The sequence below is a fragment of the Manacus candei genome, unplaced genomic scaffold (genome assembly GCF_025592945.1).
Source record: "Manacus candei isolate 608988 ecotype Guabito, Panama unplaced genomic scaffold, ASM2559294v1 h1tg000021l, whole genome shotgun sequence".
NCBI classification, from domain to species: Eukaryota; Metazoa; Chordata; class Aves; order Passeriformes; family Pipridae; genus Manacus; species Manacus candei.
The window spans coordinates 2451103-2595281 of NW_026138069.1; the positions used below are offsets into that span (position 1 = coordinate 2451103).

Below are 144179 nucleotides of genomic sequence, written 5' to 3' on the forward strand. Positions count from 1 at the left end.
CCTTTTAAGTAGTTTTAGGGAGGGAAAAGGTCTCCCCTGAGCCTCCTTTTCTCCAGGCTAAACAACCCCAGCCTCCTCGGCCGCTCCTCATGGGACATGTGCTCCAGGTAGGACATGTGCTCTTTCTTAACATCTCGAGCAGGGAACGACGCGCAATGCTGTATACGTCACTGATGGATGAGAGGCATGCTGCTTGGTCAGAAATTTAAGAAAATATTTCGATTAGCGCCCGCAGAACAGCTGCCTGGTACCGAAGAGCTCTGACACAGGTCACACCAAGGGAGACAGGGAAAAAGCAAACAACCCAACATGCAGCAGAGCGCCTTCGACGATATCGTTTCGAGCTCTGTGCCCCGCGGCCGGACCCCGGCGCCGGCCGGCGGTGTCGGTGGGTTCCCTCGGCCCGGCCGGGAGCGAAGCCCGGCCCCGGCAGGGGCGGCCCCGCAAGGCGGGCGGGGCGCGGCGGCGGCGGCGCACGTAGCCGTCCCAAGATGGCGGCCGCTCCGGACCGGGCTGCGAGGGTGGCGGCGGTGCCGGGGGCGGCGGCGGGCGGGTGCTGAGCGGGGCGGCGGCGGGGGCTGGCGGCGCTCGCCTCGCCTCGCCTCCCCGCGGGGTGCGGGGTAGCTTTCCGCGCGGCCGCCAGGCTTCACCATGCTGCGGGGCTAGAGCCGCCGAGGCGCCGCCGCAGCGCAGCGGGATAATAATGTTAACAGAGGTAAGAGCACTGCCGGCAGGGTGCGGGAGCGCGGGGAGCGGCGCTGCGCCCACCCGGGCGGGCAGCGTTCAGTGCCGCGGCTCTGCCGCCCGCCGGGGCCTCCGAGCTGCCTGGGCGGCGGGCAGCCTCCCCCTTGGCCGCGGAGGGCAGAGGCGCTGGCCGGCTCCCCCAGGGCAGCGCCGGGACCCTCTTATCAGCCTGCCTCCTCTCCAGGCAGGGCGAGATGGGAGTGGGGCTCTCCAGCGCCGCGGCGCACCGTGCCCGCTCTGTGCGGCAGCTGGGCCGGGCCCGGCCCGTCCTCCCCGCGATCCCCCGCGGCGGGGCCGTGGCTGGAGGAGCGGAGCGCACCTGGGGGGAACCCGCCTGGGCTCCGGGCCGCGCCGGGAGGTGCCCCCGCCCGGGCCCCGTGCGCCCGCTCCGGCTTCAGCCCCTCTGGCCTCCTCCGGGGAGGCTTCGTGAAGGCTCCGTGTTTGCTTTCTCCTTGGAGGGCTTAAGCCGGGCGGCTCGGCTGTGCTCGCAGGAATCCGTGGCAGTAGGTAATCATTAGAAGTTGGCTCGCCGCTCCCCGGTGGGGGGGTTTCCGTCCCGAAGCAGCCGGGCAGCTCAGCTGTGAGGCAAGCAGGTATTTGAGGATCGGCGTGGGCCAGAAATGTCTGCTGTGTCCAAAGGCACTCTTAAAGGGGGAACCTGGCAGTACTATCTGCCAATGCTTTCTAGTTGCTGGGAATGAGACTTTACCCCGTTTTCTGTTTTCCTCTACAAAGACCAGTCGATTTTCTATTTTTATTGTGTCAGCAAGGTGTCTGGAGTGCAAATACTTCTCTGACATGATGATTGCATTACCCGTGTTTTATAATTTGCCATTTTATCCTCCAGTGAAGGTTATTCATCCAAAAATGATTTGTCTTAAGTCTTTCAGGGTGAAGGCTTGCTTTCTGACACCTGAAAAATTTAGCTTTGCTTTCCTGAACGACAGTAAAAAGTATCCTCTACCTTTCAATTTGCATCAGTTAAAAGTTTTAGGGCATTAAGAAAGTGGTTCTGTAGAGCCACGAGCTCTCAGATTTCCCCAGGAGGGTAAAATTTGTGGAGTGAGTTAAACCTGTAAAAATACATGACCTATTTTTGCATTGAGGGTATTTGGTGGGTGGTCAAGATTAATAATGTCCATTAAAAAGAGTTGGTGAGTGTGACGCGTAAGCATTAGCCATAGTAATTTAGATTATTTTAAGGGTGGCATAGAACGTTCTGGGTCAGTGCCTCACACTGGACTGTTTGTTCCTTTTGATGATGGCTCTGTGTGCCTATCCAAGACACTTTATTGTCTGGGAACTGAATTTTTTTTTCTAATAATGCTGATATAGTGTGGATAGCAGCGTGGATGACACTTGATCCATTGGCTTTTTGAGGTAAAACCTAGTAATTACATGTGTGATGACAAGTTATAATACTTAGCCTTGGTGTCAGGAGGATTCTGATGTCTTTCTAGTTCCTGTATATAAATTATTTGTAGACAAAATGCTTCAGGGTAAAGTATTCCAGGCTTGTCTCTGCCAAGGACATGATTTTAAATTTTAAGCAAAATTGCAGGCTTTGCCTGTCAGGAGTACCTGCCTGATGTGAACTGGAGGAGTTCTTTTCCAGCACACTTTTTTGGGTGTTCCCAACAAAGTGGCAACTTGGTAGCTAAAACATGAACCGTGACCAGACTTTGGACAAAGATGCAGATTGTTTCAAGTCTAGTGATACATGTATTTCTCCTCTTTTCCTTTTTTTTTTTTTTTTTAATATGTGAAAATTGAAATGGAATGTGTGGTGGACTGCAAACAGTGCACTTGTTTTTGGTGCTGGATTTTTGTGGCCTTGTCTAGTTTACTACTGTCTAGAATGACCAAGATCACTCTACTTTTTTTTTTTTTTTAGCCATTAAAAATTTATATCCATAAGTTTTATAACTTAAGAATGTAGACAGTATTTTTTCTGGAATACATTTAAGCATGAAGGAAAGGCACAATCAGTTTCTACATGTATTGTTATCATGAAGTTAAAATATAACTTAGAGTTTGTCATGGTCAGTTTCCTACATCCTTTGACTGTATCCATGTGTGCAGACCCTAGCAGATTCAGTTCAGTTTTGTGTGGATGCAGTTAGAGTTAGGACTTTGTAATCAGTAATTTCAGGGGAAGATCGCACTTCCTGGCAGGAAAAAAAATACTGTGTTTTTTATTTGGCCCTTACTGCCCATCTTATTTCAGTTGCGTTCAGAAATCATGTCATTGGATGCCAAGCTCATACACTTATTTGCCTACTTAGCAAATGCCATTTCTCAATTTTTCATTATTTTGGCCACCAAAACTTATTTCTGCAATCATGTTGAATACATTCTATCTGCGTGCATTCCAAGTCCTGCTGCAAGTGAGCATTTCCCTAGTCTGCTGCATTGGCCTTTCTGTGTCTTTTCACTTGTTCCCCTTTTCTTGTTCATCAGATGTCTCCTCTGCTTTTCAAGACCCAGTGTGGCCTGTTTCCATGTGATTTACTGTCTCAGCACTTTCTTGTCTGACGAGGCCATGATGGACACAAGTTGCAATGATCTGTCTCTTGTGTTTTCGGACAATCATCTTTGTCCTGCTCGCCTCTTGTACTGCCCTGACTACAGTGATGCAGCTGGTGTTTTACAACTTTGGCTCTTGGTGGTCAATAGTGTCTTAAATTTTGATGGGAACAAACACTCAAAAGGATTTTGACTTAATTTACAGGAAGTTTTAGAATGTCTCTCAAAGCGATGGCCAATGCTGTCTGCATTTGCAGCCCATGCTACCTCTGAAGAAGGCACTTTATGTAAAGTGAGGAGTAGATTTCTTCTTCCTTTTTTTTCCCCTGCATTTACTCATTAAACTACTTTGAGATGCTTAGTGAGGACTTTCTTCAGAATTTATCAGCAGCTAAATTTTTGACAACTTAATTCTCAGCTTAGCAAGGGTACCTTGTTGCAGTACCAGTGATGGTTGGAAAGAGTTTTGAAATTTGATGAGGTAGGAAAACTTTTTTGTATCCACAACTAAAAGTGAGCCATGCAAAATGAGCTCTGACGTGTTAGTATTTTTTGTTATTGCCATCTGTCAAGATAATTCACTAACTACATGCAGTATTTCCTTTCCATTAAACAATCTACATTTTAAGAGATCTTTAACAAACCTTTTTTTGTTAGACTGTGATACTAGCCATTGAGAACTGCTTTTGAGCAAAACTGAGTAAATTAGCCTGATTTTTAAGAATAAAGGTTGACTGAGCAGCTTGTTTTAACTTGCTTTAGAATAATAGTGAATTAGCCTTCCTGCAACAGTAGCACATTGTAATGTATGTTAGTCCAGCTCTGAAAGACACAGAACACAGTTAACTGCATGATGTACTGTAGCATTTTTGTCTTTTTCTTTTCCTTGATACATGGCAGTGGCAAATTGCTTGGATGCTTCATGTATCTGAACTATATTCTGCTGGTAGACAACTTCAAATGTGTAGAGATTTATCGGTGCATTGAAAGAAATTAGTTTTCTGTCCTTTTGTGAAACTTGTATGCTGGGGCTTTCTTTAGTGACAGTATTTTGCTAGATGAGATCTAGCGGGAGCATTAGTTGCAAGCCTTTGGGAGTAAAAATCCTCTTTCTCCTTCAGTATATTTTGTAATCGAGGTCTGCATTGTCCCTAATTGTTGCTATGGCAGCTCTTTTAATACCTCCATATTTTGTAAAGTGTCAGTTAAAATTATGTGAGGAATGGTAAAATTAAGAAAACTAATCTTCTGAAAAGAATGGTTGTTGTATGTTCCAAGTACTTACTTTTAAATATTTTGCTGGCTACTAGTAAAAGATAGTGTCTAAACACTCAGGACTATTCTTAGAGTGTACAGTTGGGCCTAAACTGCTGAGACTGAATGCAGAGTTCTGCAACAACTCTAAAATATCAGTCTGGACCATTCCCCAAAGCTGTGTAGAAGAAGAATAGTGTGAAGTTTCTTACTTCAATAAAAATACTAATAGCTTGTCTGGTTAGATAGCTGAAGGAGCTCCATGATGATTTCCTCGGTCTGGTTGCACTCTAGGGAATTATCTCTGTTTTAAATATGTTTGTCCTTTTCTCCCCACCCTTGCAAAGATGACAAAGCATGTTTTCCTTTGAACTAGCATTGAGAGAATTGCTATTATTAGAAACAAGAAACCATTGGGGTTATATCTAAGTTATTTGCACCACTTAGAGAATTAATATTTAGAAGTCCCATTAGCACTTTCCCCCGTTGCTTGGCTGCGAATACCAAAGCTGAAATGATAGAAAAATCAATTGCAATTGTTACTTGCAGTTACATGAGAAAGAAGCTTCAAGAAACAAAAGTCACTGTGATCTTGGGCCCAACTGCTTGTTCTTCTCCCCCTGCCAAAGTAATGTCTGATTTCTGAATTAAAAACCTGAGGCATTATTTCATGAAGTAAACATATTGACAAGCTTTAGCAAGAGCACTCTAACCTTGTTTACATAATTTCTATAGTATCATACCTTAAAATGATAAATGCATAATTGTGATTTACAGGTATGAGGTGAAATGGGTGTTTATTTTTAATGTGAGTAAGCATAGTTGATAGGTATGTTCAGCTAGGGGGACTCCTTTTTTAACTGCCATTTGTTTTGCATGAGAGATCAATTCCTACCCTGTCAGAGTTTGGGAATACCTGTTAAAGATCACAATTATTCTAAAGCAGGAGTTGTGTAAAATCGTCAGAGCGCTGAGATGGTTTTCTGAAGAAGTTATGTTGGTTTCTTTGTCGAAGGGGACATGATCTCAGTTATGCAGTTAAAATAGTGTGAGTCAAATTTATTGCTGTATTTTAATTGGCATTTTACAAACATTTAAGAAGTCCTACGGATTTGTAACTAGCCTTGTTCAAATGGGATTCTATGAAAAATCAGAGATTTCCAAGGTCAGAATACAGAGTTGGACCATAGCAGTTAGTACACTTTTTTTTGAAACTATTTTACCAGTGACACTGATATTTGTTCAGTCCTGCTGTTTTGCATATTTCTCAGAGAGTGAGCACAAGGCTAATTTGTTTTGAGCCTAAACAGTTTGTCAGTCCACTAGTTGCCAGCAGGAGGAGATAAACTCGTCTCTTCTGGCTTGCTTCCCATTAAATCCCTTCATGCTTCAAATGGCTGCATGGTGTCCTTTCTGCAACTTCACTTGGAAGAACTTTTGAGAATCAGAAATATTAAATTTCAAGAACTGTGATTTGGGTTTTTTTTTAATTATTTTTTATTTCACAGTTAAAAACAGCACTGTGTTTATTCCAGTGAGGGCCAACGTGGCCTAGTTAAAAGTTCTCAGGTACCACTGATGTCTAAAATGTTTAATTCAGTATCCTGTTGTAGTTGGAGTTTTGGGTAGGAGGATGAGCCTTGCACATTTTCTCTCCAAGAATGTTCATGAGTTTGGGAATGTACTTTGAAGAGTATTAACTGCCTAAATGCAGTTGTGCATTTGTTACAGTGTTATTTTTATTTTTTATGCTGTTCCTCTGCCTTTCTTCCCTTAATCCCATGCTTCTTCAAGGAACGGAGTGATCCCAGTTCTATTTTAATCAAATCTGTTTGTGTCAGAATGCTATTATTTCATAAATGTCACTATTTTAAGATCACGTATTCTTGTTCTTCTGTATATTTTTGCAATTCTAAGAAATGACTGTACTCAACGCTTCTGCTGGTGCCTCTAAAGCAGTGCAGGTTAGGCTGTCTCTTGTGATGTAAGGGAATGAACTTGAGCAGGAAGTTTGAATTGCTACATGTCCTGTAGGATGCTCTGCATTTCCACTCTTCCAGTCAGTGCTGTTAGACAAGGCCAAGTAGAAAATACTCTAGAATCTTGAAATTCTCACCTCAGCAGTTCCACTGATTATGAAACAGTGCCTCAGACCTGGGATAATTTATCTCATATCTCTTAATTGGTACTGAAGGCAATGAGGAACAAACGTGTGATGTTCCCAGTCACCCTCTGTTCAGCATTTGGCATTTCAGGCTGCAGGGTGAGTTGAAAATCTGGTGGTGTACATGCTTTGGGAAACAAGTATGCAACCAGTGTAACTGTAGAAAGAGTGGTTACTTTAAAGCCTTGTCAAGATGATCTTGTTTGATTTGGAGAGATGAGGGAGCCTTGATTGTTGCTGAGCTGCTGCTGCAGTCTCTGAGTCTTCAGTCCTTCCTCCTATGTGAGGCCAACTTAAACCTTTGCACTCCATGTCCTCTATAACAACTCGAAACTTTGTTTATTTTCAGTTTCCCCAACTGTTGTAGTGTTTGATAACATTGTATCAGCTTACTTTTTTTGTAACATGTTTTTATTTCTGTATAAAAATATTTTTTATTTTTGTGATACTTTGAAAATAATAGCATCAGTAATAATGATATCTGTTCCTTATCCACTGAAGGAACTATTTGTGCTTGAAAATCACATCTGTATTTTGATGTGTGACTTATTTTTCTTTTTTTCTTTTTTTCTAAAAAGCTATGTGAGTGGTTCCCTTCCCCCAGTATATCTTGGCATATTTCTTATTGATAGACATCTTAATTTTTATTGAAGAGTATATTTGATTGTGGTATCTAACCTCTTCTAACATATGTGGAAGAAACATACTTTTTTATATTTTATATACTCAAATTAGTATTTCTGATCACAATACTAACAAACTGAAATGTCATCAACTTTTTAAAGTAAAATCATATAGTATGGAAATTTTAAGTCTTGTGATTTAATGTCTGAATTACAGATTTAATCTGATGGTACATATAATGAAATAGTAATTAATATGGTTTGTTTATTCTATAAAAATTTAAAAATTCTTATGGAAAACAAATTGTTTTTTATGAATATAATTTTCTTTTTTTGGTAAGAAGGTATTTCTTTACAACACTAGGCTAGTGCTTCATGCTTGCATTAATTTGATTTGCATATGTACCTAAAACTTTGAAATAAGCTTTATATTTATTTCTTCATGTTGGTTTTAAGGTCTGGACTTTAAATGGTATTGGTCTTCTGTCTTTCAGTTGACAGTTGTACTACTACAACTGCTTAAAAAATTCTTGAGAATATTATGAATTAGCAAGAGTGAGACCAACAGCAAACAATATATCTAGAAATGTTTCTAAGTTCTTCCATTACTTTATTGGTTATTTTCCTTTATTGAATTTTCCAAGTAATGATGGTCTATCATTGCCCATTACTGTTACTTTTAATTGTGCTTTATTTTACTCATACCTTTTTGTTTTCTATTTTAAATAATTGTTCTATTTTAATAATCTTAATATAACATGATACTTGCACTCTTCTTAATTTTTCTCCTTAGATTTCTAGAGAATTGTCCATAACTCCTATTTCTCTTATTCTCTAATTTTTGATGCATTATGCGAAACATTGTTTTGTTTTCCAGTGATCAAAATAATTGCATTGTTGCTTTTTGGAATAGTATACCTGGGTTAGTCTATGAATACTTCCACCTTGCTGTCTGTATGGTTCTTTGGTTTATTACTTGTTGTTCTTGTGCCTGTCCTTCTTCTTTATTTTTTTCCTTATATATTTGTCTTTGTTTTCCTGCTGCGGTCACTGGGATAGTCATTCTTTAGATATCCTCCATGCATAAAGGATTTTGAGATGCTAGGAGTGCCACTTCATGTTTGACATGACTGGATCTGGTTTGGGCTGCTGCTAAAGAGGGTTTCTCCCTCCCACCAGACACAGGCTGGTCTGACTCTTCTTGTATCAGGTCTAGCAGCTAAACAGCAACTGCATTCTTTTGCCTTGGTGAGCCAGCCTTCTGGAGAGATACGAGGGTGGGAACAAGGGAGAAGGTGCCAAATCAACAGCTGCACGGTCCAGTGCTAGAGGAGTGTGTAGTGCTAGTCTGCATTTCCTTCTGTGTAGATCTAAAGGGAATCAATATCCAAAATAATTCCCGTCCTTTTGAAAACAGGGAATGTCATCATTCCTTCTGTGACTTCTGAATGTATCTCTGACTCCAGAAAAAGTTATGAGTAAGGTTTGGTAGCTCCACTTTGGTGAGGTTTCTTTTTTTGTTCTTGACCAAGTGGCATTGATTCAAGTTTTTAGATATCTTCTGTAAACTTGCCCTGAGAGCTGGATACTCAAATGACTCAATTAGTTTTATCTATAATTAGTTTCAGTCTATTATCTTGAAGTGGCAAATGTTGATGCACCATTTCTGTGGTTTCCTTTCCCCCTCCCACTTCAAATTCATTGAAATATCTTGGAATATTCCATGCCCTGATGTTTGAGAATGAAGTGTTCCAGCAAGTTCATAGAAGTGTCCCTCTACATAAACATTATTTGTAGATATTCACGCTTTCTTTCTTTCTTCAGTGTCTTAGTGGGAGAGGTAGTATGTGCACCTGAGAGATATCCAGCTGATATGGTGATTCTGGGCCTAGATTTTTTGTGAGAGAGGAGAAGACTACTTGAGACTAAAAGATTCATTTAGGATACTCAACAGACTTTTTGTTTCCATAGAGAGGTCAGATGGACAGAGGTTATGGAACAGATTATTGGAAGAAATTGTAGGAGGCTCCACCCTACTTACAGTTACCTGTTTGCTTCTGAGCTACACATTGTGGTGCCTGTGAGCAGCGTTCTGTAGCAAATCACTTGATAAAAGTTGTGAAGTTTCTCAGGGTTGCACAGGCAGCAGACAATGGTTTTCTCAGTAACAGTATTCAGGAAAAAGCAGAAGTGCATGGGGGACCATGAAAGCCGTGCACAAAGCAAGTATGCCTTCCCAAAAGGGATGGTGAGGCAAATATCTCTTGGAAGTGAGTGGGTAAAGCACACAAGCAATAGGAACTGGAAGAGGGATTAGGAAAGGAGGATATTAAATACATGAGAGGGGAAGATTTGGTTTCTTTTTATTATATTCCCATTACACTTATCCCATTGGAAAAAGACAATAATATTTAAACACTCCCTCCCCTCTTAAGTAAGGACATTTTTTGCCATACCCTCAAAGTGCTGATTTTTTGTGTTGGCACTGTCCATTCTGCCAAGAGTTAGACATTAACTGCTTATTAAAGTTGCAGTCTTCCTTGAATATTGTGAACTGCTGAATAACTTGGTGACACTGAACTAATCTCTATCTATTGCTTTTTTTTTATGCAACTGGATGATATTCTGTCCAGAAAAACAGCTGCCAGGAACTGGAAGTTTTGAGGCTTACTCTAGTTTTAAAGAGGTTTATGTCATTTTGTATAGCAACTGTTTCCATGGTTATTTTTGTCTTCACCCAGTAAGTATGTTTCATAGGAAATTTGGCCTTATTGGAGTTTGGATGTACTCTCAGAGACCACTGGGAATTTATAGTGAAATAGTGGTTGTATCAGAGTTTCTCTATTTTGTAACTGGAGAACATGTATGACAGTCAAAGAACTTTATTGAATTTAAACTTGAGAAGGAAACAGTGGAGTAACACCACAGTTTTTGGAGGAAGGTGCTAATATTCTGTCAATGGATTTAAGTTTCTTAAAAATGTACTATGTTTGCAGCTTGGGATCTGTTTGTTATTTGTGTACTGAAAACTGCTTCTTTATGGTGCATACTCTGCTTTGAAGTTCTTCTATTTTTATATACATTTTGTTTTATATTTTGCTAATTACAATGCTAATTAAAAAGTACTACATACTTGTAAAAAATGTTGGGGAACTATCAGTAAATTTTTGACAAGAGAAATTAGAGGTGATCATTGCAAGCATGAAACTAGTTCATGATGCTGGCACTGGTTGAAGTCTTGGAATTAAAAGAACAAAACGACCCCCCCTAAGTATTAAAATCAGTGAATACCATGTTGGTAGCTCTTTCTTCAGATTCCAGTGCTTAGGCAGTAGATGCCTTTTATTATGTTGGTGGTAGGTGTGTAGAGACTACTGCTCTTGCTTGTATATTTTTAAAGATAAAGATGAGCATTGAGGAGTGGAGGAAGGGGATAATACTTTTAAAAATTGTTTTACTTCTCAGTCACATAAAAGAGGGTCAGAATATTAATTGGGAGCACCAACAACCTTTCTAAATCTACCCTTCTCTTGGTGGCCTGTATAGCCAGTATGTGGCTTCATTATATGGATGTATTTAGTTTTGGCACAACATCCCTTGTGGTGGAATTGGATATTCTACATTCGTTTCCAGATGGATTTGTTTTGTAGTAGGGAGACCAATACTGGACACAGGACTCTAGGAGTGTCCAAATAGAGAGGAAGGGTCACTTTGCTGGACCTGCTGGTGACATTTCTGTTGATACTGGGTAGAATACTGTTGTCCACCTTTGCTATGAGGGCACACTGCTGACACATGTTCACCTTATGGCCCAGTTCTGGGTCCCTTTCTGTAGAACTGCTTCCCAGAGAGTTGGCCCCAGGCTGTATTGTGGCCCAGGGTATTCTGTCCACCCCAGATACAAACCTGTGCTTGTTTTTCGTTGAACTTCCTGAGGTTCGTGTCAACTCATTTCTCTAGCCTGTTGACACCACCCTGAATCCTCCAGTGTACTGAGCACTTACCCCACTTTGATATTCTGTGCAGACTTCCTGGCAGTTCCCTGTGTCCCATCACCCTCATTTTTAAGACCTAAAACATCATCAGTCTCATACTGGTCCTTGAAGCTTCCCACCTACTTACTGACTGCGCACTGAACTTGCACCACTGATGGTGTCTCTGCATCCAGCAATCCAGTCAATTTTCCACTTACTTTATGATCTACTCATCCAGCCCATACCTCACCAATTTTGTGATAAGGAGGCTGTGGGATATTGTGCTAAAACTCCTCTGGTGCCAGTATAGCCCGGGAGATCTTTATATTGGCTTTCTGTTGAGCTTTGGCTTTCTGGATTCCATGATAGTGGTTGCAGTACTACCTGTAGTCAAGGTGCCACTTGACATTACAGCTGAGAAATTCAGTGTGTTTTCTCCTTCTGAACACTACATTGTTGCTTATAGGTTTTCTCCTCCTTTATAGTAATTTAAAAGAAAAACACTTTCTTACAGGAGTCGTGAGGGATGGGGATTTTAAACCATGTTATTTCATTTACCAAAATAATTCTACAAAGATATATGACATAACTGACTAGTTGAGACAATAGCCTGATCACTAAGGATAAGGTAGAAATTAATTTTTAGTCTTGTTGAGTGTTAACTTCTTGAACGTTGGGTAGGAGGGTGAGTATTACTGAAGGACTCCTGGCAATTGTGATAGATAATATAAATTATTTTTTTCCATTTGTGCTCTTTGACATTTGTATCCTGACCTAATAAGGCAAGTATCACAGAATCATGTCAATCTTTATATTTGGTCTAGTATTAGATAAAAATATTCTAAGGTTATGTTTCTAGTGTAGTATTTTTAAAGTAACTTTTTCATCTAGATGAGGAATGTTGCTTATTTGGGAACTGTTAGATTGTGGTATGTAGTATTAAAAGCATAAAAAAACACAGTAAACCACTATACTGCATCCCTAGCAGTTTCATCTTAAAGTTAGTGGGATACTGCTGAAAACTGTGCTGCAAGTGTCAAATAGCACATATAATATCACCAGCGGATTAAAGAACTAAACAAAACTCTTGGATGACTAATTTTATAGCCTGAGGAAGCCAAAGTCCTAACACGTTTAGAAGTTAATGACTAGATCTTTCTACAGTAAACTTAAGTACTGGATTTTGTGTGTGTGTATAATATTTATGTATATGCAAAATATGTGTAAACACATATAAGTTAAATTCTCAGTAAAAAAAAAAATTCACACATCCTGCAGATATGAATTGAAACATATGGTTTATCAGTCTGTTTAGAAGAAACTACTGAGTCTGAGGAGTTTGCTTGAAAATAATTATTTGCTTATTGATGCTTTCAAGCAAGTCATCAAGTGGTAAAAAGAAAAATCTTAGTATTTTTTTAAGTATAAAATTTGAAGGTATTGTCTGCTGTTTACATTAAATGAGTTGTTAGGGAAAAGCAAAAAAAAGCTCAATAGCTGCTGCTGCAGTGTGCAGTTCCAAAATGTTCATAATTTTATGTAGTTTGTCTTATTTTATATCTTTGTCTTTGACGGTTTTGTATTTGCAAAAAGTAGACACTTTTACTTTGTTTCACTTTTTGTTTTTGTGGGGTGGTGGTTGTTTGAAGTTACTGAGATTTTCTAAAACAGATACTGGATTACTGTGCATATTTTTTTTAAGCTGGTTCTATCAATTAAATATTGCACAAACTATTTGGCACACAGCTGCTGCTGTGAAATTGTGTGGTATCTCCATAGAAATTATAATGGGTTTATTTTAAGAAAAGTAATCATTGTTTATCAGATGTCTTATAACCCACCTTTTTCCACTTTCTCCTCCCTGTAAAGATCATAGGCAGGAATGGGTTGCCTTTAAATTGAAGACTGTGTCCCAAACAATTTATATATAACTTTGATATAAATTTTTTTAGTAAGTATGAGCTGATACAGGTAATGGCATAAATTGGGCAGTATGATGGAGATTTAAGTTCAAGGAACAGGCAGACATTTATTGCTTGGCAGAAAGTGTGTTGAGCTGAAGTTACCACTATCATGGAAGAAGAGCTTAGAACTAAAGAAATTTCTACTTTCCAAAAGCTCAGCTGTTAAGATACAAAGAACCTTTTTAAAAATGTGTCCAATGCAACTGTTTCTGTAGTATCCCTGAGCTTTGCCCTCCAGTTTTTATTAAAAAAGACATAGAGACTGCCTATGAAATCTGATTCTTAGGGAGAAAGACTGATTTAATGTATTTGCTTCCAGATAAATATGGGGAACCTTAAGTGGTAGAAATTGTTCTAGAAGTAAAACTGATGATTAAGTTCATTCAGTGGAATCAGGTTTCTTTAGCAGTGAAAGAAGAAAATATTGGTGAAAAGAACTTTTAAATAACTCTTTGGTGCAGTTGAAGGCAAGAAAGTAAAAAGCTTAAAATGCTGCTTGAGCAGTAGTCACAAATGAAATCACAAGAACAGTTTCTGGACTAAAGAGCATGTGACTTCATTATTTTTAGCTCTTTAGGAGTACAGAAGTACTTTATTTTATTTTCACTTGATAAAAACTTCTGAGGGCTTCCCCCTCTCTTCCCTTTGCAATTGCTTTGCACTAGAAAGACTTGAAATACATGTAATCTGTTTATCCAGAGGCTGAATGTAGAACAGTCTAGATTATCTCATTGGCTTAAATTCAAGATAGAGGGATTACTTTATTTTCTCACTTTAGATCACCCTAGGTGATCCTGTCAAGCAATAAACCTGACCCTGTTTCAATCACCTGAGGTGATCCAAAATGCTTTCATCTTTTTGTTTTGTTTTCTGTCCAAATAACTAAATTAGCTTGGATACAAGTCAATATGGATTGTTACAAAGGAAAAGGATCACTTTCTTGGAAAAAGTATTAAATATGAGTTTGAGTATGTCACTTTTATATTTAAGAAAGTATCTGAAAGTTGGATTGCATCACTTATTTCTCATGGCTATCTGAGATGCTCAAGTGCTTCTTTTAAATTTGACCAAAACTCCATATCCTTTTCAACTAGAACAGGACTCAGAGTGTGTTTTAATGCATATGCATGTTATCAAAAAGAATGTGTGTGTCTGTGAAGGTTGCCTCTTGCTTTTGTAATAAGAGAAATACTTGGGCCATCCTCAAGAAACAGTGACGTGAAATGAGGCCTTCTGTCCCTTGCTGATAGTTCTGCGGTATAATAAAGTAGCTGTTAGTGCTGAAAATAAAAGTTAGTAAAATGAAGGTCAGTTTAAATGAAAATTTTCACTTCCTAATTTCATGTAGTGATCAGCAGTGCTGGCAGAGCAGGTGTGAGAGAGGAATTAAAAATAATCTTTACTAATCTTGATTCTTGACTCCAGGCTGAATTTTACTCTGCTTTTTTCACTTGAAAAGAAAGTTTGATGTTGAAAATGTTTACCATTTCTGGTAGAACTGGAAGTGTTAACTGAAAGGTTGGTCTTTTTCTTGCAAAGAACCAATTGTATAAAAATACGGAACGTAATTTTTCTATTTTTATTGTAATTATATTACTAATTCAATACTAATATTCTGACTTTAGCAAACAGGCAGGTTTTACTAATGGAATTTGTTGGATAAATACTGAAATTGAAGTAATATGCACAATAACTTTTAAACTTTCTCGTTAAACACTGTAATGTTATGTATTTTAAGAAAATGGTCACATGTATTTTCATTTAAAGGTTTGCGCTTCTAAAAAAGAGTTTCATGAATAGTCAACAGTGCAGTAATAGTGGTCTTAGAGTATAGATGAAAAATTATTGCCTCTTCCTAAAAACCTAATTTGTTAGACTGCCTTGTATAGCTGTAGGGGAGGGGAAAATGATCCCAAAAGCTTTACTGTTTCGTGCAGTGTAAGGAACAGCAGGAAAATCTGAACTCAATACAATTAGACCTGATTGCGTTTGAATTAATCCAACTGTTAACCAGTTAAGCCATTTGACATGCAAGGTGTGCATTGAGCAGAAGAGGTGAGGTAGAGAGTGGACAGGTGGACTCTTGTGTAACAGGGAAGGAGAGTTTCCAGCCTCTTAACCCAGAAGGATCAGCAGGAATACAGCACTTATCCAGAAAAAACTTCATTGGCCAAACTTCTTAACTCTTAACATTAATTGTGTAATTTTATTTACTTAAAGGATGATCAGTGTATATTTATATGCTTCAGTATTTTAAGCTTGCTTTGGGAAAAATAATCAATCTAAACTTAGAGCAGTAAAAGCAAAATAGACTACGTAAAGTTCCTTTTAAAAAAATTTAAGAAAATCTCAAGAGTTTTCTTGTGAGTACTGCAGTAAATTGTTGTGTAGATTCACTACAATTATTTTTACATAGTCTGAAGTGGCAGTGGAGCTCAGGGTTTTGTTTTGCTTTGCCCTTTTGGGCTAAGGAAGGAAAAAGGAGAAAGGATAAGAAGAAAGAAGTTAAAAAGAGACCTTTAGTGATGTTAGGAAATCATAATATGCAGAACTCTTCAAAACCCTCTTTGACATGTCCTTCAGTTGATTGCTGTAACTTTTCCAGATGGGAGAAGGTAGCTACAGAGTTGTTGATGGTTTATTTTACAACTGTTAAATATTTCTCTGAGTACTGTAACATAACAATTTCTCTGGAGTGAAATTGGCACTCCAGTTGGTACAGCTTTCTAATTTTACTTGTCATGCTAGTGAAGAGACAGTAATTTGAAACCTAAAATAATGTTTTTAATCACTTGACAAAAATGACACTCACCTTAATTGTAGAAAGGTTTATATGTGAACATGCTCCATTTACACTCAAAATGGAAGTCAAATTAAAAGGCAGATGTGTAGAATTAACAAAATTAAACTTGACATCTACTTTATATGTAATCTCTGACAATTTTTTTTAATGTGAGCCCAGAGGAGGCATTAAATACATTTGGTATAGCATATTAGAAAAACTCTAATAGTTTCAACTACCCAAATGGAAAGCAGTGGTTTGATTATCAATGTCTTGTTTGGGACAGGTCAGCTACAGTAATTTTTAACGTACGAATGGACAAATGTAATTTGATGAACACAGTAAAGGAATTGTAAGCAAAGAAACATGTTTTTATTTTTAAATGACACTGTTCTTTCAAAGTTCAAATTATTTTGTTGCAACCATTACATTTGAAACCAGTCATAATCAGCAATCTTCCCAAGTGGTACAGGTCTGTCGGATGCTGCTGTAAGACTTAAGTAGTATTCTGCTGAAGCTTTAAGATTGACAAGTAGGTGATTCCACAGCCTGACTTTTCTGTATGGGTGTTCTTTATTTCCTCTTGTACTGCATCTCCAACCTTGGAACCACAGTTACTCTGAACATGTGGGGAAATTGTGAAGAGAGACAAGTGCTGGGAACAGCTTTTTGCTGGAGTGAGAGTACAGTGGCACCTGGAGCCTCGAGAGAAAACACGTGTGTCCGCTGTTTGGCGGCACCGAGGAGGACAGGAAGAACCTGTCATCTGGACTTCTGGAGTAGCACTTGTTTTGCACTAAACTAGAGACACTTGTATATCTTACTGCCAGTTGCAGGCTAAAATTGACAGCACTAGTTTAAATCCAAACAACAAACCTATGTTACCCTGGTGAATCATTTTAAGAGAAAGGTGTGTCAAGGCTGAGGATTTTGCTTAAAGATGGGAGAGAGGCAAAGGTCTGAAAGCTTTGTCAGCTGGATTAGGCAAACAAGAAACCTCCTGGAGCTACCTGTAAGATATAATTATGCTTTTTATGGGAATAAATAATTGGTGTTGTGGATTTATATAAGGTCCTGTGTGAATGGTCATGTTAAGTCACATAGTCAGTCTTAGCTTAGCACTGCTAGCCATAAGGGTATGCAGCTAAGACCATCAAAATGTTGCAGTGATTTGCTGGATTTCAAAATTTGGATATGAGAAAAAGAAAACTGCTAGGTTTAAACAAAAACCTTGGGCTGACAGAGACTGGGAAAAAACCTCCATCAAGATTTGTTAACCTGGGTTTTCCCTTGATGTCATCCCTGTGAAAACCCTTGTTTAGAATAAACCCAGACTCCTTATGAATATGCCGCCATGAGTACCTCAGACCTAGAAAAATACCAGTTTTGTATGAATAAAAGCATTCCAGCTTCTTGCCTCCCTGAGATCATCTTAGTTTTATTGACCTCCACAGTGGTTAGGAAGCAGGAACCAAAGAAAGAGAAAGCAGATGTATATAAGAAATCAAATCTTAATATACTACTTTTAGTAGTTGGCTGTATACTGTGGGAAAAGAGTTCAGTGGGAAAAACCTGGTAAAAAACCCAACTGGTGGTGTCATTTAGGTGATAGTCTTGTTGTCTCTAAAAGCTGAATCAAACACGTGTTAGTATTCACCTGTGTGTGTCTGTTCTCACCTGATAAGGCTCTGCAGTGCACTGTTTGAGCTTACAGACAACCCTTTACTTCAACTGCAATTTAATTTGCTAAACCAGTTCCGTACTGTACAAAGTTACCGTGTGTGACCATGATGCTCCATTAGCCCACTGTATATATAACCTTAGTAATACACTGCAGAACTCTGTGAAATCTTAGACTTGAAAGCTAAGAAGTGGTGATGGTGGGGCAAACATACGGTATCTGTAGTGGTGGTAAGCAAAAATGGCTACAACTGGTGAGGTGGAACAGTTGTTGTCCTGCAATAAAGATCCTTTATCCATGTGTGCATGTGTGTATGGACACGGTATGTACCTAAACATGCCTACCACGGGACTAAGGCTTGTGTACTTCTTTAGCCTTTAGGTAACTGTCCCTCCTTCCTTTAAAGTCAGTGAACAGCACTATGCCAGTTCAGCTTGAAAGTTTGCCCTTCCAACCTAGGGCATGTCAGCTTCTTTTAAAGGGTCTGCATGGCTGTGACTTAAATGCCAGCATTTATACCATTTATTCAGAAGACTGACTTGTTCTTTCTGTCAAGAGTAATAAGCAGTTAACTTTAGTAAGGCTAGACAGAGCTTTAGTAAATCTGTGAATCTTCTAAAAAAATAATATCATAAAACTGATTTGGAAATAAGTTGCAAGCGGAGTTTGAATTTAAATACCTGAACCTATTTTTATACTGATCAGCTGTGTAGTCATATTTGTGTAATGTTTAGATATTCTTTTATTAGTTGATTTTGATGTGTTTAAGGAACTTTACGCTAAGTTTTCATTTTTTTTCCTAGGAGTTATACTGCTGACGTGCCTTTTAGAAGTGTAAAGTTAGCAGAAGTTTTTTTTACAGTCAGCCAAAAGGGTACCATCCTGATGATTAAATCCCTTTGAATGTCTCAAAATCTGTAAGACTATAAACTACACATTTAGAGTATACAAGAATTGGGCCAGTATCTGTTGTACTTGCTGCAGTGTACCAAGTTGTATAATTTTAAGAAATCCTATTAAAATACCAAATGAGATTTGAATCTCTGTAGCCATATGCTAAATTGCAAAACTAGAGCAGAGGACAAAAGGTTACTGTTTTATTTGTTAGAGTTATAGAACTTTCTTTGTTAATTATGCATTCATCCAACTCTGAATATGCATCCTGCCATCTAGTTTAATTAAGTCATTTAGAGTGCTTACCCCATATTTAGAACTCAAACTTTTTAAAATGACACCATTAAGCATACTGGTTTTTTGACCAAAAAAAAGATCCTGATTAAATGTTATTTTCTGTGTGCATATCTTCCTTATCTTCCTGATGCTTGTAGTGTTCTGTAGAAGTTTCAAAATGTATTTCTGAGGGCATAATTAGGCAGAGCCTTCTTTTTATATTGAAATTTAGATGTACAGTGAGATCTTGTTTTCACTTTAATTGTTGCGTTACCCAGGTTGTTTTGGTTTTTTTGTTTGTTTGTTTTTGTAGATTGGCGTGTCTCTCTTCTCTACCCTCCGAAGAGTTTATCATCAAATCATAGGATGGTTTAGGTTGGAAGGGACCTTGAAAATCATCTAGTTCTAAGCCCCTTGCAATGGGTAGGAACACATTCTACTAGACCAGATTGCTCAGAGCTGGTCCCTTAAATTAAGTGGATGGGGCGTTCACAACTTCTCTGGGCAACCTGTTCCAGTGCCTCACCACCCTCATAGTAAAGAATTTTTCCCTAATATCCAATCTAAACCTACTCACTTTCAGTTTGAACCCATTCCCCCTTGTCCTGTCATGGACACACTACATGCCCTTGTAAATAGTCTCTCTCCATCTTTCCTGTAGCCTCTCTTCAGGTACTGGAAGGACACAATTATCTACTGCATTTACTTATCCTGAGTCAACAAAACAACAAAATCTACTCAATCATGATCAAGATTTTTCTTTTTTTACTGTAGCACCAATTCAGCGTTTTAGCTGTGTGGATTGTATGGTTTATATCATCTAATAAAGCACTTTTTCAGCTTGAATAGAATTGAATAACTTGCAATACAGTATTTTAATTGCAGCACTTTAATTACACTCATCTATGTACTTGTATGTTTAATTTTTCCCAGCCTCAAAACTAAGAAAAAAGCCAGTATAGATTATATCATTTGCTAAGAAACTTAACTAGGAAGAAAATAGAATTTCATCTCTATGTTCCATTAAACTTATAACTAGGAAGAATTAAATAATTCTGATTATTACAGTTTAGATTTGTGAAACAGTCTCTCCTCAGACCGATTTTGCTTTTTGGTGTTGCTCTCAGAAATAATCAAAGCTGCTTTGTGTAAGAGTCTTTGTTGTTCGTAGGATTTTTAAAACTTTGTTTTGAAAAAGTTGATTTTTTTTTTTTTAATCCTGTGAAATCTAAGTAGTCCTTGAGAGCAATGGGTTGTAGCGAAGCTTCCCCTGACTTCCATATTAAAAACTAAAAAACAGCTCTCTGCAAATATGGTGTTCAATCTCTGCTTGTTCTCTAAATGTCAAACTGCAAGACAAGTTTATTTAAATACTTCCTTAGTGTTACTTGTTGACATAGCAGTTGTCTGAGTTCCCATCAGGGTATCATTTGATCACTGTTAGGAAAGGTGTAAATTAGACAACAAAAAGAAAAAGAAGTTGAGAACCTTAGAACTGGAACGGTTTTGGTGGCCTATAAATACTTGTCATCATTGGTTTCACACTCTTGGGACTTGGCTGAAACATGCTTTCCAGATTGAGCTAGAGACTGGGTTGAATTAAATTTATGTAAGCTTTGTTGACTGCATTGCAACACTGTGAAGGTCTAAAAACTATTGTAGCTAAGATTGGTCAGGTTTTCCCTACCGTGGTTTTTTAGATTACCCTGCCTATACGTATATGTATGTGCTTACACACATCTGTCTATGTAGATAGATCATGTGTGTATATATGTGCGTATATAAATGCACTTATACTGTAACCTGTATTGGCACAATAACCTGAATCTTGCTGCTTTTTTTTGTATTTCTGATAGCTCCACCAGTGCAGGTGAAGCACTGCTGCATTTATGCAAAATCCCACCAATCTCACAGATGTTCTTGTGGCTGGCTTTAAGTGCCCCATGGATTTTTCAAACAACCCTTGTCTCCCCACCCCTGCCAAAGTATTTAGTCCTGCCTGCTAAACCAGATCTCTTCTAGGAATGTGGTAATGCCTGTGTGGAAAAAGTGTTAATCTGGGATCTCTTTTGCCTTTTTTTTTTTTGTTGTTGTTGTTTTTATATATATATAAAATGTCCTGGTTTTAAAAGAAAATCATACTTGGATGTTTCAAAGAATTGTTTGAATGCCCTTAATTTCTGTGGTAGTAATAGTTAGAGGTAGTAATCACTTTCCTCCCTTTTGTTTATGGGGGAGAGTAAGAATATACTTGCACGAAATATTTGGAGCCCCTGTTGACACATCTATGACTTTACTGGAGAAAGGGACACCATTTTAGTCTTGCAACTGCTTTGATCTAGGGAAGGAATAGCATTGCTTGGTTGTAGAAAATAACATGTTTAGGTGTGTAAAACAATGTTGTATTCTGTCTCTTCCCGTTCTGTCACAAAACTTGCTTTTTTCTTGGAAATGTCAGTGAACTTTTCATGCGGAAGGAGAAGGGGGGGGATATCAAGGAACAAAAGTGCACAAAATGAGGGTACAGAAGAAAAAGAAATGACACCCTAAAGGGTGATAGTTGCATCCGAAATTAGAGATGAGTAACAGTATTTGAAAGAAAAATTCTCTTATTTTGGCTTAGCTGGACTACTAGCCCACAATATAACAGGGGCATATTTGATAGCAATATAGTCTTTAAAACAACGGTAATTTTTATTTCATCAAGCAAAACTTATTTCCTATCTAATTTCAATGTATCAAGCTTTGTAGAAACTGCAAATATTGCTCTGGAGATTTAAAATTGTATGAATTTCATATTAACTGTTCCTTTTCTATGTGTTCTTCCTTACAGACCAGTCTTTCCATATGGGGATGGGGAAGTCTTGGCCTTGTGCTTTTTCTAGTAACTTTTGGACCCTTCGCTATATTTTACTTTGCATTTTATATCCTCTGCTTTGTGGGTGGGTAAGTATACTACTTAGTGTTTTGTGTAATTATCTATGAAAGTAAAATTTGAATGTGAATTTTAGTAAATAGCTTGCTCTGAAGATCTGTAGTGGCTTTATGTAATTAATATTTCCACATTTGAGCAGCTTTTTATGAAAAATTTTTTTTTCCTTGAAATCTCAGTTTGGCTATTTATAATGAGTGTTAGAGGACAAATGCTGATGTAAAACCAATGTTTATTTCAGTTCCTACTTTCTATTACTGTGTCAGTTCTTTTCCTGGGCACTTACTAAGTAATTATGCCTCCTTTTCTATCACAATCTCATTTCCTAAGACACTTGATTCATGAGGGAAGCTAGTGGGTGCTTTCTTGGGTATTTGGAAATGATACTACACTTTGAACAAGTAGATCAGGTCAGCAGCTGTAGACATTTTGTACTTTATGTAGACAGAAAAGAAGCAAACAGGTGAAGTTTTTATAGTCTTTAGCACCATTATTACATTGTATATTATAGTGTCTGCCTTGTAACCATTAAAACTTTCATTTTCGATGCCAGGTCAAAATGTCTTAATGGGCTGTTCCTCCTTCTTCTCTCTCATAAGACTAATCTGCAGAATAACAACATTTCTAGGCTGTCCAAGACCTGCCTGAATTCTAATGGGGTGTGTGGGCTACCTTTAAGTATTTTTTCCCTTTGTTTGGAACACTCTTTTAACCTTCTTATTCAGTACAGTATGGAATGTATGTATATTCCTGTATGTCTCATCAAAAATGTAATAAGAGTTTTGTAGCTAGGATTAGAGATGCTATGCATGGGTTTCAACTGGATTAAGTTCGACTTTCCATCTCTGAGAAATCAGAATAGTCGGTCTTCTAGAATGAGGATTTAGTTAACGTAAAACTAACTCCAAGTAAATGCTTTTGTCTTGTTAAGTCTTGATGCATGTATGTTTATCATATTTTACTGGCTGTTTGTCCAGAGGAAAAGGCAAGGAGTCTGTCCAAAGGGCAAGATTTCCTCTGTTTACTGTTTTGTACTACCACTTCCTTAGTATTTGCAGTACGAAAAATAAGAGGTTCTTCTTCATTCTTGCTCAATTTCAGTAGCTTGGCTTTTCAAAGCTAACAGTCAAAGCAGTGTCTCATAGAGTGTGTCTGAAGCCAGCTACAATTTGCCACCATGAGAATGCCTGTGGTGCTTGTGCTCACTCATTCTCAAGTAAGCTCTGTGGTTCTTCTGCTGCTTTGGTTAATTTTTGTAGCTAGTCAGTAAACCTTGATCTTATTAAGGATAAATTCATCTAGTGGTAGTGTATCTGTTAAAGCAGAATTTGTATCCATCTCCCTATGATGTGTTTACTTGACATAGATGTCAAGTCTCAGCCCTTCCAGTAGAATGTCATCACTTCATTACTTTAACATACGCATTTTGGCTCAGGCTGTGATCTGGCCATTTTTTACACTTAATCTTTTTCAGAGTGACACACGTTAACATTCAGCACACAGAAGTGTGAGTGCCAACTAGGTCAAACAGATTTATATCTAAATTATTCTTACCTGCTTTTTCCTTTTTTTGAATTAATTCCCTAGAAGTTTAGCCGAATGGTTCATCATATTTCTCTTATAAACAAATTAATGTTACAAAGTAACTTTTCCACTTACAATTTGCAATTTTATGTCGTAACATCATGTACGTAAATTTGGAAAATAAAAATGTAGTTTTGTTCCTGATTATTATAGTGTCCATAATATTTATCATATCCTTTTCTGGAGCAAAATAACAATTTTGGACAGGGATTTTTTATGCTAGAATTTTATGGTTGAATTTTACGTTACTTCTAGGTTTTTATACTTTGCTCAAAAAACCCAAAAGTGGCCCATATCAAAGGTTTCTGACTTTCGCTAGCTGGAAGTCCAGCTGTTGTCCCATTTTGCAGTTTAAGCAAAAGAAAATGCTGAATCATAGCTGGTTGCATTCTTAGTATTGACCTAAGCATTTAAATTGTACACCAGTGGGCTATGCAGGAAAACAATGGTGATGCCATATCTGTATCGATATAATCAGTCTGTTTATACTGTTTAACTTCTATTATGTGCTAGTTATTTCTTTTAGATTTAATCTCAACTCTGTGTTTGCACAGATCACTTTTAGTAAACGTAGTATCGGTTTTTTGTGTACGTGGAAGAATACCGAAACCATTTGTATATATGAATAGAAGTTCTAAATCAAAATTTCTCCTTGTTTCATTTTGTTTCAAGGCTGATTTATGATAACCTTTTTCGATTCAGGATCTGGTAGCTCATCACATAGGGAACTGAGCTCTTTCCACCAAAAACAGGAGGCAAAATATAGTTATTGTTTCCTTAACCTGTGTGGAATATTACAGGGTGTTATTCTTCATGAAACACTTTTTGCTTCTTTTTCAAGTGTTGGTGCTGATCATTCAACCTGAATGCTGGGCCTGTTGGTTTCCATCTGCCTTCTCTTTCTACTAAGCATTAATTACCTTATTTTCTTTCTTTTTCTCTTTCAGTCCTAAGGAAGTAAAATAAAAATTATGTGAATTGTGGCTCTTCCACCAGGCTTGGGCTTCTGATGTTGCAAAAATTGAAATTTCTTGGATCATCAATTGCTTTGTCATTTGAGGGAATTTGCTCTGTCATCAAAACCCATAATAATCGATACTCAATCACATCCATATATATGTGATTGGCTGCCTATGTTGATGATTCTAACTGCTGACCAAATCAGGAATGGTTCTGAAGCTGCTTTTTTGACTTTCAAAAAGCATTCAGCTGAGACTGTTACTTTTCAGACTTGAGGGGAAAATGATAAATCTGTCATCTTCACTTTTCTGTCTTTTACCTTTGTTCTGTTGTTACTCTGTCCTTGAGAAAAGCTGGCCTTCCAGTAATCTTTGGAAGAAATTTTAAAAAATTAAGTAAAATACAATCTTTTCCTTTTCCTGATCAATTCCTTTAGAGAAAAATAAAATCATATCTCATTCACCATATTGAGAATCCTCTTGATGAATTAGATAAGCATTTTCACTACAAGATTCTGGTTAGCTAATGGATGCCCTGAATCATGAGATTATGTATCCTTCTCTAAGGCACACAAGGTTTTAAATTAGAGAATTTCTGCATAGAAGCAGAAGCTCCTAGTATTTCTAGCTTAAAAGTGAAAATACTTAAAGGCATCTAAGAAGATGAGATATTTTTAAACTATATTGGTGGTATTAGTGTTTTTGAATGAGTCATTAACTTTAAGAGTATCAAAACATCTGAGAAAAAACAGAGATATAATCTATAGTAGTTATTTCCAAGGCTTCAGTCCTTCTGAATGAAAGAAGAGAAACAACTTGATGATAAATGTTTGAAGTTAAAACTGATTTTAGGCCAAATTTGAGTATACTGCTTTCTTTAAAAGACAACTGAGGTTTCTAATAGAAAAGTCATAGATAATCAAAAGAAAATCCAAACTTTTTAATAATTAAAAACAAAACAACCAAATATTAGTGAAACTAGTATTGAAATTTTTCTAAGCAAGTTCTTGTCCTTGAACTGAATTATGATGCTACTAGCACCATTGATGTTATGATTTAAAAGTTATCTGGAGCAGAAGAACAATTAGACCTGCTTTTATTTTTTGCTGTCACTTGGCGGGTAAAGACGGCTATAAGGAAATTAGGGTATCAAGTGAACTTCTCTTATGCATTGCCTAGTTACTGGTAATAATTTTCAGTAGCTTTTTTTTTTTTTTTTCTCCTTTCTGGAGTTGTTGAGGTATAAATGACCACCTCCCTACTTCTGAATTACTGAGCCTCTGGGGGACTTAACAAGAACGGTTCCCATTTTGGAAATTAAAAACTTCAAATGTCATATTTTAGCTTGGATAGGAATTTTTCTCTAGTCTTGTGAGTATCATATATCAACAGCAATCTATATTAAAAGAATGTATTATTTCACCACATTTCAAGCCTAAATAGCTTTGTGAGGTCCTGTGGTCACAAATACTGGTCAACTTACCTCTAAATTGAATGCTTTGAAATTTCTCTAAAAGGCTGTGCATGTTTAGCCATCCCCAGGCTAGTCTGAGCAGTAGTGACTTTTTTTTTTTCAATACACTTGATATTTCAAAAGCTAAGTACTTTGCTTATGCTATAATTGGCACAAAGGTTAGGTTTTCATCCCTTTCTTAGTAAAACTAGCTTTATGTTTATGTACTCTTGTGCCCTAGTGCTGTAAGCTGTAAATAAATTATTGCTGTTGTAGCAAGTTTGAGTGCAATCTTTAAACATACGCAATCAGTGGTTAGTTATGCTTACTACATCAGTTTATTTTTGGACTGTGCTTTTGTGGCTTATGCTACAGTGGAGTGGCCTAAACATATCACTAAAAAGTTTATTTCTTCATAGTGTCGAAGTAAAAGAATCTTTGTATAAATACAAAGAGAGCAACTTCTGTATGTACCCCTCTCTCCATGTCCCCCTCTTTCATATTTGTGAGCATAGACAGTGTGTTATCACATGTTCTTCTCATGCAGCAGTCTCTGTAGTGTAAACTGTGCTTTACAGAGCTGCTATGTGATAAGAATATATGAAGACATGTAATACAAGACTGGGAAACTTCATACTCAGTATTGTGTCAGTTATTTTAAGCAGCACACTACACTGTGAAAGAGTAGGAGAGTAAGCAAACTGTCATATATTGTCATTCTGTAACTTTCTGTGAAATACTTTCTAGAGGTGGGGAAAGATGGCTGTTGTTGTAGCTGGTCTTTCTTTTTCCATTTTAGGGGTTTTGTGGTTACTCTTTTATTTGGAAAAAGCAACTCAGAAAAATACCTTGAACAGTGCGAACATTCATTTCTCCCTTGTACATCAGTTGGGATCCCTAAGGTAAGGAAGGTTTTCTGGTCTAACTTCTAGATCAGATTTTATAACTTGGGAAATTAGAATGACACTAATAATCAGTTTTAATCTAAAAATTGTACCTTTTTCCACTTTTCAGCTTTCCTTTTCTGAATTCTTAACAGATCATTTTGGTTAATGGACCTAAATTCACAGTTCCTCATTGGATAAATCTGCATCTGTTTAGTACAGAAAAAATTGTTAGTAGCCAAGAGGTAGAATTTCTAGGAATTCCTGGTTTATGAACCAATACATCTTGGTAGCTCAGAAGTTTAGATATATCTTGGCCTAATCCATTTACATGCATCAGAATAGAGAAAACAGTTTAACCCCAAGATTGCTCGTTATGTTAGATTTAATCTTATAGCTGTTTTTACTCTAACATCCTGCTCTTTCTTAGCCGTCAGGTAACTACACTTCATGTTGTGTATGAAAGGGCATGAATGTTCAATGTTATCAGTAGTAACACAGAAGTTTATCTTGTGATTGAGCATTATGTTTTCTAATCACTGAACTTTTTTGTGACTGGTTGGTAAGTGGCCTTTTCACTTAAATTGTTGAAATAAATCTACAACTTAAGTATGTTCTAAACTGTAAAATAAGGTCAATGGTCCAAATGAAAAACAGTTAAGACTGAAAAAGGAAAAGTCAGCAATCAACTAATGATTCTGTTCCACTAATGAAACCTCATCTTACAGGACTAGTGTTCTTGGTGTGGTATAGAATTTAGTGCTTATATGGATTGTGGAGTGTTACTTATGTCATTGTGTTTTCAGAGAAGATTTAAAGAAGTTTTTCTGTCTTTTAAATTTTTAGTATATAGATGAAAACTTTTTTAATATTAATGTTACTTTTTTTATCTCAGTACATATGTGCGCTCTGGTTGCTTTATGAAAGAATAAAATCTTTTGGAGGTTTTTGTGTAATCTTTGCAATTGCAGTAGTTTCACTTCTGATTTGAGTATGGATTATTGACACATCACTTTTCTCAACTGACCTGCCTTGACTAATCTCTGGATTTAAGTTTTGTAGTATCAAAGGTATTTATTTTTAGCTGACTTACAAAATGCTTTTTGGAGCTGTTCACCAACTAGAATCTGTCTTCTACAATAGTGTTTTGCATTTCTTTTTTGCCATTGTATTAAAATCGCATTAGATAGTGTAGCTGAGTTTTTCAGTAACAGTGCAAGAAGAGATAAGTCCTAACCGAAACCAAATTTGTAGTTTGCTTGTGATTCTTATTTGCTATTTCTGCATTAAATTTCTGCTGACTTATCTATATGGAAAGTAATATTTTTAACTTGAAATTGTTTTCATGTTTAAAACCATGGTGACCCTAAGTGGTCTTGAACTAGGAATATTTTTTCTAGTGGCTAGTCTATATAGGTTGTACTTCTTCCATGAACCAAATAGAAACTGAATTCACCTTAATATAAAATTTTTTTGTGTTACTCTGAGAAGTAATCTGAAATAAATAAGCAGCTCTTTTCAAGAAAGACAATCAGAACTTTATTGATTGTTTTGTTTGGTTTTTTTTTGTTATTTAGAGATTTTTTTAGATTAAGATAAATGTTCAAGTGCTTGATTTTACAGAAGTTATTTATAATACAGAGCACCAAAATTGTGGATGGAAATAATGTGTAGAATGTACTGTAAGTTACGACACAGGATTTGGTGCTAGTAGGTTTCCCTGATTGCTGCTTATTATACTTATTAGTGAATATATAACGAAAGCTTCACATTAAGGAGAAATACTTAATGTACACTTGATGGAAGACCATATATCTTTCTGCTATTTTTTTTTGTTTGCACACACAGGGAGGCTTAAAAATTAGGATTGGACTTGCTTTTCTTTTTGCAAGCCTTACATAACTTTTGTGTCAGCAACATACTCAGTGATACTTCCCCTCAGTTCAGGAAGGATATTGAGGTGCTGGAGCAGGTCCAGAGAAGAGCAACAAGGCTGGTGAAGGGACTGGAGCACAAGTCCCGTGAGGAGAGGCTGAGGGAGCTGGGGTTGTTCAGCCTGGAGAAAAGGAGGCTCAGGGGAGACCTCATCACTCTCTACAACTCCCTGAAAGGAGGTTGTAGCCAGGTGTGGGTTGGTCTCTTCTCCCAGGCAACTATCAGTAAGACAAGAGGGCATGGTCTTAAGCTGTGCCAGGGGAGGTTTAGGTTGGATATTAGGAAGAAATTTTTTACAGAAAGGGTAATCAGGCATTGGAATGGGCTGCCCAGGGAAGTGGTGGATTCTCCATCCCTGGGGGTTTTTAAGACAAGACTGGATGTGGCCCTTAGTGCCATGGTCTAGTAACTGCCGTGGGAGTGGATCAAGGGTTGGACTTGATGATCTCAGAGGTCCCTTCCAACCTGGCTGATTCTATTATTCTATGATGCAATGATGTACTGGCTCTGCAAGATAAGTCTGAAGGCTTATATTAAAACCATGTTGAACAAAGGGCAAGTTCAGAGCCTTCTGAACTGTTAACTTGAATGCTCTTTTCAGTTAGAATTATAGATTCACTCCAAGTTTAACAGAAGTGCAGGATGTTTGGTTATTATCATAATTGATGTCTCTCTGCTTTGCCCAAAAGACAAGGAGTTTCTGTAGACTGAGTATAAGATTGCCAAATTACTGTTAGATAACAGTGAAAACAACTTCAAAGTGCGAGTTGCATATTTGATCCCTGACTAGTTTCTGAATCTCTTTAAATCAGTGGGTCATATGCTATGTTATAGATTTGATGCAGATGAGTAAATGAGTGCCTTGTCTGCTCATGAAATCCTGTGACCGTGATTTGGGAAATAGTGGCACAGTACAAATTAAGCATATTTTGTATTTAACGATTACCTAACATAGTTTCAAAAAGGACTTAAAAAATATCTTTTAGTGTAGCAAAGCAAGTCTGAAGCTACTCATTCAGTGCAGTTATGTGCTTGTGGAGCCTAGGTTTCTTTACTCTGTACTACATGGAGTATATGTCTCACATTCCTTGTGAGCGCTTCCTACCTGCTTAAAATGAAATAAGGAGGTGTCAAATTTAATAACAAGTGATGCTTGTTTTTCCTAAGTCATGATTTAATACTGGTAGAGTGCATCAGACTTACTGTGTTTGAAGTGACAGTTAAATAGAACAGTTGTTGTCATGTGTGTGTGTGGTCCTTCCTTTAAGTTTGTCTTCTATGTCCGTGTCTGGGAGGCAGACTTAAAACCAGCAATGACCAAGTGAGACTATGGTCAACTGTTGTACCTGTAATGGAATAAAAGCACATATTTGAAATTTTGGATGTCTTCAGACATACCAAAAGCAAATTAAATTATACCGTGGGTACATAAATGTTTCACTGGAGAAAAAGAATATGAAAAAATGGTCTAACCTTGTACTTAGCTCTGCTTTGAGCAGGAGGTTGGATAAGATGAATTCCTGAAGCTCCAGCCAAAACTTGGATCCTGTGAGCATATGAACATTTAGATTTTTACCTAATAATTTTGCACATTCTCTGTGTGTTCCTCTCTCTCTTTCTTGTGGCTGCTCCTTTTTTTGCTACTGTTTTTCCTCTGTTTTCCAAATGTGGTTTTATGGATGCAGTCCATCAAAACTCTCTTTTAACATCTTTGTTTCACAACTTGAACTATGTTGTGCTTAGTAAAAGTATTTCGGTATTATTCAGTTCTGTATCATTTTGGTGCTTTTGAAACCATCAAGACAAAAATATTTCACAAACTCATGAGTATATAGCTGGGGTATTGTTTGAATGTGAGTCAGCTTTATTCATATTAAAGTAGCAGTGAATGGTTCTCTTGTCTTGAAAGTTAAAAAATATAGAGAATTTTGCAACAAAATACTTTGGTGTTGTGATACATAGTTGGTTAAGTAGCAGGCTGATTTTTTTTCTGGTCTCAGGTATTTCACTGCTGTTCACTGTTAAGTGGTTTGGATGAGCGATACTTAGGGAGAGTCACACAGAACAGAAACACTGGATGTATGGTTTATAATGTCTTCATTTATGGTTTTGGCAGTTCTTCTATGTTTCCAATAGAGTAAGAAATTCCTCTCTAGAACAAAAAAAATGATTGCTTATTTTGAACAGCAGTGTAAGTTGTTGCATTGTTATTTCTGTGAAAATAGAGGTGTTTATTGCATATTTAATCAGAACTGTGTAGAAAGACACTGTATTTGTTCAACTTAGAGAAGCACTGATAAAGGGTGTTCTTTTTCAATATGTCAACCTAAACTCAGCTGTGTTGAGGTCATTCTTAGAGTTAACTGCTCTGAGTTTCAAGTCCTTCTATAGAGTAATTTCTTTCCCCCCTCATCAACTACTTTCCAAAGATTCATCTGTCAAGTAGCAATGGTACAAAACAGTAATTTTTCTTCTGGCATATAGAATAAATTGAGATAGATAAAGAAACGAGAAAAACCCAACTGTACAATTACCTCCCTGAGATTTCACAATCAAGTAGGGAACTGGAGTCTTGCACAAAAACTATCTTGTGCTGCTGTTGTGTATCCCTCTTCCCTCCTTTTCTGAGTATTTGAGCTTTATTTCCTTCTGATTTAGTATTTTAACAAACATTTGCTCTTTTTCAGTGAGCAAGAAGTAGGTTTTTAGGTTAGTTCCTCACCATTATTTACTATATAGTGAAAAATACAGATATTATTGTTGCTCAGGGAGGTGATGGATGCCCTATCCCTGGAAACATTCAAGGTCAAAGTGAGCAGGGGAATTGATTGGACTAGATGACCTTCTAACCCAAATCATTCTATGATTCTTTATTTTCTATAAATTATAGTAACAGGGAAAACGTTATCTAAAGTCATTACTGAAGGTATATGTATCATAAACAGTAGAACTATTTTTTAATTAGAGCTAAAATGTGCAAAGTTACATTTCCCAATCTCTTTCAAGTGCATAGAAGAAATGAGACGTGAAGCCAGACCTATTAAGATTGACAGAAGACTGACAGGTGCAAATATAATTGATGAACCTTTGCAACAGGTAAGTTCTAACCAGGACTATTTAACCTTTTGTTTGTTTGTTTGTTTGTTTTCAAATATTGACTATGTAATATATAAGTAGTTGAGCAACAAATAGAATTTTAAAAGTTTTATCCTATTTGAGAGCTGTAAGTGAGAAAACAGTGAGGATGGGTGAGGATATTGGGCAATATTTGAGTATGTTTTCTGCATATTATAGTCTGTCAATGTAGTGGTGATGATACATAGAAATGAGTATTAATAAGAGGTTTCAGTATGTGAATATATTGTTTCACTTACAATTTTATAATGGTAAGGGAGTATGGTTCACTGTGTTAACCATTTAAGATACGTGCTCTTAAATTATCAGGCGCAAAAACCTATTGTTTATTTTTTTAGTCCTTTTTCATTAGTTCATATTTATTTTTCTCCTTTCAATTTCAGGTAATCCAGTTTTCCCTGAGAGACTATGTGCAGTATTGGTATTATACACTAAGTGATGATGAATCATTTCTTCTGGAAATTAGGCAGGCTCTTCAGTATGCACTTGTTCAGTTTTCTGCCAGGTAAGATTATTTGTGTTTACATCAATACACTGTGGGTTTTATAGTAGTAGATAAGTGATTTAAGTTTATCTATTGCCATAGTTCAGTACATTTTACAGAAAGAATGTGTAAAATTTAAAGACTGTAATCTCAGAACGACAGTCTTTTGCTGATCCCTTAAGGAAATAATGGAGATGATGATGTTTGTAGTCATGGTCTTTTGCAAAATGACCATTTCCAAATTCAGATTAATGTCTAAAATTACCGAATAGCCTTTTTTTTTGCAACTTAAGCACTGAGTTTGTGAATCATCACCTCTTTGTACTCAGGTCTGTTTCATTTAAGAGTAGGGCCACTCCCAAGGTAAGTCAACCTGAAAGTCTTGGATTCAACTTGTGTATCAGCTCAGATAACTTTTAAAAGTGGTATTGCTTTTCAATATGTAAGAACAATGGGTATTTTTAAATGAATGGTAGTCTGGGGAATTATGTAAATTATTTTTTATAATAGGGTTGATTCAGAACAAATGGATAGTTTATTAATTTCTCCATGTTTTTTCTGCTGTTTCCTGACTTCCCGCTACTTGATTAAGCAATTTGTCTGGGAAATTATTTACCTTCTTTAGTATGGCTGATTTCTCAGCCCAGGTATCACATGCCTTTAAATCCACCTACTTCTTTGTTAAGTTTTTATTTCAAGTATTCATCCGATTGGGCTGATTGTTTTCTCTTCAGAAGAGGCTGTGGGTCACCTAAATATAATTAACTTTTTAGCAATTTTAAGGTGTGCTACCCCTCTCTCTGTTGACTTGAAAATGTAGGTCAGTGTACTTTTCTGGCAAGAAGGGTCGAAGATGTAGATCTAGGTTTAATATGAAGAAAACTTCATTATAATATAATCTTACTGATTGTAGAATAATGGAAATCCTAGGAAACAACGTTGAAAGTAGTGAAAACTATGCTAAATAAACCATATGTTACAGCAACCAAACCTAGGGTTACATGAAATGGACCTGGCTACCCAGCTTCAATGCTTTTGTGTGTTGGGCGAAGTTACTTCATGGCACAGTATCAGTCACTGAGTTTGTGTCAAAGCAGGTCAAGTTATAACAGATTTATTTTTCTTTCCTACAGCACTATAGCTCTTCAAAACCAGGCACTGCTCCTGTAGGGTTTTGTTCCGCTGTACAAAGCAAATCGATTTCACAGGGCTGCAGCAGTTCTTCTGCACAGAAGATGATGTAGTGTATTTATAACGCCTGTAGCTGGATAGAGCTGAAACAATTTAGATTAGCACCATCGCCACTAATTTCATATAGCCCTGTGAGCTTCTGGAGAGAATGAATAACTGGGGGAATTTTCTTTTTTTCCATGAGAGCCGCACACTCGGGAGCCTGGTATAAGGCCGCCACCTAGTGGTTCTGTGCGGTTCGGTCACCGTGCGGTTTGTGGAGCAGGATTATCGACTGCCCTTTGGGACAGCTCTGCTTCTTATCCCCATCTAGATTTTGCAGTAGGCTTCCCTTTCTTCCAGAGTTCCTTATTCCTTTCGAGAGGGAAGAAAGAGAGGGCGAGGGAGCAAACACAAAAAACGAAGTCTTGTTAGAAGGATTCTGCTATAACAAAGTAGGTGTCTGAGAGAGTTCAGGTAGTAGAATACTTAGTTCAGGGAAGGACCATCACTAACATCAAGCTTCATTAAACCTATAATGCACAAGTGCATTTTGTGTTTGGCTAGTAAGGCACAGACATCATGAAAATATCTCTTATCTTTTTCATACTAATAAGGAAATAGTTTTATGCAAATGTAACAGTGACTGTATTCTGTTGTAAACCTATGGGCATTGTTGGAGGGCATGTTAATTACCTCATATAAGCTGTGGAATCAATTGTTGATAATATTAGATTACTTTTAGTTTCAAGTGAAATGTGTGTTTTCTCACTTGTGCATATACTGCAAATTCAGAAGAAAATTATTTTGTTTAGGTACCTTCCAAAATGGTAGAAAGTATGGCTGAAAAAGACCTGGAGAGTATTTTAATTCTAGGTTGTAAACTATTTATATCAGAATTTTTCACAGATATTTGGCAATGTCATGAATCAGAACACTATCCCAAATACTAATGCATAAATATTAATGTGGTGCAGAAGTGGTAGTTTAAAATACTTGGTTTGTTTCCGGTGAATAGGCAATTAGAAGACTGATTTATTTCTTTGCTTTACCGTGTTTACTATCAGTGTTGTTCTTGGCAGGGAGGAAAAAAAAGTAGAAATTTATTATTCTTTCTGTTCAGGATAAATTAATTCATTTTCTTGGATGTCCTTGTCTAATAGGTCAAAAGAAACAGATTGGCAGCCTTATTTCACGACACGACTTGTCGATGACTTTGGCACTCATCTTCGAGTTTTCAGAAAAGCTCAGCAGAGAATAGCAGAGAAAGGCGATCAGATGAAAGGTAACGTAAAATATTTTTTGATTTGAGTCTGAATAGGCCAGTATCTTACATGTGTGAAATATTTTATAACTGAAGTTTGCTTTCAAGTTTCTAATCTTTACAAAAGCATGTTTCTTTTTATTTTCGTTTCTATAGATCAAGCTGAGGAACTTGTAGATACATTCTTTGAGGTTGAAGTTGAAATGGAAAAAGAAGTCTGTCGTGATCTAGTCTGCACTTCTCCCAAAGATGAAGAAGGTCTCTTAATATTATCTTCTGAGTTAATATTTTAATATGGGAGACTAAATTAAAATACTAACAGTTGCGTATGCCATATGAAATATATTAAAATCTTAGCATGTGACTTTCACAGTGAGATTATCTACTACACACATATATTTACTCTAATTTGTACATATTATTGCTATAATTACGATGAAGTCTGTACATATGTAAGTCTTCCTCCTTTCACTGGAATAATTTTAAGATAGAAACATGTTTTCTGGGAGGCAGGGTATGGTTTTGTAGATTCTTACTGCTTTTTGTTAGATATGCCTTCCTTATCATTACTCTGTAGTCTTCATTAAAAAAAAATCAGTTAATCCTTTTAGGCAAAGTGTTGAAGGAGGGGGAAAAAAACCCTGTAAATATAAAGTAAGGAAAATATATTAGGGTTTGTTTTTTGTTTGGTTGGTTTTTTTTTTTTAATCTTGGAATTTGGCTTTTGTTGTCTTGGTTTTTAGGTAGATCTCTCTCAATTAGGTTAACATCAGTGCTGCTTATATTCCATCTGAAAGGTGCTACTGTGATGCTTGGACTGTAAGATATATATGATTGTATCTTTGAAATTAAAATTAAGGATTTATCTATAGGATTTTATAACATCAGGTAAGATGTCAAATAATATAAAATTATTGTTCTTCTTCTCTAGGATTCCTAAGGGATCTGTGTGAGGTTTTACTGTATATATTGCTACCTCCTGGAGACTTCCAGAACAAGATCATGCGATACTTTGTCAGGGTAAATACAGATTCTATAACCCATCCCAATTCTTTGGTTTAATCTCAAAAAATTTTAGATCTAATCTGCTACTCTTATTTTCTAAAATTGATCTAATTTAATATTAGGGTATTTTAACTGCAGTAGATTCTTGATAAGTATTTAGTAGCAGAGAGCAGTTTATGTGAAATGTCTTTGAAGGTTGTTTTAGCTCTAGCAACATTAGAAAAGCATAATAAAATGGATGTTGCTTTTCTTGAGGTATTAACATTCTGTAATGCTAACTAGAAGAGAATGTGCTAGTACCATTAAATGTTTTCTGTAATTACAGTTTTTTATTTAGTTTCTACACAGTGATTTTTAAATTGTTGCAGATATATTAGCATTATGAATAAATGTATGAAATGATTTATTGTCCTTTGTTTTTCAGGAAATCCTCTCCCGAGGAATTCTTCTTCCATTAATAAACCAGCTCAGTGATCCTGATTATATTAATCAGTATGTCATATGGATGGTAAGATTTAAAATGTTTAAAATTAATGCTATTTCCAGAATATTTTCATATGAAGTTTTACCTGTATTCCCTTCAATCATGGCAGATAGATGTCTGGTATAAAAGTTACCAATGGATATATTGGCAGATAGTGAACTTAGGGCTGCTATATTAAATTTTATACACCCACACATACACTCACACTCTATCTATGTTATCTGCACTCTTCATTGTGATTGCTTGTCAAAAGTTGCCTGACTTAATACAAATGTATGACAAAGTGTAAAGTTGACTCCACTGACTGTTTTACTTGGCTCTTTAGGAAATACGGCAGTAACTGTGGAAGTTTTCCCTTGATTGTGTTTTCAATTTGTCCTTTAAAGCTTAAGAGGCCTCAAGAATGAAAAGTAGTAAGATTTATTTTTTGTTTTCTGCTAAGGAAATTTCAGGGCAATTGTTTTAGCACTATTTGTGGTAACCCTTAATAATATAACTGAATGGGAAGAAATAAAGCCTTTAACTCCCTAGTGCACTTGCAAAAAAGCCCACAAACTTTTAAAAATAGTATTATATAGTAAAGTTAACATAAAGAGAATATTCATGCTTTAATTAACATTACTGATTTTTTGCAAAGCAAGTTAAAAGTTGCTCTTATAGTTTATTATCCTTTAGAGTTCATGAATCAAATTTAATTTTTCTTTCCCCAAGTTATCTTTATTTTTATTCATGTATTTTAGTCTTATAGTGTACATTCAAATACTATGCTGAAAACACTCTTGCATTTCTAAGTTCTTATGTGTACAGAATTATGGAATGAAATCAAGTGTATGTGTACAATGTTCCTATGTTCCTTCACTCCAGCCTCCTCCGTTTAATGTAAAAATTTACACACTGCTATTCTACAGGAACATAGCTTTAGTAAGAAAAAAAATTGCTCATGTGGATCAGACTTTTCAATTTTTGATTCCCCTTTCCTCCTTTACATGTTCTTTATTTGTAACTTGTCCTTGTTCTTTATTTACTGAGCACTGCCTCTGGCTGCATCCAGAGATAGAATTCTGAGTTTTTTGTAAAGCTTTCTATTACCTGGGCCATGTCCCAAATATTAATTTTCAAACTTGCTTTTTGAGATGAGGAAGTAAATGTACTGGGGGAAAGATAAGGAAAAATAAATGCTTTCAAAAATTTAATACAAGTCTTATGAAATGAAGATTGTTGCAGAAATTAAGGTCAGAAGTAGAGATGACTGAAATAAATCCTGGTTCCTTTTGGAACCTTTGACGTAAAATCAGATTTGAATAAAAAAATCAGTTTTTGAAAAAGAGAAGCTTAATTCCAGGTTTCTAGGCATACCAAGGTATGATATTAATTCTCTTGCAATAAAATACAAAGCTTCAATATAAAATTAGAAGTTAATTCCAACTTTTCTCTTCACTGTGAAATTCACATTTTTACAATATGTTTGAAGTTCAAGTACTGCTTGTACTATTACTTCTAAAACCAGATTTCTATGGAGATTTTTCCATTAACTTTGATCAATGGTATCCGGTCTTCATTCTCTCTGCTTCGTGCAACTTATGTCAATGCACTTCTGTGGTACAGACCAAGTATTACATTTCCATATCAAAGTGAGCATTTATAAGAGATGTGGGTGAAGGGACTTTTTTGGGCTTCAGATAATAAAGACAACATTAGAACTTGACCCTCTGCACCTGCATGCACATACTGTAAAGCTGCCAATCTTCTCCTGGTCTCCATGCTGCATTCACAACACAGTTTCCAGTGATCTTGGCAGCACAGCAGGCTTCCTTCATTCACACAAATTCCTTTGAGTCCCTAGAGCAGGTTCACTCTATGCCAATAGTGGTAAAATAGTATGTATTGAAATAACTTAATAGTATTTGCAAGGCTATCGGAATTAGGGATCCAGAGAAGATATTAATTCAGTTATTTTCTTTTTTTTCCCTATGCCTCCGTAGGTTATGATTATATTATAGAATGTTTTAATTCTCTTTGTAATTCTGTATCTTAAGAAGCTGTAATGTTAGGAGCCTGTACAGTTGCAGGAGACCTTGGTAAAGCTGAACCTTTGCAGTGGTCTCACCACTTTCTGCCTACTTAGCTAAGGAGATAGGTAATAGCAGAATAAGGTTGATTGGGTTTTGGAGAAGATCTTCATTAAGTAGGTTGATGGACTTTCCATGTGTCTGTGTTTTACTTCTTGAAAAGAGAAAATGATGGTGTGAAATAGGTTTTGACTATGCATGCTTTTTCCTTCTTAGTCAATGTAAAATTTCAGTATCAAAAGGAATGTTTAGAAGCATCAAAGAGCTTTCAAAATGCCACTTTGCAGTGCTGTATCAAAGTAATTCACTTAATGAAAAATCACATTATGTGCTTTTAGATGTTTTGCATAACTCATAGTGTAACACTTTGTGTTTCAGATTCGTGATTCCAACTGTAACTATGAGGCCTTTATGAATATTATTAAATTAAGTGATAATATAGGAGAGTTGGAAGCAGTGAAAGATAAAGCAAGTGAAGAACTGCAATATCTTCGATCTCTAGATACAGCGGGAGATGGTTAGTGCTGAATTGTTTTGTGAAATATGAAATGCATTTACCAGCATGAGCTGTGAAAAATATTCTAAAAATTTGGAAAATAAAAGCTCTGATGCAGTGTAGTATAAAATATTTTATTTAAAAAATAAATGAATTACCGGTGAAGTGTTAAAACTTAAATTTTCATAAGTGTTTCATTGATTGGTGTGTTTGATTGTTTGTTTTAAATATAGGCTATTTGGTTAGGTAAGTGCCTTTCTATTACATCGAAACTGCTTGACTAGTGGTTCTGAATTTCAGTAATGCTTTAGGTATCAATGGGTAGTCAGTTACCTATTAATCTGAAAAAGGGAAAAGTATTTTTTGTTCACTTCCATCAGTAAGGTATTTAAACGGAAAAAAACCTTCTCTTCGGAGGTGATGTGTTTTGTATGTGAATTGTCACTTTTTGAATGATATTTTTAGAGTATTTCAGAACAAGTGTTTATTTACTCACCTGCATTGCTTAATCCTCTTTGTTTTTGCTTTCAGATATCAACACTATAAAAAATCAAATAAACAGTTTATTATATGTTATAAAAGTATGTGATTCAAGAATTCAGAGATTGCAGTCAGGAAAAGTAAGTGTTCTAAAATTTTTTTTAGTTCCGAAAGAGTGAAGTTGCAAATGACCGACTAGTTGTTCTGTTTGCTTGTTCTGTAATTTAAGGCTGACAGAGTTGGTATGTTTGACTTCACTTAGTTTCTTGACTCTCTTAATTGGACCTAGATGTGGCTCCAAGATAATGTAATATTGGACATATTGACTGCTAAAATGATAAAGGATTCTACAGCTGGACCCAGAAGCATTACTGTAGTATCAAGAAAGAAGAAAGTTGGACAGAGATGACTTTAAGTTGTGGTAATCTGGAGCCCATCAAATGCTGAAATTAAGTCTTCTTGTAAATTAATTTTCTACTGGTGTCACTGTTGGTTAAATTGACCTGTATGGTATTACAAGAACAGTAGTGTTAACAGACAACTTCTCATGTAGCAGAATAACTGTAGCCTATGTTGAAGACAAATAGTTATGAGAACGTGACTTTATAATCTAGATCTTCACTTATTAGTGATTGTGAAAATAGCTAATCATTGAAAGGCTACTTTATTTTCTGTAAATTTTTTTTTAATCATGTTTGCTTTGTGGTAAGTAGTTTTAAAAGCTAATTAAAAAAATAAAACCTCTGAACATAATGAACTGTGTCTTGCAGGAAATAGATACTGTGAAACTGGCAGCAAACTTTGGAAAACTTTGCACAGTCCCTCTGGACCATATTCTGGTAGACAATGTTGCACTACAATTTTTTATGGGTAAGTGTTAATTTATTTGTTCTGTTTTATTTATGAAGAGTATGCTAACTCACAGGACTGTATGGAATTGCTAAATGTCATTAATAAGAATATCCATGTTTGTGGTGATAATCCTTTTAATGCAGTAGATGGAAATACATTACAACAGTCCAGGAAGTTCGAGAAGTGTGTGGAAGATAACTCCTTGACACAGTTGGTGAGGCAACCAACCTAGAAAGGTGCCAATCGGAACCTGTTGTTTGCGAAGAGGACTTGTGGGTGATGTTATAGTTGGAGACTGTCTTGGGCAAAATGATCATGAAATGAACACCCTCAGTCAGTTTGAAGATGACACTGAGTTAGCTGGGAGTGTTGATCTGCTGGAGGGTAGGAAGTCTCTGCAGAGGGATCAGGACAGGCTGGATCGATGGGCCAAGGCCAATTGTATGAGGTTCAACAAGACTAAGTGCTAAGTCCTGCACTTGGGTCACAGCAACTCCACATAGTGCTACGGGCTGGGGGAAAATGGCTGGAAAGCTGCCCAGTGGAAAAGGACCTGGGGATGCTGGTCAACAGCTGCTGAACATGAGCCAGCAGTGTGCTCAGGTGGCCAAGAAGGCAAATGGCATCCTGGCCTGTATCAGCAATAGCGTGGCCAACAGGACCAGGGCAGTAACCTGTGCTTGGCACTGGTGAGGCTGCACCTCAAATCCTGTGTTCAGTTTTGGAGCTGTCACTACAACAAAGACATTGAGGTGCTGTAGTGTATTCAGAGAAGGGCAATGGAGCTGGTGAGGGATCTAGAGCACGAGTCTTATGAGGAGCAGCTGAGGGAGCTGGAATTGTTTAGCTTCAAAAAAAAAGGAGACTCGGGGGAGACCTTATCACTCCATTCAACTTCCTGAAAGGAGAGTGTAGTGAGGTAGGGGTTGGTCTCTTCTTCCAAGGAACAAGTGACAGGACAAGAGGAAATGGCCTCCATTTGTGCCTGGGGAGGTTTAGATTGGATATTAGAAAACATTTCTTCACCAGAAGGGTTGTCAAGCACTGGAACAGGCTGCCCATGGAAGTGGTGGAGTCACCATCTCTGGAGGTATTTAAAAAACATGTAGATCTTCACTTATTAGTGATTGTGAAAACAATCACTTTTGCAATCTTAGTGGCATGGCTTAGGGTCACAGTTTAGGGGTGGACTTGGCAGTGGTAGATTGATGGTCTTGAACATCTTTTCCAGCCTATTCTATGAACCTGATTTGTTAGAATTCCAGTTTGAACTTCCTCTTTGTATCATGCTGCACAAGCCTGTTAAACACACAGTAATGATGGATTCACTTTTTACATGTGTATTTGAGGATTCAGTGCTTAGTTCCTAGACTTTGCTCTCAGTTTTGTTTACTGATTATCACCAATCTGTATATAGTACTTTTTTTATTGACTCCGTATGACAACGATTCCAGATATATAACCAGATCCTGGAGTTCCATCCATGTGTAGTTAATGTCATAGAGAATTGTTATTCTAAGATACACAACAGTAACTACAGTTGTGTGGTGTCTCTTTTCTGTAGATTACATGCAGCAGACTGGTGGCCAAGCACATCTGTTTTTCTGGATGACAGTGGAAGGATACAGGGTTACGGCACAGCAACAGCTGGAGGTACTTCAAAGCCGGCAGAAAGATGGAAAACATCAGACTAATCAGACCAAGGGTCTATTAAGGGCAGCTGCATTTGGAGTTTATGAGCAATATTTATCAGAAAAGGTAGGAATAACTTATTTTTGCATTGTTTGGCATTTATTCTTTGTACAGATACTTCTTTGATAGTTACAGCTAAGTTAATATGAAATGGTTGTGATGTAGTTGTTTATGAATTACATGTGAGCTGTTGTGTATCTTCTCTCTCTCCTTATGTCAAGCAGTAAGAAAATGCTGTCCTCTTTTTTCTTTTCTCCTTCTCCATTTAAAAGGCTCGTACTGCCACTGACTATCCTGTCAAATGCTCTGAATGTGTTCCTCAGAAGCTGACTTTCTAGAATAGACAAACTAGAGACAATGTGAAGAGAGAGTAAAAAATACTGTCTCTTTTCATATGCTGCCCTTTCCCTTCCTTTAACTTTGCCCTCCAACCTTGCCTGTCCCCTTGGAGCCCAGTATTTGTCTAAACTTGGATTAAGACTAGGTTTTCAAATTAAATAACTGTGCCTCTCCACAATTGTCTGTGTAAATTGCTCAAATATCACCATTGGATATCTTCCAGTAGGCAGTAATGTATTCTTCTGTGAAAGGAACCGCTAGTGTTAACAAAGCGTCTTTGTTCTAAATGTGTGTGTGCATAAAAATCACTTCTCGCTCAAAAGCTTCCTCAAGAAATTATCTCTCAAATATCTAGTAGCATTCTCTTTCCACGTAATTTCTTTTACTTTATTTTTTCACTTCAGTAGTCTATCATCATGGTGGTCTGTGCAGAACTTGCTCTTGAGTTGTCTGCTCAAAAGTTTGAAGTCAGAAGCCACCTAACACTAGACCTGTTCCAAGCTGATAAACTCAACCTCTCAGCTATGCTATCAAGTAAGCTGTGCTGAGTCTGGTTCAGTGCTGGCTCTCTATCTGTTACAGAAAATGGGGAAAGTGTGTGAATTTGGGCCCATCTAAAAGAATTCTTGATGGGCAGTGGTTTGAAATCTCATACCAAGGAATGTCTGGGAATCTCACGGATGATACTTGCTACTAGCCTGCTCGTAGCTGTGATAGAGTCTGCATAAAAAGTTACTATGTTTACAGTAACCTCTCTGGAAATTGGCAGAGGTGAAAAACTGTTAGCCTTTCCTCAGACTTTTCAGGGCTTCATCCATTTACTTTCTTACTGGCTTGTTCTTGATTTCTGAATCTAGATCTTTCTATTCATAAATAAATAAAATCTGTTTTTAAGTCTTAGTAAATCTGGTTTAGATACTGCTTCAAAATAGTATGCATAAATTGTTTTTGAGGCAATTCTTAGTGTTTAATCTTGAGACTTCTAAGTTTAGATACACACTCTGAAGTTAATTTGGGGGGGGAGAATGGGATCTGACTCCTGTTGTATGTTCTACAGAGTTAATAGAGATATTCATCAAGGAGAAATTTCATTACCTTTAAATAATTGCAGCATTGGATTGGGGTTTTTTTTGGTGAAAATAGAACTTTCTTATTTTTATGCTGCAAAAGTTGATTTAGATCTCTATGACAGGCATCTCCGAGAGTTAATATTGATGACAACTTAGTAGCAAAACTTGCAGAAACACTGAACCATGAGGATCCAACACCTGAAATCTTTGATGACATTCAGAGAAAGGTATACTCTATTCATCCTGTATTTTGTAAGAACTGTTAATAGTATAGAGTATTAGACATCTTTGCAGATACTGAAAAAGAAGGAACTCAAATATCTAAAACATGTGCTACCATTTTTCTATTCTGTAAAAACTGTGCTCTAAACTGTCAACTTGTACTTAGCCCATGGTTTTCAAAGCAATAGACAGAAAGAGTAGGTATCCTGTATGAAATTAATTATGAAGCACAATTTAGAATTATGGTATTTTTATTTGTGTTTATGCACCAATTTAAGAAACATGCAACATGTAGAATAAATAAGAGGTACAGTTTTAGTTCAGTTTAGCTCTTGTTTTCAGAGGTTGATGTGGTGGTCCCGTGTTAAATTCTGTCTCTCTTTCCAGAAGTTAATTTGATTGGTCTGTTTCTGCAAACCTGCCCAGTGTAGGAGTCAGAAGCAGCAAGTGCTGAAGAAAAAACAGTATTTTTACAATTTGCATACATAGACTTTATCACTCAAGTCTAATAGATGTATTTAAAAAGGAAAAGTGAGTGCTTAATATTCTCACAGTAACTTCCATACCCAGTCTGAGAGGTTTTTACTTTAGGTCATTGATTTAGTGTTCTCATTCTTACTAAAAATTAGTGATTTGAGCTGTAGAACTTAGAATCACACTGTCGTACTTGAGGCCCACATGTAAGACTAATGGAAGCACCTTGTGAAATCTGTATCGTTCAAAGTAGGCTACAAGGACAAGTTATGCTGAAGAGCATAAATTTCTTGTGTTACCAAAGAAATGAACTTCCTCAGACCTGCATGAATTGTTTGTTGGTTTTTTTTTTTTCGTTCTTGCCAGGTGATAGCACTTAAACAGTGTTCCATGAAAAAAAAAAATCATAATTAAAATATTCTAGACTTGACATGAGTATCCAAACATTATGAAATAATTTCTGCTATGTATAGGTACATGTGTATGTGTATATGCATATATACTACATAGGCTATGTAGTTACATATTTCGAAGTGGTGTTATTAAATCTTTTTGAGCAGGGTAGTACCGTATTGACTAAAACTGGCAGTTGTCAGGAAGGAAGCATATGGTGTTTTCCTGCCCATCCGTTCCCTCTTCTCCCCTCTTGCCCTGAGTGTTTACAGGTCTATCTTTATAGTTTATCAACAAAGAAGGACTCAGAGATAACCTGTTATGAAATGGATAAAGACCAAATATGTTTATGGTGCAATTAGAAGAGTTAAGAGGAGAGGATGGAAGCATTTACAGCTATTGTGCTACTTCCCTTCCTATGTGTGCATGTCTCACTAGTGAGATATTTTCTGAGACTCTTATACTTCTGGCACAATTAGCTCTCATAACTTTTCCATTAAGAGTAATTCAGAGACACATATGCACAGATACCTGTTGTTCAAGTAGAATTTATGAAAAGTAGTCCAATTAATTAAAAAATGTTAAAAGTGTTTCTGAAGGTGGCATTTTTGTTTCAATAAGGTGTACGAGTTGATGTTGCGAGATGAAAGGTTCTACCCCTCGTTCAAACAGAATGTGTTGTATGTGCGTATGTTAGCTGAGCTGGATATGCTGAAGGATCCTAGTTTCAGAGGATCAGATGATGGTGAAGGAGGTGAGCTCTATATCTGTCAGGGCTATTTCCTGGGACTGTTCTTTTCTCTGCTTTAAAATGAAAACAAGAAAATTATCCACACTGTTTTTAAGAAATTAAGTTGTTCCTGTGGTGTCTCTGATATTTAAATTAGTTTCCTCCTTGTGCTTTTTTGCGTAAATTGTTTTGGGACTCAAATAGAGTTTTCTCTGTAGTAAGTTTATTAATCTCATGTAAAGTTTTGTCAGGTCTTGGTAACAGGTGTGTTGCTAAACTAAATATGCAACTCTTCCATTCTATTTTTTTATTACAAAATATTTCAGACTTTTCAATATGTTGGGTTGTTTTAATATATAACTATACTCTTCCTCTGGAAATAGAAATTGAAAGTATGTAGGAGATGTGGCTTTTAAAAGAAAATAAAATCATTGTTCTTGTAACTGAAGTACAAACACAATGGAAATTGTTTTAACTATGAAACTCACTCCTTAATGAAGCAATGTCATTGGGAGATACAAACTTAAAAAAATGTTACCTGGAGTATTTATTTAGTATCTATACCTCTATAATCTTGCATTTCTGTAGGTATCTTTATTGGAAACTTGAAACACTTGTATGTTGGGTGCAACATTTTACCCAGTACCGCAGTTTTCCTTTATTTTCTATAATGTTTTGTCCATGCATTTTTATTTGTGTGTGGCCCTACAACAGGGAAAAAGCTTCTAACCTGTTTTTTCCTTTCCTCTTCTTCATTGCTCCCAGAATCTTTTAATGGGTCTCCTACTAGCAGCATAAATCTGGTAAGTGCTTGGATTTTTTGAACTTTTTTTTCTCGTCAACAGCACAGAAAATGTTATAAAATAGTTTAACTTATGTACATTAGAGGTTTTACTTCACTGCAGTTTAATTTCTGAAAAAGTTCTTGAATCAAATTGAAAGACACAAGTTCTTAATTCCTCTGTAAGATAAAACTGTCCCTTTTTTTACTTTATGATGTTTAATGAAATTTTGCAGTGTTTCTCACAGAAACAGTTAATCTATGCAAAGCATACTTTCTTATCCCTGTTTGGTTTTCTTAAATAGAGATAAATTTGAAGTTAGGTGAAAACAAATCCTTTGAAAAAGAAATCTCAAAGGATTAAATTCAAATAGACTGTCAAATGAACCATTTAATTAGATTTTTGTAGGGTGGTGTTTGTTGGTTTTGGTTTTTTTTTTGCATTAGAACTTGATTTGGAAACATGAAAGTATCCAGAGTTTATTCTGAAAATGTATCTTTGTTTTCTAATCTGACCAATTTCAAGTTCAACTTTTGGTATTTTTTTTTAAGTGATTCTTGACTGTGTCAGCTGGCCAGAACTTTTTCTTTGAATGTACCAAAACCAAAAATCTTATAAAGATTTTAAGAAATTAAGTTGTTTATTTAAAAAGAAAAATCATAAAAAATTTTATGTATATCCTATCCTTCCTCTCAGTTGTTTCTTCGGACTATGTGTAGCTGAGCCATAAGGTATGCAAGGTTCAATTAACCATATGAGAGTATGTTTCCAGACCCTTTAGTTTTATAAAAATTTACATAAAGATTTACAATCTGCATGCAATTTCCTGGCTTATGTGATTCATAGGCTCTTATAGTTCATTCTTGGAAAATGCTGTAGCTCCTTTGGAGTTCCACTGCATTGATTAGATCATGCTTACATGCAGAGGAATAAGAGTGTATTTTTTAAAGGAGTGCACTTAACATTAATGTAAATGTGTTTCCGTGTGGAGTTTATTTCTTTGTGGGGTTTAGTTTTTTGTGTTCGTTGGGGTCTTTGTTGTTTTGATTTGTTTGTTTGTTTGTTTTAATTTAAACTGGTATCTTTTTTCCTACTATTTTCCTCTTGTTTATGTTTTGAAATGCAAAAAAAAAAAGGGGAGTTCATTAGCTGGTACAATAATAGCTGATACAATTTATGCAAACTCCTGGTAGATGCAGAAGAAAACTTAATTTGGCCATATTTTTTATAAATTTGCATACAATTCTGGTAACATTTCACAAGAGAGTCTTTTAATTGACTGATCTCTTAAAAAGATATTTGAAATATCTCTTAGGTACTTCTTCTAGTAATGTTCTGATCTATCAGAGTTATATTTTATTGATGGGGATTTGTCACTGTGGTGGCTTATCTAGCTAGTAGTTATCTGCTGCTTAGTTTCATGTGGCTTTCTCAGCTAAGCTAGAAAGTCTTAAAGCCTTTATCAAGCACTCTTGCAATACAAATAGGTATTTACATGGGACACTTCCAAGTCTTGAATTTTGTTTCTGTTGTGAAAAGGGTATTTATAGAATACTACATCTATTATTTTTATTAAGAGTGAATAACATTCTAGCAGCAATGCATAATAAATTTCTATTTATGCAGAACTACTTTTCTGTAGTTTATATCATTCAGGGTCTTCAGTGCTTTTACAGGTGCTTGAGTAGTGGTAGATTAGTTTTTCCTGGCTGAATTCCATGTCAAGAGTAAATTTCTGTACACATAGATTAGCTCCCTTGTGTTAGTCTGTTACATGAAGAAAAATAGACCTTGGAGAGGTTACTTCAAAGGTCAGGGAATTTCTGTACTTGTAGCTAATGACAATGTATTAAATAAGATTGAGTTGTGATGTGATATTTTTGGGTTTTTAATTAACTTGTGTTCCTGTGAATATACCTAATGGCAAAGATATTAGATCATATTAAATGTCTGTGTGTTGTGTTATCTGTTCAGGTTTCAACCTTTTCATTTGCTTGTATTAATTGTTGCTGTATAGGGCCTTGCCACAGCAGTCAAGTGTTTCCTAAAGTTTGTATTATAAAATACCTCACCTGCAGTTTATACTTTCACTGGAAGAATTTGGAAGAGAGGCTTAAAACAATTTTGAGGAACAGTTATTTTACAAAGATATCTTAATTTCTGCCTCTTAATTTGGCACATTAGTCTACTGTATTAAACCAGTAGGGCACATTTTGAGGGTATGTAACCATTGTAATATTTATAGACTCTTGCAGATTTCCTCTAAATGGATCCATAATGGGAGCTTTACAGATTGTTTTTGCATTGAGTAAACAGAAGGAGTTACACGGGTGTTACCTCTCAAAGACCTTGAAGAGCAGAAATGGCTGGGTTGAACTTCTGGCACTCATTACCATATGTCAGTTTGAACCCTGTTCAGTTATCACAAAGAAAACTGAACTTGAGTGACAATGAGGAGAAGCAGGAAAACAAGAAGTAATGATGCTTTTTAAAAAAATATAACACTACCTTAATGTTGGTATTTTGTAGCAAAGAAAATATTTGAGCAGTTGACTGTTATTGACTTCTTTTATAGCATCCTTTCCATCTTACTGTTTATCAAATCCTAGAGCTTTCAGAATGTCAAACACTTATCCAAGCTTCCACAAATGCCTGCTGTTTGCCAGTCTCAGGTGATGCTCTGCTCCTAAATTTGGACCCTGCAGTATAGAGCACCTCACCTTACAGCATCATTGCTGTCCAAGGGTGACTTGCTTGAGAATGGACTAGGTTGGAGAAGGTCTAGTCCTATGTCCAACAATGGCCAAAAGCAAGGGTAAAGATTAAAGGAACAGCCCACTTATGGTGATACTTTACCAGAATATTCTCCAGTATCCAATAACTTATAGATTTGGGAATTCTTGAGGTAAGATGATGTCCGCTATCAGAGTAGTTTTGAATGAATTCATCTCTTCTACTATTCAACAGACATAAACTTTTAGCACAGTAGCATGCAGTGGCAAAACAGATTTCCCAAATAAGCTTTCTTTTCTTCTACCTTTTCTCAGTCTGGGACTTCAGTGGTGTAAGTCTACAAGGTGAATGATACCCAGGAGACTCTTTACTGCAATATATATTAAAGCATAGTTTCTGTGTTCAGACTCTTAATTTTAATTAAATTCAGTATCTAGACTTTATAACAGAAATGTTACATACCTTGCCTTCCATAGTGAGGGCTTAGGCAGAGGCTGATTGAGATGGTTGAGGCAGAGAAGAGCCATTCCCTGCAGAGACCTAGAGGAGGAAGGAGTGGAGTATTGTGTTGGGGTATTGTGGAGTTGATAAAGATTCAGATGTAGGAGGGGCAAGAATAGAGTCTTTACATAATTTATGTTTTCAAGTCAAACCTATCTTTTAATTGTAATTACATAGATTGTTTTATGTTTAAGGAAACAGGAGTTTTGGAAACTGGATTGATGTAGGTTGAGGTTTTAGTTTGACATAGGCATGGCACTGCTACTCTGTAATTCCCATTGTAGGTAACTTTTTGTGCCAAGTCACTGTTAAACTGGCTTGGTTAAATGATAAAAGATAGCTATATTCTTTCTGAATGTGTTTCTTTGGAGAATTTTAGAATTTGAGGGTAAAATATATAAAGGAGCTGGGATCTCAGTGTCTGTGTATTCTACTTAAACAGCTCCAACTGGTAATTTAAGATTAGGATCACATGTGTAGTGGCCCATTCAACAAACTTGAAGAGCTTTATTATGTTAAATCTTAGTAGCCAGATATAATAATTTTATATAATAGCAAAGCTTCTCTAAAAGACCCATTGGGCTTTTTTTGATCCCAGCAATTACTGAATATGGAAACGGGGCATTAGCCAACTGAGAATGTACCTGTTCATTTTTTACAACAGAAAACATTCCTGAGAAGAATGTTTGCTGGATTTTTTACATACAGCAGAGAACCTATTCAAGTTCTACTGCAGTGTAACTTTTATGTAGTGTTTTAAATCATTTGAAAGAAAACAGAATGGTGTAAAAATAAAACCAAAAGGTCTGTTATACAACGTCTCTATCTCCCCAGTTGTTTGGGACATTTTTTGGGTTTTTTGCTTAATACTCAGTAAAAGACTATCTGTAGCCATACTTCCATTAGAGTTGAGATATCAAACTAAAGTGGCAAATATGTTTGATCAAATATGAGCGATCACAAAACTTTGTGTGAAAATGATGAGGGAAATGAAGAGCCTTACACTCTGTAAAATAAAGGCTTTGGTAACCAGGCAGTACAAACACTTATTTGCATTGTTACAGTGCATTAATCTATTCTATTAGAGTAGTGAACTGAAAGTTTGAAAACTAAGTAGACTAATCAAACACATCTCAAATTAAATGTGTCTCAGATCTAATTTTTTGGCCCATTTTTTCCTTCTTCCCTTTCTCCCCCACCCTGCAGTCCTTAGATGACCTTTCAAATGTCCCTTCTGATGAGACAGTTCAGCTCCATGCATACATCTCAGATACTGGTAAGTGAATCTGTTATGATGCCTGCTTACTTGTTTTCCACCATTTATTTTGAGTTTTTTAATATTACAGGCCCTTGAAATCCTAATCCTCTCATTTTTTTTGACCTCATAAAACATTTGAATTCATATTTTTCATTAAGTCCTTGTAAGGGAAATCTTTACAGTATTTGTGCTGTAGGTGATCGACCTAGATAGTATATTTGTACTTAAAAATTGATTTAATTTTTGTTGTTTATCGTACTAGTATTATTATTACTACTTCTGTCTCTGGAGAATCATTCATTAAACTTAATATTGAGTAGTATTTATTTTAGCAATTGCTTAAAGAAATTCTGGAAGCCATCTCTTTCTAGTCATGCAATTATAATTCTTGACTGTTTACTTCCCTTACTACGATATTTTTCCCCTAATTTCCGTGTTTCCTTATTGCCATAGCTTAATTTAAGAAAATTACTTCAGTCTTTATAGTGGTGGCATTTTTAGTTATCTTTTAAAAAAATCTCAGATAATATTTGCAAATATTCTAGTTAAATGAGATTGGGTAATTAAATTGAGCTTCATATATTTTTTTGGGTAGATTTTACTATGCAATAGGCTTTTAAATATGTGTATTTATATAGTGGACACATGAACTGTGAGGGAGAATTCAGCTACTCAACATATTAATTAAACTGTTATTCCAATCCAGTGTGAGAACACTGTGCAATCCAAGTGTCACTGTGTCATTGTAGTCCTTAGAGAAAGAGGAAAATAATGTGAAAGTTAAGAATCACATTTTGCTTTTTTGTTACAATGGTATGTGATACCTTTTTCAGAGTTAAACTTTGAAGTTTCTATGTTTTGACCTAAGAAAAAGAGGTAAACTTAGAACCACATGAATGGTAAAATTTATAGTCTTGATGACAGCATGTATTGATAACTATCAACTTGACTCTGTATATCCATAATACCTCAGTTGAAACAGGGAATATGTACAGGTTTGTATTGTAAGATAGTATTAAACTGGGTATAATCTTCTGCACTTCATGTTTGGCAGTAGGTGTATCTTGCATCTGTGAGCAGGCTCTTTTCCTCTGCCAATTATTATCCTTTACTGTGCTTGTGGGCTGTATACAAACAGGATTTACCTCCATGTGTTTCAGGACTCACACTGTCTTGTGTTGCAAAATAAATACTGATTAAGAGACTATGACATAAGGGGCAGCAGGACAACTTCTTTCCTTTTCTGTTGCTCCTGTCCTGAAGCAGTTTTCCTAAAGGTGCAGCTTAGCAGTGCCCCTGAGATGTGGTCTGGTGGCTGCACAGCAAAGTGGTCAATGTGAATGCAGAGGATAGGGCTTGTGCAGCATCTGTGGGGCTGGGATTTCCTGGCTCCGTTCTCTGGGCAATCTTGGCACCATCCTGACTGCTTGCTCTTTCCTCTTGGGGGTTCAGCACTCGATATTCTTCTTCTAGAGGGTAGATGTCAAAGACAAGATGATACTCTGTGCTCACTGTGCACCTTTCTAGTGTATAATTCTGGCACTGTCAGCAGCTGTCACTATCCTATAGGTGCTCCCTGGCTGCTTAGACATAAGCATTACACTTCAGAGAGGTCAAGACTTGAAGCACCACAGACGAAGAAATCGATGATTTGTCAGGAAAAGTATATTTTTTGGAGCGTGACTGCCTTGAAAAATTCACAGACTTTGATTAAAAAATTTTCATCTAGCCACGGGAAGATTGTGGGTACTGGATATTGGTTCAATAATTAGAGATACAATATGTTGCCAATTTAAAAGGTGCACATTGTAAACAATATTGGTTCTAGGTTATTCTCTAGACTAGATGAAAAGTTTTGAAACAAACTATAGTGGGAAAATTCTGTGAAGGAGGAATGTCCAAGAGGACTTCAGTATTAATGAAGATCAAAAAGGTGCTTGTGTTTCTTTCAGACAACTGTCTGTATTCTTTTCATTTATAAATTGACTTTTCCATAAAATGTGTGTATGCACACAGAGAATATATTGTATACATATATGTAGAGTTATGTGTCTGTATATATAGTTTCTGTTGACTAAAATAGTGAGGGGAGTGTTTTTTATCTTAGAGTTAATAGCAAACTGCCAAGGTAATAACAAACTGCTGATGCTAATAACAAAACTGAAGGCTTGCAGCTTGCTATAATTGTCTTGTATTTATAGATTTTTTTTTGATGGGCAGACTTTTGCAATATGATTGGACTACTTTGCAGACTGGAATTTCTTCTGGTTTCACAGTTGTTTTTCATCCCCATCTTGAGTTCTTTAGGTTCAAATACTTTTTAAAAGATCTATTCATTATTTTAAAGTTGAAATTTTTTCTGTTTGTTTATGTTTTGCATGTCAGTGAAACATCTAACTTTTGAAGCTGCTTGATCTCTGTTTAAGTTTACATAATAAGTTTTTGGAGAGTGTCACTTATACAGTATTTTGGATAAAAGGATAGCTTACTCTTCTTCTTGCATGTCCATTTTTGTCTTTCAAGTCTGTCATTCCAGACATTTCTTCACTTCACGTTTGTGTCCTTTCGTCTTCCTTCTTTCTGTTTGTTCCTTTTTTATTTTTGTTTTTAAAACTACTAGTCTATGCTGACTCTGACCCATATGCTGTGGCAGGAGTGTGTAATGATCATGGCAAGACATATGCCCTGTATGCCATCACAGTCCATCGGCGAAATCCAAATAGTGAAGAGATGTGGAAGACATATCGACGCTACAGTGACTTCCATGACTTTCACATGAGGATCACTGAACAGGTAATTAATCTCATAAAAATCTTTATAGGTGCATGTTTCTATAGTTTAATAACCAATGACTGTATAATTGCTCCATCAAAAGGAAATGGAATTTAGAAAGTTTCCCCCCACCACCTTCCTACTTAATTTTACTTTAAAATATTTGTGTGGAAGTTGTATTGGTCTCAAACAATTATGTGTTAGAGATTAAGAAGTAAAAACTGAGCTTGGGAAATAGGTATTTAGGTTTTAAGTGAAGTGTTAAGAATTGGTGGGGTCCCAAAAGGGAGAGCTACCCCAAAAGGGTAGCACTTCACTACTGCTAGACAATCTACCTTTTACTGCTGTACTTGTATTCTCAGCCTTTTAACCCTCCTAAAATGAAAAAAGGAAGAAATAGAGAGTTGTAATTTACCAGCTGGTACAAAGTAGAACCTGCTGATATGAAAAAAATGACGAAAATACAGTGCTTTTAAAAGGAGGCTGAAGTACTTTTAAACCAAGCCTTTGGAGAAGTCAGATTTGACTGCATAACCTTTGAACTAGTCAGAAGTGTCAGTTTATATCCCTTTACTCTGTTATTAATAAAGAGACATAGAGAACAAATTCTGTGCAGGTAGGTTAGCATTTAAAAGTCACAGCAGTAATAAAAATGGAAAAAGCTTTATTGAAAAAGCAAATGCGTTGAATATTTGGATTAATTATAAACGAAGTCTGACTTTCCTTTGAATTTGTGATGGTCTTAGAGTGCTGTCAATAAATTTGAAATACCAACTTTTGCACTCCTTCAAATTGATTCTTTTTTTTAAACTAATTCACTGTTTTGAAGAATTCTGGGTCTTATAGTGAATTAATGTTCTGCTGATATGGGGCAGTCATTTAAAACTAACCTAACTGCAAATGACTAGAAAGAAATGGCAAAAGCGAAAATGTTCAAAATATGAAGACTCAGTGTTTGTTGTTGCTAAATCTGATTTCTTTGGATTTCCAGAGAATAGAAACATTATCCTAGAACACTAAGATTGCAAAAAGTAAACAAATTCCCGTGATTCTCTGTAGCAAAACTTCCAACGGTTTTGCTTTATCTTGACAATAAAATAGACATCCTTACTGTCTTATGTGCTTGTCTGAGGCATTTTAAGGGTAAGGGTTAGAATCACTGATTTAATAGGAAGGGCAGGGATTGTTTAGGTTCTTCAGAGAAAACAGATAGTTGATCCAAAATGGAATTGGAGTTAGCTGTGTATAGAATCCATATGAGTTTTTTTCCTTGAAGTACTGAATAAATTCACACCAGTGATTTTAGTCAGTCATTTGGAGTAGATACCTGTATTTAAAATAGAGACCATTAATTGCTTACCTTGCTTCTGCTTACATACAAGTCTCCAATTAAAAACTAGACCATCTTCTGTTCAGTTATTTTCCCACATGACCTACTTGCAAGGGAATGGGATTTGCGAAATTGGAAGGAGTTATTTTTTGGTGCTTCCTACAGACCATAAATTTTATATGAGCTTTGTAACCTTACAAAGTTTAATGATGCAGGAAGAGATCTTGCAGGGACTGAATGGAATCCATCTCATTAGACTGTAATTTTGTGGTCTTTTCTGGAGAGAAAAGGATGCAATCTGTTTCGGGTTGTTTCTTAAATCCTAGATACTCTATGTTTCTCTCTTTACCACCTTAAGAATATTATTTATTAATTACAGGAAATCTGGATATGTGGATAGTCCTGATTCTTCAAGCTTTGTTCTTGTCACTTTTTTATTTTTGTGCATTGTGCCAATTATACTCAGCCTTCTTAAGTGTTAGGGCCTCTTCTTTCCCTGCTGCTTCCCCAGAACTGCCATTCTTTCTGCAAAACTGGAACATGTCAACCAGTGCCAATCACCATCATTCCCTGTAGAAAAGGCACATATGATGCCACACTGAGTATGGTATGATAACCTATGTGTAAGCTGGGTGCTGCCATGTCTCCAGGGATGAAAACTTAATAATTCCTTAGTAGGCTTGATCAGAATAGGAAAGGGAAGAGATTTTAGAAAGATTTACAAGTTCCCTTGATGTAGTCTCGTAACTCTATTAACTTCAGCCCAAATAATAATAATAAATCTTGAGCCTAAGCCTTTTGCACACTGTATGAGTCTGTATGTCAAAAGTGAGTATCACATGTGAGTTCAGAAATTAAATTTTACTCTTGATAATCTCCTGGGAGTTTTCATACATTTGTTGACAGAGTACCTTTCATTTTGGCTTCTCTGAGGATTCTGAGTGCCAGGCATGATGCAGAAAATTTTTTTTCAGATGTTCTATGGTTGAATAGGTGAATATAATGGCCTTATATGGAGATTTGAAACTCTTGAAAACAGAACAAAAAAAAATCTTCTCTTTTTTCTAGTTTGAAAACCTTGCAAATATACTGAAACTTCCTGGCAAAAAAACATTTAACAATATGGACAGAGAATTTTTGGAAAAGAGGAAAAAAGATTTAAATGCTTATTTGCAGGTAAGCTGTTACTTTTTTTGGCTCTGTGCTTGGTTGGAATTACTAAAAAAAAAAAAAACCCCTGTGTTGTAGGTGGTATACAGTCCTTAATAAATATATCGTAAGAACTTGATATTGTCTAATAGGTTTACCTTTTCTTTGCTCTTTTGGTTTGTTCTCAGCCAGTTCTGTCACAACTTTTCTGAGCTGTTGAGGTTCCAGCTGTGTTGATTTTGAGCTTTACACCACTGACTTTCTTCATTAACACACATGTCTGTGGTCACTTTCTCTTGTGCTGTTGCATATGGATTTCTGTGGCACCCACTTTGGTGGTGTAGGAAACCACACAGCTTCTTCATTCACATAAGACCTATGTCAGCTCAAGCAAAGGAATTCAGTTGTCTTACTTCATAGGGACTTCCTGGTCATTTTGCATTAAAGTCTATTGACCAACTCAGTGGACACATTAACAATAAATAATGAAGATGAGTAAAATATTGTTAAATGACAGTTTGAGTGTTCATAAAGGTGTGAGATGCCATAATGAACATAGGGGTTAAAGTTATGGGAATTACCAAGAAGCCCATTACTTCAATCTTGAGAATAGTGTAATGTTGGAATAAAATTGAGGAATGAATGAAAAAAATACATTGCAAGATGCAGTGTCTTTGATTGTGTCTTGTTCATTATTTATTAAAATAACTTTTAAAACTTATTTTACTCAGCTCTTGTTAAATCCTGAAATGATGAAAGCTTCTCCAGCCTTAGCCCATTATGTGTATGACTTCCTGGAGAATAAAGCCTACAGCAAAGGGAAGGGGGATTTTGCACGGAAGGTAAGAATGTTTTGCACCGTCAAGGGAACTTCAGAGCATTCGTTTGTGCAATGATTGCATTAAACAGACAAGTTGAATTGATATTAAGCAGCTATATAGCACTTCGAAAGCAGCTTGCGAGTTGCTTTAATACTTTTGAGTGGCAAAGTATCCAAGGACCTGTGGAACCAAAAATTAACATTTTTATAATAAGTAAATTTTTTTTGTATGACAAGGAAATAAAATTTTCAAATTGGACTTAACACCAAGATGACAAGTGTGTTTGTTGCAAGTTGCTTTCAGTCAGACATCTGTGATTTATTTTTTTTTGTGGTCTCGTTCCTTCTGGTTTCTTTTTTCAGTTCTTTACTCTGTATTTGCTGCTGTTACCATGCTTTTCACTCTTCAGCCCAAAAGATATGTGCTTCCCTTCAGAAGCACCTGTTATGTACTTAGGTGTTGTAACCATCTAGAGTCATTGGTCAAATTCAGAGCTCTGACCTGTGCATCCTCTTTGTTAAGCCACCAGAACTCTCTTTAGGCAAGTGATTCTTTGTTCAGTTGACCAGTTTGTGCGGGCATCTGCTTTGCAAATGCAGTCATTTCTAAACTTTTAGTTATTTTGGTATAAAAAGCATCTGTGAGACTGTTGTCACTTGTGATTTCCAGCTTATGAGACTCTTTATAGCTTAACTTTTTTTAAGGGCATCACACTAATATTTGTGTCTCTTTTGGACTGAATTTAGAGAATATACTGAAAGAAAAATTTCAGTAACAGTTTCTATGGAACTACTTTATGGTTTTAATTATACTGAAGCATATTACTCCAGTGCTGTTTAAAAGAGGCATGTTTCAAAGACGAAAAGTTGAAAGCAGAAGTGAAACATCTGTAACTAGAAAACTTGGAAGGGAGAAATGGTATTGAATGGAGAAGAAAAGGAAAATAAATTCAAGCTAAGAAAAGCCAAGGGATGGGAAGTGGAAATGACTCAGGAGAACATCTGTTGAAAGATGTAGATAGCTACAGTGGGGCTGTAAGGAATGAGAAATATAGATGGAAGTGAAGCTAAAACTTTATTCTGCATTCTGTAATGAAGTTAAATAATTTGAGTTTTCTTTTATGTTATTGGTCTCTGGAACAGTGTGATACTTCTCATAGTGTATTAATTTACTGGTGCCCTCATAGATTATGCAATTCTGGTTAAACATCTTCCCCTTCAGATGGACACATTTGTAAACCCACTGCGTAACTCTATGAGAAACGTATCAAATGCAGTCAAGTCTATCCCTGACAGCCTGGCAGAGGGAATGACTAAAATGTCAGACAACATGGGTAAAATGTCAGAGAGATTGGGACAAGACATAAAGCAATCATTTTTCAAGGTAAGAAAATATTGATAGTTAATACATACAAGTAAATTAATAGAGGATTCACTATTGACTCACTTAAACCAATGTTATATACTACAGAGTCAAGTCATTAAACAGAAAACCAATCTGTTTTTTACCTGCACCTTTTTAATAAGGTTCAGCAGTCATTATAGTACAGATATGGAGTTCTCTTTGTTATTAAGTAAATTCTTTTAAGATGGCATCTACACACTGTTACAGTGATCCTTCACTTGATTCAGTGTAGCCACTTGAGAAGAACATGAGATTCACTGATTTTCATATTTTGTTAATGAACCGTTCTCATAAAGCTAATTTCCTGCATCTGCTGCATTCATGAGGAAAAAAACCCACCATATATTTTGAAACTTAGAACAGGGAGATAGCCTCTCTTCTGCTTACTCCTTGCTGAATTCTGATTTAAATTAAGTTTTCTTTCTGTTTTTCTAGCCATCTTTCCTCATCTCTTACATTTCTAAAATATGATAGCTTAGAGGTGGGGAATCAGTAGCATGGCACACCATCTAGAAGTCCTGTAATAACATCTTCATCTTCCCTTCGTTTTTCTTGCCTTCCTCTTTCTGTGTGTAGCTGTGAGGTCTGGTCAGGGATTGTCCCATTTTGTGTTACCAAAGCAGTTAGATGTGGCAGATGTAAAACAGCAACTGAGATGAGTGAGTTAACCCTTAAACCATGAAAGGGAATAATAAATCAGTAACTGGGGGCGGTTGGTGGGTTTTTTTTGTTTTGTTTTTGGTTTTCTAAATTCTTGTGGGATAAAATGACTGTCTCTGGACTTTCTCATTGCTGGTAACTTCCCTGGTGTGTGACCAGCAGTATATCTGCAGTTATACTCATGGGGAAGTCCGTGACTAGGCAGGACTTAAGATCAATAGGAAATGCCAGAAGCAGTATCGGGCTCATATGAGTTTTTAGGTGGGTTTCAGTTGAAGCATTGGACACTTGAGGAATTATGTGGATTGTCTTAAAGATGTTGATAACTTTGATAGCTATAGGAGAATATCTACATGTTTGATTTTTGGTTTTGGAAGTGAAAGGACTGCTGTATATTTATCTTTTGGACTTTTGACCAAAATGTTTTAGTTTCATAACCAAATTGTTTATGAAAAATTATCTGATTTATTCATACTCCAAAGTATTTTTCCTTCATAAACATAATCTTTTTTATTATAGGTGCCACCTCTGATCCAGAAAACCTACTCAGATCCTGACCACTGCCGTGTTGCAGCACCAATTGATGACAACGTGAGTCTGACATTTGTCCTTTCAAAGTTGACTCCTCTGAAAGCGAAGGAATGAATTACTTGTTCTATGTTAAACTATACTTTTTATTGTTTTCTGACATTATTATTACAAATAGTTCTTAAATTTATAAAAGGAAACTTAAATACTTGTAAAATTAACATCTTTGTTAGTACTGAAATGGTTTGCACAATGTGGAAGAACTGTGAGAGCGTACATACTACTGCTTCTGTGTTTTGTGTTTGGGGGGGGTTGTTTTGTTGGTTTTTTTTCACTCCTCCCTCCAGTTTCTGTCTGTTAAAGATAGTGTGGTACCAGACTGTTAGCATAATTTCAGCTGACATTTTATGGATCTGATTTCTGATGGGACCTTTTAAAGAACATTTGTTTAGTGGATCAAAAGAAGTGTTTGCTATGTTATTGTGAAGCAACCTTCAAAATGTGTTTCTGAATAATAAACTTTTAGTGTGAAGTAGTAATATTAGCAACTTGAAAATGAAGTTTAAGCTCCTGGTGTTATCATAAGCTATGGTATTTTGTTATTGTTTTGATTGAAACATTGATCATATATGTGCAAACAATTGGGGGAAAAACCTTTTATCTCTAAGTAGGACAGAAAAGCCATAAGATTACCAGTGATTATATGCAATTTGCTATGGTCATAAATCTGCACCTGCTCTGCCCTTCATGTTTTGAGTTCTTTGGTCACATCACAGCATTTCAGTTTGTCTTCCTGTACATAACTGCTATGAAGGCTTGGTAGATGTATTTTCCTCAACTAACATAGCCTTGAGTTCTTCTGGATTTTCTTCTTCCGCATTATTTTTCACAAAATAAGAGTACCCCCAAGTTTGTAATTACAGTTGGAATTAAACATCTTTGATACTCCTGGAACTTTTGTTTTGCACAGGCAAAACAAAATAATATAATTCAAGTATATGAGCAGCTTCTCTATAGGTGTTTCATTGATCTTCTGATTAGAAGCTACAGTTCTTGATAGTTTCTAAGTTAACATATCAAATGTTACTTAAAGGCAGATTTCAGATATTTTAAAACTTTTCAACTCTCAGCTTCTCTTCTAAGATGCTTTGCTGACAACTTCCAGTCACTAAGTTAGACAAAAATATGGCAGTTGGAATGGAATTTTACATGGAGAAGCAGTACTGTAAAAGCGAGCTATGGATCTATACAATCTCCAGCTGGGTTATGAACCCACTGTCTGTGTTCCAGGTGTATCTAAAGATGTAGTTGTGTGGTCCACCAAAATAATAATACTAATGTGTTTTTTGTAAACTAATCTGTGTAACGTCATCTATTAAATAATAAAATTATGATCCTTTTCCTAATCTCCGAGCATCAAACCACTTGATAGCTAAGCAGGTTAGAACAATACCTAAAAAAAAGGCACTTCATTGCAATGAAATGTGGTTGTTTTTAGCATCCATAAGAAAATGATGCCATGGAAAAGAAAAGCTCTTTCCAGAGTTTTCATGTTCAACTCTTTCCAGAGTTGGAAGCATGGCAACCAAAGGAAGAGGTTAGGAACCAGCTTTCTCTCTAGGACATGTATTAATTTTACTCAACCTTTTTGATAACTGTTGACTTTTGAAATAATTATTTCTTCTTATTTTAAAAATTCAATGTATATAAGTTTATCTTTAGTTTTCAATCTTTCTTTGCTATTAATGGTGTTACAGATGATTTAGGGAAGATTTCACATTGCTGTACTTATACTGAGCTACTAAAACTGTAGCTTTCTTGAAATGAAATAAAAGTTTACTGATTTTTTTTTTTCTTGGTGACCAGGTGGATGACAATATTCCACTGAGAGTAATGCTCCTTCTTATGGATGAAGTCTTTGATTTAAAGGAAAGAAATCAGTGGTTAAGAAGAAATATAAAAAATCTGCTTCAGCAACTTATTAGAGCAACATATGGTGACACAATTAATAGGTACTGCTTTTCTTATATTGAATAGTGTGTGAGTGAAACTATGTAGTCTGTGTCTATAAATTCTTCTTGGTATTATTAAATTATTGTGGTTTGAATGTGCATATATTCCCCTTTGAAGATATTCAGTAAGCCAAGAACAAATGTGCAAAATGGAGATAAACACAAAACATCGCTGTAACTCTTAGTAACTCTTATGTGCCGGAGAACTTACAAAAGAGCTTTTGCATACCAACAAGAATTCAAATTTCTGTGAACGTCACTTAATACTGATGCTTTTTGCCCTGTGTCTTACACTACACTTTTTGTTAATAATATTATTTATTACTTTTGGCACTATTTCTGCTTACATCTCTTTCATGCTACAAATGATACACTGACACTATCAAATTATGTGAACTATACTGAGTTGCTATGTAAAGTTTCTGCTCTCACACTTTAGAAGATGCAAGGGGGCAAGGAAAAGGACTGCTATGGGGTCTGTTCTGCCCCCTCCATTTGCTCTGTAATTCACATGTACCCTCATTCATGCAAATGCAAAACCCGTTAATAATGCTTAATAAGTAATGTTTCTTGCCTTCAGTTTAGAGGTATGCAGTTTCCAGGACTGGCCTTCTAATAATTTGTTTCTGAAATATAAAAAAAATCTAGAACAAAAAAAAATTCTAGGTGCAGATTTAGCACTGCCTTGTCGCTTTGGATTTAGTACCACTAACCAAAAACTTAATTTCTAGCAGGTGAGAAGTAGTTTCCTATTACTTTTTATCATAATATTCCTAGCTGTATCATTACTTTTTACCCTTCACAAGTATATTTGTGACATTTTCATTATCACTGTTAAACATATAGACTTGTGGTACCAGTAGGGATGTAACCATGTAATAAAATGGCACTTGGTCTTTCTCAAATAATGCCTCTTGGCCAGGTGACAACTAGCTTGAAACCTGTACTTCCAAGAAAATGCTGCCCTGTTGAATGACTCTGAATACTTTTTGCTGTTTCCAGACTGTAGAATAAGTTGCAGAGTTTATGCACAGCATGCTGCTTTCTTATTGGAGAGATGGCTGCAGTACTGTTTTGCTTCTGCATTTGGAGTCATTCTAGATACTCATGGCTTCACCTGCTTCAGCAGTCATACCTTGTACTGGCAAGTTCTTGGGGTGTAATGGCATTCTGCAGCAAAGTTGTGGTTTTTACTTCTTAGAAAACTAAATTCATATTGTGGTTAGGGAAACAGTCCCAGGATTATGGTGATATACTGATGCATATATCATTTCTATAAGCATCCTAGATTTGGATATAGAACTGTGTGTATGTGCTGATGAAGGAAGGTCTGATGAATGATCCATCTATATCTCCTATTAAGGGTTATGAGGTAACTGCATACATAAGTATGATATTTTGAGATTCTGAATAGGTCCTTTGCTTACAGAAGCAGAACTTTGAGTGCTCCATGAAGAGGAGTGCTCTACGAGCAAACCAGTTATCTAATGCTGATGGGAGATGCAACACCATTTTTTTCCACCCAGCTTCATCATCATACACATACTGAAAAAGAAAAAAGCTTCAACTTTAGGGAGTGATCAGTGAGCTTATATTTTTATCTTGAGAATCACAGTTTGCCTTGCCTATCATAGAACCTACTTATGAAATTTGAGAAAGATGAAGTTTTAGTTTGTCTGTCCTAGAGTGCTCTTCAAAGTGCCTCATTTATATGTTCTCTGTTCTAAAAATTAAATGAAGGTCTTTGTTGCTTTGATTTTAGAAAAATAGTTGATCATGTTGATTGGATGACGTCTCCTGAGCAAGTAGCAGATGCAGTGAAACGCTTCAGGTATGTCTTTTATCATAGATGTTAAATGTGAAGTACTTGCCAATTGATGTCTAATATCTGTGTATCCTTTCTATTCTTCTTACACAAGGAAATTATTATCACTCCAAAGAAGACCAGTTGGATCATACAAATCATACACTGCTTTTTACCTATGTTAAGTGAGAGAAAGTAATTGTCATATGAAGAAGAGTATTTTTGAGTTTTCTCCTCTACCTTAAAAAACTTGTTAACCAGTCTAGAAGAGTTAGAATACGGGTATAGTTAGGAATTTCATCATTCATCCCTACTGGATATAGTGTCTTGTTTGGATCGATGAAGGCATGTACATGCCTTGCTTTTAAAGGATAACAATTAGTACTAAAAGAGCCCTAGTTCTAAGATAATACATTTCACATTGAGCAGGTACAACAGAACTGAAGTTTGAATTTGAAAGTATCAAAGGCTCTGTCTTTCAATTTCCTAAAAGTCTTAATGGCTTCTAGATTGTTATTGAGAGTTACCCACCATTTGTTTTCCTATAGTTTGCTGTTTTGTTTTTTTTTGTTGGGGTGAAAGTCATAAAGTAGGGTGGTGTATTCGCCAAAGGGTCAAACTTTATGAGTATTCTGATATTCTTTAATTAAACCGAGTAAGAAAGTACATTTTTTATTCAGTGTAGTGCTTAGGTCTATTTTGTGTAAGAACTATATGGTATTTGAATGGGTTTGGTGTGTAATATTTTATTACAATTTTATTTCATCTGATTCTTGTGCTAAAAAGTATATGGTTTACTGATAGGTTGAGTGTGTTGTAATACTTGCTTTTGATTTCTTCTTCGCCTTTTCTTTTTCCTCTTCTAATATTTGAAGTGTATGTTAGGTTGTGTGCAAATTACTTTCTTGTATGTATTTTATGAGGTAGCTTTGAGGGATTTGAAAGAGCCTTTCACTTGATAAAATGTTAATGTATTTTGACAGATTTGCTTTTGTTACAGAGATGCTTTTTGGCCCAACGGCATTTTAGCAGAGACTGTTCCACGAAGGGACAAAGCTATTAGAATGAGAACAAGAGTGGCAGGGAAGACCAAATTACTGGAAGTAATGCCAGGTGAGTGAGTCTGGGATTGAAGCCTAATAATCCTTACTATATGTTGTTACTGAAATTTATGTCAATATTCTTCTTAATTGTTTTAAGTATCGAAAAGAAATACTGAACATATGAACTGTATTTAAATCAAGAGATTTCTAATTATTAAAGCATTGGACATTTTCACATGTATTGTGAATTTGCAACTGTAATTCTCTTACACCCAACCCAGTGTTTAGCTCCACTAGAGGATTTAAGTTTAGTGTGTGAAATATATTCCAATACAGTATGATTTCTTGTAAACTAACATGGTTTTCATGTATATAGGGTAAAAGTGAAGTAATTTTCAGAAATCCTTTCTGCTGTAAGAGAACTTTTAATTTTATCAAGATGTGTATAATAGAGGCACTGTGATTTCAAATTTCGGGCTACATAGTTTGAAAGACAACATTCAGTTAATGTTTGTTAATATGTAGAATTTAGTTTAAACTTCTGGCTAACTACTATTTTTGTAGATGAACTGAAGCACATCATAGGCGCTGAGACTACGCGGAAAGGCATTCTTCGGGTCTTTGAAATGTTCCAGCATAGTCAACTGAATAAGAGAATGGTGTACGTGTTTCTGGAGAGATTCCTAGAAACCTTATTTCCACAAAATAAGTTCCCTGAGCTCTTCAACAAACTGCATTCACGGTCAAAGCAGATGCAGAGATATAAGCAGAGACTACACTCTACTCAAGCGCCTTCCTTACAGAAAAGGTGACACTTCAAACCTATTAAGCTGGTGTATGTTTGTCCAGGACTAATTACTTGGGCATATTCTCTGGGGCTTCAAACTCACATGCTGTCATTTCTGCACCAGTCTTCTAGTGTCACATATTAGATTATTAATGCATCTGTAAGACCTGTGGATCTTCTCATCTTCACTTGTAATTCAACCACTACCAGAAAGGTTTGTGCGTCTTAAATGATTTGGTGCGTCTTCATGCAACATTGAGAAGAAAACTGGCCCAATATACAAGAATGCTGATCCCTTCCGTTCCTGAGTCGATGTTTTGCCAGCAGTGAAAAGTGCCAGACTGTTCAAGTAAAGCACAACTATGGTGATACAATTGAAGAAAAGGGTGTTTTGGCACTGGGAGATAGTGCAATGTGTGAGAGTCAGGTGGAATTGTTCTACATTAAGACTGTTGAGGCTCTGTAGGGCTATTTTAACATTCCTGTAAAGGCTGAGCTAACAGGAAAAGCAGTCTCTGGAATAGTAGGTTCATAGGAGAAGGGAGAAATAGCTATAGCCCCATCATAAAAGTACATTTATTAAAGGAAGGTTGAGGTAATTGGCTTTTATGCCACATTTATGTCACCTTTCATATTTCGAAAATTAAACTAACATTATATCTAATGGGGGTTTCAGTAAAGGCAGAGGTGCAGTAGAAACAAACCCTTTATTCTGAGTATTCTGTAGCTTTAAGGGCCATATGCTGCTCTTACAGCACCTGGCATACATTTTGCATGTAACTTCAGTGGAGAAGGAGCATCATATTTATGTTCAATTGGTCTATATGAACATATGTCAAGTTGATAGTTGTAGAAGGAAGGGGGTATGTGTTTCAAAGAGAATGGATGTTGTGTTAGAAGCTGAGGAAATTGCACTAAGACACAGTTTACACACAACTCCCCATTAAAATCTGGAACACTTTTGGGATGTAAAAGACTATGTCCTACTTAATTGGAAGATTCCTTGCCTTTTAGTGTGTAAACCTCATATGGAAAAATGTTAGAATTAGTTGGTTCCTCACAGGTAAAAGATTTCATTTGTCATATGCAAACACTTGGAAATTTCTGAATGCATATCAGTGTATATATGAAAATAAAAAGGAGATAAAACTACAATATTTTTTTAAATAATTTTTTTATTTTTTGCATAGTGTAAAATTTTAATACAAATTTGACATCAAGGCCCCACATCCATCTGTTTAGTTTCAGTGAAGAAGTTCTGTCCAATTAAAAATACAGTAACAACAAATCTTGTTTGGCCACAGCATATCTCAGTTTGTGTTTTCTTTTTCATGGTCCCCAACTGTTTGACCATCACTATCTTGAGTGAACAGAAAGTAATCTTATAGAGTCCCTTTTTTTCCTGAATGCTAAACACAGGGTAAGATACAGCTATGGACCAAGGATCCCAGGGATCCTTGTAGTAATTTGTGTCTTAATGGGAACAAATGGTCCTTTTATGCGAGAGAGGAACATAGACCTTTTATGAAAGCATTCTAAGAGAAGATAGAAGGCTCTCGAAGGACCTAGTTAAATTGACTGAAGCCTCTATATAGATCATTTTTTCTCATGGACTCTATTAATGAAATGTAGCCTTTTATCATACTACTTAATGATGATCATATTGTACTGTTAACATTCTCATACAGTATGCATGGGCTCAAGTGCACTTGTTTTTTTCTTTATTGCAGAACTAAATGCTGTAAATTAAATCCCTTTCTTTTGTAATCCTTAGGAAGACAACTTCGTAAATATGTAAGAACCCCTCTCCCTTCCTCTCTGCAGATTCTGTAAAAGTGTGACGGTTAAATGCTTTTGAATTTAACAAAATTCTTGAGTTCTGTGTGAAGTAAACAACATAGCCAGCTCCTATTGTTTACATGCCTATACCTTCCTCTAATGTCAGGGTGCTCAAGCATAACTGATATCTGACTGATGACAGATCATTCAGCAGTTGTTCTTGGTGATACAGTAAATATCTCATTAATCCTACAAAATCTAATTTATGTCTTTTAAGTCACCGATTTGTTATTCAGTATGAAAGTGGGAAGTTCAAATACTGTTTTGTCAAATCTGTGGAACCTTTTATCTATCTGTAGGTACCATGAAAAATTTCAAGAGGATAGTGATAATATACAAATTTGGGATTTTTTTTTTTTTAATTATCTGGTACATTTCTGTACAAAAATAAAATAATATCTCTAGGAATGTGAACTGAACATAATACACCGTGCTTTTTATTTGTTTTACCTAATGAATTTATTACATACATATACCTATACACACATTTATATACGCATGTGTGCATATGTATATATGTATTGAAGTTTAGTCTTCTGTATTTAATTATGGAATATTCCTAATTCAGTGGTGCCTGTTGGCTGACAAGAACCATCAGAAATGAATACTTTCTGTTAAATTGAGTTTGTATGTATCTTCATTTAAATGGTTTTCCTGTCGATGATTTAAAATACCTACCCTGTCAACCCATGCAGCCTATTTATCCTAGAAAGTTTCCAAAACTGAATGTTAATATACAGCACTTAAGTGTCTGGATGTATCTTCTGGCCTTTGGGTGCTGTGACTGGCCGCTGAAAATTGTGCCATTGTCAACAAATGCACTTGTTTTTTAGCCTTAATTATTTTTAAGAGAAAATGAGCAATTTTTCATTTGGTTCATCCTCAAGCTTGTGCTGCTGGTGTTTGCTAGAACTGAACAGTAAATTTTAAGTTCTACCAGAATGTGTACCAAAATAAAACTATATAAATTCCACAATCTAAATTTTAATTTTGTGCAATATTTTCATTTAATGCATGTGTATTTGAATAGCTGTAAAATAAATGAATTTTTAATGTTCTGAAGTCTAGGTTAAACATGTCTTCTCAGCTGAGCAATTTTTGCATTCTGTTGTTGCGTTAGTTTATTTAAGGACTTGTTTTAAAAGTCTTATTTGTTACTCTTTTGTTAATTCCTTTGTTCTCAATGATCTTTGCTCACCTGAGCAAAGCTCATATATTACAAAGGAAGAATCTGAAGAACACATCTCATAAATAGAACTGTTATAAATTACTTGTGCATATCATTGTACAGTGTGTCAGCTGTGTGCCTAATTGTTCTATTGATGCTTTTCCCCTCCCTTCCCCCTCCTCTCGTTTCTGTAACAAAGATTGAACATGAAACAGGCTGCCATGGTCACTTCTACTGAATGGCAGAGGACTCTGAATTTTTTTTTGGAGTTTGCATTTATGTTCTGTCCAATAGAAAGCTAAAAAATTACACTAATAAAGTATTAACAGGATTGTTATGAGTCTTTGTTTATTTTTAAAATAACTTTCTCACTAGCAGGTACAAATATTTTACAAGTCTGGAGAAAAATCACTGAAGATAAAACTGTTGCTATTTAAATAAAGCAATGATTCCTTGATTTATTTTTTGTTTAATGTTTTATAAACTGATTTTACTTTTAACAAATTAATCTCTATGTTCATTTTTTACCAGTGTTTGCAAAGAGTCCTGTATTTTAAAAGGACTTACACAGAAACAGTGGGACTGTGTGATGTACAGGGTTTTTTTACTCTTTCTTTTTTCCCCCGGGTTTATTTTTGCAGCAGCTGGATGTACCATGGGACCACAATTGTTGCCCTTGATATATTTATTCCAGCTGTTTCACATTCATCAAAAAGATGTCCTGAGCTACAGAGATGTTAGTTCTTTGACCCTTGAGTGAAGTGCTTACCACTCTCTCTAGCTTTCACGCTCTTGCTACAGGATATAGACACATCTTAGGAATTTCACTAGTAGATTACAAGTCCTTATTAGTTGAAGCTGTTATCCTAGGGTGATTTCATTGCAAAAAAGATACTCCATAATAAGCTTGTTTTTAGAAAAGTCATAAAAATATCTGCCATTTGCTAACTGAGGTTTATATTTGTCTGTGGCTTCTTTAACTCTTCAGTCTATCACATTATGTTTAATTTTGGTTTTGATGTCTAGTGCATGTGTGAGAATTGCTGAAGTTTTGTGAAGCTGAGTAGTCAGCATCACTCTGCATTGTCTTTACAAATTTCATAAAATTTATCTCTTGGAAGAAAGGACACTATATTGTGAAAACAGTAATTTACTTATATATCTCAAAAGAAATTGAGCTTTTATTTCATTAAATGCTTGAAACATCTATGCCACTATAGGTGGACTCTTAACTCGACAGTATTGGGGACAGGAGTTAAATTCATGGGTGATGCTGTAGAGGTTGTTAAGTGGCATTCTTTCCAAATAAAGTGGTAATTTACTGAAGTAAGAATACATGAACAGTCATATGTTTTCTGAAGTTAAATACAGATTATCAGTAGCTTGTATGGACTAGAGTGCAGATGGGTACTAGACAGGAAAACATTTGTTGAATTTTCTTGTGACCGAGATGGGAAAAGAAAACCTACTGCATTCTGTGTCCATTCTGGTGTTGTCTGTATGCAAAGAGAGAAGGCACTCGTTATGCTCTTAACTCTAAATGGCATATGAAAATGTGATTGAGTTTTATTTTATATACGAGATCATCTATTAAGTTCATAGTTGAGAAACCTGGATTGCTAATTCATATCTAAATGACAGTCACAGCTTCAGCTATCTGTGTTGATGAAAATCAGGTGAAATATTTGTTTTCGGTGCATATAAGATGGTGACATTCTGTGGCCATCATAGCCCTTTTCTTTTAGTATTGTGGACTAGAACTAAAAAGAATCCATGAGAAGCTACCATTTAATTTTAAAAGTTACTTTAACTGAAAACTTTTGTATTGATTATTTATTTGATGCCAGGTCAAGTGAATGTTTAGTAAACTGAGAGAAGTGCTCTCATAATGGGTCCATTAAGCCCATTCTGTTTTCTTAGAAAACAGTAAAATTTTGTACACAGAATTTAGAAACAGCATGTGCAGTACAATATTCTCACTAACTTAGTTCATTAACTTAGAGGATTGAATAAACTGAAAATAAAGCACTGCAGAAGAAAAACTGAGGTGGCTCAGAAATATCTCTCAACTTCTGATTTATTTTAAAAGCTAAAGAAACCCCCCACCAACCTCCCTTCCATCCCAATACTTTAAACTTTCACACTGCTCAAACAAATTAGACTGTAAATAATTGAATTTTGCAGGTCTATTAAAATTTTCATGCATCTCTAATATTGTGTGCATATGTGGTTCTGACACTTAAACATTTTGCATTAAGCGTTTCACACCAGAAAAATACTGTTTCACAAGCAATACTCATTTCCTTTCCCATTAGCTATTTGTAGGTTTTATCACAGATCGAGAGAAGCACTCTCCAAATAAACTGCCTAGTGTTTGCAAACTGCTTTTGTTGATCACATCAAAATTAGCTAAATCTGCATTGACCAGTCAGCTCAGCTAGAGAATATTTCTCTTTTTGTTAAGACAGAAAAGACCAAGTACCACCACTAGGAATTGCCAGAGGTAATGTCCACTTTTTCTCTGATTATTTTTTTAATCAATCAGCAAATCTTATTTTCCTTCTTCTAAGGAAACCTAAAACAAGGAAGTCTAAAATACACATCTGTAACCACTTTTGATAACATTAGGTCGTAAATACTTACATAAGTGTATGTGTGTGTTGCAAAGCATTAGGTACATTAAGCATTAGTATTGCGTACAAGCCTCCTTCAGTCCATTTTTGTGGAACTTTGCAATTTTAAAATTGTGTGTAGAGAAACAAAATTATGCTTTTGATTTTTTAGTTTAAAAATATGACAAGCTTAACACTTGTTTTGAAGAATTCTTTTTGGTTGATTATTTTCTTTTTTTAATCTAATCAGTACTTTTATACTAGTTATAATCCCTCACATCATAGTGGTGAAGGAAAAAAAAGAGAGAAAGGACTGGCATACATTTGCATATATTCTTCAGGAACATGGAGTGTTTTCAGCTACTTTAAGTTTTTCATGAAGTTTCTCTTAAAATATGAACAGTGTAAACACCTTTACTCTGAGTGATGCCATGCATTGCTTAAACAGCAGTGGGACTAGCTTAAAGGTAGAGGGGTTGTGTCTGTAGAGAATATGTGGGCAAAGAATTGTGTTTTGTGGGCATTACAGATGTTCAGAGCATGGAAATACCTGAGTTGTTAAACGATACTTTTTCAATATAAATGCAGAGTGAAATCTTGACTAGCAGAAGCTGATTACAAAATAGTAATGCGCATACTGGTCGAGCACTGGAACAGGCTCCCCAGGGCAGTGGTCACAGCACCAAGCCTGCCAGAGTTCAAGAAGCGTTTGGACAACACTCTCAGGCATATGTTGTGACTCTTGGTGTTGTGCTGTGCAGAACCAGGAGCTGGACTCGATCCTTGTGGCTTCTTTCGAACTCAGGATATTCTGTTGTATGATTCCTGAATTGCTGTCTGAGCCTGTTTTGACCATGTAGCCTTTTGCCTTCTACATGGTGGCCATTCCCTTAAGTTAAATGAGAAAGAAACCACATTTTGGACTTCTGTTTCTGTGCCTGTTTTTTATGGGCCTGGAATAATTTCATTTAAAGGAATCTTCTCTTTCCTATTAACAATTCCACATATAAGTTAAAATCTGTTTTAATAGCCTGCTACATCTTTTAGGTTGTTTCAATTCACAAGTTTTAAGAAGAAAATAATGCAAGGATAACTACCTGAGATTTCCCATATTTGCTTTCAACATCAAGTTAAAAAAATTCTACTCTTGATTTTATTTTAAGTTATGTTTGAAGTAATCCAGGCAATTTTTTTATTGTTGGTGCTCAGTAGATTTTGCAGCAGCAATTGTTTAATCAGTGTGGGAATATCTTTGAAAGACTGTTTTTTGTTAAACTAACTTAAAAAAGAAGTAAAATATTTCCAAATAAATTTAACCAGATAAAGCACTTTTTAAAATGTGCTCTATTTCAACGATATAGTCAAAAGTTAACAATTTTTTTATTCCTCAAATTGTTTTGTTATAAACACAAGCAGGGGATAGTATGTTTCTAAAAGCAAATATATTTTGAAGGAGATTGCATAGTGCACGTGTAGAGTTGAATGATGCATGTGACAAGGTACTCGTGAACAGGCAGTGAAGTTACTGACTGCAGCTAGGAAGAAGTGGAGTAGAGGAGCTGATACTCCCTTGAGTTGTACAGGTTAAAAAGAGGTCAGGCAGTGGAGTTCTTGGATCTACACCCCTTCTTCTTGTCTATCCTTCCCGCTCCCTGCAGAGTGTTTTGTTTATGCTTTATGGCTTCAAAATTCAAGGAGCTTGTCTCCTGGCTTGATTTGCTGCAGACATTTCACAAGAATAATTGGTCGTATGAGATGAAAATAAATACTTTAGAAATATTTATGAATTTCCATCCAAAACTTCATGGCAGCAAGTTCCAGACCTCTGTTCTCATTTATTCTAACCCTGAATCACGTTCCCAGTCTACATTCCTCTCTCTTCACAAAGTGTTTTATGTGCTGTGGTTTTTATCAGTGTGTGATAGTGCCTGAGATCTGCAGGGTATAAAGAAAGTGATTGTGTATGATCTGTACATGTGGTAAGGGAGCTGCAGTGGGGGAAAACTGACACACAGCAGGTGTGCAAGAAATAAGCAAAAACATTTTACTATGATAAAGATCATGAAACCGAAGGCCAGAGAATGTGAACTATTCCTAAGACCCCTGACATTTTCATAAAGTGGTCTTATGGTACATGCTTGCCATCATCTGTTCAGCTGTGGAAGGTTTTGGGAAAAAAATGTTAATTCAATGCTGCTGTCTTTGACAAGAGTTTTGAAACTTCATGCTATCACACAAAAGTCTGTAAGCTTAATTAGTGGAAGGTGTAGCTTGAAGTATTTTCCCCCCTAGCACTCAGTCTTTGGGCATTGCAGCATGTTTGAGGTTGTATGTGGGTGGATTATGGCTGCAGTTTGGTTTCAGGGGGGCAGGAGGGAGTGAGTCTGTTTCTGAGCCCGACAAGATAGGGCTGAATTTTTGCTGCAGCCAGGCATGATGCAGGATGGGCATATCCTCGCACAGACAGAAGTAAGTTCCACCAAAGGCATTTGTTCTGATAGTTCTGGTGCTTTTGTGAAGAGGGAAAGGTCTGTTTTGAAAGTTGCACTGTGTCCACAGACTCTACTGAAGTTCTCTGATCCCAAAGACCTGCCGATCCTTTTGTCAGAGAAGACTTTTCTGAAGTTACCAGGACTGAGGATGTACAAGGAGGTTGTCCTGGATTTAGCATTTAAATCTAGCATGTCATCTACTTAACATTATCCTACCAGAAGGTTGGTTTAGAGTTAGGGACCTCCTTGACATCTGAATCACATCAAGAGAGATGATGGTGTGTTTGCAGGTCCAATTGCTGAAAATCTGCTGTAGTTTCTCTGCTAGGAGAGAGGCTGAGGGTAGGAGCAGGTTTTGTGGAGTCTGCACTGAGCAGAAGCCGCTAGAAACCTCTGGTGAGTCCTCCAGCTGAGAGTGGGCCAGGCTCAGTGCCGAGCCCACAGGAGCCTCCATGTTTTAACAGAAGACACTGCCCAGGCAGTGAAAGGAGAGTTTTGGATCCCAACATGTGACATGAGCAGCTATAGCTCCAGTGGAGGAATGGTGCTCAGGTGTAGTGGTATTGGGATGATTTCCTATGCCTTCCCAGGTAAACCCTTTCTTTCCTGGAGCCCCAAATGGCACTTATACAAAATTAAAGTTCTACTTTCAGAGGCATAGAAAGAGCATGAGGCTCTGCAGGGAACAACTTGGCTCGTTGCTTTTGACTTTGGTCCTTCCCAAGAACTTCAGGATGGTCCTCATAAGTTTCAGCTTATTCTCAGAAAAATAACTAGGAAGACAGTCTTGAATGATTCGGATAAATAAATCCATGACTTTGCCAGCCTGGTACTACTTTAAAGCCTATGTTTAGTGCTACTTCTTTAAAAAGTAAAATTTAATCCAGTTGTAGTCACCAAGCATATACACCTATTTTTGCCTTGGTCAATCCAACTTCACAGTAGTTGGCACTTTTACCCTCTTAGAAAAAACTTTCTGGCTACAGGTGTTTTTCTTTTCCCATAGAGGGGTTCTAGAAGGTCACAGAAGCATGAAATCTATCCTAATTCAGCTTAGCTGCTAATCACATAGAGAGAAAGGAAAGTGTGACTGAGCATTGAGTAAATGTCAGTTGGCACCTGTTTTCACAATCTCAATTTGTTTTTCTTCTCACACCATATTACACCTCTTAATTTAATTTGTGACTGGCCTTTTCTCCTCCCAGCTGTCCGGGGCTGCAGGGCACACGTTCCAGCTGGTGTTACCAGGGACTTTGCTCAGCCCAAGGACTGAGCTGAGCAAATTACCCAAGTCCTGCAGCCACCCGGGATGTGGGTGCTCTCTTACTGCCTTATCTCACTTACAGGCTGGTAACTTGATTCCCTGGACCCGAAATGGAGTATACATATTTCAAATACCTTTGAAAAGTCTTTCCCATCCTAACTATGTTGTTTTGGGATTAAAATGGACTTTAGGTAACAGAGTGGCCCATTCATCAGCTTTGCAGTAATTACGGTGCTAATGTTGATTTAAGTTTGTTTTTTTGAACAAAAAGATTCCTAATGGTATTTGCAGAAGGGTAGGCTGCCTGGCAGTTGTACTGTGAGTGTGTCACATGTACAGGCTGCATTCTCCTTCCCTCCCGTGTGAAAGCACAGAAAAAGCAGCAGGGCTGGAGAAATCCAACATCCCACCCCTGTGCCCCAGAAAAGTTTAAGGCAGTCCCAAAGTGACATTCAGAGAAGTAGCAAATTTAATTTCTTTGACCTCAGGCTATGATAGCTTAATCCTTCCTCTCCAGAGCAGCTATCTTCAAAAATAAGATGCATGGCTGTCTGGCAAAATTAACAGACAGACTGAAAGATGATGAATTTGTAGGATACAGAAGCCAGTCTTATCTCCAGAGCTTCTCTTTGTGGAGGATCTTGGTGCTGCAGGTCAAGAAGGAAGAAAATTGCCAGCCCTGTTCTCCTTGAGCAAATGTTTCTTGTCTTCTGTCAGCTCTGTGAATTTCTAAAAGTTGGTGTGTGCATGTCATGGTGCATATTATTAAATAGGCTGTTAATTTGCTCTACAGAAGCTAATCTGTTTTCTGACTACCACTGAAACCTGTTAGCTCAGGATACTTCTATCCTGATAAGCTCATTGCTTTACAAAACTCATTGTCACAATTACTGTGACTACCGTTACTAAGTTTTCCTGTTTTAATTTGGGAAAAGTCCTGTGTAGTATAAAACAGTCCTGAATAGCACTAAGCATAGGGTTTTAAAGTAGCACCTGTATAGTAGTACATTCTCTATGTAAAATGATACTGCTCCTTTTTCTCCCAAAAGAGCTGTTCCGAAGAGTGAATATGGTAGCAGTTTGTCTTTGAATAAGTAGTTAGATTGAAAACATATTCCTGAAAATAGGTCCTAAACTGAGAAGCTGCATGAAGGTTGTTTGGTCAGTTTTGTTTGTGGTTTTGTTTGTTTTATGTTATTGTTGTTTATTTTAGTTTGGTTAGGAGTTTTTTATTTTGGTTTTTTTGTTGGGTTTTTTTAGGGGGGGGTTATATTTGTGACTTCGTGGGGAAAAAACCACCAAAATTTAAATTAACAAAGTTTTGTTCAGCACAGGCTGTGGTTGCAGTTGGTGGTGGCAGAGCAGGCATCAGACACATGATCTTGTAGGTGGAAAGGGCAAAGGCCTGGATGGAAGTGGCTGTCAACCCTGCCAGCTCGCAGAGGCTGTGTAAGGAAGCTCTAGAAACTCTTATTTTCCCCAAACCCAAAACAATTGCATTGTTTGTATTAATACTTAGTACTTAGTTTCAGCAGATCATTCTCTGTTGCCCTTCTCTATTACTTTCTTGCCTCTGTGCATTTGTAAAAGCTCCTGGTGGGCAAAGGATCTGACATCCATTGAAATGTTACCCCCATTCTGCATGTATTTCATGGATGGGGGATGGATATTTGAGAAGAAACAATCTTTCAGTCTTCAGGTTTTGATTTTTAGTAAATCTCTGCTCGCACATGATGACTAAAGAGGAATTTTTAGAAAAGTCACTCTTGTCACAGCCGGTGACTGCTTGAAGCTTGAAATTTAACACGTGTCAAGGCTATCATCATATAGGTTATTGCAGCTTACTTTTTCCCTCAGCCTTAGCAAGTGCAATCTTACTTCTCCAGAGCACTGTCACAAAGACCATATTTTTAACTTGGGCTATTATGATTTTCTGCTTTTCCTGCTGTAGTTGTTTTCAGAGTACATGGCCTTTTTAGTCCCCCAGAACCTGTAGAAGTAGTAGCAGGAAAAATTAAGCTGCAGAGAGATCCCATACAAAAGTCAGAAAAAAGTCCTTTTTGGCATTTTTAGCAAATGATATTTAAAAAAACCCTCCACATGCTCATTTTGATTTGCAATAGACTTCTCACACCCCCCTTCAAGAAACTGTCCCAGCTGTACTACTTTATAGTTCTCTTAGACCTATTTTCTGTGTATGGCAAATGCACCTCAAGCAAATGTGGAGCAGAGATTCTGGTTTCCTGGTGCAGTCAGGTGGCTGCTGCAGCAGCTGGTAGGAGACCTGGGTCTGCTCTTTCTAGCTAAACTCAGAAAGTAGGTTTGTATAAAATGTTGGAAAAGATTTATGGCAGGCTGGCAGTCTTCCCTCTCTCTTGCCTCACTTTTCCTTGTTTACTTTAACCCTTACATTAAACCCTGCCCTTTCAAAAAGGTATCATAAGGCTGATATGGCAAATAATGTTACTTGTGTGCCTATTGCTGATTACAGAAATGTCAGATAAAACTTCAGCATGTACAGGTTAATCTGTAGAAGCTGCTGAATTTCTCTTCCATTCTTCCTAATGAAGGGTGATACTGCCTAAGATTGTCACACTGAGACAGAGAAAATAAGAGTGAAGCTTGGAAGAGAAGTAAACACTGGGAAAATATATTTGATTAATTAGCCCTTGTGGGAGCAGACTGGATTGAACTTCCTAAGATCATTCTATGTCCTGGTGAACTTTTATTTTTCTAAGTACAGAGAAATTCCCTAACCAAAAACAAAGACTAAGGTACTTGGCTCTAAAGTAGGACCGCTTAAAAAGAAGTTTTCTCCTTTTCCTGCAGTAAAAGTTGCTATTCAGAGTATTTCAGCCCCAGCACATCTTGAAAAGTTATGAGGAGTAACATCCAAACAAAGTCTGTAAGAAGTGGTGCATCCTTTTTCTGCAAGGGATGGGGAGGAAGAGGCTTCTTTTGAGAGGAGCCATATGTTCAGAAAGAAAGTTTCCCAGTTGAAAGTGCAGCAAGATTCTGTACAGAAGAAAATACAGAGGTATATTTTATCAGCTCTGCATAGTTGACTCAAATCTATAAAATGAGACTTCTGGAATAATTACCTTTCTGTTTTAGCAGGTCCCTACTGCATGGGTACTGTAGTGTCTATATGACTTTTTTCTCTCAGACCAGAACTCTTGCCCTGTGTCTCTTAAATTGTTCATACACAGCTCCACTGCCCACCCCAGACTGGTGGGGGAAGAAGGCAGTAGACCTTTTACCATGCAGCAAAAGAAGAGCAACGCAGCTGATGAAGGGTCTGCAGCACAAATCCTATGAGGAGTGGATGAGGGAGCTGGAGTTGTTTAGCCTGGAGAAAAGGAGGCTCAGGGGAGACCTTATTGGTCTCTACAACTACCCGAAAGGAGGTTGTAGCAAGGTGAGGGTCAGTCTCCTCTCCCATGTAACAAGCGACAGGACAAGAGGAAATGGCTTCAAGTTGTGCCAGGGGAGGTTCAGATTGGATATTAGGACAAATTTATTGTCTGAAAATGTTGGCAAGTACTGGAACAAGCTACCCAGTAGAGCTGCTGTTCCTGGAGGTATTTACAAGATGCGTAGATGTGGTGCTTAGGGACATGATTTAGTGATGTGCTTGGTTAGTGACTGGACTTGATTGTCTTAAAGATCTTTTCAACCTAAATGACTCTGTGTTTCTCTGAAAATTATCTGAAGCCTCTGCTGCTGGAAGGAGATGGCATGGGCTCTCCCTGGTTATTCTTGTCCTGTTCTCTGCCTGAAGGGCAATATGGAGGACTCCAGTCATGTAGCACCTGTGCTATTTCACTGCGTCAACCATCTGTGTTCACTTGGATCTTTTTGCATGGCTGAGAATTAAAATTGGTGTTTAAGGTCTTTTGATGGCAGCTCTTAATAACTGATAGGTGCTGTTTGTTCAAGCTACCTTTATAGCTTGCCTCTTACTGTTCAGGTTTTGTAAAAATGCAGTTTTAGGTTAGACATGCTTCATTACCAAATCTACTCATTAAAAGAAACTTTGCTTCCTCAGGTTTTTATGGCTGACTACCTTAACTTAAACACAGGTGCAGGTTTCCCTGAAAGAACGTCTTTTCCAAAGGAATTGTGACTTTGCTTTTGGCTGCTGACTCCTGTAACAGTATCATGGTGTATAACTAAGGTAGGAAATACATGCCTATAGTTGTTGCCTGTCTTGTACTTCCCCTTGTTACTGGCAAGCTCTCAGACAAATGAAATGTTTGGAGAAGAACATTTGGCAATGTTCATTGCCAAATCACAGTTCAAGAAACTGGTAATATTTGTGTGCCTTCAAACAGGAACCTGTTCTGTCCCTATTCAACTGAAAGTTCAATTAACAACTGTAACTGCACTTATTTTAAAAATTAATATTTTAGATAAAGAACTTCTGAAGTAATAGTTAAACTAATGGATATCTAGCATTTACTGAAAGGTGACCAAGGCTTTGCATATGCAACTCTACCTAATCTAAGGCACTGAAATAGAACAATACTACTTTTCATGTTTGAAATGTGCAGATATTGTATGTATCCCATACTGCAAGCTAGTAATTGCCTTGGAAATCATACATACCTCATTTTATAGATGAAATGCTGGATCTTGCAAAGATTTGCCTGGTTGTCTAACTTGATGCTTTCAATCTCTTTCATGATATAACATCACCTTTCCTTTTGTGCAACCCCAAACTCCACAGAGTTAAGGGAAATGAGAAGTGATAGTTATACAAAATTTTGCAAGAAATGTACACTGTCACCATATATTCTAGATCATGCCTTTTCTCTTCCTTCTCACTGTTTTTTTCTAAGGCTCTGCTGGGCTTTGGGTGCACTGCCACCAGTGTCCCAGCCTGTGCTGTACCCTCTGTGCCCTGGCAGGTCTCCTGTTTCACATGTACCACAGTCCCAGGGTGAGACAGAACTGCCGGGGTGACCTGGGCTCTGGGGTGTCCCTTTGACCCCCATGCATGGACTGATGGGCAGCACAGCTCTGCATAGGGAGCACTTTGAAATGAGAGTGGGGCAGCAGTTCTCTCAGCTAAAGTTAATGAGGGGAGAACTGTTCTCAGGCCCAGAGATGTTTTCGTGATCCGTTTCCAACTCCTCTGTAAATGTGAGTTGTGCTGTGTTCACTTCTGAGGACTCATGGAAAACGGTCAGAAATATTTCTCCATCCCCTCCCTGCAGCCTGTGATGCTCTTCTATCAGCAAGACGAGGGACAGCTTCTGTCACGCTGTTTTATTTAAGTGTCTATGTGACATAATCTAAGTTCAAGGGGAGAAATTTTATTGTCTGTTTTGCAAGGCTTAGCACAATGGTGGTGCCCCCCAACAATTTCCCTCACAGAGGGATGGCTGAAGGGCTTTCTGACTGTGCAGAAAGAAGTATGCTGCTGCTTTTTTCTTTTCTTATATTTACCGAGAAGGAGGGGTGCTAGCAGCAACCGTAACAAACTTGAGCAGAGGGCAATTTCCAATGAACTGATGACTGACTGGTTTTAATGACCCTCAGCTTTTCTCTGGGTCATTAACTCTCCTAGGTAGTTATTAATCCCCAGGAAACATCCTGGGTCTCAATGTTCAGTGCTTAAAGACAAGACAGTCTCTTGCAGATATTTTTCCTACAAAGCATCCAAAACACACATTCAACTAAATCTTTTTCTTTTCTTTTTTTTTTTTTTTTTTTTTTTTTTTTGCTTTCCAGATGTTCCAGTGCTTTTCAGCCTTCTGGAGGAATCTTCTCTTATCTTAGTGATTTATTTTAGTCTTCTGTTGAGTTGGCATGCAGTTAGTGTAAGTCTGCAGATTGAAGACTTCCACAGCCTTTGGTCTTGGGGCCTTCACTCTCACTTCATTAAGTGAACTGCAAATATCTGTGCACAACATAATGTTTGTTGTGCTTTGGAATATGTAATTTACTGGCCTAATTCTTGCTTTCTGTCCTTTACAGTCACCATGCTGTACTGATGCCCAGAACAGCAGCCACTTGCAGAGGATGAAGAGACTGATGCTCTTACAGGCACAAAGCTGTCCTCTGAAAGTAAATATTAATCAAGTACTTTCAGAGCCAGAGGATGAGGGCCTCTGTGCTTCAGCAGCTACAGTATAGCTCAAATGGATGGTGACTCAAAGAACCAGAAATACTTTTATTTTACTCTTCTGTGCTCGTATTTCTTTTAAAATAGGACTGCCTAAAGTATTAGGAAAGCTCTTTCATAAAATTTACATGATTAAAAAAGCATCTGCTGCAAGGCACAGCTGAGCCTCAGAGAAAACAGCCCATTTCAGCTGCTGTCGTGGTAGGTGCAGCCATGCATTGATGCACCAAAAGCCTGACTTAGCATGTGTCTAAAGTACAGTGGCAGGAAATCCTGACACTGAGCACATTTCTGGACTCTGCTGAGAAGCCTGGTTTCCGGGTGCTGTTTGTGGATGAGCTCTTCTTTAGCATGAAATGTTTTGAAATCTATAACATCTGAAATGAAATAGTTTATTGCTACCTGATTAGACCTCTGCAGAGACTTATCTCGGGGTTTTACACACAGCTTGCAAGAGGGAGTTCTTTTCTGCAAACTGAGGACTTCTTGGAGTATTTCTGGGGTGCAAAATACCAAAGTATGTCAAGTATTGCTTGTGTTACAGTAATCCCTTCAGAGACCAGAAGTACAGCTGCCATGCCTGTAGAAGTTCTGAGTAAAAGTGTTCTCTGTGATACACTTCTGTCTCTTGGCTTGTCTCTGTCTACATGCAGCACCTTGGAAAGGCAGAATGGCCAGACTTTCCCAAAATGCACAGAAACGCTGTGGGAGAGGAGTAGAGCTGGGGAGTGAAAAATCATCACAGACTTGTGTTTCCTCCAGTTCAGTAGTGATCACGGACTTTGCCATGGTAAATCTCCCATTTCTTTCACTGGGTAAGGTGTGGCAGGTGGGAGTAGGCCCTGTGTAAGAAGTAACTCCTTCGCCTTTATTTGTGGGAAATTATTTTAATTTTTCTCTGCAAACCAGGGCTGAATTCTTTAGTAGTTTATGCGTGTTTTTTTCTGAATACCTATTCAAATAACCTTTTTGTGTGTTCAGACACCTATTAATTTTTTATTACTCCAGGTTCATCCAGGAAGCAAAATTTACGTCTTTCCCATACAGAGCTTCTCTGTGTTCATTTTGTGAGGAAGGCAAATCATACCTCCAGTAAAGAAAGAAAAGCTTTCCATTGCACCTACTTCCACTTTAAAAGTTCTACCTATAAAATAGGCCCATGATCAGTGTCTCAACCCTAAATGTAATTATAAATAAAAGACCAGATGCAAAATAATTCTACCTACCAAGAGCAACTTTAAAAAATTATATTATTTTCAGTTGAAAGGCTCAGCGTCAGAATATCTTTATCTCTAGAGATGAGGGGGTTTCTTCCTTTTCTTTTTGTGTTGTACCTATAATAAGATTGTAGCTGCCAGTTTAAAATTGAGTTAGTTTTCACCATTTATTCTGCAGGCACACAGGTCCCAGTCCTGCTACCGGAGTCTGGCTGGAAACAGCAAAATATGAAGCAAGATTGCCACCTCCTGGTTGGAAACTGAGCTAAATTGGATGCATTGCAATAAGGGATATTTTTGTTAAACAGATTTTAGATGACAATATTAATGCCTGCTTTTCTGACTGTCTGCCAGCTGCATGGCCAGTCAAAGACTGAGTTCCCGCATTGTGAGGAGTCTGTGATATCAGAGGAGAGGAGTATCAGGGAAACCACTACCATCACTAGGAGGATGTTTATCACTTTTAGTCATCTCTGTGGCCCCTTTCAAGCCCTAGAATCCAGGGGGGCATACATAATAAAAAAAAATAAAGGTATTAAATAATTATAGCTCTGGGAAATGCAACCAGTTAGAGCTATCTTTGCCACCTTAAAAATGGAAAAACAATTGTAGTAGCTGCTTGTTCCTGTGGGGATAAGAAAGGCAAAATATTTCATATTTGATCTCTTTAAACTATCTCTTGGAAAAACTTGGATGTTTACCAGTAACACTTTTTTTTTCAGAATTTCTTGTAATTCTTCAACTTAAGCAATGAAGCTAGCAAATGTTGTTTCAAGCACTGTAATAATATCTCTATTCAATGTATGACTGTATGGGTAAACACTTGCAGTCCTACTCAGCTCCAAACTGAGAGTGACTTCCTTGAAAAGTAGGAACAGCAGTATCAGGACTGAACCACTTCACCAGTGAAGCAAACAATGTTACATTTACCTTCTACTGCAGATACTGGTTTTAAAGTTGGCATAAGTCAGCCTGAAGAGGGAGGTGCTACAGACCTTATGACACAGTATTTTATAAACAAATTACATCTCTAACGATTTTAAAGGGAGTATTTTTCAAAACTGCCTGGCTGGGACCACTGTGGGTGGAGAGCCCTGCTGTGGATCCCCTGTCTTGGCAGGTGCCTTTGCCTTGGCCACGTGCATGGGTGACAGTGGCCAGTCCTCTTCCCAGCTGCCAAGTTACGCTTGTGCTGTTTTTTGGCTACTGGTTCTTTCTGACTGATCTGTCCCTCAGGGCACTAATAACAGAGAATAGAAACGTTTGTCTCTTTGCACAGTTTGCATTAAAACATAATTTAGTCCTCTTGCCCTGCTGTGTTGAAGGGCCACACTCACTGTCAGCTCTTTTCTGCCATCCAAATGCTGCCTGGAGTGGCACTTTTGCTATACCATGATAATTAAAAATTATTTATGAAATTGCTTTCCTGACCTTTTTGCAGCTGTAAGGGAAGAGCAGACAGACTGTATGGAAGTTGTATAGACATACATCCAAACTAAGGATGAACCCAATTATCCAAAATGTATGAGAAGTGTGTAAATGCTCTCTCATCCAAAAAAAACTAGGTAAACTCCTTTTACTAACCTCTGAATATGTTAGTGCATTGTATTTAATTTTTATGTCATGCATTTAGTGCACAAGTACAAATAATTATATGTGGCTGTAGGTTACAATACCTCTTCTCTGGTGAATAGAACTCAGATCTACTACATACAGCCTACTGAAATTCTCTTACGTTGTTATCAGGAAATAAGGAAACGCCACAGAAGAAAACCTACTCATGAAAGAAAATTTTTCAGTGTGTATTTTGTTAATGGAGTCCAGAAAACCGAGGTAGAAATAGTACTGAGGGTGCTAATTACTTATTATTACTACTTATTATTGCTTATTGATGAAACAGAAAAAAAGAAAATTCCTAGGCTTTTAAAAACTAGACCCTTCCAGTGCTCAAAGGTGACTCTGGTTTTGTCCAGCATTGTTTCTGAAAACTGAAATAGTCTCCTGCAGTGCAGATAATGTGGAAGATCCCAGGTAACATGCTGTCTGAAAGTACCCTTGGTGTTGAGGAGTTGGGCATAATACTCTAAAATATGTTTAAACTGATGCATGTTGGAGACTGTTAATGCTCTTGGGTGGTTTGTGTGACAGGGACATCCAGTCTCACTGTGTCTGCAAGGTCTCAGTTGTGGGGTTAACCTCACGCTCATTGCAGTACAGAGTCCTGGTGGTTGTGTGCAGCTACAGCAGGACAAGGCTCACAGCCATTATTTCTTTCCCCGAGCTGGGTAAATAGCTGAAGCGTAGATGTGTTTGCTGTTATTTATCTGCTGGGAGTTGGACTGAACCAACTGACTCGCTTAGTGGAGGTCATTTACTAGCACTTTGCAGCTGTCTCAGTCACATCGCTGAAAGGAAGACTGTAGACTCTCAGCCATGAAGCACTTGCAAAGTAATGCATTAACTCCTATTAAATTCAGTGCTTGTTCTTCCTTTTTCAGGATTTGCTTGATGAAACAGCAAAATGAAAGTGTATGCCTGGAAACAGACCTATAGCACTAAGCATTGCTGCTGAAAATTTGAGGAGAGCTGCCAACTAATTAACACATCCAAGCAGCTTAACTTTCCTGCTGAGTTACAGCTGCCGAGGGACTATTGAAGGAGTTGGCTGAGAGCACAGTAGTGCTCTGTGCCTTTTTCTGAACTTCTGATATGTGAGCAAGTGACAAACTGAAAGAAGAAAAACATTCAAATAAATACTTTTAAAGGACCTCAGGAATTACTCAGAAGTACACATTCCTGTGAACAGTAACATATGATTTTAAAAAAATGCCCTACATGGAAACACTAGAAATAGGCTTGATGCAGAAGGGTTGTTTTAACAGGGATTTTCATTCCTCATATTTATGCTTCTGACAGCTTCTAAGAGTCAGATTTATCCCATCTCCTATTTCATCACCTGAGATCCAGATTTTCAGAAGTAGTCAAACTGGTAAGTGCATTTGAAAACATAATTCTAAAGGGCTCTTGGTCATTTGGAAACCTGCTACATGATTTATTCTCTGAGTGAGGCTGGAGTTTGTCCTGTGGGAAGTCTGGAACTTCCACATGTGAATGGTTCTCTCTCTTACGTGACCACCAATTAGATATGAATTGTGGCCTTCATAAGCCCTTGCAAGAGCTTGTATACCTGTCCCCTGGGTACCTGTCAGACCTACCCTGGCATCCTGGTTTCTCCTTTCTAGGTCTCACCTACAGCAGCGTCTGCCATTAGCTCTGTTTCATAGCTAGACCACAGACCACTTAAAAACTGTTGCTCATGCATGTAGATCCTTTCTCCTGTGGAATTGGAAAGGAGCTTTATAGCAGAACCTGTCCATGACCTTTACAGCAAGGAAATGACTCCCAAGGGGAGCGGGCGCTGTCCTTTCATGGGCAACCACTGGGTCTTCACTTTGACAGAGCAGTGTCACAACTATTTCTTATTTTGACTTTACTTTGCTTTTCCTCTCCATGGACTGGTACTGGACAGAGACCATGGTGGCTCCCAGCTGAACCCACCATGTCCACAGCCTGTGGAGAGAAAAGCTGTAGGGGTCTCCAGAAAAAGTAATCCACCAAGGGTACTGGAGAAACAGCACAGGTATGCAGCAGGGACTGCTGCTTTCCTTTGCTATCACAGCAAAATCAGCTTTTGCTTTCCATCTTTCTCTTTGTAATCAGCCTTGTGAATGGTTGACTTTCTGACCAAAATAGTGCTAGAAATCAGCCCAGGTTTTGGGGGATTTAACTGCTTCTTCAGTCTCTCCATGGTTTTGTAAGAAACCCTTGGGTTTCTGCCATCCTTGATAATGAACAGTCCTCAGTAGGGCATTGTCTCATGTTATTAGCATTTCAGTTTAAGAAAAGTCAGAGTCTAACTTCAATTCCCCTCATTTTCACATTGTTTTCTCAATAAAGATCAGTGAACCTACTACATGGGCTATTAGTTTGAGTTTTAGGAATCAAGAACTAAATGGAGACAAACAAAATATGTGCTATTATTATTATTATTATTATTATTATTCAGACTCCTTAATGGAACGTTTAGAAATGTCAAATTTCAGACACAAATTAGTTGTTTCTTTCTCCTCCCATGCTAGATCTTTCAGTCTGTGTGCTTATATCACCATTCAGAATATTATAAATGCAAAGTAATATATTTACATGCTACATTTTGGGACTTTAATTTCTCTTTGAAAAATTTTTCCTGCTTAACATGAAAAAACATTAAGCTAAACCCAGAAGAGTGCTTAAAGAAGGCTTTAGAACATAACAGTGCTTTTCAGACAGACAGCTGCAACAGCTAGAGGAGAAAATACTGATGAACTTTAAGTTCATTAGCGAAGGACTGATGGACTCGTAGTGCCACCTAGTGAATAAGGAAGAGTTAACCACTTTATACAATCCTCTACTAAATGAATTTAGTTTCTTCATCTATATCATAAAGTGTGAAAGAGCAGGTTTTAGACTAAATATATTTTCCTTGGTTTTCAAGCCTGGAATACTTCGACATTAAATAACAGACTGTATTTAGGGTTACGTGTAAAAGCTTTTCTATTTGGCAGAGTATTGCCACAAGGTGATATATGTCACATCATGGACTTTTTTTTCCCATATGTAATTTCCCATAAAGCTTGTGCAAGTTATTTTTTGTGACGTCTTTGAAAAGTTTCCGATTCTGTGTCTGTATAAACTTGTTTTATGCTTAATCCTGATCACAGGGGTAGCGTGTGTGTTTAACAGTGTTCCTGAGCAACATTTTCACTGGTGGAGTTTAAGGATATGACAACAGGAAATCAAGATCAGATGGCCTGTTTTTCTGCTTATTTGGTTGGATTTTTTTATGTGTGGGTTTGTTCGTGTTTTGCGGGTTTTTTTAATAAAAAGGAATTCTCAGATCTCAGATTTTGATTTGTGATATTAATCCATATCTGCTACCTATCATCTCCATGGTGACCTGGGGGACTGGTTTCTGCCTGATAGTATGACTTTGCACAGAGACATATGCTGTAAATGTTAAGTCTTACACACACAGAGAAGATATATATACAATACTCAGTGTTTTGCCTTTCTTATAAATCACAACTTGGGTGAATGCAAACAGGTTTTTAAAGGTATTTGCTTTAAAATATGCACACAAAAAAGGTAGCAATTCAAGTAACAAGGAAGGAAAACAAGAAAAAAATAATACCTCTCTCTATTTGGCAGAACTGGGTTTTGTACAATTTTAAAATTTATTTATTTAAGCCATCTGAAACACACATTTGAGATTGAAATAGTTACTGGAAACAAGAACACTTACCATCAATAACATTTATGTGCCACAGCATATGCTACCTGCTTTGAAGTATTTGTCTTTTGCAAAGAGAGAGACTCTTAAAGAAGATTTTTTTTTTTTGTAGTTTTAATCCAGTTGTTTGAATTATTTAGGAAAAAAGTCTTTATTTCTTTCTTGCAGTTTTTTGTCGATTTTGGTATTAAATTCTGTTATTTTCCTTCTTATACCATTGTCCATATGCTAGAAGTTCTCTGCCATTAGTTGAGTGCAAGTAAAAGCCCCCTTGTGGCTGGACACATTGTCATGGTTTGAATCTTGTTTTCCCCCAGAGGCTAGAAAAGTGGTAGACCCCAAGGGGTGGAAACCCCTGGAAGTTTTGGAGTTCTGTCCAATGGGCGCTCCTGCAAAAATGTCAACATCCCACAAGCTCACCGGAAAAGAAGAGTTGTTTTTTGTTGTTGCAGGAGAGGTGGCCATGTTGTAGAGCCACGAGGAAGGGGCTCTGAGCCCCTTGGGCCCTCTGGGGCCTCCCAGCCCTTGGCTGGGGGGGGCTGCAGGGACCTGGAACAGCATAAAGCTGGGCTAGGTGCCTGTAGTTATGCCGGGAGATGTTTTCTCCATGGGCGCAGAGCAGCAGCCAGCTCTGACCAGAGAAACGGTGGCAGAGAGCCAGAGCAGATAAGAACACCTGAACTGAAGAAGCAGCAGAAACAACATGCAGCACCAGAGAAAGGACTCCTGGAAGGAGAGTCAGGAGAAAGAGAGCCAGCAGCTGAGAGACAGAGTTTGGGGTAAGACTGTACCAGCCCCCCAAAACTCCTTTGAGACCCTCTTGGAGAAGAGGGAGATGGACTCCTATTAAGGAGAAGAGTTTTAGACATGCAGCACCGGAGAGAGAGAGGAGCTGAGAAGCTCAGAGCGTCCCGGAGCTGGACCGGGACGGCCAGAGGAATGCGGGGGGAGTTGACCTTGGTTCTCCCCCACCTTGCACTGCTGCCACGGTGGCAGCCTGAGAGACAGGGCACAGAGGCCCTGCAAGGAGCTGAGTCTCCTGGAGATACCAGACCGTCACGAAGACCCCCCTGTGTCTTCGTGATATGACGTGGTGATACGACCTTGTCTGGGGTTACGAAGCCCACGGAAGACCCCTCGGTTGGAGGCGATGGGGCCGAGAGAGGCTTGAATACCTCCCTCGTGGATGCTGGCAGAAATCCAGCTATCAGCTGCTGCATGTGGAGAAGACAGACTGCTGCCTCAGAAGATGCTGCTGTTCAAAGACTGAAAGGGATCTGCCCTTCTTTCCCTCCTGGACTTTTATTTGGAGGGGAGAAGAGATCTGATCCACTGTAAATACTATATGTCATGGTAGAGATAGTTTGTGATCATGTGTATAATGTGATATGGTATTTATTTGTACAGTCATTGTAATATATTCCCTTTCCCCCACTTTGAGTCTGGTGTGTGTTTTGTCTGGAAAAACCCATCTCACATTAGGTTGAGATGTGGGAGGGGGGATGGAGCTAGGGAATTGGATTTTGGGGCTATCTCAAACCATGACACACATGATGACTGGACCCTGTTGGACAGCTCTGATTTTGTTTTATGTTATTATTGGTTTTTTCCCCCTCACCTGCTCTGAATCAATTCCTTTGGTTAGTTTTACTGGGATGTCAAGGTTTGTGATTACTCTGCTTGGCAGTTCTTTTTCAGCCAGAAGTAATGTAGCAGACTCTATCCCAAGTGTCTCAAAAGCGCTTCCAGGCTGGATGAACCTCTTTTCGAGTGGGGACATGGAGAACTGTTGGAGAAAGGAAATGCAATTAGGGAAACATCAGCACTTAGATATGAGTCTTCAGGAAAACCAACCAAACACGGATACACAGTCTATTGCTGACCTCCAAGGTCAAAACATGGCACATTTAAGAGAAAAATGCTTTGGTGACTAATGGAGCTATTGCAGTAACATCCTTTCCCAGCCCAGAATAGTAGTCATTTCAGCTTCATCAGAAAACTGCCTCTGAATTGTATCACAACCTGAATAACTAACCCTTTCAAAGAAGAAACAAATTCTAAAGCATTCAAAAGGATCTCTAATCTTTTATCTTTAATCCTTATCTTGTGGGTGAAAGAGTGTGTCCACGCTGGGCATACTGTGGATATGGATGCAATAAGCATGCTGGCAGGTATTTTTTTCCAAGGAGGCCATTCTGCTTAATGCACTCAATCTTATTCATATGAGGTTAAATTTCAGATATAAAACTAAAAAGTGGGAATTTTGAGATCGAGTGGCTTGTTACCCTATTAATAACTCCCTTGTGAATAATATACATTTGTTTTGATATTGGAATCTTTCATCTTACATGACATAATCATAACACTGACTAGTCTCACTTACTAATATATTTTATGAGAGTGCTAATTTTATAATTTTTCCTCTTCAATGTGTGCATGTTTACGGTGTAATGGGAAGACAGTGGGTTTAAAACCTTAAGATTTAGCCAAGCCCCACACAGTCACTCAGTCACTCCCCCACCAGCAAGGCTGGGGAGATAATTGGAAGGGAAAAGACAGTTTAACAGGGAAAGCCAAAACTGTTCATGCAAGCAAATAAAAACAAATAATTAATTCACTGCTTCCCATGAGCAAGCAGGTGTTCATCCATCTCCAGGAAAGCAGGGCCCCATTGTGTGGAATGGTGACTTGGGAAGACAAATGTCATCATTCCAAACCTCTCTTCCTCCTTCTTCCCCTCACTTTCTATACTGAACATCATACCATACGATCTGGAATATCCCTTTGTTTAGTTTGGGTCACCTGTTCCGGCTCTGTCTCCTCCCAACCTCCCATACACCTCTAACTCCCTTGCCACTGTGGCAGTACAAAAAGCAGGAAAAGCCTTGACTCTGTGTAATCACTGCTCAATATTATCAACTCGGTGTTCAGCACAAATCCAAAGCACAGCCCCATACCAGACACTGTGAAGAAACTTAATTCTACCTCAGCTGAAGCCAGCATAAATACTTTGCTAGAATCTGGGGTTCTTGTCCCCAGACAATGCCGGGGAAAAAAAACAAAGTAGCAAATGATGAGAATAACAAGCTGGGGAAAGGTTTTGACATCCCATGTTTACAGGCATGGCACAGAACGGGCAGCTCCAGTGGGATGGAGATAGGTGTGGGAGCACACAGCTCAGACACTCAGAGAGGCCACGTTTGTTTGGCTGCAGGGTCAGAAAAAAGACATTTACATGCCCTTTGGTCAGTCAAACCAATGGCCTTCCAGGTGTTGTTGTGTCAATGACAATTTCCCAGAGCTAGGGATAGAATCTTGTGTTACATCCCTGACTTAAATACCCCTTATATGCCTTATTCCTAACCGAAGAAAAGTAGTGTTTAAGCAACTTCTCATCATGGCTGCATAGAGAAGACATTGCTTGGTGAGTACTAGCCCCTTCATGATTCTCCTATAGTAGTGACATTTTTTTCTTCCCCTTCTTGCTAGTCTGGGTCCATCCTGAAGGAACAGGTTCACTCACTGGGACTGCACGTTGGCTTTTAACATTGGCCTGCAAAAAGTCCACTTCACTCCAATATAAATAAATAAATCAATAAATAAAGTTAACTTAATATGGTTGAAGTGCTCTACTGTGTTTTGCCAGTTCTGCTATTTTTGGTGCTATCAGCAGCTTCAGAGGCACTTTAGCTTTCTGAGCACTCTTGACTTCTATTTGGTTAGCTGCATGTGGGCTGTCTTTTTGGAAGACAGAGGAAAAAGATTGTCAATAAGCTTTCAAGGCCATTTAATTTTTATCCTTTCCAGCTGAGATAGCTATCTTTGGTCTTAAATGACTGTAGTCAGATGGTGACGAGAGACTGAAGTAATTCTTTGCTATGAAAAATATACTGGGGGTCATGTATGTTCACTGGTTTCAAGCTACTGTAGGCAGCTTACTTCAGTACTCTTCAGAGGGTCAAAATCAGAAGCCTAGATTTTTAAATGCAATGCAGATGGATGTAGATATTGACTATGCATGGCTGCAAACAATCACTTGTGCTGATGTGACTCCAGGGAAAATTCATCTTGCTTCCTTAGCTTTGATTTGTATGCCAGCTAGAGCTAAAATTTCTGTGTGACTTTATATGCAGTCTGTGTTTCTATTCTGAGTGAAGCTACAGAATTAGGTTTCTGTGGTAGTGTATTTACTTGTTTGCTCTGCTGAAGCTGGTGCTAATGGTGGAAGGATTTATAGTTTAGACTGACTTTTCTGAGCTGCTCTTATCAAGCAATGCTTATGCTTTGGCATCCAGTAAGTGCTTTCATACTTACAAAAGTAAGTGCTTTTGTAATAATTCCCAGTTACTCTTGCTGAGAGACTCTCAAGAGATATTTCTACTGGACCAGGATTTGCAGAGACATGCTGGGAACTTTAGCCACTAGCTGGCTAGCTGATGCCGTGTCCCTGTGGATGTCATGTCTGTGCATGCCTACACCAGCTGATGGTTGAAAGATAACTCCTTTTCTGCTGCTTTGTATGTTAGAGTAGAAAATTCTGCAAGACTCTATGCTCAGTTTTATCAACATATCCTTTCATTTTGTTCTAGCAACTCGTTTTTGTTGTTATTTGTACTAGTTTTCCAACTGGAACGTTTTTTTTTTCTGATGCAAAATACCTATTCAGTTATGGATGTGTTATTACTATGGTCCCTAATATGGGGAAACCATATCTCAGAGGCTTTATTTATAATCACTGCTTTCTGAAGGTAACTCGCAGCCTTAAGCTTGAAACTTTACTATCTAATGATGTGCTAATGGGCAGAGTTGTACCTTTGGAAAGCTTTCATTCTGCTGCAGAATAATTCAAAAAGAATGCCTGTTTGAGATGTTTACTGGCTGAAAAAGATGACTTGGGTACTAGAAAAAGTACCTTCAAATTGAAGTCATCCTTTCACATATCTCATAAGCTCTTGCAGGCTAATATAAAAATGCATCTAATTCCAATCTAATCTTGCCTCATTGAGGGCTGGCATGGGGAAAGAAAGAAAAAGTTACCCATGGAGCAAAGAAGAAAATTTATGGCTTCAGCTGACAGAGGCTTGTCACCGTAGGCTGACTTCAAAGTGCACTAATATTCTGCAGAGATCAGTAAACATGATTAATATATAGTCTGTGGGATATTATTTTCTCTGTGTGTGAAGTTACATAAAAATAAATACAACTTTTATATTTAATGTCTAATGTATTCCATCTGAGGGAATGTGTATCAATATGTTCCTATTAAGGGACAGATTAGGGACAAAATGCTTAATAGTAACTTACTCTGCAAATAGGGCAATAGCACTGTTTTAATGAGAAAATAATTAGCATATGAGTTTAAATTTCCCATATCAATATACTTAGAAAAGCAGCAATGTGCTCCTACAGATTTTCTCCTCTATGCCCTACCTATTGGTCTCCCTTAGCAGGCAGCCTGGGGAACCATGTAGCTCTGATACTAATTTTTATTCTGTGGTGGGTCTGCTTATGTGGTTTGTGCTACTCATGCCAGTGTGGCTTTACTGGAAATTCCTTCCCAGAAGCCACTCTTCCTTTGTGCATCTTAATTTAGCTTTATGGGTGATACATCTTCTCGTCAGCAGATGCTGTGACCCTAGAGCAGTGTGCTGGTGGGTCTTGTGTCTCATTTGGTAATCATGCTCTAATTCAGGTGTCCTGAGTCATTTCTTCATCTCCCTTTGCTTTCTTTAAATGTCAACATTTCTGGGATTTGTGAATTTGTATTTTGTATACTTTGAAGAGTCTCCTTTGGCTATCTGTAGGGCAGTTAAATTCCAGTCCTTTTTCCATCTAGCTAAGAGTATCTGTTCTGTTCTCACTGGTCTTTCAGCTGGTACAGCTGCCTGTAAGTGGCCATGTAATTTTCCTACAGTTCTCTTATTTCCTTTTAAAATGGGGGCAGGGGAATGTATGTTTAATGTTTTTTCTTTCTTCCTGCATTTCTCCTTGAAATTTTTTGTACCAAAGCTATATGCTGGTTAATTGTAAAGTTTCCGTGTTCCTCCTTTTCTCTGCAGTTACTGAACAGTTGGCAGCCAGCTGCAGCTTAAAAGGAGAATTTTGAGGGCGTTTGTGATTTTCTGCTGGCACTGGGGCCAGCTCTGCCTGCAGCCCCACTTGGGTTTGCTAGGCTTTGTGCAACAGGTATGTGCTCTCTGTGCCCTTACTGCTGTAATTCCTGTGAGCCTGGAGAACACAACCTTTTCCTACCGTTATGTAAGCACCTTGGCCAACCCATGTCAGCTGTTCTTTCATCCATAGGCACTGCCTAGCATGGCCTGTCAGTGAATGCAGTGAAGGGTGCCTTATTTTTCTTCATTCAACTTACTACTCCTTTGTAAAGAGCTGTTATTAAATGTAAGACATTAACTTGTGAAAACTAAACTGAAATTCTGTGGATTCCACCCTGAAGTACACAAAATGCTTGCATGCAGTGTGCAAAGCATTGCTCAGTTATAGAGTAGGGATTATCCCTTTCTTCTCAAAAGGCAAGGTAAATTTCCATCCTTTCTAACAGGAATGTGGCACAAATAGTGTTTATAACAGCAATACAGACAAAACATTTTGAGATGTAAGTCTACTGCCATGGGTCCAAGAGAAGTCAAGCAGGTGGATTTATGATGGCTTCAGTTTGTTCTTCACCTGTACACTACTCTGTCAGGGCAGTTGGTCAGGGCAGCAAGACTGGGATGTGGCCCTTTGTTGTAACATCCTGCCATTGCAGAAGACATACCACTCTCTGAACTTCACTTGTCCACTTAGAGGTGGCCCATGGGTATCCTGGATGTTGGAGCTCTCCCATTCTGGCTTTCATGCTAACATTGCCAAGGGAAATCATCCAGGGTTATGTTTCTGGAGGAAGACCCTTCTTCGTTAGACTAAAGAGTGGGATTGCTGTGAGCATGGCTTTCTGGCAAGAGAGAAATGAATTAGGGTGTTTCCAATGCTGTGGACTTACCAGTAATTCTGAGGTTTTAATTGGTGCTTGTGAGGTGTTACGTTGGGATTTTTATTTCTGATCCATGACATGAAGTGAGAATAATAAAAGCAGTAAACATTTGCAAGGATTTGGGTTTGCTACAGTTGATTTCATTTTAAGTCAATTACTGAAATTTGTAACTACAAATTTTAAACGTATTTTTATTGTCCTGTAATTTGACCATGGATCAGAAGAATGAAACCCTATTATACCGTGTTGGCACCGGAAATTTGTTTAAGACCCATTCAGTCTGCTGAAATCTTATAACAGTTAGGTGCTTAACTCAATGGCAAAAGACAATTAACCCAGAAACTTCTTTATGCAACCTTTCCAATGTTGCCTTGCTTGTGCAAACAGCCATGAACATCAGGCTTTGACTAAATATACTGTGTAACCAGGATGTGCAGAAAGTGAATACATGAGGTTTCTGATGGGGGACAGTGAACCCTGGGATGGACATATTCATCCTGTTCATATTCCATCAAAATCAAAACAATTAGGTATACAGTATTTGTGCAGTGAATAGCTACTTTTCAATGGAATGGCTGCTTGTTCAGTGGAATTCTCTTGAGGATGGGGTTTGTCTCTTCTCGCAGGCACCTATCAGTAAGACAAGAGGGCATGGTCTTAAGCTCTGCCAGGGGAGGTTTAGGTTAGATATTAGGAAGAAATTTTTTACAGAGAGAGTAATCAGGCATTGGAATGGGCTGCCCAGGGAAGTGGTGGATTCTCTGTCCCTGGAGGTTTTTAAGCTGAGACTGGATGTGGCACTTAGTGCCATGGTCTGGTAACCACGGTGGTAGTGGATCAAGGGTTGGACTTGATGATCTCGGAGGTCCCTTCCAACCCAGCTGATTCTATGATTCTATGAAAAGGCTCATGGTGCTATGGGTTGGTGAGAGATCAGGCAGTGAAGTTTCCCACAATCTGCAGGAGTCTTTGAAATCTATTCCCCTTTGCCATCTGCTATACTAATCTTGATTTGAAAAGCCTTAAATGGTCCCAGGTTACAAAGAGTTAATTAAATATTCGGATGTTTTAATTAAGGATTCCCCCGCCTGGATTTTATAGTACTATATCAAGGAGAAATACCACAATGAACGAAATATTTTGGAAGATATTGCTCCTCTGGGAGAAAGACATTTACAGAAATTCCGAACATTAAAATGTCAAATGTTACTCATGCACTCTGAGGCCTTTTTCCCTCTTTTTGAAGTATATTTACTTCCACTTGGTAGCTGAGGGTGTCACTGCTTGTTATTTGATATGTGGAACTGGGGCACACAAAAGGATGACTAATCCCATTTACTGGAATTTTACAGTTTTCATCAAGGCCACAGTTTCCATTTCAAGCTTTATAGTAAAAGCAAAACACCAACTGGCAAACTGAGTTCTGTTATTGTTGTAGAAAATTAATATGGATTACTGTTACAGTAAAATGGTTCTTTTTGAAGGTTGCTTCTTCAATTGAAATAAAATTTACATTTAAATATTTTCTCAGAGACAGTTTATAGTAACCACATAGACAGTACAGAAGGCTCCCTGTCCTTCACTGAGCAATATCAGCCAGCATATTGTGTTCTTTTGCAAATATACATGTTCTCTCTTTCTGTGTCTCAGTCTCCCTCTCTCTTTCTCTCTTTAATTTCATGGTTTCAAGATCAATGGTTTACATCTAGTCTGAAATAAATTTCTCGTTATAGGTATGTGACTCACATAGTTATCAGTGAAAAATGCATGCATCCCTTGTATCTTGAATATCTTTTCCTTAACGTTCAGCAGGTCTTGAGAAAAAAAGAAAACCTCATAGTCACTGTCTTAAGCTGCTCCTTGCAAAAGCCTCTCTTTCTTCCAGTTTCTCTAATGTTTCTCCTGCAGTGTTGTTTCTAGAGCATCAGTGAGGACATCTAGTGCAAGTCTTCAAAAAATGGTCTGAGCTTATTGTGATAAATCTGACTCCCCTTTATTAAAAAAATGAGATCAAATTTTAAGATAGCCATCAGTTTGCATTCCAGCACTAAGCCCCTTTCACTTACATCACTGTGCTGGTCTCTCCTCACTAGTCTCTGATCATACCTGCTGCTTATCCTTCTTTCCCTTTTTGGTCCTGTGAGTTCCAGTAAGTACATGTTATGTTTCCTTCCTTCTTGCACTCTCCATATTACACCTATTGTGCACAACTTTGTGACCCCCTTTTAAGTGGGTTGCTACAAAAGGGCACAGCCTTCGGAATAACAACGCAGACATAGAGATTGGATATATGTAGAAATAAAATCAGTGTTCACTTACCGTTGCTTTATTGCAAATCCTACAGCACCTGGTATTTTCAGAACATCCTGCTGCTGCCATGGTTTGCCTACCTAAGGACCTTACTTTCTGGGTGAAGCTGGAGGATGTAACTAAGCCAGTTCTAAGGGATGGAAGTCACAAGTCTGGAAACTTCATGGGTTTTAAACCATGATCAATCCTGATTGTACAAGATCTTTTTTTATTCCACCATGGATTTTTCTCCTATTTTCTCCTGGAAACAGTGTCTGGATAACTGAGTCTTCCTGACTTCTTTTTTGTGATCTTAAATACAATTTATTTTTGCAACGGTGAAGTGCCCTTTGAGATGCAATTAGGTAAAGGAACTACCAGCACACAAAGGAAAATGGAAACTTTTGGAAATAACTTCAAGATTGGGCTAATCTACACTGGGAAGATTTCTATTGTAAATTCATCAGACTCCTGAAAACTGAAGTCCTCTATTGTTGGCAGCACTGGGACAACTTTAAGTTTCTTGAGACTTAATGCAGGTGTTGGCTCTGTGCTGGTTCCATATTGAGACCGGACAGACCAATTGTGCAACCTGAATTACTTTGGAGATTGGAAATCTGGGATGTCCCCATGTCAGGTACATCAGGTACAGCCTATTAGCACGGGTGGCAGGTCAGGCCAGAGTTTGTCACGCTGCACTGCCAGCCTGCCCCATCTCACAGGATTGAGGGCTTGGTGACAGCAGTGTGTGGCACCAAACAGTGTGCTTTGGTCTGGGCTGAGTCAGTACCAGCCAGCTGGTGGGTTTGGGCACAAGGTTCAGTCCCCTATGAGTACAGCCGAGCTCACCTGACTAATTTGTTATTTTGATAGTTATAATGACTCTTTCCCATGTAATACTCTCCACATGATCCAGTGACCAAATTAAAGGTCAGACCCTCATCTGGTTTAAATCATCATGGCTGTGCTGATTTCATGCTTATGTATACTAATTAATGAGCTGGAAATTTACAGCTAGCACTGTTATACAAATGGATGGAGACTCGTGGCACAGGGGTCATCAGTGACAATGTGAGTAAGAATTTTGAAACATTTTGGAGTTTGTTCTTCTGACGTCAGTAGTTCTGAATTTGGAAAATCACCCTGCCATACTCTTTGTGGGGGCCTAACAGCTCTGATTTTGGTTAGATTTCAGCTTTTTATAAAAAACTTTCTCTACTCCTACACTCTTCCTGGATGAGCTGTTCATCAGCATAGCACTGCTAACGAACTGAACATGGCCATCTCCAGATCCCAGACCTTCCTTGTAAAACTTGCATTTGCTTAAATGGCAATCAACCTCAAAGCCTTTTATTTTTGTAAGTTTAGTGAGACACAGCAGAGCCACTCTCATGACAGTGGTCTCAGAAACTACTGTCAATGCTGGCATAACTCCTTTGTGTGTTAAACATTGAGGGGGCCACAGATGAAACTGGGAGCTGTGCCATGACAGTAGATTGTCAGCAGCTGAACTGCTCTTTAGAAATGGTAACTGTATTTTCACATCTTCTGCTATTCTCCTGTAATGGATTTTGAGGTTTTTTTCCCTGTTTCACTTGCCTGACCAAATAACCTGCCTAACTAGCTGAAGTCTGTGTACCACAGATACTATTCTCCCTTAAAGGCTTTTAGTATTTACACAAATGTCTCTCAGCATATAGCAACATTTTTAGACAGTATTTCAAACAGAATAAACTTTAATCCAGCAAAAATAATTTCTTTTGGTTTTATTTGTTTTTATCTCTGTGAGATGTTGAGAAGAATGGGATATTATGACCCCTCTACACTTGAGTACTCTTTTATGGAAGAAAACAAATATGACCAGATTAATGACATAGTGGTAGATTTGGTTTTGTAAAGAGAGCTGAAGCCATAGAGTGGCTGTAACAGCACCGCACATGTATTTGAACATCAGAAGTCTTCCAGAAATGAGGGGTCCAAAGCTGACCTGTGTTGATTCATATCCATCCTACACACACTCTCTTTCTCTATGGAACAGCTCTCTGCCTCCTCCTAGATTTTTCCAGGAGGTGTCACTGTAAGGCAGTGATGGTCAAAAGGCTGTAGATTTTAAAAAATGAGTGAAAAGGAATTAATGGCTCTTATTTTGTTGCAGTGATTATTTACTCCTAATAAATCAACAGCAATGGTTTAAAACAGAATAGGAACAAGAATTGGGAGTATCAAAGTTTCTTCATAGTTTGAATTTACAGTTTGTCTGAGAACATGACATCCCAAGCAAAATTCAGCTACTCGGGACAGTAGTTCAATAGCTGAGAGTGCAAAATTACCAAAATGACTGAGTGGTTTTAAAGCCTGCTCTTTTAATGCTCATATTATGTGTGTACACACAAGGGTGCACCTGAGAGGTACATCTGCACACCAGAGAGTGCAACTTCATGTGGAAAAGCTGAAAACAAAATTACCTTTTTTTCCAGGTCTTCCATGTGATCCAGTTTTTTGCATATTTCAGCTTCCACTGGGCTGGGGGGCTCAGCACAACACACCGGGGCCCTTACAGAATGAGTGAATGACAGATATGGGAAATACTGCTGTTGTGGGTAGAAGGACTGGAGTGTAACACTACAAGAATGGATGAACATGAGGGTTCCAGCCATCCCAATGTTGAGATTGAATGCAAAGGCTCACACTTAGGAAGAATAAGCCAGAAGCATGTCTGTAGGCAACAAGTGAAGAGACGAGAAGAAACTTGTTATGGTGATGTCTAATGGGCTGCTGATATGAAAAGAATGGCCTAGAATCAAGGAGAAGACTTGCTTCCAGTGAAGCTGGAAGACCTTCAGCACCTCTGACCTGAGCCTGGCTGAGCACTCACCTGGAAGGCTGCACTCAGCTCCCGTCCTTTACCTTGGGAGGTGGTAAGTAAGGGCTGAAGTGGGAAAGCACTAACATGCTTTGGGAACCATAACAGAAACACAGTCTAGGCAAGTGGCATCACAGCCTAGTAGAGGGATAGTGGCCATTTGAGCTGGAAAACAGAGAAATAGTTTGTGGACAGAACCCTCTCTGCTAACTGTAAAATTAACTATAGACTATATGATGTCCATACTTATAACTCAAGACTGGATTTAACACTTCTGGAGGGGACTGTATTCTTCCTGTTTCTTATTATGAGATAATAAGATTCAAATGTTGGATCATTCATTCCTCTTCCTCCGTGCATGGGGTAGGTGAAGCCCCAGAAGTGATGCTACATGACCTATCATCTGTCTCATGATATCCTGAGCATAAACCACCCTGGAATGTTCTTGGTGAGGAGGCAGAGGAGAGCAGCCTTTCCACAGCACACCCTGTACAGATATTGGTGTGGTGCTGGTTTATCAGCAAGGAGATGAAGCCTCCAGGCTTCTGCCAATCCTGTTTGTTGCCAATCACCTGTTGCATATTTTAAAATGGAATCCATAAGATAGGACAGTCACTTTGCTCTGGGTATAGTGGTTTTCCTGGAGGAGTTCTGTCTTGTGAAAAAACATTGTGGAAGGAGCAGTTTTGAGGCCAGGGTGGATGTGTGAGCTCTTGAGGCTTCATTGATTGCAATGGGAAGGGGATCCCCGCAAAAAGGAAATCCAATACAATAACAACCAACAGTGACCACAATAGTCCTGGCTTCACTTTGTGCAGACTTGGTTTTTGGGCCCTTTGGAGTGAAAAGCCAACCTGAAAGATGGGCACCAAGCCATAATGCTCCTGTGATTTCTGCTTCTCCAGGACAGTCATCAGAGTGGAGAGAGGAAGGGAGAGCAGGTGGGAGCAGGGGGGAGGCAAGGTGAACATTGGAGTTATATCCCTGAAGGACCCTACCAGGGCAGAGTTTCAAGCACTCATTTTTACAGCACATTCTTTAGAACAAATTTTCTATTTAACCTGTGTGTTGACAAATAACTCCTGATTTGAATTTGTACATTGCTTTGATTCTTCAGGCAACTCTTCAATACATAGACAGATTCTTAATATAGAAGCAACTGGAAGTAGGTCATTTCCGCCCTTCAAATACCATTAAAAAGTTTCTCTCTGCTATGGAAGAGAGGGAAAATTTTCCCTGTCTTTTCATCTTCCTAGGTTTCTGCTGTGCAAAGCGCCCTGTGAAAATAAATTGGCATCAAATAAAAATTGTTATTTCCTTTTTCCTTCAATTTTACTCTTCATCAGGACAGTTTTAATGAAATCCATCTATTTAGTTCGTGGGATTCCAGTAATGTACCTTCTCATTATACCATAAATAATGGCAAAGTAAGAATCTTACGACTATTACTTTTAAATCAAAGTTATGGGTTTCTTAATGGATTCCATAATACAGATTTCAAAGTTTACAGTAGTTTAACCATAGACAAACATTGTATCCTTCCCCCCTTTGTAATTCAGCTGGTCTTTATTTTCTTCTGCAGCTTCATATGGTTTAAACATCTGGGCCTTCAGAGCCGTTCCACGCCTGCTTGCCTTATTAGAGGGTTTGGTGCTGGAGCCTCCGACTGAATGCCAGAGTCCTTCCCTTTGTGTTCCTCAGTGACGTACACAAGGACTTTGAGGTGGTGTAAGAACAGAAGGAGTCGTGGCTAATAAATACTTCGTCTAAATGGATGAGTGTTTGAGCTGGGCTGTTAGCTTAATTCTAACCATACGGAGCAATAACCGCAGCATACTTTGGGTGGGAGAAGGCATCAATCACTGTCACTTTTCAGCAGAGGAAAAGGAGCAGAGAGAGAAGAAGCTGGGGTAGATTTTAGCTTTTGGAAACCGGGATGTAATCTTCTTATCCAGTCTAATTCTCTTCTGGGTTGTTGGTGCTCCTAAAGTTTTATTTCCGTGGTAACATTTCTCCTGTTACTTGGTAAAATAAAATGATTAATATGTATATTATGACCAAGGCTGGCTACTGATATGTTATTCAATTGCATTAGATCTTAGGAAGACCATATTGGTCCATGGTTGTGTATGGAGGTTTTCCGCAGTAACTCCCTTGATGTAACAGAGCTGACATACCTCTGTTGTGCTTTGAACTTTATTCCAAATTATTCAGGTGTGGGAGAAGTCTTGTGACTCTTGTCACAAATTAGCATGCTGCCATATCAAGCATTCAATAATTTCAGAAGTTTCTTTCTCATGGTCATTTTAAGCTTCATTTACATCACTATTAGTAGGCAACATAAAGATTTGCTTTTAAATCATCGTAGTATGTTCATGGTGAAGGGGGCAGGGGGGTGTGATGATTCCCTGACAGAATTCTTTCTGATGTGGAAGTTATTTGTTCCCTTTAGTAAGTTTTGCATTCATTGTTTGACACGCAGAGGGTGGGCTCCTGGCCCTGCAGATGACAGGAGAAGTTTTACCCTTGACTCCAGAATTTCAAGGCATTACCTTCAGTCTTCAGTGCCGTCTGTCTTCCCACAACCCTCGTTTCCCTGACAATCTCCTCAGCGTTCCTATGATTAATGAAAAACTCATTGACACTGTCCCTTCCTATTTGATCTTTGGACACTATGTGCACCCAGGGAAATCTCATTTTCATCAGCAGCATCGCTCCTGTCACTGGCATGGGGAGAGGGGCAGCTGTGACAGTGCATTGCTGTCTGTGCCCATTATCAACAGAGGAAAGAGATCTCGTATATGTCTTATTCATTTAGAAGGGAGTCTTTTTCTATTGCAAACCTTCAGTCTCTTAACTGTAATCACTATAGATGTTTTTTCTCGCAGACATATGCTGCCACATTGAAGCAACTGAGTTTTTGTAAAGAAAATTCATTTTCCTCTTTCTTCTGGAAAACTGCTGGCATTCAGATGAGTTACTACTTCTCTTAAGTCTCTCCCTCTGCCCAGTTTGAGAGCCAGCTCAGTCATATAACAATACATAAATGAGAATTAAATGAGAAGGGCTTTTGCTTCCCCTAATCGTTATTACTCTATCCATGTCAGCTTCAGATTTACACTAGATTAAATTTTGAATAGAAGGAAAGCTGACACAATCCAGCAGGATCACCTAATTAAACTCTTTCAATCAGTTGTAATTTTTTTCCCTTCTTGTTGTAACTTTTCAAGTTTTAGTGGCCTGATGAGGTTGGAAATGTTCTGCTTATATCTTTTGTAAAAGCATGCTTGACATTTCTGTACTGAAATGGTAATATACAATTTTGCCATTCACTTCAGTGGAGCAAAGATTTCTTTTTGCATCAGCAGAAAACTTGTAATACCTATTGATAGTGGGTTTTATTTAGAAAAGAAAAAAAAAAGCTTTTCAGGGCAATATAAATAAAGTTTCATAATGTATTTTTTCCCAAGAAAAGCATTTCTTAAACAGAATTTTTTAACTGAAAAAGTTGGTTTGGGTTTTTTTTCTCTTTTAATTTCAGCCTCACTATTAAAAATGTAGATGATTGAATTTTTTTTATAATTTGTTGCTTTTTTTTCTTCTTCCCACCACCATTTCTTTGAATCTTCCTTCTATATTCCGTTTGTTTTGTCTTCTAACTAGTTTCCATTTTTATTTGCTTATGTATATCTATATGTATGTATATGTTTTTTTTCTTTTTCTCTTTGTATCTCTCCATTATTTGAAGTCTCCATTCCCTTCCCTCCCCTACAATCTCTCTTGCCCTTAATCACACTTCTGCTCTGTTACTGAGGAAGCGACTGGAATCTCAAAATGTATTTAAGATCATTGTTTTACTCCTCATTTGAAAAACTGAGGTTTTTGGTACCTCCATCTAGCATGCAGCTGCTAAGGAAGGAAGGTAATCCATCAGGCAGCTGGGGTCTGACAGTAATACCTATGAAGTGGAAATGGATGGTGTAAAGCACAATTCCTGAGCTGGTGTTAATAATGTAAGTGTTGGAGGAAGAGAAGACCACCAACTATTGTACTTGGCCTCAGTTGTGGAAAGACTCAGCATAAGGCTGAGCTCCAGTGGACAGCTGGGTATGTGGAAATCCAGTAGAAACCTGGCGAGTATCGGATGGTTTTACTGGGTCTTTCCGAACACGTCTGTGCATGCAGAAATGGTAATTTGCTTTGAAACCTGCAAAGGTTTAGATAAATACATGGCGGGCAAGATCTACAATAGTAGCTAAGCTGCAGTTTTGGTAGTTTGGTACACATGCAGAGGATGGAGAGCTAGAAATCTGATGCAACAGCTCCCAGAAATGACTGGCAAAAGACATTTTCAGTCTCTTGAATGATGACTGGAGCATGCACCAAAAGCTCATCTGGTTTGAGTAAACTCCTGTCAGTAGCCTGCCTTATGCTTAATGAGTTTTGGGGTCAAGAAATTAGACTTCCTCTTTCCTTAGTTCTTTGAAAGTTTTGTTTCTAGGTGTGTGATTTCTATGTTTCCTAATGCATAGTGATCACACAGGATTCATCTTAACACATTGAGAGGGGTGTGTTGAGCAGTCTTTTGACAAATAACCAGAAACCAGAGAGCTTTTTCAGAAAGTGGAAGATTTAGATCCTAAGTACTTTTCAACTCTAAAGTTTTTTAACAGGATTGTACACATAAAAGTAATAATCTGCAATTGAAGAGTACCCTAGTGATCTTCTCTAAGTATCTAGATACAGTCTGCCCTATTTTATTAGTGGGGTTTCACTTTATGCAGTTATCTGAATATTTTTTTAAGTACAGAAATAAATTACGTTCTAGCACAATAATTAGGTCTGTTGCCTTGGGAGACAGGAAAGCAGATTTCAGACCTGTGATTATTTCCAATTATTGTCCTGTATTTTAATATGAAGTGAGGAAAAGCAATGAGAGATTGAGGGTAACCTTTCAATACCTGTCTACAACTTGGTTGTTCAGGCATTTATTAAGGAACTAGGTGACATATATTTAAACCTCCTTAATAAATGGAAACAAAGTCCCTATAGCTGTGGGCATTATTTTATAGGCTTTTTGGCTATAAAGTGAAAACCTTAAGCATTTTTAAATCTACTATTTTGTTTTTCAGACTCTTACTACAGACACTTTAAAGGAGGTACTCTCTCTCAAAATCAAACTTTTATATGAGTCTGTGACACCTTCTTTTAAAACCCTTTTTTTTTTTCTTTATTGCTCTGCATTGTTTTGTTTCCTTCAAATCAGTTATCAGACTTTTCTGATTACCTTTTTAAGTCATTCACTTCTTGGACATAATAAGTGAAATGAAGACTGACTGCTTTGAAAAATTCTATGCCTTTCTTCTGGTACGTAAAATAGAGATAGCTGACCAGACTAAGTCTGCTCTTATTCTTGAAATAGTTCTTGACTGGGAGCATTCAGCACAGTGTTTGATGTGTCAATGTGTTTGCCACTCAAGAATAAACATCTCCATGCCTACACTGTAAATACAATACTATCCCTCCCCCAAATACTCAAGTCCCCTCGTGATCTGACCAGACAGAGACAAAGCACGTCAGCACTGAGAGCTGTAGTTGATCATGTCAAAAGGAGAATCCAAACCACATATCTAAGAGTTGTCTGGAAATACTTTTGATGTCATAAATCTGAAGGCTACTTATTTAGGAATCTCCCCGTAAATGACCATCCCTCACCCTTTCCAACTAACTTATTAAAAATATTCCTCAATATCATCTTGACAGTTTTTCAATTTGTTAGCTTAGGAAGCATAAGCTCCCTTACAATAATAAGGAAATTGATCTTGGCATCCAAATTACTTCTGCCTATTCCACACTGGATCTCTCAAATGACTGCTGCCACTAATTCTCTTATAATTCATGTGAGTTACTACGTATCTTTTAATCCTGTTAAGAGGAGAATAGTGATTATTTCATTAAGGAGCCCATTGGAAAAATTATCTAAATTGTGCTCTGAATCATTAAACAAAGTCCCTAATTAAATTATGTAACACTGCGAAAAAAATTCTGCACTTATTCCAGTGGGTCAGCAAGGAATATCTGTTTAAAATGTATTTAACTTTGACTACAAGCATGAAAAAGGATGTTATTCTTTGTCAGTGTTTCTTACTTTTACCTGTGTCGCTTCTGAATTAATTTAAAAATTTGGGATTGGATTGGTTCTAAAAAAATTATTGTCATCCTGTTGTAATTCTTCTGAGCAAAAGGAAGTCTATCAACTCAGCTTGATGACAGTGTGACAATTCACCTGCTGATAGATGTAGCTCAGGTCTTAATGCATTTGAAAACAGACTTTTATTGCATTCCTCTTTTGAATATATAAGCTTTATTTCTTTTGAATATAGAAACTGATGTACTGTTGCTGTCTCAAACCCCATTCCCCCCCAGTTCCCCAAAGATTTTCATTGTTCTACCAAAAAACCTGCCTACCTCTTCACCAAGAGGCAAAAGCCAAGACATTTGAGGAAAATTTCAAGGGAATAGTAGAAATCTGAAGTGCAGTGGTGAGTGTGTCTCTTGAAAAGATCTGACCAGTCTTACAGGAAGGACGTTTATCTACTTATCTAGTATGACAAATGACAAATCAAACCCTGTTTTCAACTTTGCTCTTCTCATAAGAATATTACAGCACCAAATGACAGAGTAGAGCATGATGTTTAAATACCCATTGATTAAATACCATGATTAAATACCTATTTTCAACATTATAAAAGTTGTAGGACTTTCTCTTTACCCCTTTCTTAAATCTGAAAATGTTTCTGTAACTGCACTTACCTTGTTAAGTAAAAGGGATTTCAAACCCAGTGTTAAAACTATAGTTAGTGCTTAACCATACATCTTCGGCAATATTATATTAGGCATATGAAAGCAAACCAGTGTTCAACTAGCAAAAAATGTAAAAAACAAAGCTGAAAACAATTAAGAGCTAAATCATTTGGGAGAAAGCTTTTAAACAGAAAAATGTGAATGATAATTAGGAGCTGCTTACGAATATTTTACCAAATACTCCAAAAGCCACAATTGAGAGAGAAGGGCATATTGGTTTAAAGAAAAAATACCACCCAAACAAAACAAAATAAAAGAAACCGTGGCTCAAAGCGAAAGTGGAAACAGATATGAAACAAACAAACTAACCAAACAAACAGAAAAGATGAAAATTTATATAAAAATGAAAGAAAGGCAAATTTGATAGCGCTACAAGTCAAAATCATAGTATCACAGAGTGGTTTGGGTTGGAAGGGACACTAAAGAAGGTAAGAATCATTTAACACTTGTTAAGGAAAAAAAACCACACAAAGAGACAACATGCAGAGTGTAAGAGGGAAGTTTTAAAACATTCTAAGAAATCTCACAGCTATATTGTTCCAGTGGTAAAGGAAAGTGTCTGTAATGACACAAAGAGACAGAACTGCTCTGTAAGTAATCATGTTATCCAGTATTTAAGAAGGACATAAAACACACACCGTTGAAGCTACATATTTTAAATAAGTTAGCTTGAAAAACTTATCTCTAGACATTTGTTCTAACCTAGAGTTGGGAAAAATTAATCTCGTACCAATATTTTAAAAGAACAAGGGAATGACCCCAGTAGCTGAAGGATTTTTGGGAAGCTGCTAAAGAATTTCTACATGAAAAATGAAAGGCAGGTCCTAGTGTCAGCATCCATTGGCACAGGTTTTCAGAAAAAAGCTTTTAGTGTTTTGTTTTGATAAGCGTCATTGAGAAGGATAATGGCACTGGAGTGTTCTGTCATTTGTCATTCTGGTCAAGACATGAAAGGGACAATTGGTAATATAGCATAGACTAAAACCTCATCACGATGTCTCAAATTTTAAGCATCTCAGGGAGCTGTCACTAAGAAGACAGGTGGTTCTCGGCCTTTGCATTGGTAACACTTTCATCACTGATATAAAAGACAATATGAAAATTATTTCTGATAAAGTTTTTAGAGTACCCTGAGGCTGGGGATGAAGGAAACCATTAAAAGTTCCCAAAGCAACAAAAACCAAAAAAAACCAAACCAAACAAAAAAAAAAAAAAAAAAAAAGGAAGGTTTCAGAGTATTGATTCAGAAAGAAAGAGAAAATAATTTATTTTTGTTTGGGAAGGTTATTCATCAAAGAATAAAATGTTAGAGCGGTGCAACAGAGGAGCTAGTGACTGTGCACAAGTGGTGACAATCCTGTGAGCAGGCTCAGAGGATGGCTCTCCTGAAATGATTATTTTCGGCTTCTCTGTTTAGCAACAAAAAATTCATTAGTATGGCTAGCAAGTATAGTCACAGTTTGTCTATTCTGCGATTCAAGGTAGGTTTGATTTCGGAATTAATTGTGGGAAGTTCTGCAGCCTGTGAGTGGCTCAGGCTAGATGGTCCCTTACAATCTATGAAGCTACAAAGGCAGAAATTACTATCCAAACCAGGAAACCCACGGGGGTAAGGGGAGAGAACTACCCAGGTCTGAAAATACTGCCGCAGATGTCACAACTCACAGAACATTTGGAGAGTTTTACACTAATGTAATCCATTTATCCATTTCTGTAAAAATGACACATCTGTTTCCACTTTCTCTTTCTTATATTATCTTTGTAACATCACTGCAGACTCCATCTGGAACTGAAATTCTCTAATTTTTTTAAAGCAGCTTTCCTGATAAAATCTGGCATTGTAATGATTTGAAGGTAAGAATAAGCTTGGAAAAAGGAACATTTTCTGTTTCCTGCCCATGTAACTATGGTCGTTCCCTCTCCGCAGGCACACATGGTAAAGATATATACAAATATGAATGAATTTACACTGCATGTATACTGTGAAGGAAAACCCAACAAAATTAGATTGAGAAAATAGATCCTTGCTTTGTATTAATAACATTGTACTAATCCTAAAAACAAATTGAAATGTGTATTTGAAGAAGTGTTCTAAATATTAAAATATTTCTAACTTCTTAGTGTTAATAATTGTTTACTGTTCCTTCTTATTATTACTCATGTTTTAAAATCTCTCTTGGCTTTGTAGTCAATCCAGGCTGCTGGGGCTTGGTCTTGTCTTACTGCAGTTTAAAGGAATTTTGTCATTTACTTCAGTAAAAGCCAGCTCTACTTTTACTTTTGCTTTGCAGCCTCTTTTAATTTCCTTTACTGTATGCATTAGCCCAGAGGTAATACTCCCAATCCTGTTATGGAAAGATGCTTTTTAGATTTCAGCATTTAACTATTTCTTTGGAAGTGTGAATAATTTTTTTTTACGTGTGTGTTTTGATGATTAGTGCTGAAGGGAACTGTTAAATGGTATCCTCAAGCTGTTTATCTATGCATTTAATTGCAAAAAGTATATTTGGAAATCTAAAAATGTTCTCAGTTAGTATGGAGTAACCCTTGGTGTATCCTATTTCACTGGGAAGAATGAATAAATGTAATTACTGGAAAACCTGTTTAGTCTCATATTATGTTTCCCCTAGAGGTCCCAGTACAAAGTCTCCTGGAGTCAATGAGGGGTTGGAGTGCAAGTATTCCTCCAGTGCCTTTGGTTTAGCAATAACAGTGACTTATTAATCTTCAGTTGCTAGACTAGGGTGGATATCTTTCCAGGAAAAATGAACACTAATATTTTGCTCAGGGAAAAGGAGGAAAAGAAAAGCAATTACAAAAAATATTATATTTTTAAGCAATAAATCCATCAAATCCCCTTTAAACTGGGAAGGAGTTAATCAGGAGGATTTTCTGGTAACTTAACAATTTCCCTGTGTCTTTTTCCTGTCTGACTAGTCAGGCACTTCAAGGTTTTTACTGGTCAGGAAAGGAAAGAATAAGCAATATCAATCATATGACAAAATTTGAACATGGAGTAAAAGAGGGCAACTACAAGGAGGACTGAAGACCACTTCTCATCCAGGTTCATAGCTTAGTTTAATTTAGTTTTTTTTATGGAGGAAAGAAAGGAAATATTTTGCAGTGTCACATGTGATTATAATGGAACTATCTCTGGACTTCTCTTTCTTCTTTTGTTTCCTTGTGCTCCTGCTTCCTGCCTCAGGTTTGGGAAGGAAATGCACTGCAGTCCCAACACAATGATCTAGTCCTTCACAGGGTGCAGGAAAGGTCTGAGAATTTGTTAATGTTGGTGGCCTGGCAACATCCTTTCTCTCCTTACGAGAGTTGGCACAGCATAACTCATTCTTATGACTTCACTTCTGCTTTTTCCCACTGACTTATCTATGTGACAACAATACTCAAAAGGCATTTTGTCTGGTAAGAGCCAAGAAGCGTCTTGAAGCCATGGTTATTCTTCAGCTTTTCCATCAAAGACAGAGAAGGTTTTGAAGTGTTTTTCCTGTGCCCAAATCAAACAAATATTTAGTGAGTAATGACACCATCAATCCACCCTGTCCATCCAGAACTGACAGTTTTACTCTCTCCCTCCCTCTTTCCTAGATATCTACTTGCCTAACCTGAATCTATCAGTCTAATCTAGATAGATAGATTCATTGATAGATTTATAGATAGATAGATAGATAACTAGGGAAATGAAGAACCTTTTAAACTTTACTAGCTTTTAAAACATCCCAAATAGCAGTCCATGTTACAGTTCATAGGGTTATTGAACCCTTTAAAAGTCTGTCTTTCAACAAAGACTAAGTACAGAAAATAAAGTTCCAACTGCTTTACAAAGATAAAAAGAAATCAAGAACTAATCCTTCAAAGAGTGGGAGGATTTCTGTTGACTTTAGAGGACACTGGATCAGCTCTCTGGCCACATTATGCCAGTCTTGGCTGTCAAGTGATACTGATAAATAGTCATAATAATGTTGATGATTTGCAGAGATGATCAAGGCAAACTGGGTGTGTATGTGTAAAAGTCTTGTGAAGATTTTAAAAATCACAGTTGGAAACAAATTACATATTGAACAGTTTAATTTTTTTTTTAGCAATTCAAATCAGGTTTGGATTGAAGAGCTCTGAAAGTTGTCAACACTGAGTAAAGAAACTGAGTTTGTGGTAGTAAGGTAGTTGCGGTTCTGGACCTATCAAAAAACCTGCTCTCACAGCTAACACAGTTTTCAGTAGACACATGTGCTTCTGTTCTTGAGCAGAGAATAGGCATTGTCATTTCAACTTATGAGGATTTATCTCAAGGATTGCTATTTTAACTCCCTTTTGAGCAGATGTGAAACATTAGGTAGTGTCAGAACCAGAGCCAGTAGAGTCTGGCCGAGTGCTCTGCACTCTATTTGCTACAATACATCTATTACCATATTATTGAGAGGTGTTGTAAGCACAAATGGCAGTATAACTTAGCTTCACAGTTTATGTTAAGACCCTTTTGAACCTTTCCAGGAGGTACCAGGAAAATTAAAGTGAAGATAAATCAGAATGAACTCAGTATAACTTGGATTGTTACTTTGTGCTGCTCAAGCATTGAAAAGTGTCGTCACTGCAAGTGAGACTCCGTTGTCTTTAATCAGGGCTCAGGAGTACGAATATTTTGTGAAGCTCCCTGTAATTTCTTCTGTTTGAATGCAAGAAATCTTTAAGGAATTGATCAAATTTGCTGGAGGCCAGTTCTGATCTGTAATGAAACAGTCTGAAAATATCAATTGATTTTATGGTTTAAGCAAAATTGTCCCGGGTAAGGAGAGTGCATTATTACTTTCTGTACCATCACGTGTTGAACAGACTTGTACACTATATTAAACTATCTGTTTGCCTTTATTTTTTTGACCATGGAAATGGAATGGACAACTTCATGTAAGATTTTTCCATTTACAGAAAAGACAAAGAAATGTTTTATAAAGTTTAGGTTCACTTTTGATTTATTTAGCATTTTTTATTTTAAAAAAATTCGGTTTCAAAATGAAGATACTTTTTGATCAAAATGCTTTCCTACTGGAAATGTTTGGAAGCCCTGGGTTTCCCATAAAGTAGACTCTTTCATACAACTTCTGCAACTTGTCAAAAAAATTAATCCAGTGTTAGTCTTAATTTGCATTGATATGAGTGTGAGAGGAAAGTTAGGCCACATGTTCCCACTTGCTCATTCTAAACCCTTGTGTGAAGTGTCCAATTTCAGTACAATCATATCAGACTTGAGATATCCACAGATATACTCTGAGATCAGCAAGCTAGAGACATTTTGAAAGGTGGTGATACATGAGAGTGTGTGTGTGCATGTGCTCCTTTGGAGGTTCGCTTTGAGGTTACGGATTGCAATTTCATCCAATTTTACATAAGCCATTTAGTTTTAATGGAAGCTTTGATCATTGATGGCAGAAAACAGCTTTCATTAATCAAATTTAGAATGCAAGGGATGACTTAACAGTGAAGTGTGTGCTTATGTTCATAGCCCTGCTTCAGTCCTGGGGTGCTGTTTCTCTGTGCTTTTCCTCTCAACCCAAGAACATCATGTTCTGTTCTAAAGATTGAAGTTCTGAAGGCATAAAGAACTTTCTTTTAGTAGATATCGAACACGTGAGTTCATTGTTTTTGTTACTTAATTCTACTTTGGAGATTTTCAGAAGTCATCAGTTATGGAAATGATCAAAAGTAGAGCTGTGACATTGCAGAAAAGATTTCTGCATGAATGAGGATGGTCATTCAAGGATTGCCATTTAAGGGCCAGGGAACCATGATACAATTTTATAGACATTACAAAGTGGATTTTTGTTAAATTAATAATTACTATAATAATAAACAGATCCTCTTAAAATTAAGAATTTTTATGATAATGAATCTTGTGCTGGTTGAAGCATATTAGACAATAGCAACAGAGTCAAATATCAGATTGGCAGAGCAAGATAGAAAGAAAATACTAAAAGAAGGATCTGGTCTCATTCCCTGTTCTGCTGTTGGACCACTGGAAAATCTCAGCTCCAGTAAAATCAATGCAATTTCATAGCAAATTCAGTGGATTATTGTTTGGCTTTTTTCCTTTCCCTTTTTTTCCCCCCAGTGTATGATACAAGACAAACTTAAATCTGTGTCTTTTCATGCATTCAGTGAAGAAATAATGAATAGTGAATTCCCTGATGTTTGTTAATCAGGTGAAAATCTGAGTGGAAGAAAAATTACTCAAAAATTAAATAAAAAGCACCTGTAACTGTAGGAGTTTGTTAAACAATGAAATGCAGATTTAGGTTAATTTCATATAATTGACTAGGTCCACATATTCCTAGATATATAAGCATCCCAAGTCTTTTCAAAGAAGTCCCTGAGTATCACTGTACGTGTTGGTGCTGGAGTTTCAGCCATTATTCTTGATTTCTTCTGCCTGTATATATGCAAGCCAGAACCCTGACATTGTTTTTTTAACATTTCTGTGTGTTTGACTATTGTTTTGTACAGCATGTAGTCAAACAGCCAGATCAGAGTATAAGAAGATGAGCTTTTCTTCCTTTTTGTTTCATGTATGGTATATGTCAGCTGAGTGGGCACAATATGAGTTTTGCCAAGTTGTGTTTTCACGTCTCCTCCACAAAGCACTGCTTCTCCTGTAGGCTTCTATAAATATAGAAGAAAAAAGACTTGCATTTCCAAAGGTTTGGGCTCGTTACAGTGTGACTGTGGGTAGAAGGCACTATTATATATGATCTTTTTCTTCACAGATGTCTTTCTGAACTCTTCAAAGTGTTTTCTTGGGAGCCTGCTGCTAACTCAGAGGAAGCCAGGCAGCCAATCAAGAGCTGATTCAGTATGCTTCAGTACCTTGCGCAACCAAGTGCTGTTGGTTGCACTTGTACTACTACATTGCACCACAATAAGTTCTGGAAAAGGAACAGAAAGAGAGCTCACCAGCTCTGAACATGATATTCTTGTCTGGCTAAAATTTTTTCAGCCTTCGTTCTTAAGAAATTTCAAAAAGCTTGTAAAGGTGACGGATAGAAAAGACTTCCATTGGAGATTTATCATGGGGTTAAACTATATACCCTCTCATACAGGTGTTTTTGGTTGTAATGGAGAGTTTGTGTCATGCCATAACTGCTTGACTATTCTCAGTAGTAGATTGGCTGTGATCTCACAACTCCTGACCAGCAGTGATCCCTCTGATGTGATTCCAGGGGGATGACTCCAGGGGGAGTGATAGGACTTGTCCTTCCAAGGATCATTGCTGGTAAATACTTAACAAGGCCAGCACATCTCCTTTCTGATTGTTATCAGGATATTGATCTCACAACCCATTCACTAGTGAAGCAGAGAAAACCCAGCTGCTGTAAGACTGCTTCTGAAACAAGTCTCCTGTTTTGTCCACTTGCAGTTTGTTCACTCCAAGACCGCATTACACTGTGGAACAAACCTGGAGACCTTTCAACCAGAAGGGATCCATCTGGCTCCTTATGTACTTACAACCACTTCTGACCCATCAGGCCAGACTAGAACTAATCTGCTGTAAAACCCTTTCTAATGAGCGAAGTGGAGAAGCTGGGTCCTCAGGAACAACTTTGCTGGTTGAAAGATATAATCCTATTACAGTCCACCACTTGCTAAGGAGAGGATCCCAGTTTCTTGTTGTGAACATTGGCATTTGCTGTAAACTGATGACCTGAGCAGCTTTGTGTGGTAGGATTTTCTATGCACAACTTTGCTTCAGAGCTTGACCCTACCGTATCCACCATCTAGGCATTCCCTCCTTGGCTGATTCTCGTGACTCAAAGTGAAGGCTACAGCTTCCTTCCTGCAGGAGAGCAGACTGACCAGCTGCCACACCTCTTTGCTGATGGATTGAGGTGTTTTCAGGCCTGAAGTTGCATTCCCTTCAGCTGCTATTGATGTATAGAATTTTTACTAGGCAAGAATAAAGGGATTTGAGGGAAGAAAGAATAAAAGTGAATTTTCAAAGGAAATCCTGCTATTCGTTCCCACTATTTCCTTCTATTGTTGAATATTGCAGATGCTGAAGTAAATTTCTACTGAGATGGGAATCCCACATTAACTATTGTCATCCAAGTTTGGTCATGGTCAGCAGTTAAATCATTCCTCCTTCTCATTTGAACAGCTGGAGCCTCCAGCGGTATTTCGGACATTTATCTGAGTAAGCATGCATAATGCTTCCCACAGGTCACTGTCCTCTGAAATGGGCCAAAAGGATTGAAATAAAAATGTTGAACCTTCCAGAAACTCTTTGGCAGCTTCTACGGAATTGCATAGAGAAGGATGCTTGCCAAAACAAACAAAAGTGCCATATTTTTTCCTTTTTTATTTCTTCCTCTTTCCTATATTTTTAGCTTATTTTATATGGAACATAATTGAATTCCTCAGTGATATTGTTGATATTCTGTCTAATGAGTTGTGTAGGAAATTTCTGAGAATCCCTTTCAATCCTAAAATGCTTTTCAAATCATTAGCCCTTAAAGACATAAATGCAATGTAGGGGGCAATCTTTGTTTTTACATGTGGTGCTTAAAAGAGAATTTAGAAACCTCACTGAGAATCAGTTCTAACAGGGCTATGTCTCTAAGGGGAATGCATAGGCCTGCCCCACTGATCAGACATGACATTATCCTTGCAGGCTTGATTGTGTTTTCTCTCCTTCAACATGAATACCCTTTACTGGGAAGTGTGGGTTACCAGTGTTCACTCTGGTCTGCAATTCTGCTCACAAAAGGCACAGAAATGATCCCAGTGAGAAATCACCCAAAGAAACAATCCAAGTGATAGGGTTAGCTATTAATGCTTATTAATACTTGTTAGCTATTCATGCTTGCTAATGCACTGAAGATCCAAGGAGTGGATGAGCAGAAAGACAAGCAGCAAACCAACTTGTAAAGTAATATAACAGGCAGTGTATTTAATAACTGTTTTACTTAAGAGAGCATAAGAATATAAAAGCTGTCTGAACATGGCCTGTAGATGTTTCCTTCAGAGAACAGTCTCCTAGCTGTGTCAAATCTGCCAATTCTCTGCTTCCCGCCAATCCCTCCTCTACAACACTCAGCAGCACAAGGACTGCAGCAGTCCCAGTTGTGGCAGGACATGCTGTGAGCATAGACTGAAATTACTAAAGACATTGGCATTGCTGGAAGGGCTGGCTTTAGAAGTCTCCTGTCACCCCATCTGTTCTGGCGCCTTCTATACTCCATGCTGGTGTTTACCATACCCTCAGGTCGCACTTCTGTGACCAATTAAACCAATCTGAGTCATCACATTCATGGTCTCATGACTTTGCTCTGGCTCTGCCCCGACTCCCTTGTACTACTACTGGCAGTGAGAGTTTCAGGCTACAGAAAGAGCTAATAGGTTGCTGTTAAGCCCTTTGAACCAGCTTTGAGACACTGGGAACCATCAGTGCCAGCAGCAGAGGGGTGGAGATCACAAGAGAAAGACAGGGAGGATGATGGCAAAGTGGGTTTAGATTGGTTTAAGCTGTTGAGAAACTTCGTCCTCATTGCACAAGAACAGCAGCATACGGGGCTACTCAGTGAGCTGAATTACTGTAAAGGTCTACATTTAAAAAAAAAATCAAAAAACCCAACCCAAAACAAACAAAAAAAAAACCAAAGAAACCCCCCGCCCTTTCTTGTAAAGGGTTGTATTGGTGTGGCTGAAGAGTCGGTGAACTACCACAGAGTATTTGTTCTTTTGGGGTCACTATGGTTCTCAGTTCCCACCATAAATTTCATTCCATGAATTGCCTCCAGAACTAAGAAGATCATAAAAAATAAAGTTAGAAGGCCTTTTTTAGACTGAAAGTGGTAGATTGTGATTTGGATTAAAGTTCTTAATTAGAATATTCAATTCAAATAGCCTGTTCAAAGTTATAGAATGTATGTGTTGATATCTGCACCTCAGCCGAGTCAATGAAAACCTGTTGTGCCTTTCAGAAAAGATAATTAACTCTCCTAAATGTGTTTTCCAGAAATACTGGAATATAAATCATCCCAACAGAGTGTTTTGAATAAATTAAAACCAGTCTGTTAGAGTGACAACACGCTTACTTAACTCAAGATACAGTAATGAGTTCTTTGATGTTGTTCTAATTGAACCAGATTTCCTGAATTATTTTCTACATTTTATTTTAATGTTTTCATTTATGTTTCTGTGTCTAATTGAAATAAAATCAAATGTTTTTTATGTTTTTAGATGTATCACCACCTGCTTTGAAACATTTTTGGTTAAAATATTTATAATTGTAACAGAATTTTATGTAGTGTATCATGATGTTTATTTATTTATGTGAAGGATAGCAAAGCTTTCTTCCTTATGAAGTATAGAGATAGATTGAGTGGCTGAACAAATGTTTGCTTCATCTTTATTTTTGTAAGGATAACATCCTGTGTTAAGAAGTTGTGTTTGTAGTTAAATGGATCTTTTAACATTGTACACTTCCCAGGACAGAGAATATATCAGGATTGTCCTTAGTAATGTACTGCATCTTGTTCTTTTGCTATTTATTGAAGAAGGACATTAAGACATAACACCTGGCTTGCTGGGTGCCTAAAAATGGATTCTACTTTGCTTGTTCAAGGGTCTGTGCATCTACCCCAGTATAATTTGTTCTGTTCCATTAGTACCCACATCATGTGATGTTTCAGTTTCCATAGGAATTTCCAAGTTAATTTCCAGGAGATGAAGCTGCTGAGTGGTACCTGTCCTTTAGCTATGTTGGTTTGGTTTGTCTGTACAGCATTTTTTCTTTAGTACAGCCATGCCTTTGTGTTCCTGTACCTAGATGTTAAAGCAGAGTTGACTGTCTTATATAAAAAAGGGTGGTTAAAACAGCTCTACTCCCATTGGAGTTGATAGCAGCACTGTATGGTGTGGCCATCAAAATTCAGATAATTTCATGCCTTGCAGCTTTTTCTTTAGGAAGAATAATAGATGGTCAAGATGTTAGAAGCATCATTAAAAGAAGTAGCACCATCTAAAATGAACAGAAGAGTGGTGTGACTGGTTCACACACTCTGAGAGGATGCCTTCAAAACTCTAAAAAACCATGAGATTCATCACAGGGCACAACTATGTCCAAATCACTTCCCTTGTCTGCTCAGATGACTTCAAAGAAACTAATGAAATGCAAAAACCAACCGTGTGGCACAGTGAGCTGGAACTGATGCCTTCTATTGAGATTTACAGTTATATCTGGATAAAAGAAGTCTTTCTGTTCTCTGCCCTAAATGAAACAACAGCTACATTTAAAGACAGGCTTATAAAGGGACGTGGGTGCTGGCTTTAGAGTACTACTTTCTTGGGTTGGGGGAAAAAAGAAAGAAGAAACCCTTAGTGGAGGTAAAAGAGAATGTGAGCATTTTAGTGTTTTGTATTACATACTTCTGTTTCTTGTCAAACACTCCTCATTCCTGTTCTATTCATAGAGTACTTTGCAGGGAAACAAACTGTAATAGTTAGCATCTGAGAAATCCATAGGCAAAATAGATTTTAGAGGCCCTTTTGAGCCAAATCCCAAAACATAACATTTATTATGCTAATTTGAATTAATGAACTTTGACAACAAGATTCAGAGTTGCAGCAGTTTACATGGCATAAGTAACAGAGGCTTGTTGTCACTGTTTCTAAACTTCTGCTGTTCCTAGTAAATTCAGTGAGAAAACAGAGCACTAGAGAAGGAAAGATTTTCCCCACATCCATCCTTGGTTCACATTTGGGAGGAAAAAAATGCCCCAAAGACAACTCGCAATCTGTGCTTCAACTGAATATAGGGTAAAAATCACACTGGATAAGCTAAACTAGCAAAGACTCAGGGCAAGAGTTTAACATGTTGTTGGCTAGATCCCAGACTGAGGAATGTATCTTGCAGGTATCAGAGGTTGGTAACTGTGCTCTCCCCAGTTCTATTGAGGTAGTTTGTCAGATGACAAAGAAGTGGCCTTTCTAGAGATTTGTGCTATGGAAAGACAGTGCCTCTCCAGAAACAGTGGAGAGGCACTAGTTTACTTTATCTTCCTTTATTAATGCAATATTGAACAGGTTCTTCATTATTTCTTTAATGTGTATTTTCTGTGGCTGAGTACAGCATCTCTAGAGCTAATACAGGTGTGTCAGCTACTACAGTTGTCCTCAAATGTCTGTGCATCCTGGGAATTATCCTTATCCTATTTGACATAAATTAATTTCTAATCTTCATTCCTAATAATTGTATTATTACAGTAATGAATTATTAAGACGATGAATAATATATTTTTTAAAGTTTCTGCTAACCTGAAACACAGAGGAACGTAAAAAAATTTACTGACAGAAAGTTTTCTTAAAGCACGGTAAAATATACTTTGTTTTCTTTCATATTGCTGGATTTTGCTTTTAAATTGAACTTGCTGGCAGCTCTTGAGATTTATTCTGGGAATTTTTTGATTTGAAGCAACCAAGACAAGACGGTAGCACTCAGCCTCACAATGCAGAGCCAAAACTGTGCCAGCAACAGTTGCATGAGCTTTCCCAAATTTATGTTTCGAAGCACTTGAGAATAAGCAGAGGAGAATGCAATCTCTGAAGTTCAGCAAGACAGGCAACTGTCTGAACCAAAATTCCTTATGCTGTTTGTGAAATCAGAGGTTTAAGATGCTGTTCTCTAATTTGCCAGAAGTGTCACTAATGATCTTTGTTTCTTGAGTAACCTGTCTTTGTTTTGACTGAACAGAAATCAGAAAAAATAATGATAACAAAGGTGTTCCAAATAGGAGATTTGCAGCAGGACTCTTTGAGGCTGTGCTGTGTATCAGTGCATGTGGTCATGTAGCTGTGTATGAGTGTATGCTTCTCTGTGCTATGAAATAGGAAAGCGTTTGGAAACAATCTTCAGGCATAGCACTTTTTATGATGCTTAAATATTAATGTAAAGTGAGGCTGGCTGTGTTTTCTACCTGCAGTTGTAATGCAGCCAGATTACAAGGGGAAAAAACCACAAAAGCAGTCTATTTTTCACAGTGCTTTGACCCAGAGGTCTCTGTTGCCTGCTGCAGCTTTCACCAATGCTGACTAAACCTCACTGCTAATTCTGATGAATTAACTTGAATAAAGGGGTCAAAATCTCACTCCTAAAGACTAACATATAAAAATCCTAGACTGAACTGCTCAGGTTCTTTATTTAACTTGAGTTGTCGTGACATTTTCCTAAAAAAAGTCTTTGCCAGAGTATGTGCACAGGAAAATATATGCATTCATATTTCACATCCTGAATATTGCTCTCCAAAGGATGGCATACATTTCACTCCAACAGAAGAGGAAAGAAATTGATGAGGTTTAAATGCTTAGAAGATTAGCTGCCAAACTCTGTTTTTAGTTAAACCACTAATGGAAATACTTCTAGATTTTCCATGCAAGTGTTTTGGTATGGGTGCCCAGAAGGTAAAGTGGTGTCTTTTCGTTTGTTTGGTTGGTTTTTTTTCACAATAGCCTGAGAGCTACTACTTAAAGGTAATATAAAACAACACTTAACATTCAGTGAAATATTCTTAGTGCCAAAATAGCTCTTGTTAACCAAGATCCAGACAGCAGGGACAATCCACCTATTAAAAAAAATCCCTGTTGATAAAAAAACATGTATATGAATGTCATGAATGCCCATCTCAAATTTAGAAACAAAAAAGCATTAAAATATGATGTTGAGAAGCTTTATTTTTACCTGAAAATTGTAATTAATTTGGTGCCTGGGTCCTGAATATAATGTCTGTCTTTTCAACATAGGATTTTTTGCATTTTATTGGGCAATTTTCTACTTTTTTACACGGCCTAATACTGTATCCCTTGTTTCAGGGAGTGGTATCTAGCCATATAAATAGCTGGGATTAACTGCATGCCTAAATACTGAAGTGGAACTACTTTCATAAAAAGCTACCACTCAGTGGGAATAAAACAGAATTGGGTGTAGAATTATTTGTTTATTACTCATCAGACAGAATTACTTGACCACCCAAATGGAGTCCCTGAGGCAATATCTGAAAGCCAGCAGTAAAAAAAACAAAACAGATTACACTCTTATAAGTGGTCTTTACAGTGGATTTCTTCTTTAGTTTTTTTCTGGGCAGTTTTTTTACAGATTATTAATGACAGGGTTAAGAAAAGAACATTTGAACTTAATTAGCGATGTAAGATAATACATATAATTACAGTATTAAGAGAAGCTAAAATGTCTTGGTACACACAGTGGCTGTGTTTATTCCCACAGTAATTAACCCACATATAAAAAGGACTTTTCAGACCAAATTCTTGAAGCTAGTGGCAAATGTGGATAGCTTTCTAAAACTGTGAGAACCTCACTGGCGCCATCCGACTTCCTCTGAAGTCAATGGAAATTTTGCCTGCAACTTCAGTAGAAGTAAACAACGAGATAGTTTGGAAAACAAAATGAAAAAGTTGCCATTAGTGAGTCATGAATCAAGCTCAGAGAGTCTCCATGTCCTTCAATCTCCGTGTAAGTGAACAAAGCAGAACTTTTAACTTTGTTTTCTAGGAGTGCTAAGATTGAGAGCAATGACATAGTATGTCCCCATATTTGAACCATTAAGCAAAGGCCATACTGTTGTACCCAGAGCTGTGATTTTGCATTCCAGCATTTTTGAGCCTAATGTATCTCATGTATGGCCAGTAATGTGGGTATTCAAAGCCTAGAATTGTGCAGAGGTCTGTTAAAACTAATTTATGTTTGCCTAAATTGATTTCTCTTGTATTAAAAGAACTATGGAAAAAACCCCATAATTTTTATACTATAAAAGTTTTCCTAAGTAGTTTTTCAGTAACCTGAACAAAGAAAAACTATGGTTCATAGATTTTTGAGAGTATTCATGGGAGTAAGCATATAAATAGAACATGGGATTAACGCAATTAATGGCAACATAATATTTCAGAGTGAGGGGACTTTTCTTTGCAAGGTATAATGAGAAAACATTTTCCCACACAAGATCCCTTTTTACTAAAAGGGTGAAAAATGCTCACATCAGGATAGAAGACAGGAGAAAACACAACTGGCATGGAGTTAAATCCCCTGTGAAAATACTATGGGAAAGGCCACTTCAATAAGTGAACAATTGTGTAAATAAGGATTTCATCCACTAGTCTGCCATGGTTTCTCAGAATACAACAGTGGTTCAGTTTGAATGTATTGTGCATATATCCGAGTTCTGTACACTGGATGTCAAGGGTCTCTCTTCAGACAAAGCCTTATTGTTTATTAAAATGTTTCATAAGTCCTTGTTGTGGGAGCAACAAACCTCTTGTCCCCACCAAAGCCAGATCCTGCTCAGAGCACAATTTGGAATGCATGTCCTTGTTAATTTAAAGTACAGAATAGCCTCTCTGTGGTCTGTGCTAAAAATCCATCTGAATGCAATATCTTTCCCCTAAGCTTAAATGGGCCATGGTGTTTTGTGTCAAAATAAAAGCATACACTGACCCTGACACTCTGCTCTGGCCAAGTCATTTTCTGTCTAAAAGTGGAGAAAAATTTAGAGAGAAAGAATATTCTTGTCTCCTTCTTAGTCTACCCATTTTGTGCCTACAGTGTAGGTAAGAGCAACCTTATTCAGGGCTCTGCTAAATTTTGCTTTGCTGTGTCTTCTCCAGAAGATACTGAAGCAGAGGAATCCCACCAGGCACACTGTGTATCTACCACAAGCATCATCATTGCAGGCCTTCTATACTGGGTCTGCCAAGTGGACAACACAGAGGTATTGTGCTCCTTCTTTTTTTTCTGGGATTTTTTTTCCTCTGCAGCACCAGAAATGCTATAGAAGCTGCAGGAGAGCAGATTTAACCCTCACATTTTCTAAGTTTTAATCTTTTAAGTAAAAATGTGAAGCATTTGTTTTCCAGGAGGGATGTTATTTCTTCATAAATCTCCTGCAATTACTTAGCAATGACTTGTCACTGTTCTGGTTGCCTGAAATCTGGTTTTGTGTTTCTGCTTACAGTAGTAAGATATATTAACTCATGAATAGTAGATTTGAAATCTTGTTTCCATTGTTAAATGAAAGTTATTTATGGATAAAATTATTTCACAGGGAATCAGAACCTTTACAGTGGCTAAGAAATCTCTTATTTATTCTTGCTACACAATACTACAGGTTTGTATCAAATCACAACCCATTGACTCCCTTACTACTTACCATGAGAACTACAACTACCCCTGCAACCTATGGGTTAAACAGGTCCATTACTGCTGGAGAAGTGGGATGTGTATAACCTCTGGGGTAAATGGCATTATAATTTTAATTTTTACTAGCATTTTCACAGTATTTAAAATAATTTATTTTACCTAAGAAAATTATCTTGGTTCTTGATTTCACTGTTTTCTAAAGTCTTCTGATCCCAAAGAGTTCTGTAGGTGGCTGGAGCTATATCATATTATCCTGTCATTTCCTTGAGATGAGTACCTTTACGCAAAGACAGTAAAACTTCCTTTTTTTGGGGAGTTGGGGGCAGGGGGAAGAGGATGAGGTGGGAAAAGGACAAATAAAATCCTTCGGTGGCCCATACATATGTTTTAAATCAAAGACTTAAACAAAAAGCTATAGGACAGCAGGATAAGGAACTGAAAATGTAACAATAAAGTACATCCTGGATAAATATACAAAACAAAGGACTCTGCCCTTTCTTCCTCAAAAGTATATTTTAAACATAAATATAAACCAGGGTTTTTCTTCTATAAAACCTCAAACCCCAGTGCAAGCACATTCCAAAATAACTCCTGGAGTGAACAGCCCAACATAAACAACAATGCCCCACAAAAAGCGTTTTTGGACCGTTAATGAACTTTCCATTTTTCTTCAAACGGACAACTCAGGAGAGCTTCCAAGTACATGGGTATGTGCAACATATCAGTTAGAGCAGGAATGTTGTCATGTATCCTATCAACCTCAGCTCCCCATAGTCACTGTATGGAGAACATCCATCACTGAAAACTTAACCACATCTCAGGACAGATTGCTGCCTCTTTAGCAGTGCTGTGTGGCCTTCCTGTACAGCAAATGTGCAAGAAGCTGCTCTCTAGTGTGGTAAAGCAGCATGCTGTACTCCCTGGTGAGCTGCCACAAGGCAAAAGGGATGATTTACCTACAGATTGGGTTGGCTTAGTTTTTTTTTTTTTTATTTCCCATATCTCAAATGTAGGATCACTCTCTGATGGTTTTTATGCCAAGAATTGTACGGGTTTTGATTGAAATTAATAGTTTTCACCAAAAACTTTTGCCTGTGCCTTGTAGAAGGCTGTTCTCATCTGCTATACTTTGAAGGCTTAATTATCTGAGTGTTATACACTTGCTGCTTTGCTGAACTGGGATTTGTCTGGCTGTCTGTTTTTTTCATTCTTCTTTCAGTAATATCCCAGGACAGACATGAGTGTATATGTGTAGGAGTAAGTACCTGGGCAACCTGGTTGCGGGAATGACACAGTCTCCTGGTCTCAGTGGGAAAATAGTGCATTTGCTTTTAGTAGTTTTCCTCTTGAAAGTGAATAAACTTCTTCTCAGTGAAATGAGTGCCCTTCCTGCCCAAGGAACCATAGCTGGACAACACTCCTAACCCCCTCAGCATGGAGGATGCTGACAAAGCATATCTGAGGGGGGTTTGACTTCGTTTTGGGCTTTTGAGCAAACTGCAGTGTTTCTGCCTTTGTTTGGGGATCCAGCAACTACTGTAACAATTCCTCTTCCACTCCTTGCCTGTTTTCCTTCTGAGCTTTGCCTGGCCAGAGGAAGGAGAGGAAGGGAGTGAAAAGAGATCTGCATACCCAGAAAACACTTAATAAATCACCACAGCTTTGTTTTCTGCATTGTGTCCACGGAAACACCCACAAAACGAGAATCTGCTCAACACAAAACACCGCAGGAATCTCCCACTCTTGTACAGAGTATACAAATCAATGGAGGGGCTGCTTTAAATTGAGTATCTTTACTTAAAGGAAAATTACAGACTGTTTCACAATCACTTAACTCCTCCCCCTCTAAAACCTTACACAATCTGCTTTTTTTCTTTTTTTGTTAGGTATATGTTATTTGACGAACAGAGGAAGCTTTTGTTTAAACGCGATTTAAAACATTTCTTGTGATCATTTTCAAGCCAATTCCTTGTATTTAGGAAGGCTTGAGAATAAACAATAAGAAATTAATGTTTATTGATGAATTTGTTAAATGAAACGCATTCAGGAAATTTTCAGCCTAAAAGGATTTTTAGGTTATAAAGGTGACATTCTGATCTGAGCATAACTTTAACAGATATACTGAAAGAGTCATGTCCAAAACAGACACCATAAAAAGCCTTCATGCTGCCTTTTCTCTTTTCCATTTACCAAGTCTTTCCTGATGACTGACACAGTTGCAACATCCTTGCTTTGCCCTGTCAGGTACCAATCATCCCCCGCTCATGTTGGTGACCGTGCCCGTTCAAACAGAGCTCCATGTGCTCCACCGTAATTATTGATGACAGCTTTTCAAAGAGAAGGAGGGCCTGGAGGATGGGCTGGTCTACAGCCTTTGACTCTTAAGTCTTTTGGCTTATTTACACAGGACATATTTTTTCCACCTCCCTATCAGAAGGGTGAGTCATGCTCATATGCATGTCCATAACAATGCTTAGGTAAGCTGTCTCATTAAGTTCAGTATGGTAACACACATATAGATGTTTTCAGGCTGTGGACACGGGACTGCAAGTCTTGACTGTGATATGAACATCCTTTTCAACATGTATCTGTGTGCCAATATAGGGTAAGACTCGTATTATTTGGGACTTTCATGTGCAGCTACATATATCACCAGGTGGTAAAGAACGTGGCTATCTCTTGGACTGTCAAAATGCAAAAAAAGGAGAACAGCTCTCTGCTCTACCAGCTCAGAGTTAATTTCATATTTATGGGAAGTAAAAATGGCTAAAAATGCACCAGCCAAGGCCATATGTTCCTAACACGTGTTACTTCTCCATCTAGCTGCCAAAAACAATGTCTGTGTCTGTATAAGAGGTGCTGCATGGTTTCTTCAAAGTCTGAAGCGTCTCTGTGAAATCTTGAGGATAATAGTGCTGCCAGGTCTCAAGATAATACAAAAGCAAGGAAAGACAGCTGGACTCTTCTTCCTTCAAAGCCACTGGGATAACATACTGTGATTCTGGGAGAAAAGGAGTAAGCTGCAAATTTGCCATCTCTCTCTAAACCAGAGAATTTCACCCTGGTGATGCTATGTTGGGTACATAAAACATTTAACTTAGCACAGTGGCGGTGCTTTTGTATCCTGGTTTGAAACTTGAGGTTGCTAAAGTTTTGTGTGTTGTACAGAGCTGTGGGAAGGGAGTTAAAGAACATTGCAAATATTTACTATAGGCTTTACTAGCAATTAAACTTTGTATTAATCCCTCCTTTCTGAGGAGCAACAGATTATAAAGGACCTGAATTTACATTCTACCACTGCAAGAAATGCAGAGATGGGTATTTCAGCCTTGTATGTTCCATGCACATACAGGCTAGGACTTACATAGAGGTGGTGAAACCAGATAGAGGGAATCCTTATTCTCCTCAGGAATATTATGCTGTATTGCAATGCCTGCCTTACAGTGAGCCTTTCTGCTTCACAAGTTAAATTCCTATTGCAGACATGAAAGCAGAGAGTAAGCTACCCTGCATGCAATGGTTTTCCTAAAAGTCTGGCATCTCAAACTACAAACAATGCAGCATTTCTTCAAAGACTAGAATCAAACCCATACACTAGAAATAAAAAAAAATAAAATTGTACTATATTTAAAAATACCATTAGGTCATACTAATATCAGTGCAACTGTGTTTATGACTTTTTTCTTTATATTTTTATACTTTAGGTTTGATAAATTGAATTATTTTTTATCTAGACTCTAGAGGAGTTACAGGGAAAATGAATGGTTTCTTGAGTGAAATGAAATTTATGTTCATCACCTCTGAGAACACAACAGCAGATCTCTATTATAGGGGCTGATTTGACCGAGGAAGGGAACAAAACCTGGAAAAAATGAGATTATTTCTAAAATTTTGTGCAAGAAATACAAAGGCAAAATCAAAGGAGTTCTTTGATGGCCCATCACACCACAAAGCCAGGCCCAGAGGAGTCCTGGCTCCCCTCCTCTGCTGTCAAAGGCAAGGGGATTTGAACAGGCATTGACCACACCAATAATATAGTGTAATTGTACAGAGAACGCTGCTGCCCTTCTGTCCCCACTGCTCTGACACAACACAATCCCAATGCCTGTATATCTTCACCTTGTAAGCAAAGGTGGGCACCATCTTCCCTATTTAATTTCCACTAACCCACAAAGTTTTTCTCTTAGGAATGTTGTTACAGAAGATGCAGTGTCACTGTTTATGACATTCAGAACCTTTAAACTAAAAATAGTCAGGGTAGCAGAGCTTTTGCCCTAGCCAAAAAGAATCAGTGTATTTTTCATGTCATCTGTCAGTTTAATTCTACCCTTTTCACCACAAAAATACATTAATTAAAGGACAGCTTGTTCATTTACTTTCTTTAGAATTATTCTCAGCTATCAGTGGCAGCAAACCCAAATTATTTTTTGCCTAATAAAATTACAGCTGCTGCCTAGGGCATTAATATACAGATGGCTTGACTGTTCAGTAATGAAATGCAATATCAGCTACTGAAAGATCTTATATCAATTTAGAATAAACTATTTTTAAGAAGAAGCCATGTGACAGAGTGGTATTATTTGTAATTTTTACTATGGTTTCTTTTCTTGGAATCAGACTTGATAGAATTTTGCTTTATGATACATAAAAAATATTTCCAGTGATACCTGCAATGACATGAAAAAATCTTTATTCGGAAATCTCTCAGAACTAGTACCTTCTGTTTGCAGGTCCAACAAACACCTCTATTTTATTTTGCTTTGCATGCTTGTATAGGGACCCCAAAGAGGGAACTTTGTGCTGGTAATTAGGACGTGATCTGTCCAACAAGTAGGTGGAGAAGATTGTACAGGAGCATTAACACAACCAGTGGTTGCACACAGTTCTTCCCCCATTACAGATTCGGAACTGATGTTTTCTGTGCTATGCACTACAAATCTCTTTCTTTTCTGCTTTTCAAGACATATACGTGCCTTAACTCATTACTGACATTCTTTCTGTGGCACTGCATCCCAGTCAGAGAAGTCTGTTTCCAAAGAGTGCCCTCTCTGTAAATAATACAGAGGTTCTTTCCACTTACCTGGTCCCATCCTCTCCCTGTCCTTTCAAAATGTTTCTCTTCATGAGATCTGTCCCCATTTATGCTTACATCCTCTATTAAATCTAATTATAATAATATAACCACATAATATAATAATATCTAGCTATAGTTCTACGTCAACTAGAAAGATTTTTGTAAAAAAATACAAATTTTCAAAACAGTAGAGAAATGAAAACACAGGCTCACTTGAAGGAAAGTAACATTTTTTACTTGTTAGCTATGCATATGTACTGGTATATTTAATGACTTTTTGTAGTCTAGCATTAGATCGAGCTGTTTAGCAAGCATTTATTTGTTCCTCAAGTTCAATCAAAGTTATACCAAAGTTAGTTTGAAGAACACTGGACATCCTAGTATTCAATAGAAAAGTTGAAATTACTTAATAGATGATACATCTTGGCCAAGAAAAACATTATTTGAATAAATATTTGCTGCTTACCTTCTCTTTGGGCTATTCTGTCAAAGAGAAAATCATATAGGTTTGGTAAACTCAAAAGGAAAGATTTAAAAATTGTAGGGAAAAAAAAAGAAAAAAGTTAAATTCAAATAGGGTGTTTTTGGTGAATGAGAAGTTTCAATCTAAATTTAGCATTTATTCAGAAGCATCCTGCTCTTCTACAAATGACTACTACTGTATACACACAGGCTTTCCTGAATGTGTTGTTTATTTGCAGATGCCAAGATGTCCTTCAGACAAATATCTAACACAATATTATAGAAAGTGGATGCAAAATTAACTCTTGCTGTCAAGGACAGCCAGCTGGCCCCTATGAGTCCAAGCCAGAGGGAGATTCAGACTTGAGAGAAGTTGATGGGGGTCCATTCTCCCTAAATTTCAAAGTCTGTGAACATCTTAAAAATTCCTCTGAGAGTAGTTTTGTTTAGAAATTAAAGAGTTTAAGAGTTGTGCTTTTTTTTTCTGTTTTAATATGTCCATGAGGCAACCGAGCCCAGAGTGTCACGACAGAGTGAAAGCCTTCTCTGAGAGCCAAATTAGGTTTAAATGGGTTTAAGCACAAAAGCAAGAAGCTGTTTCTTGAGTGGTGACAACGCAAAATAGTGAAGGAAATCAGATCACAGAAAGCTGAGATAAGGTTTTGATTTGGAGTCCTCTCTATTCAAGGCATAAAAAATAGATCTGTTTTTGGGAGTGGCTGAGCACCCAGAACTCCAGCAACAGGAAACAGAAGAGCAGCACTTCAGGAGACCCATGAAGTCACACACATGCTGCTGTGTTTTGCTTCAATAGTAGCAGAAGTTTAAAAATATACTTGCGTGTATTTTTGTCATTGAAGCTTTCTGCAAACACAATTAATTATATTTCTATTTCTCACTTTCCAATGTAAAAAAAAAGGAGCACCAAATTTTTAAGGCACAGAGATGCTGACATTGGTTGTAAGTGCTAAAATATATGTCAGAGAAAATTTTGTTGAGACCCTACTGAACAAGTGTCATCTGAGAAATTGTAAGGGTAGCAGAGATGATCAGACCTTGGAATTCATTCGCTTCTTCTTTGAGAAAACTTTCTTTTAACTTTCAGAACTCTAATTGTGAGGTGAAATTTAACAAGACATGAACTACATTTTCAAAAATTAGATATCTGTCTGCAATCTCTTGTCAGTATCACAGCATTTTGTAACAATTTTTAGTCCTGTTGTCATACAAGTATGGACTTTCTGCTCAGTTTGGAAACAACCATGATCTAAAACATAGCAATGTAAATGTAGCTCTTATTCTATGCTATTTATTTTATTTCCCTGAACCAAATTTACTGAATTGAACTATTATTTCTTTATAGCATAGTGTTCTGCTTTAAGTGAGAGCTCCAAAACCATTTGGAATTGTTAATGGTATTGAGCAGGAGCCACTGAACAAACCAAAAAGTTTATGGATTTACTTAACTAGATGAAATGGTACAGCCTGGATGCAAAAACTTCTGTCACTGGTGTCAGTACAGGAGAAAGGAATGTCTGTCACGTTGATATTTTTAATACAGACATTTTGCAGCTGCAAAGAGAACCTTGGAGAGCAACTCTTCCATGTCCTAGATTTGGATACCAGAAATAACCCAACCAGAATCTCATCCATTGAATCTAAGTATTTCTTGGTGATGAGCTCCTAAAAGAGCTCTTCTATAGTATCTGAGCCTAGATATAGTAACTGTAGAGTTACTATAAACTCCAGAAAAATTCAACATTTCTGTCTACAAATAGCTATTAAAATATAGAAATGTAGTGTTTCACCTTCATGCAGTTATTTTACATTTTAAATCATTCTTTCTGTGTCAAAGTAACTGACAATTTAAAATGCAAACACACTTCCAGTACAAAAAATCAATGTTTATTTAACATTACACTTTATATTCTTAATAGTCATTATTCTAGTAATAATCTTTAACATTTTAAATGTGTTTTTCCTTTTTGCAACTATTCATGTTTTCAAACCTTTTGTGGCTTTAAAAGAAAAAAAAAAAGGTAAGGAACTATCTGCTATTACATTGGCAATAATATATTTTAATTTTTTATGTACTATATGGCATTTGGGAACATGCATATAGTAAGCTGAAATAGGTCCCATTCACAACTGTTTTTAGACTTCAGCTTTTTTCTGTCCTTCTTACAAATCTCTCATTCTCTTCTTTTAAAATTACACCTTTAACACATCTAGTGAGGTGAAGGTGGTTTGTTTCTGACTGATTTCCTGCTTACACATCCTTCAAATCAAGGGCAACTTGTTTCTCTTGCTTCTCCATCATCTTCAGCTAGCTCTGTGCCTTCTAGGATTACCCATTCTCCCAGCTGTTGTTCTGATATTCTCTCCATATCTAACATTAGCCTTACACCCATTCCCAATTTACATAGTTTTCATTGGGCTCCTACATACCATTCTAATTTTCCCTCTGTCTGCAAAGCCAGGTTTAGTGAGCTTTGTGAGATCTATTTAATTACTAAAAAAATATGCAGCCCAGCAGTAAATGTAATATGCATTCCAGAAGACCTACAAACAAGTTTTATTTGGCACTCACAGCAATGAGGTAAGAGGATAAAATGAGTTTGTGGTCACATTACCAGACCACCAGCACAGAGTTATGAGAAAGCTAGACCCATTTTAATTAGGAAAAATATAAAAAGCTTACATGACAGCCATCATTCTGGTCTTCTATGAACCACAAGTTGTAATTATGTAAACTATAACTATGAATTTTCTTAGCTTTACTCTTGGATTTTAATATCACTCTGTGAAATAAAAATTGTATTTCTTGAGATTGTTCAAAGTATGCCTATGTTAAAAAGTATTTTTTTCCAAAAAAACCTGCAAGACATTGGACTTGATAATCAGCATGATCTCCTTTAACTTCAAAATTGGTCCATGCCGTTCTATAAATCTATGCGGTAGATGTATGTTTTAAAAACATACATTACGTACAGTTCTACGTAACTAGAACTGGATATCTTAAAAATTGAACCCTTTGACTTCTGTAAGTGGAAATTTAGGTCTTCATCATTTTTCTGAAACAGTTATGTCCTGAGCAGTTTTTGCATATTTGATAGGATAGTGATCTTATGATAGGATGGACTGTGGCTTATGCTGATAGAAAGTGATTTCTTATGATACAGGAGTCAAATGCAATTTTTTAGCCATGTAATTCAGTATTACAGTGATGGGATCAAACTTGTGCTTTAGGGACTTGCTCAAAGGATGATGAATTTGATAAAGAGTCTCAAGTAGCACATTCTCCAGTATTTGATTACATCAGTGAGGACATGGCTAGATGGAAATAATTCAGTGCCATGTTAGGAAACTGAAACTATCACCAAACTAGTTGGTATGCTTCTGTGGCATAATGCCATACCTTGCTGAATCATTAGTAACCAGCTTGGGTAACAGTAGAAATGTAGCTGAATAAACATGATGCTGTGCCGGAACTAATTAGCCTCAAGGCTGGGTTTTCTGACAGTAGTGGATCTGTCTTTGCATTCATTGAAGGTGTAACTATTTGACCATCTGCTGTTTAGTAAAAGCACAGACCTATGTTTTCTAAGACGTGTCGTCTGTTCACCAGGTATACCTACACTATAGTCTACAGGGAAATATAAAAGAAAATCAGAAAAAACTTTAGTAGGGTAGATTTAACACCTAAAGCAGTGGAACTGAGGGATCTGGAGTAAACTTGGAGGGGAAAACTGACTATTATAGGAGAAAAATTTCCTGAAGAGAGATATATGGTGAGGGAGATTCTCGGCTTTGCTAGGCTTTGCTGTCACTATCAGACAGCCTTTCTCTTTTACCTGTTTCCTATGTAGTGGCTGTAGTGGTGCTTCACTGCCCATCTTTAGTTCAATAATTCAGTTATTTGGACACTCATGCAAATGTTAGATAACCAAACTCATTGCCTCCTACTGCTTGCTGAATTTCCAGTCTTTACCATCTCCCAAGCAAATGCAATGAGCTTGTGATATTTCTATCAGTGTGTATAACTACAGAGGAAGGGACAGACAGTGACTGAAAGGAATAGATCTCTCTTGTGGAGGCTGTTTGATTTTAATTAAATATTTGTCATCTCATGAGAGTAACTGCTATAATCATTCTTAATGTCACAAAATTCAGATTTCATTCTCTCTGTCAAAAATCATTTAGATGATTCTACAAGATGGCACAGATTCAAGAACATGGACTGAGAAAACCATGTAAGGAAAATTTCTATACAGGATAGAAATTTCTGTCTAGAGTGCTTGCTCAGAAGGTATGCCTATCTGTTCAAGCATGGAGAACAGTGGCATGGGTGAGTGATTCAGATCTTTGGCTGTTGAATAAAAGACTGTTATTATCAAATCCAGCTTAGGATACATTCTGTTCTTGTGTCTGAGTGCTGGGCAGCCCAGGACTTCCAAAACTTTAGCAGTGGTAGTACTGCCAGAAGTGTAGGGATGTGTCCCATGCTTCAAGAGCATGCTGGCTGCCCTACACTGGTGTTGTAGATCTGTGGTAGAAATACCATCTATACTACATGTGTGGGAGGTGTTCAATTTATGCATCTAAAACTTCCTGGAAGGGCACAGGAAAGTGCACTATGAAAACACATGCAATGCCCCACAGAATATAGGAAATACTGTTGTAATATAGTAGTAACAATTTAATAAAGCTCAATGCAAACCCTGATGGGAGTATATTATTTAATTTAAAATTAAAACTGAAATAAAAAGGATTTTACCCATTTATACTCACACCATCACTCCCACACCAAGACATGTATACAGGTTTGCTCAACATGCAGGCAGCAAGAAACTTGTCCAGAAAGTTTGTTTAGCATTTTGTGTGATGACTTGGCATAAAGGATGCCAGCTGCTGAGCCCTCTTGACATCCCTTGTGTTGACCTTGGGTTGGCAGTCACTTCTCGCTTTAGGCCATGATCTTTCTGAGCCTCTCTATCCCATCGCATCCCCTCCCATGCTGTTCCATCCCATTCCATCCAATCCCATCCCACCTCTGTTTTCAGGACTTGCTCGCCATACTTGGTCTGCTGTGCTGGATGTCCTGAAAAGCTGTGAGTGCAAGGCTCCGGGTGACCTGCTTAGTCTGGTGCCATCAGCATGTGCTATTTGTATAACATTTCTCCTATGGTTTTTCCCACTGGTGCTTTCACAGCTTTACATGGGTTGGATTTTTTAGAGTAACTTGGTACGTTCATCAGTGTGACTGGGAACTTAATGAAACCCCAGGTTTACAAAAGGAAAAAATGGAATTTTTCCAAATTACAGTTCAAAGCAAGGTTTTTTTGGTCTTGCTCATGTGAATTCATTGCTATTCACCACCAAGATAAACTGATGAAAGCTAAGGCACTTGTTTAAATTGCTTTTCTTAAGGAAAAAAAAAATGCATTGTCTAAGGTAAAAAAATAGAATCCGAAGACTTACTGTTTAAAAATTATATCCTTATCATGATTAATAATTAATTTCAATTACTTTTCTGGCAGAAAAAATGAGTAATCCTGAAAATGAGTGATAATCCAATGGCTGTCGCTTTCTATAATGTTTTTTCTCTGCTTCAGGCCAAGGAATGGACATTTATTTTGAAAATACGTCTTGCTTCCTTGTGTTGTCCTTGGAAGACAGTCCCTGGAAGAATTAGTGTTTTGCATACTTAAAGTGTTTCTTAAATCTTTAATTGACTCCTTACCCTTCTGTCCCCATATGTGATCTGTGGTTTTACCTCTCTTATTTACATTAGCCAGAGAACAGATTTTATGTTCCGAGTTCATTCATTTATGTAACTTTGGACAAATTAAGCTGTATAGCTGCAAACTGACCCTAGGAACCATCATGGAAATTATTAATCTAAAATGCACTAGCTCTGGTCTGCTCATTTAAAGATTAGTGAGTAATCTCATCAAAGTCCAAAAGCTAAATGTTGTTCTAAACATCACTTATAGGAATAAAATTTGCTGATTCCTTATCTTAATTTCTGAAGGTGGGATTTCCTCTTCCCACCTTCAGAGCTCTGATCTCAGAGCTCTGATCTCAGCTGGTCCAAACTGAAATCCTTGTATAAAGTCAGTTAGTCTGATTCAGACCATCTGAGCCACTCCACCTCCCTTTATGTACAGACTTTGTGCTTTCTCTCTGTGCTTCCAGCTCTGCACTCCTTTAACAATGGCCTCCAACAGCTCACTAAAAGCTGTTTAACTTTTTGTGCTTTCCTCATAAAAAAATGTTTGTGGAGGAATGCTATTAACATAATGTAGAAAAATCTGAGACTTCCTGACTAGAAGAAACACCTTTGCATCAAGCTTCAAGCAAAGTAGTGTATATCAAAATTGTATCTAACCTGTAAACATGGGGCCTAGCAACACTCTTGGTTTCTACCAGACCACTATTTCATGAACTTCTGAATTGTTTATGAGTATAAATTTGACAGAGACGTGTCAGACAAATTCCAGACTCTACTTGCCCTCCTGGTAAACTGTGGGATGTCCACTCTGTTGTACCACAGGGCTGTTTTGGGATGGCTTACCTAAGGCTTACCCTCATGTTATGAACATCAGCCACATTCCTGCATGGAGTCCAAAATACTTGTGACAAAGGAATTAGTGGATATTTTCAATAATTATGGAGAGTTTTATGTGTAATACATATATCTAGAATACAAAAATATATGTCCATCTCTATCTACCTATCTCATGTACTATATTATAAAGATACATATTACTGTCTTTGTAAAATACTTCATTTTGAATTACACATCCATATATAATTTTAGGAGATAACCCAGTGCTGGAGCATTTTTTGTTGTATTTTAGAGAATGCAGAACATGCAGCTAGATTAGGTGCCTTCTGTATAATATTTCAGGAATAGTCAAATTGCATAATTAACTTCGTCACCTTACCAGCGTTCTCATTCCTTGTAGTGTGCTTATGGATTGCTTACCCTCATAACTTCCCAGCCTTACACAACATAGTTTCCTGTGTTTGTGGACCAACTAATCTTTGATTGCAGAGACCTACAGAGAGCTTTAATGGCCCACAAGGTATGGCTTAGCATAACCAGCAGCGAAATGAATAATAATATTTTGCTCAGCAACACTTCTTTTTCAATCCATTTGATAGATGCTTAAAAACAGTAGTAATCTTAATATTAAATGTCTTTGTTAAAAATCTCTGCAAAAAGATTTTTTGTCATCAGTTCAAGATATCCCAGAGGATTCAGAAATATTTTCATAAAGATGAGCAATTACTGTATTTGGGTTGGTTGGATTTTATGTCTTATAATTGCAGTTTATGAATAACTTGATGGCTGTTAATTGTTTGCTAAAAACATCAGGAGGACTGAAAGTTTAGTGAATGTTAATAACAATTCTCTACATTTTTATGGTGCTCTGCTAATTTCCTAGTTCTGCTGTTCTAGGAACCATTTCTGGTTTTCAGTTCTATTAAGTCTTTTGTCCAGATATTTTTTTCATGATACACACAACAGTGAATTTTCAAATACATTCTCTTCCCTGATGTAACCAGTTCTGTAGAATGAGCCTAGAAAGAAGAGATCCCAATTAACTGTATAGCTAAATTTTGTAATAAATAATTTAAAAATACTCAAAAAACCCCTACACATACAGAGAAATCTAGATTGTTTAGGTAACAGTTGATAGTCTGAAGAAATATCAGTGTGTTGGGTAAATTATTCATGTCTTTGAAGATAAAATGAGAAATTCTGGCTTGTGGTAATGTAACTATTATAAACATCTGTCCTGGCTTGTCAGAAAGAGCTCTAATCTATCTTCTAGAAGTATAACTATGTTTTTCCCACAAAAAAAAAAAAATGAAGCTGGAGAAACAGATAAACTTTAAAGTACTTTACAGGAAAAAACTCCTGATCATTAGCAGCAGTCATACCTAGTTTAAAAAAGGTCAAAGACTTCTAGAATTGTCCTGTATGGAAAGGAAATACCTTTAGGCTTTTGCTATATAACTTTTGTTCTTTGCAGTTTAAAAAAGCACAACCACAGGGGAGATGATTGTTTCTAAATTGTATAACTCTTCTTTGTAGTTGTACCTAGGTAAGCTCTGAAACTTTTCACTCAAGGTGATAGTTTCTTCTGTGGCAAACAACAAGCAAGCCTGTTTGCTAGACAGTAGAGACAAAATTGCCTTGTTGCTGCCAGGTTTCAGAATAATTTAGCTGCTTCTCAAAATTGTATCCATAGTTCTTTTCCCAGACCTTATCAAAGTCCCAACCCTTAAAACCAATACTAATACATTATCTGCTGCAGGGGTGAGTAGCCACAGTGAAGTCACATGCCCTGTTACATCCTTTAATGTCTGCTGACATGAGGCCTAATATCAAATAAGTCAGAGAGGCATTTTCATGCCATTTTAACTGCATTTATGTATTTAACTTTGTGTGTCCAGAAGTCAGATAGGTAGCCTGAGATACCTGTCTGGGTGTCCTGTCTTTGTAGTCACTGGAGAAAAGAATAAGATGACTTTGCTTCTGGAACTAGTGATTTTTTGCCCTCTATCCTGAGATTATATTAAACCTTTGGGCAAGGAACTCTTCATTAATTAGGATAGTGACTTTAGCTAAAAGCTAAAATTAATTAAAAGTCAATTTTTAAATAGTGAAAATTACATGAGATGAATTCCATTCTCCATTTGCAAAGTTGTGTAAGAATTTTTTTCTATGAAGGAAATATTAAGGGAATTGTGGTCTGAGAGCACCGCAGCTTAAATCCTTGCATTTTTGTCCCTGCCCATGGCATTGCCTTAGGTAATGTTTTTAAACATCCGCTTTCTGAAATTATAATAACAGCATATGTAAAAATAAATTGTGATAATCTGATTTAACGTACTGTTCAATTAATCCTATACTGCTAATGTGACCTTTCATGAGATAGGGATGTAGAAGTAAAATAAGGTTGCATAGCACCCTAGAAATTCAAAATATCAGGGAGGAAAAACAGAACTATTCTAAACATTTACTTCAAACACTTGAAAGCTTAGTTATAACATTTAGATGGACTATTTTATAATCACACTCAAGGGCTGGCTGCTTCCTCTCATTTCTTACCAGTGATGCACAGTTCCCTGTCTTCTGTGCTGAGGACAAGCTATGCAGACAGGCATGGCAAGTCTACTGCACTTTTGACCTGCTAGTTGCCTTTGTTTCCTGTCTACCTGAATTAATTTTGGTTCATTTGCACAAGTCTTCACATACAATAAAATAAATACAATCTCACAGTGTAGCTTCTCACTGTGATTAAGTGGAATAATTAACAAATATTTCTCCTTAATTTCTTTATATAGCTTTTACATGCATAATAGATATAAAAAGTAAGAATAATGCCAGAGGTCTCTCTGTTCTAGGTCATTTGGCTTTCAGACTCTGAAGCTGGCCTCTCTTGGGAAGGTCTAATGTCTTCCAGTGGAAGGCAGGAGGAAATGAAAACAACCCTGTGGAAAAAGAAGAGAGGAATATTTTTCCTTCCTTGCTGGATTATATTCCCTTAAGGCTCAGCAAAAGTCTGTACAGCATACTGAATATGCAATAGATGGTTTTGCTATTGCTAATTCTGTAGTAATAACCCAGTAAGATAAAAAAGCTAATAGGCTGCCCATGTGTTTAAAATAGTCTTCCAATAAGACATTTTAAAAATAAATGTATTCCAGAAGATGAACTGGAAAGAGACAATTTTTTATATCCTAATTAGGAAAAAACCTGCCACAACCAACATTAAAATTGATGTGAGTTTCTCTCATGAATTCAGTTACAGTAGAGCTTTAAGAAGCAGTTCTTGAGAACTTTGCAGGCAATGTCTAGCATTAATGCAGAAGCAGGTTTGTGGCAAATGAAGACACCTGTAGAGTATCTGTTTTTTCACAAGTGTAACAGAATCCAGTGAATAACTACTGAATAATGAATGCCTACATAATACTATTTTTCAGCTTCATTACATATGAATGTAGTCAAAGATTTGCTAAATTTTCTACCTAAGATCCTGGTATTGATATGTCTTTTGCTGCCCATATATACCAAGAAATATCAGTGGTACCATCTTCTCTTCTGGCAGTTTCCATCTTCTTCTATGATATCAGCTGTTACATCTTCTTCACTGGTTTTTACATTCCTTCTGTGTGTTGCTTTCCCTACAATCCATATGTTTCTTGTAAATGCTTCTGTTAACTTTTTCTTGATACCTTCTTTCTATGGTTTCCATGTGACAGCACACAGATTACTTCCTGCTCTTTTTTACCTTTCAGTAGCTAATATTTCTACCTTTCCTTATTTCTAAAGTCCTCTATCTGCAGTCTATAAAGGTGTTTTGCGTCACTTTTTAATCCATAGACCTCATTCTCCATGGTTTTTTTATTGTGCAAGACACTGTCTACAACAAAAGTACTGATTATGGTTGGCTAAATATAATCCACTGTCTGTAGAACTTCTGTCAAAAAGAAAGGCTAAACAATGGCAATAAAGCATCGAAGTGTTTAATAGTTATATAAAAGGCAATAGAACAAAGGTATTGTCTGGGTGTCTGTCAAGTCATGGTTTTCTTAGAAAGTATTTTAGACTTACATACATAAATGGTGGCACTTCCTTCCTAATTTTTATTCTGCAGTTAAAGGTTCGGAGTCCTCTATGGCAATGTGAAAATGAATCTCCAAAGTCTGTGTGGGCATTTGTCCACCAGTTGTGGAAAAACTGAATGAGAACAAAAAAAGTAGTCAACATCAGAACTGAAGATATTTTTCTCCACAGCTCAGCCCACAGTTTTGTCAGTGTGGAATTATGAATGCACAAGTGGAAGCTAATTCTTTTCAAAGAATTGGTGCAAGTATAGACTGTTCATGAGTGAATGGAGAAATACTAGACCATAGCAGCAGGTGAAAGGGCTGTATAACTTGAACAGCTTGTTAAACAACAGATCAGAAGTTTCAAAGGCATCTTAATAAGTTCCTACATAAAAGAATAAAAGTCAGGTATAATGTCAAAAAGGAGATCTTCATAGTTCATGTTCTGCACATGCAAACTCTACTTGTGCATTCTGAAAATCAGATGAGATATTTCACAGGGTGACCTGATGTCCTGGTTTTTGGCCAGGACAGGGTTCATTATTTGCAGTAGCTGGGAGGGGATGTGGCTGAGGGGCCGTGTTCAGGACCCAGAGGTTATTCTATATCACATCATGTCATTGCTGGGGGCATGGGGGAAGAGATCTTTTGGCTTTGGAGAAGAAGGGTGTGGCTTAATTTCCTTATCTCACTGCTGTTTCCAGAAAATTGTTTTTATCTCAACTCCTGATCTTCACCTTTTGTTCGCCCAGTTCTTAACTCCCTCTGACTGCATCAGGAAGTGGTGAGGGGAAGAGGAAATGAGAGAGCAGCTGTGGTTTGGGAGTGTCTCAGTGGGGGCACTGAACTGGGGAGTACCGTTCCTAAACCAAGACACCTGACTACGTAAGCTGATGATACTTTCACATTTAGGCAACAAAACTTGCAGATGATATTATTCTATGATCAATTTATCGTAATATATGAGTGACTTTGGGATATTCTGAAAGCTGAAGGATTATAGTTTATGGATATATTACAACCAAATCTTTACAAATACACCTATATTTTGTAAGTTCATTTGCCATGTCATTAGTGTGCATTAATTACAATCACATGACTAGATTGCTCATTTTCTTCCCAGTTAGAGAAATGAATATAATTTATTTTTAATTTGAACCATTCTAACATTTTGTTTTAAATAACAGATTTTTGATCTCTGAGTACATTCATAGCATGCTAACAAAAAGAAAACTCTTACTCTAGAAAAATGAAATGTGGTTAGGTTTTCTCATACGGATGCAATAAAGACCACTTCTGGTAGCTTGACATTGCACAGAGGAATAGTTTTTGACAGGGAGAATAACTATAGTTTAGTCTGAGCTTTGGCAATATGACAAGTTATTAAATACTTGCAGTAGTCCATTAAGCGGAACTTTATTATAGTTGCTTCAAAGTGTATTGTCTCCATAGTCAGACATTTTCATGATGTTAACCTTTTTCTATATGGAGGTACTGCCTTCTCCTTTATTTTTATATTGTTTCATGGACTGATCAATGGTCTTTTGGAAGTTTTTGGATTTCCTTATTTCTCCTCTTTTCTCTTATAAATAGGATGAAGTTTTTCTGAAATATACAGAACAGAATGTTCTGGTAAAATAAAAAAAAAATAAAAGATAACAGCTACTGTTCAAATCAAGTATATTTAAACTCACCTGTTGAGGTTTTTTTCAATATTGAATTTTATTGAGCTCTTTCATGTCTTTATTTCACAAAAAGAATACTGTATCACTGTGTATATGTTACCTTATCTATCCCTTGGGCTTCCACTACCACAGCATGATAGTTCATCAGTCTTAATGTACTTCTCTTCTGCTGCAGTCGGAAATCTTCCTCCAAGTGCAGATGTGGAAACGGGGACACCTGAGTAGGAGCACACGGCACCCAGTGCAGAGGTGTGGGGACATCCAAGAGCGATCTGAACAAGAGAGCTCTTACACTGCCATGAGAATGGCTGCAGCACCACACGCCAGAACAGTTGTACTGCATCCAGGATCTCAGGTAGCGTCTCTCCTGAGAGAGATGGGCTGGCCTGGACTTAGACAGGCACTCTGAGTTGGGATGAGGACACCAGTTCCTTGTTGGTAAACTCCATCTCCTAGTTGAGGAGCACAGTCTCTGCTTCATTCCTTCTGACCTACAAACCACCTGAGATGAAGGTTACTGAAGTACATGAAAGGAACCTGTTGGTTTTGACCAACATTTGTTCATGCCTGGTGCAGAGACCTGAGTCAGTAAATCTGCTTATGGGGAAGTCTCAGGTGAGCTCAGCTCTTGTTCCAGGGTCACATCTCAGGATTTGCATCAAATGCCCTCACACCTTGTAGAGGGCAAAATGAAACCCCATTCTTTGGATTGGTTGCACAGATAATTTGATAAAGGAAAGAAGGAAGGACTCACATGATGAGACTATCTCACCAAAGGAGGAAAAATCTGTGAATGGAGGTGAGACAACTGTGATTGAGGTATATAGGTGACAAGACTAATGAAGCCTATCAAATGTGAAATGTCCAAATCACGGTGCCAACATATTTTACCAAGTTCTGCCATATATGTCTGTGTTTCCTTAAATAAAGTTATTACAATTAATGTCTCTTTGTAGTGATGATCAATAGACTAAATTCTTGTGTAGAATGAATTTTTTCAGTGGACAACATTTTTTTCTCTGGTAACTGCAGCTAATTTCTGTCATGTAGAAATGTGAAATGTGGCATTGCAGGTAAAAGAAAGAAAAGATGAGGAATAATCAACTTAAAATTCTAACAGTGTTAGGTGAAAAGAGGGAAACAGACTAGTGGGTGATGGAAAAATTTTTCTGAATATGATTATTCTTCAGAAACAAATTACACCAGTTGTTATTTCCCTCATGTTTCATAGAATCTGATTTTTTTTTAATACTACAGAGAAGTATCTTCTGCAAAAACAGTCATGGAAAAAAATTAATAAATTCAAGTGTATGTAGTGAAACAACTGATGGTGAAAAACTTACTGAATGCCACTAAACTACTGTGAATTATCTTATAAATGACAAGTTTTGTATAAGATAATTCTATACCATATTTTAAAATAATGCGCAAATAATTCTTTCCATTTCTTACTACAAGAAATTTGTTTCTTCAACAATACTAGTTTTTAGCTTTACTCATATTGCCATGGACGTAACACAGTCATTTTTCAAATTTTTCAATGGAATAGATAATTTAAAACTTTCTATTAATTAGAAAAATCAAATGTTTTTATACAATGAACTGTTTGTATAAGCCCAACTGAAGGACTCCTATTGTGGAAGAGACCATGCAATTTTATACAATCTTTTGGGACTTTTGTTTTTTAATTATCATACTTATAATGTAAAGTTTTTTCTTGATATTCAAAAGGGACCAATATTAACTTTCCAGAGTTGAGCTGAAAGAGGTTTTATTAATATCAAATTGTAACACTTTTGCAGAAATCAAGTAGATATTTAGTAGAGGTGCAGAAAGTTTTGCATTTAAGAGAGTTGTTTATGTTTTCTGTTATTTTAAACAAATATTCATAAAAATACTTACTAATTTGTAAATTCCTTATGGATTTAATGAGGGAACTGAACATTACTCACAGTACCACAAATATAAGGCTTGCTATTGTAAGTAGCACTTCTGTTGGGTATCTGGTAGGTGATAAATTGTGGGACTAGTGAGAAGGGGAGGGGGCTGGGTTTTATAGCAGTCATGATCAGAGCTGACGGATGCTAATCTCAGTCGTGCAAAGCAGGTTGAGGGAGGAGAAGGTGAACCTTTGTACTGAGCTGTGAGACTGGTGCCAGGTTACAAAGGTCAAACATTTAACAGCACTCTTTCATTTTACAGCTTTATTCCATGTGTGAAGGCAGTCTAGGAATCCAGCTTAAATAAGGAAAAGGCATAAGTACGTATTTTTCTGTCCTTTGATTTTGGATATGTTTTATGTTTCTTTACTGTAATACTAGAGCCTCAAAAAGTGCCATGTTCCTGACTCAAAAACCTAACACAGAACTGTGACCTAAACATCCATACTGCAGTGAACTGTGTTGGGGAAGTAAGGAGGAATCAATTCCAGCTGTTGCAGTTACTCTGAACTCCCTAGTGGTGGGCTTAGAGCCATTTTTGTGTTCTGATTTAAAAAATTGCTTAAATCTACAGGGGTTTCAGTGCTCTGTAGGGACTCTTACACACATTCAGGCAATGTCTGGTTATAAAAACACAACTCTTCATCAAACATTATTTACCTAATATAGTAATTAACTGTATTGAATTTGGCCGAGATGGCGTTAGCTTTCCCCATAGCAGCCCTCACTGTGCTGTGCTTTGTATTGGCAGCTAGAAAGGTGCTGGTAACACACCAGGCTGTTGTTGAGAAGAGCTCACACGGCATCAACATGGTCTCTCCAACAGTCTTTGGGTTTTCTTTCCTTCTGCATATGTGGTCTTCTGCATTACTAAACTGCCTTTATCTTGATCTATGAGTTCTCTTTCATCTTACTTTCTCCCTGTCCTGTCCTCATGGGAGGGGAGTGATAGAGCAACTGGTCTAGGTCAGCGCAACAAATTATTTAAAAATGTGTTTAATATGTTCATAAGCTTCAACCTATTTCTCTTCAGCTAAGAGAAAAGTACTAGTAGAAGTTGAATCAAGCCTAGAGAAATGAAATAAATATTTAAATCCTCAACCTACAGGTAATAAACATAGTACTGTGACAGATGACATTTTTCTGGAGATCAACCCAAATGCTGGAATATATGAAGGCAGAGCAGAAAGAGCCTGCAAAGAAGTTCTGTCCTTCTTGGAATTTATAGCTAAACTCCATTGACTGCAGCAGCACCTAAATTTCTTTTTGAGGCTCCTTGACAGTAGCTCTGTGTTCACATGGAAGACATATACCTGGAAATCTTGATGGTCTCACTTTGAACTCCAGACAGAATGTGTAGGCTCTTGTTCTGCATCCTCCCGTAGGAGACCTCATCTCCACTGGCAGCACAGTGAATCCTGTGGGATTAGCAGCTAACTTCAAGACTTCTATAGATTTTTTAAAATGGAATTACTATGAAAACCCCATATGCAACATTTTATCTCCATTTCCTCAGTGGGATTACAATAGTCCCATCATATAAAGATAGATCACATGTTTCTAAGGGTCAGAAGCAACAGTTCCTTTGTATTTTTTTACATTACCTAGCTCAGTGGAGCTCCATGCTAGCTGATTCTTTTTCAGATTAATGAAATATAAATATTTAGTCACAAGTAAAATAACTCTAGCATGTTATGATGTTTAATTATATGTGCCCTGTTATCAGTTTCTCAAAACATGGCAACATATGATCTGTATCATGGGTCACATCTACAAGCAACAGGACACAGCTCTATGAAAGTATTCAACATTTGTGCAAACCAGCAAAACTGGGAGTCTTTATGCTATATGAATAAACACTATTAATTCATATTTCCAATTAACTTACTTTTTGTCTCACTAAGTTTAACCATGGTTAGTTTTCTACACTGACCTAACCTGTGACAATATATTTACTCAAAGAAATGAATCCTTGCTCAATCTTATCATAGATCAATCTGCTTGTGTGGAGAAGAGAAGTAAAGGAGAGAGGAAAGTGCAGCTGTCTTGGTGGTTTGGGACTCTATTTGGTATTGAGGTTGGTGCCATTTACTTTTATCAGCTAAAAGATCTTTGACCTGATCATTGTTAATAAACTGTCATAAAATACATCTGAAATGGTAATAAAATAAGTGAACAGAAAATGCTTCCATGTGGGGGCAAATAAAACATCTTGTGAGTCCTTTTTTTCCTTGATAAGAATAGACTGCTGCAGAAAATCTAATAATGAGAAATATTATCATGTGAAAGAAATGCATGTTTTAAGTTAAAAGTTTGTTCACTGACTAAATTTCCATGCCTCAAAGCTTGCCTAGATTTGAACTTTCTCAGGGATCTACAGAAACAAGTAATTTATGTTTATGTAAAGAGGAAGGGATTCTTTGCACAAGTACGGTGGTAATAGCTCTGGTATGTACTTCAAGGTCTACAAAATTGCTTTTTCTGGGGAAAGCAGTTCATGAAATTTCCATGGCTAAGGCCAATGTGCACAATCCAAGTAAATGTCCAGGGAT

General features: G+C 37.4%; 1 protein-coding gene across 3 annotated transcripts; it reads left to right on the forward strand.

The window, feature by feature from the left end:
* Positions 1-470: 470 nt before the first annotated feature.
* Positions 471-67910, forward strand: SNX13 (sorting nexin 13). 3 transcript variants are annotated; one of them, XM_051785911.1, is made up of 26 exons: positions 471-715; positions 21716-21828; positions 26610-26712; positions 31636-31725; positions 32148-32269; positions 34582-34703; positions 34839-34940; positions 35614-35702; positions 36112-36195; positions 38619-38757; positions 39268-39356; positions 39987-40086; positions 41633-41826; positions 43292-43396; positions 44880-45012; positions 45754-45791; positions 50211-50280; positions 52916-53055; positions 55433-55540; positions 56245-56355; positions 57556-57717; positions 58918-58989; positions 60793-60938; positions 62701-62769; positions 63743-63855; positions 64350-67910. In XM_051785911.1, the coding sequence occupies exons 1-26, from the start codon at positions 704-706 to the stop codon at positions 64595-64597; spliced, it is 2874 nt and encodes a 957-aa protein (XP_051641871.1). In that variant the 5' UTR covers positions 471-703; the 3' UTR covers positions 64598-67910. The 3 variants fall into 3 exon arrangements, 2 of the variants coding, with proteins under 2 accessions (XP_051641871.1, XP_051641870.1); XR_007904298.1 differs by having other exon boundaries at positions 507-715; positions 52883-53055; positions 63726-63855; positions 64350-64495; XM_051785910.1 differs by having other exon boundaries at positions 510-715; positions 52883-53055.
* Positions 67911-144179: the final 76269 nt, after the last annotated feature.

Excerpts from the sequence above, each read along its gene's own strand:
- SNX13 (XM_051785910.1), top strand. Across the intron at positions 35,703-36,111 it reads TCATGCGATACTTTGTCAGG|GAAATCCTCTCCCGAGGAAT; the intron begins GTAAATACAGAT and ends TTTGTTTTTCAG. Across the intron at positions 38,758-39,267 it reads TCTAGATACAGCGGGAGATG|ATATCAACACTATAAAAAAT; the intron begins GTTAGTGCTGAA and ends TTTTGCTTTCAG.